The 144,179-nt window shown below is 36.6% G+C and overlaps 3 protein-coding genes across 3 annotated transcripts; all 3 read right to left on the bottom strand.

Moving 5' to 3' along the window:
- Positions 1-44,850: 44,850 nt before the first annotated feature.
- Positions 44,851-58,881, bottom strand: LOC131148540 (gamma-interferon-responsive lysosomal thiol protein). Its single transcript, XM_058098293.1, has 5 exons — positions 58,431-58,881; positions 48,581-48,646; positions 47,346-47,486; positions 46,155-46,247; positions 44,851-45,238 (listed from the first exon to the last, which is right to left on the bottom strand). Exons 1-5 carry the CDS (start codon positions 58,716-58,718, stop codon positions 45,023-45,025), a joined length of 804 nt encoding a protein of 267 aa, XP_057954276.1. The 5' UTR covers positions 58,719-58,881; the 3' UTR covers positions 44,851-45,022.
- A 2,034-nt stretch (positions 58,882-60,915) lies between these two features.
- On the bottom strand, positions 60,916-95,696 carry LOC131148539 (cinnamoyl-CoA reductase CAD2). Its single transcript, XM_058098292.1, has 6 exons — positions 95,439-95,696; positions 95,103-95,275; positions 94,776-94,961; positions 82,249-82,411; positions 64,295-64,481; positions 60,916-61,305 (listed from the first exon to the last, which is right to left on the bottom strand). The coding sequence occupies exons 1-6, from the start codon at positions 95,680-95,682 to the stop codon at positions 61,164-61,166; spliced, it is 1,095 nt and encodes a 364-aa protein (XP_057954275.1). The 5' UTR covers positions 95,683-95,696; the 3' UTR covers positions 60,916-61,163.
- A 3,161-nt stretch (positions 95,697-98,857) lies between these two features.
- On the bottom strand, positions 98,858-104,379 carry LOC131148538 (mitochondrial import inner membrane translocase subunit TIM22-4-like). The gene is made up of 5 exons (XM_058098291.1): positions 104,105-104,379; positions 102,875-103,049; positions 102,222-102,412; positions 102,051-102,123; positions 98,858-99,198 (listed from the first exon to the last, which is right to left on the bottom strand). Exons 2-5 carry the CDS (start codon positions 103,035-103,037, stop codon positions 99,113-99,115), a joined length of 513 nt encoding a protein of 170 aa, XP_057954274.1. The 5' UTR covers positions 103,038-103,049; positions 104,105-104,379; the 3' UTR covers positions 98,858-99,112.
- Between the last annotated feature and the right edge of the window lie 39,800 nt (positions 104,380-144,179).

Genomic DNA, 144,179 nt, shown 5'->3' with positions numbered 1-144,179 from the left:
TTCCAAGACAGTGGTACAAACAATTTCATCAGTTTATGATGGGTCACAAGTACATCAGAAATAAACATGATCATTGTGTTTATTTTCGTAGACTACAAAATGGATCTTTTATATATTTATTCTTGTATATTGATGATATGTTGCTAGGTTCAGAGAATAGGGAAGAAATCAACAAGTTGAAAAGTCAGTTAAATTAAGAGTTTGAGATGAAAGATCTTGATGAAGCAAAAAAGATACTCAACATGGAGATTCACAGAGACAGAAGAAAAATTAGTTTGTCTTAGAAACAGTATTTGAAGAAGGTAGTACAAAGTTTTGGCATGTCTGAGTAGTTAAAACCATTAAGCACTCCTCTTACTCCTCATTTCAAACTTAGTGCAGTTTTATCTCCTAAATCAGATGAGGAATGTAAGTATATGTCATAGGTTCCTTATGCAATGGTTTCTACTAGACCTGATAATTCACAAGTTATTACTATGGTAAGCAGGTATATGCATGATCCGAGTAAAGGACATTGGCAAGCTGCGAAATGGATTTTAAGATATATTATAAATACGATTGATATTGGTATATGATTTGAGAAAAATAATACTATTCATCAACGAGTTGTTGGATATGTGGATTCTGATTTTGCAGGAGATTTGGATAAACGTCAATCAACTATTGGATATGTTTTTACATTTGCTAATGGTCCAGTGAGTTGGAAGTCTACCTTACAGTCTACCATTGCCTTGTCTGCAATAGAAGTAGAGTACATGGTAGTTTCAGAGACTATTAAGGAAACTATTTGGTTGTAGGGTTTACTTGAAAATTTGAGAGTTGTTCAGAAGCACATTGTTGTGTTCTGTGATAGTTAGAGTTCTATTCATTTGGCAAAGAATCAAGTCTACCATGCATGAACGAAGCACATTGATGTTTGGTTTCATTTTATGCGAGATATTATTGATGGAGGCAAGATACTTTTTTCAGAAGATTGCTACAATTGAAAATCCTGCAAATATGTTTACCAAGATTATGACAACAATCAAGTTCAAACATTGTTTGGACTTGATCAATATCCTACAAGTTTGAATATTCTTGGAAGGCGCTGATAATGTGGAACTCCAGAGAATGTTGGTGACTAAAAATTTGTTGAATTTATCGTCAAGGTGGTGATTTATTATTTTTTGTCCCACATTGGTAGAAAAGTTGTTTTGAATTTTTTCTTTATTTGTCCCACATTGGTGAAAAGTGTTTTTTGAACTTGAGGTTGAAGATAAATAAAGAGCTCAACTCTCCATTTATAAAACACATCTCATAGTTATACTTTATCAAGAAGTAATGGATTGATCATTGGTGTCCGAGGACGTAAGTAATTCTATACCGAACTTCGTTAAATTCTTGTCTTATTTTTTTACTATATTTTATTATTAGTTTGTGCATTACTTTAGTTTTGTATATATTCAATAGCATTAGTTGTAGTATTGGTGTTTGACACAAGTGAGGCGCCTGACACAACAAACTAAACTACCAAACACTTCCTTAAGGTCAAGCCAATTCCAAAACCTACCCCAGCCAAAACCCCTCCAAAAAAAATAGAAAAATAAGGGAATAAAAAACACCCCAATTGTAAAAATATATAAAAAAAAATATTAAAAAAGTACTCAATATATATTATTCCCTCTCCTTTTTTAATAAACATTCAATTTTTTTTTATAATTATATATATACATATATAATTATATGTTGTGGAATAGAACATTTAAGCCGATTAGGCTCTAGATCTAAAGTAATTTACCTTTGATAGAGTGTGCGGTTGAAAATTTGTGTACCTTGTTTCTATACTTTTTTTTTTTTTTTTGACAAATATGTAGGTAATAAATCATTTAAAACTAGTTTATCAAGTCAAATTTATCGAATTTTAAGTACCACTTGACATGTGACATTTGTTTGTGTACATATGTCTATCTTTTGATATTACCCGAACTGTATTGAATGAACATATAAGCTTAAGTTTAATAATAATTATAAAAGTTCATTACTACTTAGAGTTCAAAAATTATTTTGATATTATAATTAATAAAAGATATTATTTTTGTAAGAATGAATTTCCTTGATTCTTATTTGCCTATAAAACGTTGGCTTATGCATATGTAGTTGAGCATTTTGAAATGAATTATGAATTATTAAATGGAAGTTCTCCTATATTTACAATTACCCTTTCTCTCTCTCTTTCTCATTTTTGGAAGAAAAACTAGAAAGGGTAATTAAGGCAGTCATGGCTAGACCCAAAGGCTGGCACACTTGCATGAACATGGACATAAACATGAACGTGTATTCGTTCCCCTATGTGACATATGCTGCACTGCTGCAGAAAGGAAAGAGCTTTCCTTGTGAAACCCCTAGCAAATGGGAACAAGCAATTATATTGGCAGGAGACAGATAAACTTTTTCTATATCTGCATCTTACGTATACATATTCTTTAGTATATGCATTGTAAATGTTTGGATAGATTGGTAGATAGGCATCTGGTAGGGAATACGTTGCATGTAGTGAGGATGGGGGCAGAGAGAATACTGGGGGTGTGCGGCAAGTTGATTGCTAGAAAAAGGAGAAAGGTCTTATTGGATCCCCGCTGTATCAAAGGCAGCTGCTACACCCTCCATCTTTGTGTGTTTTTGTCTTTACAAGCTAGGGGCATGCAGTCCTTCATTTGTAGGCCTTCCCTCTTCCTGAAGGGCACACTTCATTTAATTTCAGAGAGAGATGTGGGGATGGGGGTGGGGTTCCCAAAAGCACCTGCATCGTCTTGTCTTGTCTACACCTTCAAATGTGGCAGCAGAAGCAGCATTATTATTGCGTCTATATATATATATATATATATATACATAAAAGTTACCTCCCTAGCTAAGGGCACTGGGCGGGGGGGCTGCCCTATTTAAGGGGTAGAAAGGGACAAAACGTTACTCCACATGAGCCTCTGCCTGTGTACGTAGTCAAGATAATAATAGTATTGTGCCGTATCCACACTAAATTCACATGCATATCCGTTCGGATAGGTTTACTGCAGTGACCATAAGGGAGAAGTTGAGCTTTATGAATCCATCATCTTTAAAGTCTTAGGTTCAATGAGCTGATAACAATGTTTTCATCTTTTGATTTGATGTTTCTGAATGGATCCAAAAAGTTTGCCAAAAATAAAATTTTGTATCAAAAAATGCATATTCATATGTGTATGCATATGCGTATGTGTTGCATCATGAATCATGATCATATTCTGGGTTTCTGGCCATGACCAGAGGGCCTGTCTTCTCTTTTGCCTTTTGGTTTTCTGTCAATGTGACCCAAATATGTGTAATCACTGCCTGCAGCTGCTCCATTTTTAAAAAATAGTAAATTACAGTACAAGTTAAAATTAGTATTAATGTGTGTATATGCACGTATTTATCTTTCAATAGAATATTGATGGAGGTTATAGAATTTAAATAAGATAGATTAATCACAAGTTTATTTTGCAACTAGTAATATAGTTAGCATTCAAAAGAACAGGTCAAATCGATCCCATGATGATTACGAGATCAACATGCACTAAGAATGGCATCGTACAAAGAGTTATAGCTAGGTGAAATAATATATGTAATCATATAATGATCAACCATTTGACCAAGATGATTTTTAAGGGACTAGGTCAGATTATTCATGGAGAGTTATATTAGAATAATATATACTTTTCATTTAAGAAAAATATATACTTTCTAATTTTAAATTCTCTCATGTATATATATTCCCTTGTAATCCTTGTAATGTATGTGTCACGCCCCGAACCCCGAAATGGGACCCAGGGGTGAAAAAGTAACCTAACATGTCCCTGTATCATACAAATCATCCACAGATACAGAACAAAGGATGAGGGTCCGACCCCGTGGGGTTCCCAGGCACTCTAAATACATGCAATCACAAACATGTACGCAGCGAAAAAGGTATTTTTATATCAACATATGCAGTACCATACCAGAATCTATATAAGAGCAGAACATGGCTCTAACAAAACGTACAAACTGGGTGCCCAAATACAACCCAAAATGGCAACCCATCTTATTACAGTCCTAGCACTTACCCAGCGCTAAACGCAGTACACGGGCCACTACGCTCCCTACACCAAGACGCTAGTTCCAGTTACTCAAAGGACCTGTAAAAATGTACGTACAGCAGGGGTGAGACACCTCTCAGTAAGGAAGAACACAGGTTATATCGGTGTGTGGCATTTGAGTGTTATCATGACACAACATACATGCAGTTGAATGGAATCGAGTACTAATTCACATAGTGCGTTCACACACATATACGGCGGCCCCATCATAATACACACACATGATCAGTAACCCGATGTCGTCACACCAATCGGCCCGAAGCCGGTCCGCAGCAATCCAGCATTGGCCCGTAGCCATCCGCGAAGCACGGCGCCACCGGCACATGACTAGTCCTCGACTCCTATGGCATCGTATTGGCGCTAACTAGTGGATCCACACCCTTCGGCCTGATCTGCCGGAATAGGCTCACGCCCTCGGATATAGAGTCAGACACTCTTGCCTACGTGGCCGGCGATAACACACGCCCTCGGATATAGAGCCGGACACTCTCAGTACCTGGACTCATTTTGGAACTGTGATCCCATCAGCCATTCCGCAATCACACACACATGCATGCTCATATAACCAAACAAACCACACTCATTTGGTAATCTATGACATGGTTTTCCAAACAAATACAGTTTATACACAGTCAAGGCACGCCCATCCCAATCACATAGTATAAATCACACATATACTCGATTTTCAACAAAACCCGGGATTCAGCCCGTCGCCCCCTTTTTCCCAAAACTGCAATAATGAAAAACCCATAATTTTTCCCGTTAGATCCCCCCCAAATGAGTAGTCAAAACACACACAGGACCGTGGACAACAGTTCCACCGAATCTAATTTCAAAAATAACCAATATAACACAGTTTCCCCTTACCTTAACCCCGTATAACAAACTTGAACTCCAAGGCTCCTAAACAGCGAACCGAGTTTCAAAACCTACAAATCACAATACAGAATATACTCACAAGACCATCCTCTACAAAACTATTAGATCAGAAATGAAAACTGAGCCTTACCTCGATTTTCCGCCAAAACCCGAAAACCTCCGAAACGAGATTCTGATTCATATAAGTTATAGAGAATCCTTCCACGATCCTCATGGTAACTTCCATTTCCCGATTTCGTCAACGATCGGCGAAGAAATCTAGAGAAAAGGAAAGAGTAGAGAGAGTTTAGAGAGAGAGAGAGAGAGATAAGATTGAAGTAACTTAGTGATTAAGAAATGAAAATTTCCTTTTATAGACCTTTGACTCAGTCCAATTTCGTCGACGAAATGGTGTCTTTGTCGTGAAATATCAAGAATTTCATCGACGAAATGGTGCCTTCGTCGACGAACCCTGATTTTTCCAACTTTTGCCTTTTGGCTTCTCTTCGTCGACGAACCTCTGAATTTCGTCAACGAAAATTCTTCTACCTTCGTCAACGAATTCTGGCTTCATCGACAAAATCTGCAAAATTCTAATCCCTCACGGTTCGGGTTCTTACAATCTCTCCTCTTTACAAAAATTTCGTCCTCGAAATTTTCCATCTCTCATTCATAAAATCATACCCAGAATACACAACTATGATCTATCAACGATAAACTGACAACTACTACAGTGCAGTCCCATCATACACATACACATACGAATTGGCGATCACCACAGCACAGTCCCATCATAACACATGTGAACTGGCGACCACACAGCACAATCCCATCATAACACATGCAAACTGGCGATCACACAGCACAGTCCCTTCATAACACATGCACATACATACCCTCACTTATGGCGGAGGAATACTGTGGTTACATATACAACAGTCTCAGGAGTTCACAATACTCACACTCCCAATGACTAACCACCTATCCCAACCCACAGTAGGATCATGTACAAGTGCTCAAAATAACTGTGGATACTTCCGGCGTATTTCCGTTTCCAGTTCCCAAGAAGCTTCCTCAACCTTGTGGTTTCGCTACAATACCTTCACTAACGGTATCTCTTTGGTACGAAGCTTCTAAACTTTACGGTCCAAAACCTGAACAGGTATCTCATTATACGCTAAAGTATCCCCAATTCCAACTCATCGTAACTAATAACATGCGAAGGATCCAACACGTACCTCCTCAACATGGAGACGTGAAACACATCATGGACCCTCGAAAGTGCTGGAGGTAATGCAATTCTATAGGCTACCGGACCCACTCGCTCAAGTACCTTGAATGGTCCAATATACCTCGGGCTCAGCTTGCCCTTTCTACCGAATCTCATCACCCCTTTCATCAGAGCAATTCGCAGAAATACCTTACCCCCCACCTCAAACTCTAAATCACGGCGGCGAAAATCTTCATAACTTTTCTGCCGACTCTTAGCTAATCTAATCCTCTCTTGGATCAAACCCACCTTCTCAGATGCCTGTTGCACAAGTTCAGGTCCTAACACCTGACGTTCACCAATCTCATCCCAACACAAAGGAGATCGACACCTCCGACCATACAAGGCCTCGAACGGTGCCATCCCGATACTAGATTGGAAGCTGCTGTTTTAAGCGAACTCCACAAGTGGCATAAACTGTATCCAACTACCACCGAAGTCCAATACACAAGCCCGCAACATATTTTCCAATATCTGTATCGTTTTCTCCGACTGTCCATCAGTCCAGGGGTGGAACGCTGTACTGAAAGTAAGCTTCGTCCCCAATGCCTCCTGCAAGCTCATCCAGAATCGAGAAGTAAACTTCGTATCTCGATCCGATACAATGGACACCGGTATCCCATGCATTCTCACAATCTCATGCACATACAAATCTGCTAGCTTACTCAAAGGATAGCTAACTTTCATCGATATGAAATGAGGAGATTTCATCAATCTATCCACGATCACCCATATAACATTCTTCCCGTGAAACGTTGGTGGCAAACCGGTCACAAAATCCATGGAAATATGTTCCCATTTCCACACCGGAATAGGCAAAGGCTGCAACGGCTCTGCCGGCCTCTGATGTTTAGCTTTCACCTGCTGACACGTTAGACACTGCTCCATGAACTGAGCAAATATGCCTCTTCATACCAGACCACCAGAAGGTCTCGCATAAGTCCTGATACATCTTTGTACTACCAGGATATACCGTATACATAGAACGATGCGACTCCTCTAGAATCATCCTTCTGATCTCATCATCGTTCGGAACACACAGTCTGGTCCCAAACCTAAACACACCTCCTTCAGAGATGTTAAACTCTGTAACCAATCCCTTTTGTACCTTTCCATAGTCTCTGCCAACTCTGCATCACTAGCTTGCGCGGTTTTTATACGCTCAAATAGGGTCTGTTGGACCACCAAACCAGTAAAATAAGCCTGATAATCCCCAACCACCAACTCTATACCTGAGCTCTCCAAATCTCGTCTGATGTGACACTAAGTTGCAACCACAGATACAGCTGTAGGTCCTGACTTCCGAATCAACGCATCAGCCACCACATTTGCCTTCCCCGGGTGATAAATAATCATGCAATCGTAGTCCTTAATCAACTCTAGCCACCGCCTCTGCTTCATATTCAACTCCTTCTGCGTGAAGAAATACCTGAGACTCTTATGGTTAGTGAAGATCTCACACTGCACCTCGTACAGATAGTGTCGCCAGATCTTCAGTGCATACACAGCAGCAGCCAACTCCAGATCATGCGTAGGGTAATTCTTCTCATACTCCTTCAATTGTCGAGAAGCATACGCCACTACCTTACCCTACTGCATAAGCACACATCCCAAGCCTTTCAGAGACGCACCGCTATAAATCACAAACCCACCATCCCTTGAAGGAATGGTCAACACCGGAGTAGTAACCAGCCGGTGTTTCAACTCCTGAAAGCACTGCTCGCAATCACTAGTGCAGTCAAACTATACTCCCTTCCTGGTCAATCGTGTCAGATGTCCAGACAATTTAGAGAAACCCTCTACGAATCGATGATAGTAACCCGCCAGTCCTAGAAAACTCCGAACCTCCTATACATTCTTCAGTCTTAACCAGTCAACCACAGCTTCAATCTTGTTAGGATCAACTGATATACCATCCCTAGTAACCACATGGCCTAAGAACGCAATCTGACTCAACCAGAATTCACACTTCTTCAACTTAGCATACAACTTCTTCTCCCTTAGAATCTGTAACACTAACCTCAAATGTTCCACGTGCTCTTCTGTACTCCTCGAGTATACCAGAATATCGTCAATGAATACCACCACAAACCGATCCAAGTACTCATGGAAAACCCTATTCATCAAATCCATGAACACCGTCGGAGCATTTATCAACCCAAATGGTATGACAAAGAACTCGTAGTGGCCATATCTGGTTCAGAAAGCCGTCTTCGCTACATCCTCTACTCTAACCCTCACCTGATGATATCCTGACCACAAATCGATCTTCGAAAAGACCCGCGTCCCCTGCAACTGGTCAAAGAGATCATTTGTACGAGGTAAAGGATAACGATTCTTCATAGTTACCTTGTTAATCTCATGGTAATCAATGCACATTCGCATCAACCTATCATTCTTCTTCACAAACAGTACTAGAACTCCCTAGGGCGAAACACTAGATCAAATGAATCCCCTGTTCAATAATTCCTGTAGCTGCTCCTTCAACTCCCGAAGTTCTGCTGGAACCATCCGGTACGGAATTTTAGAGATCGGCGCCTTACCAGGCAGCGACTCTATCGCAAACTCCACCTCACGATCAGGAGGTAAATCGGGTAAATCATCTGAGAACACGTCCTGGAATTCGCTGACTGCCTGAATATCCTCGAGTTTTAACTCATCTCGCAGCGGTTCCTCCACACAAGCTAAGTACCCCTGACATCCGTCCAAGAGTAGCCTCCTCGCCTGTAGTACCGACAGTATCTATGGCGTTGAACGCACACACGATCCCACGAACTCGTACTCCTACTCCCTAGGAGGTCTAAAAACTACCACTTTTTTACGACAGTCGATCACGACATAACTGGAGAACAACTAGTCCATCCCCAGAATGATGTCGAACCCTGACATGTCGTACACCACAAGATTCACCGGTAACAACTTTCCCTGAATTTTCACTGGGTAGTCTATCAACATCTTCCTACAGAAAGATACACTCACAGATGGCATAGTAACAGCTAATACCTCATTCATGTCTCGAGTCTCAATCCCACACCGTCCCACAAAATTTACAGATACAAAAGAATGGGTTGCACCCGAATCAAACAGAACGGAAGCTTTATTCGAAAGCAATAATAAGGTACCTGTCACCACTTTACCTGCATGCTCAGCGTCCGCTGGAGTAAGAGAGTATACCCTGGCCGGAGCTGTATTCGTCTGAGCGGTTCCCCGAGGTATCTAATTAACCCCTCGATCCCCACTAACTGCAGGCACGTCTCGCCTCGGTGCTCGAAAATCACGAGACTTATGGCCTAGTTGGCCACAGTTGTAACAACTACCTCCAAATAACCGGCACTCACCCTCGTGTCGCCTGTGACATCTGATACAACGACCACCATTCTGGCTCCCCTGAGAATCCTGGCGCTTGGTATTCTGGTAGTAACCCGAGCCTTTGCTTCTCTTCTTCCACGATCCCTGACGAGATCCTGTCTGAGAACCAGAAGGTACTATCCTCTTCCTAGATTCCTGATCCGCCTCATCCTCTCAAATACCAGTCTCGATCACCGTGGCCTTATCCACTAATACCGAGAACTCACGGATCTGAAGCATACCCACCAGTCTGCGGATATCTTTCCTCAAACCCTTCTTAAACCTTCGAGTCTTCTCATACTCGCTCGAGATCATACATGGTGCAAAACGGGACAACTTTATGTATCGAGCCGCATACCTCTACACCGTTAAATTCCCTTGCGTCAGCGCAAAAAACTCATCTGCCTTCGCATCTCGTACGGAAGCCGGGAAGTATTTGTCAAAGAACACCTCCTTGAAACGACTCCACGTCATCTCCTCAGAACCAGCTCTCTGCTTCTCCAACAAATTAACCGCAGTCCACCATCGACCCGCCTCCCCAGACAGCTGGAAGGTAGCATAAAGAACTCGTTGCCTATCCATACAGTGCAGGACCTCCAAGATCCTCTCAGTCTTCTCCACCCAATCCTCTGCCATCGTCGGGTCAGGTCCTCTAGAGAACGTCAAAGGATGCATGCGTGTGAACCTCTCAATGGTACACCCCGCAGCAGTAGGAGAGCGCTCGCGTCTCCCCACACTCCGCCCGATCTCTCGCAATACTTACCTCCTCAAACCTCTAGGCACAGAAGGAGACTCATCACTCGTAGTCTCCTCAGAGCCACTTCCCAGGTTATTATCATTGGGTTCCATGCTGCAACACAATAGGAATCTATCAGTATCCCTACAACACATACAGTTAACACCATGATCTACACTAATCGTGCTAACTACTCCCTGCCAGGTCTAGGTCTGTCCTATCACACCGACACGAAAGTCATCAATGATTTGCCCTGCTTTCACTGGAATCATCATCCCAGGAAAAACACGGAATACCGTTGACAATTCCCGGTCTAGCAACCGAACAACCCTCAACCAACTCTACCCATATCCACATCCTATACTCTCGTATGTACTCATAACTAAGCCTAACCAAGTCTACAAGATCTAGTAACTTGGTTAGCTCTAATACCAAGCTGTCACGCCCCGAACCCTGAAATGGGACCTAGGGGTGAAAAAGTAACCTAACCTGTCTCTGTATCATACAAATCATCCATAGATACAAAACAAAGGATGAGGGTCCGACCCCGTGGGGTTCCCAGACACCCTAAACACATCCAATCACAAACATGTACGCAGCAAAAAAAGTATTTTTATATCAACATATGCAGTACCATACCAGAGTCTATACAAGAGCAGAACATGGCTCTAACAAAACGTACAAACTGGGTGCCCAAATACAACCCAAAATGGCAACCCATCATATTACAGTCCTAGCACTTACCCAGCGCTAAAAGCAGTACACGGGCCACTACGCTCCCTACACCAGGATGCTAGTTCCGGTTACTCGAAGGACATGTAAAAATGTACGTACAGCAGGGGTGAGAGACCTCTCAGTAAGGAAGAACAGAGGTTATATCGGTATGTGGCATTTGAGTGTTATCATGACACAATATACATGCAGTTGAATGGAATCTAGTACTAATTCACACAGTGCATTCACGCACATATACGGCGACCATTTATACGCGGCCCCGTCACAATACACACACATGATCAGTAACCCGGTGTCATCACACCCATTGGCCTGAAGCCTATCCGCCACAATCCAGCGTTGGCCCGTCACCATTCGCGAAGCACGGCGCCACCAGCACATGGCTAGTCCTCGACTCCCATGGCATCGTACCAACGCTAACTAGTGGATCCACACTCTTCGGCCTGATCTGTCGGAATAGGCTCACGCCCTCGGATATAGAGCCCGAAACTCTTGCCTACATGGCAGGCGATAACACACGCTCTCGGATATAGAGCCAGACACTCTCAGTACCTGGACTCATTTTGGAACTGCGATCCCATCAGCCATTCCGCAATCACACACACATGCATGCTCATATAACCAAACAAACCACTCATTTGGTAATCTATAACATCGTTTTTCAAACAAATACAGTTTATACACAGTCAAGGCACGACCATCCCAATCACGCAGTATAAATCACACATATACTTGGTTTTCAACAAAACCCGGGATTCAGCCCGTCGCCCCCTTTTTCCCAAAACTGAAATAATAAAAAACCTATAGTTTTCCCCGTTAGATCCCCCCCCCCCAAATAAGTAGCCAAAACACATACAGGACTATGGACAACAGTTCCACCGAGTTCGATTTCAAAAATAACCAATATAACATAGTTTCCCCTTACCTTAACCCCGTATAACAAAACCCGAACTCCAAGGCTCCTAAACAGTTAACCGAGTTTCAAAACCTACAAATCACAATACAGAATATACTCACAAGACCATCCTCTACAAAACTACCATATCATAAATGAAAACTGAGCCTTACCTCGATTTTTCGCCAAAACCCGAAAACCTCTAAAACAAGATTCTGATCCGTAGAAGTTGTAGAGAATCCTTCCACGATCCTCGTGATAACTTCCGTTTCCTGATTCTGTTAACAATCGGAGAAGAAATCTAGAGAGAATGAGAGAGTAGAGAGAGTTTAGAGAGAGAGATGAGATTGAAGTAACCTAGTGATTAAGAAATGAAATTTTCCTTTTATGGACCTTTGACTTGGCCCAATTTCGTTGACGAAATGGTGTCTTCGTTCACAAAATATCAGGAATTTCGTCGACGAAATGATGCCTTCGTCAACGAACCTCTGAATTTCGTCAACGAAAAGCCTTCTACTTTCGTCGACGAATTCTGGCTTCGTCAACGAAATCTGCAGAATTCCAATCTCTCACGGTTCGGGTTCTTATAGTATGAGCATCAATAAAGATTTTATCTTTCTCCTCCAAATTTAACATGGTATCAGAGCCTAGGGTTTCTTAACCTATTTTTCCTTTGTCACCACCGCCGCCGTTCGCTTAAGTTCTCCTTCTTAATTATCATCGTTTCTGGCGATATCCCTCGGCTTCGTTTCCGGCATCTCTCTTGGCTCTTAGTATCTTAGTCACCGGCCATCATTTAGCCCTCTAAAGGATTCCCATCTCTCTCAGTTTGTGGCGCTCACTATCTTTCAGTCGCGGCCCTCGTATATCCGGCTCATCAGTTCGTCTTCTCCAGCCGTCTCTCCCAACTCTCTGATTTATCGTCTCCGGCGCTCTCTATTTTTCAGTCATCTTTTCCGGCTTCTCTGGCTCATCCCATTCTAGCGTCGCTCCCTGCTCCCTCTGTCCCTACCTTGGTGCCGCCGCACACCCAACAGTCGCAGCTCCTCAGCGTCTTATCAACTCTCAATTTTTTCTCCAACATTCTCTAGTTTTGCTGGCAATTCGTCCGTCGTTTCCTTCTTCATCCTTGGCTGTTCAGTTCTCCGGTCATCATCGTCTCTCAAATCTCTACTTTCTTGCCATTTCAGTTTCCGGCACTCGCTGTAGTTTTCTCCAACTTCGGGCTGCTCCTTCTCTCTTAGTCGGTGTTCTCTCTCAGGTCAACGATCTCTCTTCAACTTCGGGCTACTCCGACTCGCATGTATGCAGTCCCAACCGACTGGTCATTCTCCGTTCTGGAATCATCCTCTGCTCCAGTCATCTTGTAGCGCTCCATTTTTAGTCGCATCTTGCAACTCTCAGTGTAGTTCCGGTGCTTGCAGTTTTGGTCGTCTTGTAGGCGCAATAGCATCATTACTTGGATTTCTTGATTATGAGCTTCCTTCACCAGTCGTTTCTCACGATCCTTAGCTGTCTCAAAGTCATCACACAGCTCCTCAAGCCTTCAGTCATCTTCTCCAGCATCTATTCAATTTTCTCAGTCGTCAGCGGCATTTCTTGTATTAGTTTAGGCTCGCCTTAGTGGTCTCAACATTTCCGACGGCACCTTTGGCTTATCTGATTAAAGTCGAAGATTACCAAATCGAAGGTTTATAATTTTTGGTCATTGCAAAGCTCTGAGTTGCCCCGATTTGACCTTTTTTTTACCTGACCTATCTGACGTTATGGAAACATCTGATTCTTCAATGGTTGAAAATAATGTCACAGGTGCTTCAACCTCTTTTGAGATTGCTATCCCTGGTCTAACCAGTGAACAATACTATCAACTCTTGAATCTCTTATCGCCCTTGAACACCAACTCTGCCAATTTTGCTGGTAATCTCACCTCTTGTCATTCTGCTTCTCTTTCTAGCACTGAATGGATTGTTGATTCAGGTGCCTCAGATCACATAACTTCCAATTTATCTTCTCTTGATAATATTCAGCTTCTCAATCAGCCGTGCCCCATTAAGCTTCCAAATGGTGACATTGTTCCTATAACTCATACGGGTACTATGCGATTTTCTCCTAATTTATCTCTTTCTAATGTTCTTTATGTGCCTTCATTTAAATTTAACTTATTATCCATCAGCAAACTTACCAATGATCTCAATTGTGTTACTATATTTTTTCCCACTTTTTGTGTTTTTCAGGACCTATCAACGAGGAGGCTGATTGGAAGGTGTGAAGTACGGGATGGGCTTTATCACTATAAACCTCCCTCAGCCTTAGTTTTTCACTCTCAACGTGTTTCTGACACTACTCTTTGGCATCAACGTCTTGGTCACCCTTCCATTTTATGTATTCCGAATACTTTAAATATTTCTTTTCCTCATTTGCCTTGTGATGTTTGTGCTAGAGCAAAGCACACTCGTTTACCATTTTCCTTGAATACACATAAGAGCACATTTTGTTTTAATTGGATTTATTGTGATATATGGGGTGGTTATCCTACAGCTTCACTCTCTGGTGCACATTATTTTTTAATAATTGTGGATGACTACTCACGTGCTACATGGGTCTATCTTATGCGCATGAAATCTGATACTTTCACTTGCCTTACAAATTTTTGCGCCATGGTCAAAAATCATTTCAATTGCACTGTCAAGCATGTACGCACTATCCACCCCATTTCAAACATTTTTCCATGATCAAGGCATTTTTCACGAGCGCACATGTGTGGATACACCTCAGCAAAATGGTGTTGCCGAACGTAAACATCGCCACCTTCTTAATGTGGCTCGGTGTTTACATTTTCAAGCCAATCTTCCCATTTCTTTTTGGGGCGAATGCATTCTAACGGCCACCTATTTAATAAATCGCACTCTTTCACCCAGCCTCAATCATAAGTTCCCTTATGAACTTCTTTTTCAGAAACCACCATTGTATACATACTTGCGAGTGTTTGGGTGCTTGTACTATGCCCAAACCACTCGCCAACATCGCGATAAATTCTCTCCCCATGCTCTTCGATGTGTTTTCTTGGGTTATCCTACTCATCATAAGGCTTATCGTGTATACGATCTAGAAAACAAAAAAATTCTCATCTCTCGTTATGTCACTTTTCAAGAAAATATCTTTCCCTATCGTCTCATACCTCCAACTCCTACATCCTCTCCCGTCCTTCCCCTTCCTATTCCTGATGTACACCCTTCCTACACACCTACCCATAGCCCCCTACCTCTCTCCCCTTCTCCCTTGGTATCCTCCCCAACACCCTCACCCTTGCCCCCTCCACCACCCCCTCCACCCACCTCTTCTCGGCCCAAACGCACTGTCACACATCCCTTTTACTTGGCTGATTATATCTACCCCACTTTACCAAAGTCCTCCACGGCTTCACAAGTTTCACGATGTCCCTCAGGTACGGTTCATTGTCTCTCCTCTTTATCTTATCATCATTTCTCTAATCCACATTTGACTTTTCTTTCTGTCATGTCTTAACATCCCGAACCCACCTCATACTCTCAGGCTGTGTTGCACCCACATTGGCATGATGCCATGGCTTCTGAAATCCAAACCTTAGAAACTAATCATACATGGGTTCTTCAACATGTTCCACCTGGTAAAAAACCAATTGACTGTAAATGGGTGTTCAAAACAAAACTTCGGGCCGATGGATCCATAGAGTGACACAAAGCTCGCTTGGTGGCCAAGGGCTACACTCAGGTAGAAGGTTTGGATTATCATGACACTTTTGCTCTTGTTGCTAAACTCATTACTGTTAGGTGTGTTCTTGCCGTGGCTGCAACTCGAAATTGGCATCTCCTTCAATTGGACGTTAACAACGCTTTTCTCCATGGTGACCTCGATAAGGAGGTCTATATGCTCCCTCCACTGGGTTATTGCAAGCAGGGGGAGACTCGTGTTTGTCGTCTTTGGAAATCCCTTTATCGCCTTAAGCAAGCCTTTCGCAATTGGTTCTCTAAATTATCTTCTGTTTTACTTGCTGAGGGTTTCTCCCAATCTCAGGCCGATCACTCTCTCTTCACCCGCTTTCGGGGTCAGTCTTTTACTCTCATACTTGTTTATGTTGATGACATTCTCGTGGTAGGCAATGATATTTCCGATATTAGCACTTTCAAAGTCCTGCTTGCTCAAAAGTACAAACTCATGGATCTTGGCAAACTGAAATATTTCCTTGGCCTCGAAGTTGCTCATTCTCCCACTGGCATCTTTCTTAATCAACGGAAATATGCTCTTGACATCCTTACTGATAGCGGCCATCTTGGCACTCGTCCTGCACACTTTCCCATGGAACAAAATCTCAAGCTCAATAATACTGATGGTGATCTTCTTTCCGATCCAAGCTCATTTCAGCGACTCGTTGGCCGTTTGCTCTATCTCACCATCACTCGTCCCGACATTGTATTTCTAGTCCATGTTCTCAGTCAATTTATGCATCAGCCTAGACAACCACATTATGATGTTGTTGTTCGTGTTCTTCGCTATATTAAGGCATCTCCAGGCCAAGGCTTATTTTTTTCTACTTCCAATACTCTTCAAGTCTGATTGGGCTAGTTGTCCCTTCACCCGCCGCTCCACCACTAGTTTTTTCATTTAGTTGGGCCCTAGTCCAATTTCCTGGCGCACTAAGAAGCAAAATACAGTCTCTTGCTCCTCCACCGAAGCTGAGTACCAGGAACTTGCTTCCACTACATGTGAACTTACATGGCTCAAAACTCTTTTACATGCTCTTGGCATGCTGCATTCCCAACCTATGCTCTTATATTGTGACAACCATGCGACTCTTCACATTGCCTAGAATCCTGTTTTCCACGAACGTACCAAACATATAGAAATCGATTGTCATATTGTTCGTGAAAAGTTACGAGCTGACCTGTTCTCCACTAAGCATATTCCTTCTCACGATCAGCTTGCCGATATCTTCACCAAAGCTTTGATTCGTGAACATTTCCAAGAATTATCATGCAAGTTAGGCATTACGGATCTCCATGCTCCAACTTGAGGGGGATTATTAGAATAATATATACTTTCCATTTAAGAAAAATATATATTTTCCAATTTTAAATTCTCTCATGTATATATATACCCTTGTAATCCTTGTAATGTATAAGTATAATATTTTCATTTCTTTAATATAGTATCCATCTTCCACACATCTCTTAGGGCATGTATGGGACTAACTTCAGGAACAATGCCATTAAAGGCGCACACATCAACAAATTAAACTCAATAAAACCTATAGAGGCCACAAAAACCTCAGCCCATGCATAGTGGGGGAAAAAAAAAAAAAACAAGGAAAAGAAACAATAGTTGAGAAAAATGTACTCATACAATTTTGTTAAAACAAATGAATTGAAAAAAATTCTATTCATATTCATATAACCTTTTGTTTGGCACCATGCAAACACATATCATTCATTCTAGTTCATGTTCACTTTCCTAACTGTTCACATAGAATACTTAGAATTTGTCACATGATTGAGACTTTAACTGAATACTAAGAATGATTTTAAAACAGATAATACTTAAGTAACACAACATAAAAATTGTCATTTAATTGCAATGTTAAATAAATTTTTTTAATCGTAAAAGATTAAAAATAGGAAGATAGAAAAACAAAAATACTTAACTTTTTGAGTTCATTAAATAAGTGCAAGAAAATAAATCCATGTAATGAAAGTGATGATGATCTTGAAATCTTGCTCATCTCAAGGCAACGACAATTTTTTCCTTCCAACCCTCTCAACAAAAAACACTAATCTTGCATTTATAAGTTTGGATTTAAATTTATGTGAATGCTAACTATGCGAAACAGAAGTAAGAGTTGAAAATTAATTAAAATTCACTTATCTATACTCTTATAAAGGAAACAAGAGTTGGATGTATATCATGCGCCCTTTATTGAAGCAAATCACATATAAGAATCTTTTCCATGTAGGATTTATATCCCAAAGGATATGTGTCACATGAATGATATGGGTCCCACATGAAGGGTGCATATCCCATATGATAAAAATATTGAATGGTTATTAATGGGTTAACTGAAAAATTAGCTTAGAAATTGTTGACCTGATTGGTCACGCCCTGTTTTGATAATGACAAACACTCTTGGTACTAATGGTTGTATTGAGAACTGCATGCAGGTTCACCTTGTGCGCGCTTCAGGACTAAAAGACTTATCATGATGACGTGCGGTGTTCGTGCCGATGAATGAAGAATCTTGTGCTGCATTTGTATTTATTATTTAGTTTCTTCATTCTAGGATATAATTTTACTATGGACTGTACACTTATATGGTTTGTAATAATTTGCATCATGCATGATAGGTAGGTATGCTCAAATCGACCTTAGTTGGACATTAGGAACCTACACGGACCTTAGAAAGACCTTAGGGTTTTCCCTTCGGTCGACCGACACCGGACTTTTTCAGTGTCTTCAAATTGGACCCCAAGTGCCCCTAGGACTCATACTTTCATATATATATTTTTTAGGCACTTGAATAGGGCTTGTTTGCTTCAATTCGGGACCGAAATGCACACACGATGCACTTTCGGTCGACTAGCCAAGCCAGTTCATTTTGGCCTGGTTGACCGAGACACCTTGGGTCAAAGTTTGACCACTCGGTTAACCAGCAAAGGTAGTTCAAAAGGTCCTGGTCGACCGAAACTCCCTTGAGTCAAAGTTTGACCACTCGGTCGACCAGCAAAGGTAGTTCAAAAGGCCCTGGTCGACCGAAACACCCTGGGGTCAAAAGTTTGACCAACTGGTCGACCAAAACTGATAGTTTAAAAGGTCCTGGTCAACCGAAACCATCCTGGGTGAACAGTTGACCATCTGGTCGACCGAGAACATTTGTTCTCCAACTACCTGGTCGACCGAAGGGTCCTCAGGAGAATTCTCAACGGTCTGGTCGATCGAGCCAACCAATTCAAAATGGTCTGGTCGACAGAAACTCAAAAAATTAGGAAATCGCCCTCTCCTGGTTGACCGTGCCCTTAGTTCAAAATTCCCTAGTCGACCATACCACTTGAGTCCTGGTCGACCGAGACATTTCTGGTCGACCGGACCTCTCGGGTTGTCCTGATTTTTTCCGCTGTTAAACATATTTTAAACAGGGTTAATTATTTTAAAATGATTTAAAACTTTCTTAATAATGCCCAATAGGTCCCCAACGGTCAAAAATACCTCCTTGCCTATATATACCCATTCATTTATCATTATTAGCAAGGGATTAGCAAAACTTGATTAGGGAAAAACTCTCTTAACTCTAAAAATCCTATATTAGCCAAATACTTCTTGTAAACACTCACATACTCTTCAATCTTGATTTCTCAAAGCATTGTGAGTATTTCTATAAGGTTATAGTGGGTAATCTCTCTAGGTCATATTTTCTTTTGGTATAAAATTTATTTGATTTTATTTGAGAGTATAGCCTAAAGTTCTTCCACGGATTTCATTTGATAAATTTTGTGTGGGAAGACTTTGAGGGTTGTGGTTCTTGCATTGTTGTTGCAAGATACCTAAACCTAGATTTTATGTGCAAAAATCCTTTTGTGAAAAGCTAATCTTTCAATCAACTCCATTGTGCTTTAGACATTGAAATATCGTATTGAGTTTGTTTGATCTATCTTGCTTAGCATATTTGAAACCCTGATCTGATTTTGTGATATTCAAATATTGTGTTTCAAATCTTACTTAGATACACACTCTAGATCTTGATTGATTATCATACTTGATTGAGTGTTTAGCACACATTAGAGCACTGAGCATATTTACAGATCATTCGTGCTTGCTTTATTGATTGAACTATATTGGTGCACACATCTGCTTTTCTATAAGTATATTTCCGTGTACAAATTTTATACACATCTGTTGTATTTTCAGGCACGGGCCTGAAGAGAGAGACTAGTCCTGGAATAGTCCCGGATTGGCTTAGACCCGGTTAGGAAAGCTAGGTGCGTCGTCCTGTTAAGGCGTGTAGGTTGAGGTCAGCCCCGCTAATTGACCTGGTTAAGGTTGAGGTCAACCCTGTGTTAATTTGACCTGGTTGTAAACGGTGCCGCTCCACCCTTAAGTGAGCTATTAGTGGAATCCTCTGGCTTGCGAGTTAGAGGCGGGGACATAGGCACTGTTGGCCGAACCTCGATAACATATCGTGCATGTTCATTTACATTTCCGCAATTTACTTACTGCACGTGTATGTTATACTGTTAATGATTAGGTTTACATTTGCATAAACTAACCTTAGGTTAAGTAATACTGTTTATCTGGTTTAACCTAGGCGATAAATTTTAAAATACCAATTCACCCCCCCTCTTAGGATTGCACCAAAGCTAACAGAAATAAATGAGATATTTATGGTTAGAAGTTTGAAAGGTATTCCTATATTATATTCATTAGCTATTGTTATGGGAAGTAGTTGAAAGGGCAAGCCAACATAAGCTCATAAGCTCTAAGGGTTAGTTGAATGGTAATGTTAGCTATAAGGTAAAGGGAAGGAAAGAAGGAAGACATATAGGAATTGTCCTCTCTCTGCCTCTGCTCTCTGATCATCAGTCAATCCCATAAATCTGGTGAAGGAAAGAAAAAGAGGAGGAAAAGTGAGAGAAACAATTTCTACGGCTTCTCCTGGTGTTCTTTTCAATCGATTTGATATGACTGATTTCGGTATGTAAAGTTTATGTTATGATTTATTTATTTTCTGCATGAAGGTAAATGATATAAAGTTCATGACAGTTGAAGATCCTACAGCATATAAAACTTTCTTACATTCCAAAGTCATTTGTCGATGGTAAAGGAACACATTTCTTCTAAAGATATAACAAGACACCAAAAAATGTACAAGTAAAGGGGAAAAATCGCTTCAAATAAAAATGAGACTATAGTTGTTTGCTAGCCAAATGAACATATTGGTAAAGAATGAAATGTAAATTACAATTTATTAATAAGAAATCATCCTCCTCGTTAATTGCTCTTATCTTATTAGACTTTGATTAAAAGCAAGTGAACACATTATTTGATTACCCAAACAAATTCATTAACCTTCAAAGCTTTAGCCATTATATTTAAAGATAACTATAATCTAGAAAGATCCATTGTGGTCTGCCCCTTCTCCAGACCTTACATACGCAGAAGCTTTGTGCACTGGGCTGTCCTTTTTAAAAAAAAAAAAAATTCTAAAAAGAATATATATTGATATTAATAATTTATGTAGAGAGGAACCATTTTCTAAAGATTTCAAAGTGCTTGCTAGAAATCCTTCATACCCACTAAGTTTCCTACTAAAAAATGAAATTTCATTTTTGTAACTATAAAGCTAAAAAAAAAATGAAAATTATTTTTCACAATATTTAAAGATGGCCTTAGTGATTTTAATTACTCATAATTTATGTACTAAGAGACCATATCTAAACTCTTGAAAATAGATACTTAAAATAGGAAAATTCAAGTCATAGATTCCAAATTGATCAAAATGATAAAATTAAAATATAATTATTTTAATCATATAAAGTATAAACATCAGATATTTTTTATACAAAAAATATCATCATTTTAATTACCAATGAGTATGTGTCAAATTTAAAATAAGTAACAAATTTGAAATATATAATTATTTCATAAGATAGAATATGGTGACAAAAAAAATTGTAACATAATTTTTTTTAGGCTCAAATCAGAGATACCCTTTATGTCTAACACAATTACCATAATATTTTCTAAAGTCACAATTTAATTAACAAAAATAACACTATTCTACTTAATAATAAGTTGATTTTTTAATAATACAAATCACTTCAGATAATGTTATGATAGCTACTAAAAACCTATAGTTATGAATTGTAACGTTTTTTAAAAAATGAACAAAAGACACTCATCTCACATGGGTTGTAAGAATTTTCTGTTGAGGTTTGTCCCACATTGGTTGTGGAAGGAACTTGGTGGTCAATTATTAAGTGTGATAACCTCACCCCATGAGCTAGCTTTTGGGGTGAGATTTCAAGGAGTAAAAGACATTTATCTCTTAGGTTTACCAAAAAAAATATAAAATTTGCCTAGGTCTTTTGAGAAAATGTTTGTGTGTGTTTGGTAAATTTTAGAAGAAGTCTATAAAATTTTTAAAATATCAAATGAGCACCACTGGTGGTGAATCTGGTGATAGGGATGAGAGGAAGCCGACCTAATATAAAAAAATAAAAAAATAAAAAAAATAAACTCTAGACATGTCAAAGTAAGAATGGAGCCACGTGCTAAGCCAGGAATAGCCAAAAATTTCTTCCTGGCCTTTCGATAAAGATGCAAAACAGCGTCGTTTTATCCCGCCCGCCTGCCGACTTCTGTCTCCTCTCGCTCCTTCTCCTTCTCCTTCTCGGCGCGTGTCGTTTTCAGTGTTGAACTGAACAAGACAAAGTTGTTACATTAAATATGGGAAGGGAGGCGCGTGGGGAGAAGGGACGTGTGGTGTCGGGTGGTGGGCAGTTACTCTCAGTACGTACCAACTTAATTCACACGCCATTAATAAACAAGAATATCCCATTTTTCTCTTATAATTTTAAATTTTGGAGGGGCCATTTTGAAAATTCATTCCACAAATTAATATTGTGAAATAGCATCCGAGGTAGCTGCCCTGCCCACTCCCTCCCATTCAATGGATTTCTCATTTCTCCCTCTTCAATGTTTTCTCGTGACAACAATATTGTTTCATTTTGTACTCTATTTATTTTGTATATATTTATATTGTAAACGATTACTTTTTAACTTCTTTTTTTTTTTTTAATTTTTTCTAGCGATTTAAAAGATGGGCATAAGCCAAAATAATATCATTTAATTTAAAATAAATATCAAGACCATTGGTTGGTATTTTTTTTTTCTTGGGGGAAAAGTTTAGCATTGAGGATTACAAAGGCAATTATGTGTAATAATGGTGCATACAGAAATTATTACTAGTAAAATTTTAAGAAATAATAAATTATGAGTTAAAAAGTCAAAGTGTAAAAGGGAGATATAAATAAATAATTATATATATATATTTACTGAATCAAAATTATTCAGCAATCTTTGAAAGCTTATATAAGTTTAAAGTAAAAAATGATTTCAGAGCAAAAGACACTGACATCCTTTAAGATTTGTCAAGAAGATTATAATCTCTCCTAAGATTTTGAAAAGTCTAAGTACCTGTATTTAGGTTTCAAAAATCTTAAAAACTTTTCGTGAGATTTGGCAAAAAGAAATTATGATCTCTTATGAAATTTCAAAAATTCTAAATACCTCCCCTGAGATTTCAAAAATCTTAAGGATCTTTCTTAAAATTTGGCAAAATAAAAAATAAAAAATTTATGACCTCTCCAGAGGTTTTAAAACTTTTAAATACCTTTTGTGAAATTTTAAAAATCTCAAAGACTTCCTTTGAGTTATAAAATGATTAAGTTTTATAAAGGAGGTAAGTGGCTTTTTGATAAATCTAAAGAGAAATGTGATGTATTTTTAAAGTTTCAATATGGTTTATGGTATAAATGAGGGTTGGAATAAGGAGAAATAAGTCATTACATTTTGTACTTTTTGGTCATATAATAAAACTAAATCTAGGTTTAAGTGTATAATTAATAATAACAAATTCAAAATTAGGTTAGCCCAGACCTTGTCCCCTAAGCCAAATCCAAAAATCTTATTTTGTTTAATTCTTAGGAGAGAGAATTAATAGGCTAAGATGAGGCATGCACTGTTTTTCTTCTATTTTAAATATGTTAAAATTATCATTAATAATTTATTTATTAATCATAATAAAAATTAAAAATTAAAAAATTTAAATTGGGAAGGGGGCAAAACTGAAATTGAAATCCGCCAGAGGCCCAGAGCCAGCCAGCCGGAAAGGGAGAGTAAAGGAAAAAGTGCCTAAAAATGTCATGGAAATGGACGTGGGTGATGTAAGCGGGACCCACCAGGCGGGGTTTGACGATCTGCTTCCGCTGTCGCCGACACCATATCTGGAGCGTAGATTTTCTGACAGACGGTGCACGATCGTGATGCTCCTCTCCCTTCACACCTGTCCCTTTCCACTTTGGCCGACGGCCCACTTTCTCTGCTTGGCCCAGTTGACAAGGACCCTAAGGTGCAGGTTTTCTGGGCCGCAGGTGTTGCCTCTCGGGCCCATCTTTCCAGGGAAAGGGCCCTGAGGTTGAGTGCGCTGGGCTTTAGTTGGATCATGGGCCGATTGGTGGTCTGACTTAGGGACAAATTTAGAAACTAGAGAGCACTTTAGGAGCCTCGTGATCCACATGACTATTATTATCATGCGCCATACATGCATGAGGGCTGCAAACAAGACCAGTAGAGCCGAACCCGGCTTGTTTATTTATGATCGGAACTTAACATTTACAATTTAGCATATGTATAATTTAAGCTCAACAGGGTTTCGGTCGACTAAAACTTATTTAATTTATAGGCAAGCCAAGCTCAAGCTTGAGCTTAAGCTAAAATTTGACTTGACCAAAACTCGTTTCAAACTAATAAACAAGCCAAATCACTAAGACAATTAAATTAATTGATAATTAGTAAATATAATTTGAGAAAATATAGTTTAAAGTAAAAAAAATTAATATCAAATATTTAATGCTATTACTATTAAGTTTGTTTACAAGTCTAATATCGAGTTTGTTCACAAGTCTAATATTGAGTTAGCACGAATTACTAACAAACTAATAAACAAATTGGCTCACGAGCTATTAAATAAGTTGACTTACGAGCTATTAAATGAGCTCACTCACAGACAAAACGAGTCGAGTATGAATAAGTTTGAGTTCATGGCATTTAATTAACAAACTTGACATTTGAACTCAAGTTTGACTCATTTGACTTAATAAATGAGCTCGTACGAACCATTATCGAGTTGAGTAACGAGTAGCACACGAGCAGTTCAACTCAATTCTAACCCTATGTAACAAAATGCATCATGCCACACTGGATAATGAAGATAATTAGATGAGCAAATTATAGTTTATAAATTAATGAAGCAACCATTTAATTGGATAATTTATGAAATGATGGATAATTCATCATTCCTAACAATAAGTAATTTTTTATTCAACTAATAATTTATTTTCTGATGTAATAATTGACGTTTTGTTTAAATTTACAATTCGATAAATTATAAAATATTTATAATGCAATTGGAAAATTAAAATTTTAATAATTTAATAATTTTGTGATGGTGCAATTATTTTGGTGTAATTCAACCTAACAAGAATGGGATAATTCTTTCTAGGATTTAAACTGACAACGTTAGGTTTTGGACATCTACATTCTAATGAATTGTTCTAAGAACAACTTTCTTATCACATTCTTTGAGTTAATGAATTTTTAAAAATCTTAAAATTGTGTTTGGGAGCATAAACATAATTTGAAAAAAAAATGAATATAATTTTGCACTACATTTTATCTAAACCCACAACAATCCAAATTCATGTTAAAAATTACTTGTTAAACATAATTATTAAAAATTGGCAAAGCACTAAAAAAATTAAATTAATTGATAATTAATAAATATAATTTGAGAAAAAAATATATTAAGATTTTAAATTCAAATATTTAATGTTTGTTGTAAAACATTTATATTTATGTAGATGATTATCTAAATTATAGGTTACAACCTTTGATATACCCACATAACATAATGATCCATAATGTGGTTAACCTTTGAAATGTTAATGTATTTGCCTATATAAGGACATGCTTTTCAACAAAATAAGATAATAAGATGATTAGTAAGATCTAATTCTTGAAAAACTAGACTGTTGATTTTTTATAACTCCAAACTTTTTTGTATTCTTCTTTTATATTTATATGTTAACTATATCTTTTATCTTGAGTACGTATCTTTAAATATTTTTATGTTAAGATATATGTGAGAATAACATTTCCATTTAATATTTACCTAACTTTGAATTTTTATTTATTTTCAAAGTGACTTTATGATGTCAAACCTCATAAAGCTTGAATTTGTTGCCCTTGATATTTCTGGAAGAAATTATCTATCATGGGTACTTGATGGTGAGATTCACCTTAATGCTATGAATCTTCGAAGTACAATTAAATAAGGAAATCAAGCATCCCTGCAGGATTGCGTAAAGGCAATGATTTCCTTTGACACCATTTACACGAAGAATTAAAAATTGAGTATCTTACTATTAAGGATCTATTAATCCTTTGGAATAACTTAAAGGAGATATATGAACACCAAAAAACGGTAATTCTTCCAAAAGCTCGATATGATTAGATACACTTACGACTGCAAGATTTTAAAACTGTAAATGAATATAATTCAGTCTTACTCAAAATTAGTTCTCAATTGAAGTTATGTGAAGAAAAAATTACCGATGATGATATGTTAAAAAAAACATATTTAACTTTTCATGCCTCGAATGTGCTCCTACAGCAACAATATCGAGAGCGTAGATTTACAAAATATTCGGAACTAATTTCTTGTTTTCTTATGGCTGAACAAAATAATGAGCTTTTGTTGAAAAATCATCAATCTTGTCCAACTGGCTCAACACCATTCCCGAAGTGAATGTGACTTTTTATCAAGGTCGTGGACGAGATCGTGGTGGTAAAAGGGATCGTGGTAGGAAAAATTGTTGGACCCGTGATGATCATCCTTCGAACTTTGAAAGCAAAGGTGCCGAAAAGGCTCAAAGGAAATTGGCAAAAAATAAAGAAAGTTCTGAACAAAATAACAAATTGTAAAATAATGACAATATTTGCTATAGGTGTGAAACAAAAAGTCATTGGTCTCGAATATGTCGCACTCCTAAATACCTAGTTTTTCTTTACAAGGCATCGTTAAAAAGAGAAGGGAAAAATGTTAAAGTGAATTTGTCTGAACCCATTGATGCTAAGTAAGAGTCTCCTTTGGATGTTGATTTTGATGTTTTCGATTTTTTTTTTTTTTTTTAGGATCATAGTGGCAAAATTGATCATTTGATTGGGGATGGAAATGTCTATTATTAAATTATCTTCATGTTTATGATATTTTGAAAAAATTAACTTATGTAATTTTTTTTATTAAAATATTTACATATAATATGTTTGGTAATATTTTATTATCTTTCCTAATTCTTAAATTTTACTTTACATTTACTAGATCTTACAAAATAAACTTGATAAAATGGAAGATGACATGTGTTTAGTGGAAAGTGGCACGACTCACACAATTCTTCGTGTTAAAAAATATTTCTTGGAATTAATATTAGCTGAAATTAATGTTAATACAATATTTAACTCTGCAAATGTAATAGAGGGTTCTGGAAGAGTTCACATTATGTTTCCAAATGGGACAAAATTGTATATTGATGATGCGTTGTATTTTAGTAGATCTTAAAGAAATCTACTAAGTTTTAAAAATATACGTTGCAATGGATATCATGTTGAAACCAAAAATGTAGGAGATATAAAATATCTTTTTATTACATCTATAGTTTCAAACCTGAAGATCTTATTAGAAAAATTTTCAAGTTTTTCATCTGGCCTATATTTCACAAAAATAAGGATGGTTGAATCAAATTTTATGCACCGGAAGTGCTCCGAACCTAAAAGTTTTATACTTTGGCATGATCCTCATGGCCATCCTGATTTAACTATGATGCGACTAATTATTGAAAATACACATGGACATCCATTAAAGGATAAGAAAGTTCTTTTACCTGGTGATTATTTTTGTACTTATGGTGTTAAAGGAAAACTACTTGTTAGACCTTCTCCATCTAAATTATCTTTAGACTCTCCATCTTTTCTGCAAAGAATACAAGGAGATATTTGTGGTCCAATCCATCAATCTTGCAGACCATTTCGATATTTCATGGTTTTAATTGATGCTTCCACTCGATGGTCACATGTTTTTCTACTTTCAACTCATAATGTTACTTTTACTAAATTTCTTGCTGAAATAATAAAGTTAAGATCAAGTTTTCCTGATCATCTCATTCAGACTGTCCGATAAGATAATGCAGGTGAATTTTCTTTAAAAGCATTTTATGACTATTGTATATAAATAGGAATAAGTGTTGAACATTCTATTGCACATGTTCATACACAAAATGGTTTAACGGAATCCTTCATTAAGCGTTTACAATTTATTGCTAGACCTATTGTAATGACCCGAATAATAAAAATGGTATTTAAATAAAGAGGAAGGGAAATGGAAACAGCAACAGAAGGAGGCAGTCAACTTCGTCGATGACATTAACTGAGGGAATTCATCAGGTCCTCGTCAATAAACACAGGAGATTCGTCGACGAGGGTACAAGAGGACCTCGTCGACGAAGATAAGTTTTGTCGACGAGAAGATACCGAGAGAGGATTTTTGGAAGTCCGAAATTCGTCGACGAAGGTGCAGGTTTGTCGACGAATTTTCTACGGGACTCGTCGACAAGGTGACGTGTCTCGTCGACAAATCTGACCCTATAAATAGCAGAAACCCGGATTTAAACGCATAATTTAAGAAAAAAATCACTCACTCTCTCTCACTCTCTCTCTCTCTCTCTCCCTTCAGTTTCTCTCTCCTCTCTCTTCGATTTCAGCTCCGTCGTTCATTGGATCGACGATCTTAGACCACCACAACGCTCCTGGGGAAGTTCTCTCCAAATCTGCCAAAGCGGATCGTAGGTGGAAGTTAGTTGAGGTAAGATTTTTTATGTCAAATTTGGTCTTACTGTAGTTATAGGAAATGATATTCACATGAAAATGCTGAAATTTAGTTCTACGAGTTATTGTTTTCAGGGAGTTGAACGGGAAACCCTGCGAGTGCAGGACTAGAAATTTTAGGGGGTTTCTTTCAGTGTCAGGTAAGGGGATAAATTAAAACAGTTATTTTTCATTGAAATTATTATTATTTAATAATACAATAATTTTTAGAAAGTGTGCGACTATATATATGTATAATTAAGAAAATGTAAGTTTGGGAAAATACTGTAATTGTACAGGAAATGTGTTTTCAGAACAGAATTTATGGTTTCATTTAATTCTTGTGGCATGAATATTATTTTATGTATATATTACACCATATTAAGTTAGATTTACAATATAAAGCATGTCGATAGATATTTTCAGGAATAACATGATAAACACAGTAAATTATGATTTCAAAATATATGATATGCTCGGCACATGGCCGTAATTGATATTTGGCGTGAGGTCGTATTTACTCATGTTATTTGGCACGAGGTCATCTTTATTCATGTTTTCGGTGCGAGGTCGTAATTATTATGTTAAAGTAGACTTCAAAAAATGCTATTATTTGATGTATGATAAACAAAATATGATTATGTACTATATGTTATCAGAACCCGAATGTTAGTTTAGTTCAGTTTCAGGAGTACGGTACCGTAGCTTATAGATCAGATATCTATGATCAGATTGGTGCTAACCACCCCACGAGGGGGTGGGAGATGGATAGTCGATGTGACTTTCAGTATAGAGTGTAGACGTCTACCTGGTAGTCCGGACCAGGGTATGGCGGGCCTATCGTACTTACAGACATTTTTGACTCGGTAGTGGTCAGCCAGCCATTGTTGGGTCCCGCCTTCAGGCTACACAACCCGTCATGGGGGGTAATACATGACATCAGCTAGCTATTCATCCTGGGTATGTTTTCAGTATTATCAGTTATAACATATATTTCATGATTAGTATGAATTATTAGAAAATATGAAAGTATATGATTATTCATTATGTTATAATGTATGTTTTTAGATATATGAAATGAACTGAATATGTATAACTGCATTAAATATTCATGTTGTCACACAGTTGTATTTAGTTTATTTTCCCTTACTGAGAAGTGTCTCACCCCCGAACATTAAATGATTTTCAGGAAACCCAGAAAGACCAGCGAAGCGTGGCCACCGTTGAGTTTATCGAGTTACCCCATTAGGAGGGCAAGTCTTATACTAGGATCAGGAGATTTTTGTTGTGGGATCCTAGATGTATTTTTGATACTTTGAGGTTGTATATATGAATACAGTATTTTGGAGATATAACAGACTGTGGTATTATGAATTATTGGTTTATGGTTGTGATTTAAATTTACTGTTGCCTAGGTTCCGCTGTGTATGACAGGTGTCCTCGTTACCCACGGGTTCGGGTTGACCATTTTATTTGTTATGTTTCATTTTATATTAAGATAAGCAGGTCGTTACATCTATGCTTATGCGATCAAAGCTTCTGGCATCTGCTTGGGGTCATGCTATAGTGCATGCTATGTCTTTGATTTGAATTAGACCAACTTCATATCACAAGTTTTCAACTTCATAGCTTGTGTTTAACCACCAACCAAATATATCTCATCTTAGAATTTTTAGTTGCGCTATATACGTTCCTATTGCACCTGCACAACGAAGTAAGATGGGACCACAGCATCGATTGGTATTTATGTTGATTTTGATTTTCCTTCTATCATTAGATATCTTGAACCACTAACAGGTGATCTTTTTAGACCAAGATTTCTAGATTGTTAATTTGATGAATTAGTTTTCCCGTCATTAGGAGAAGGAAAAGGTAAAGGATTAAAAATACAAGAAATTTGTTGGAACACACCAACTTTGTCTAATCTTGATACACGCACAAATCAATGTGAACTTCAAGTTCAAAGAATAATTCATTTGCAGAATGCTACAAATCAATTGCCAGATGTTTTTACAGACACCAAAAGGGTCACTCAATCACATGTTCCAGCCATAAATATTCATACTAGATTGATTGTTCCTAAAGAACACCCAATGGGAATAGCAGCTAATGAATCTAAAGTGCGCCAGAAGTGTGGTAGACTAATTGGTGCAAAGGATATTGTTCCTCGAAAGAAAAAGGAAATGAATAAAAGTGACATTCCAAAAGAGTTCATTAACACTCAAGAAGAGGTTAAAAGAAATATAGATCAACAATCCCATATTTCCACAAAAGCAACGCCAAAAGTGGTCCCGGTACCAAAAAATTATGAGATCTCATTAAAATTTGGAATTATGCGGAAAAGAAATGAAATTGTTGTTAACAATGTGTTTGCACATGCGATTGCTTCAAAAATTATTAATGATAATGAGTCTAAGCCTCAAATTGTAGAAGAATGTCGATATCGAAATGATTGGCCAAAATGGAAAGAAGCAATACAAGCTGAGCTAGACTCATTAGCCAAACGTAAGGTATTTGGACCAAGTTAAACATGTTAGGTATAAATGGGTTTTTGTACATAAAAGAAATGAAATGAATAAAATTGTGAGATACAAGGTGCGTCTTGTAGTACAAGGTTTCTCTCAAAGGCCTAGTATAAATTATAATGAGACATATTCCCCTGTTATGGATGCAGTGTAAAGACTCGAAAAATTAAAATAATTAAAATAATTAGCAAAAAATAATAATAAATAAAATAATAAATAAATAGATAAAAGGAATAGTATGAAAAGAAAAAAATTAATAATAAAATAAATAAAATAAGATTAATTATTAATTAATTAATTATTATTTAATTGAATTAATAAATTAATTAAACGTTATTTAATTGAATTAATTAAATTAAGTATATGATATTTATATGTTTATATATAGATGTGTATGTAAGGATGAAGTAGTAGTGTGTGTGTGTGTGTGTGTATATATATATATATATGTTTATATAATAAGGTATAATATTATAATATAATATATTATATTATATGCTAATATATGAATCTGGATGCTTAGAAGCATTTAGATTGAATTTTTGGATTACAAAATAGAGGAGGCCGCCCCCCCCAGAACGTTCGCTTCCATCTCCGTCTCTCTCAATTTCTCGACGGATTTACAGCAGATTAGGAAACGGAAGGTGCCGTTAGATTTCTAGTTCCATCGCCGACATTTTTACTGGAGCAGATTTGTCGTGGGAGCGGCTTAGGCACTATTCCTAGGGTAAGACAATTTTTTTTCCTAATTTCTCAATTTCGCTTTAAATCTGCCGCTAAATCAACGATCGGGCACCACCACGTGGTCCTAATTGCGATTGTCGTCATTTTGACGTAAATAAATTTTCAATTGGGGTTTTCTACGCCTCACTTCAAAGCGAGAGTGAGATTTGAGAAATTTGGCAAAATGGTTATATTTGAGGGTATAACAATTTATTTTGAATTTATGACCCTAGAAAATATTAAAATATTATTTTATTTAGGGTTGATTTAATGGAATTAGAATTTTTAATTCAGGGTCCGGGTAAGCGCCGCAGGTATTTTTCAAGGTCCCTGTTGGCGTAGTTCAAGAAACCACGTAAGGGAAAAAATATATATTAAACCATAATTTTCATGAATTTAATAGAAAATGAATTATGTTATAAATACGTGTATATATTTTGATATGAGTTTAAAATGTCAACCATTTAAATTATGTTTTTTCAAGTTTAAGGCTGTTTATTAGATACGTATATGTGGAATTGAACTGATGAAAGTGAAATATTTTTCAGAATAATTATGTAAGAAATTAAAGGTATTTTTCTAGTGTATGAATGTTAAATGTGGGTTGACTTATTTTCAGGTAATGTATGAATTTTACTGCCAAATAGTGTGACATGAGTAAATAGGAATGTTGTGTGGAAATATGATATATGTATGAAATGCATGATATTTAGGAAATAAACTGAGTATGAAAATGTTAATGCAACCATGTAAAGCCGTTGAAAAATGTTGGGTAAAACAGCTGAAAGATGTTGAGTAAATGTATGACAGTTGAAAAATACTGGGTAAACAATTGAAAAAAGTTAGGTAAATATATGACAGTTAAAAAATGTTAAGTAAAACAGCTGAAAGATGTTGAGTAAAACAACTGAAAGATGTTGGGTATGAAATGAAATGAAATGAATGAAATGGAAATGTGAAATGTGAATAATGTAAAATGGGAAAGAGTCACGTAAAGTGAAATGAAATGAAAAGTAAACGATGGAAACATAAACAGTTGAGAAATACAGAATAATGGCAAACAAAATAATGTATTATAGTATTATTAATATTTATGCTAGTAGAACATATTACGTTTGGGAGAGGCAAACTCTTCGTCCGAGGGCTTGCTGAAAAAGGCGAGTACCCTGATTGTATCAGGTGTAGCAGTAGGCTGCATAACGTGTTAGGGTAGAGGGAAACTACTTGTATAGGCGGGTAGATTTCCCTATTCTTAGGAGCCTTCGTCGGTAAACTTTTGTATGAACTGTGTGAGTATGAGATTAATTTATCACTTAAGGGCTTACTAAGTAAGGTGAGTGTTCTGGTATATTTTAGTTGTGACCTTTGGGTTGCCTAAGTATCAGAGCAGATGGGTGCTACTTTTATAGGCGGATAATCACCCCTATTCTCAGGTAATCTTGTGGGTCAAATCTTTCACATGTTTTGGTTAGGATTAGAGGTTATGTTAATGATTTTCAAATGTTAAATAATATGTCATATATAAACTTATGTTGGTCACACACTGTTTTAATATATTGTTTCTTCCCTTATTGAGATGTGTCTCACCCGAATATGAACTATTTTTTTTAGGACCTCCACGAGATCGAGCTTAGAGAGCTCGAGCTGTTATAGTATTTTTGAGAAAAAGGGTATAATTTTGATAATATTTTGGGATGTAAATATTTTATGTTTTAAGTCTTCTGAGTAATGAATGATTGTAAAACATACTGGTGTTTGTGAATACTAGAAGTGTAAGTTATGTTTTGGATATATGTATTTATGTGAATACAGGTGGATGTATGATTTATGTTCGAATGTAGATGGATGTAGAAAACTCTGATATTATATTTGTTCGAAGATTATAGTTATATTTTCTGCTGCATAAATGAAATTAGAATGTGGATTATTAGGTAAATGAATGGATTAGTAGCACTCCGAACCCACTTAGGGGGTCGGGGCGTTACATGCAGTTACTTTCATACTTTTGATTAGTCTAACAGTTTCTGAAGGACTCGACATACACCTTATGGATGTAGTAACACCTTACTTGTATGGTCCATTGGATAATGACATATATATATATATATAAGAAAATCCTTGAAGGATTTAAAATGCCTGAAGCATATAATCCAAAACAACGACAAATGTATTCTGTTAAATTACAAAGATCCTTGTATAGATTGAAGCAATCTGGACGAATGTGGTACAATCGTGTAAATGAATATTTGTTGAAAATTGGATAGGAAAATAATATTATCTATCTTTGTGTTTTCATTGAGAAGATAAATTCTGGATTTGCTATAGTCGCAGTTTATGTTGATGACATAAACATAGTAGGAACTCTAGAAGAGATCTCAACGACTGCTGTCTACTTAATGAAAGAATTTGAGATGAAAGATCTTGGGAAGAAAAAATTTTGCCTTGGTTTTCAAGTTGAACATTTAACAAGTGGAATTCTTATTCATCAATCATCTTATATAGAAAAAATCTTGAAACAATTTTATATGGATAAATCTTATCCATTAAGCTCCCCAATGGTTGTTCGTTCACTTGATGTGAAAAAGGATCTTTTTCATCCTCAAGAAGATGATGAAGAAATCATTGGTCCTGAAGTACCCTATCTTAGTAGAATAGGAGCACTCTTGTATCTTGCAAATTGCACTAAACTAGATATAACTTTTGTGGTAAATTTGCTGACAAGGTTTAGTTCTACACCAACTCAGAGACATTGGAATGGAGTAAAGCATTTTCTTCGTTATCTCCGCGGCACATCTGATATGAGTTTGGTTTACTCAAAAGGAGTAATGTCTATGTTGAAAGGATATGCTGATGCTGGATATCTTTTTAATCCTCATAAAGTTCGATCACAAATAGGTTATATTTTTACATGTGGTGATACTACTATCTCATGGCGATTTGTAAAGCAAACGATCTCTGTTACCTCTTCAAACCATTTAGAAATATTGGTAGTTCACGAAGCAAATCGTGAATGCGTATGGTTAAGAACTATAATCCAACACATTAAAGGGACAAGTGAATTATCACTAGAGAATGACACGCCTACAATATTGTAGGAGGACAATGCAGCATGTATTGCACAAATCAAAGGTGGGTACATAAAAGGTGATAGAACTAAACATATTTCACCAAAATTCTTTCACATTCATGATATGTAAAGAAAGAAGATGTTGACATTTGCAAAATTCGTTCAAGTGACAACTTAGTAGATCTATTCACAAAAGCATTGCCAACTTCAATTTTCAAGAAGCATGTACATAACATTGGAATGTGACAACTTAAGAACATTTCTTAATTGATTGTATTTTTTGGGGAAAGTATGAATATTGTACTCTTTTTCTTTCGTTAAGGTTTTGTCCCACAGGGTTTTCCTTAGCGAAAGTTTTAACGAGACATATTCATAGTGTATAGTCATCCAAGGGGAAGTGTTGTAAAGCATGTATATTTATATGGATAAGTATCTAGATAATAGGTTATATCCTTTGGTATGCCCACATAATGGTTCATTATGTGGCTAGCCTTTGGGATGCCAATGTATTTGCCTATATAAGTACATGCTTTTCAACAAAATGGGATAATAAGATGATTAGCAACATCTAGTTCGTAAAGAACTAGATTGTTGATTTTCTATAATTCCAAACTTTTTTGTATTCCTCTTTTATTTCATTTACAACAATGTTAGTATTATTAAGTTTGTTCACGATCCTAATATCAAGATAGATTTAAATTCAAATATTTAATGTTAGTATTATTGAGTTTGTTCATGAGCCTAATATCGAGATAGTTTACGAGTCTAATATCAAGTTAATCCACGAGTTATTAATGAACTAGTACACGAGTTGATTAACAAGTCATCTTGCAAGTTGTTAAACGAGTCGCCTTACGAGCCTGACAAGACAAGTATGAACCAATTTGAGTTCAGCTTGTTTAGTTGATAATTTTGAAATTTGAGTTCGAGTTTGGCTCATTTAACTTAATAAACGAGTTCGAGCAAGCTATTATCGAGTTGAACACTGAGTAAGTCACGAGCGGCTTGGCTCATTGAATAATGAAGATAATTAGATGAGAAAATTACAATTTATACATTAATTAAGTAAAGATTTAATTTGATGATTTATGAAAATTATAGATAATTCATCATTCCTAACTATAATTTATTTGTTATTCAACTAATAATTTATTTAGTGACATAATAATGACATTCTATTTAAATTTATAATTTGAAAAATTATAAGACACTTGTTATTCAATTGAAAAATTAAAAATTTAATAAGTTTATAATTTTGTAATTGTGCAATTATTTTGGTATAATTCATTTTTCAGTATAATGAAAGAATGTTAACTAGAAGATAGCAGTGGGAAAGCAAAAAGAAGCCAAATACAAAAAGAGTAACGATGACAGCCGGATTCGAACCTGCGCCGGCAAAGCCCATCGGATTTCTTTGTCTCCTTCACCACGCGAACATATCGTTTGTTGATTGTAGGCATTAGAACATTTTTTTTTGTTACGTGCGCTACTAAAAAAAAAAAAGAAAAAACACTGCTATTAGCTGATTATTTTTCAAAGTTAATGCGAAATGAAAATATGCAAAAACAAAAATTAAGATATAAAAAATTCAGTCAAGGCGGTTTGGTTCACAACTTTAATTATCTAATTGTTAAAGTTAAGTTGATAGAATTAGGAGCATATATTATGCTATAAGGAAGTTATAGAGGAAAAAAAAAAAACTATGGGTAGTTTAAATTATCCATTGGCTCCTAATTAAAAAAAAATTTTAAAGGTAATTTTGACATTTTGATATTATCAGATTACTTAAGGTCCCATTTGAAATTAATATATATATATATATATATATATCAAGAAAATAAAAAATATAATAAATTTATTTTTTCATGTTTGATTATGAAAGAAAGTGAGGAAAAATAATATAAATTTATATATTTATTTAGATTTGAAGAATTCTTACAATCCTTCGTTGTTTTACTATTTGTCGACTGATTTTTGTTAGCAGTATCAAATTTCTTACGTCAAAGGTACTTAAGGTTGTATTTTTCAAGCGGTTGTCATTACCCTTTTAATTTCAGTTGTCCGTGAGATCTTCTCCTCTCTTGTTATTTCTTTTCTTATTACTATTATTAATAATTTTTCTAGTAATTGGTTAATAGCGAAGATTTTGTGTTTTTTATTTGTAGGTTTAATATATACATTTTTGTGTTTTTGTGTTTTTTATTTGCAAGTTTTAGGATATATAAAAATTTTCAAAAAATACTATTGCATGATTTAAAGAAAAAAAATTAGTCTAATTTGAATTCACATCCAAAATTGTATGCTTTACAATTTTTTAATGCATTATATTGTGTGTGGTTTCTATTAGTTGCAAGGCATGACTTAAAAAATTGTCTATGTGAAATAAGTTTGCCCAAAAAGAAAGACAAAAAAAAAAGGCCAACATGTGCTTCGCCTATGCAACACAAATTTTTTGTACACAAAGCTAGTCCCAAACCCGAATAAAGGAGCAGGACTATGTTAGGTAGTTGAATGCCAACATAAAACTTTGTCAAGTCTTATTATCATGAGTTCTTACCTAATTCATATAAGTCAAGGGAATAGATCGGGTCATTATAAAATGGAGAGTTAATAAGTTAGCGTAAGAAATTAAGATAAGATTAGCAACTTAAAATATAGGGACTCTTATAAGAAAAAGTTTGAACATAGTGAAAATAATATTTAGAAAAAAAATTAACATAATTTACCTTTAAGATACGAAATGGGTAAGAGAGAAAGTTAGAAAAACTGAAAAATCAAGATCTAAAATTTGGTACATTGGTTAAGAGAAACATAGAAATGGTATAAATATTATTGTAGATAATGATTCAAAGATAATGTAGTAGATGTTAAAAAAGATAAGGGATGAAATCATTAAAATTAAGATAACTTTAGGATGAAAGATAGTGAACGTCATTAATGCATATGCTCCCCAAATAGGCTTAGTAGAAAATTTGAAAAGATAATTTTGGATATATATATATATATATATATATATATATGAATAGTATTTTATAAGGGATATCAATGTTTGAAAATACATTCATAGAAGCTAATTTGAATGGTCACTTTTGCAATGATAATATAAGATATGAAAGGATATATAGAGACCATGGATGTAGAGATAAAACAAGGTCAGTGACATAATTTTAGATTTTGCCATGTCTTACAATTTAGTTATATTGAATATTTACTTTTAAAAAGAGAAAAATACTTAATGACTTTCAAGAGTGGGCATAATAAAAGTCAAATAAATTTCTTCTTAACTAAGAATGGGATAGTCTATCTTGTAAGAATTGTAAAGTTATTCCAGGTGAAAGTTTGACCGCATAATATAGAATCTTAGTATTAAATATACATATTAAAAAATGAAAGAGGAGTAGGATAAATCAACACAAGAGGACTAGGTGGTAGAACTTGAATAGAGATAATATAGTAAAATTTAAAAATAAAATAATAAAGAGTGATTGGACTGTAGAAAATAAAGATGATGCAACTATTGTTTTGAATAAAATGGTAAATTTTATCGTAAAGATCGTAAAAGAGGTTTTAGATGAGTCCAAAGGAAGATATTCAGGTGCTAAGAAAGTTAGTGGTACGATCAAGAAGTCCAAAAATTCATTAAGATGAAAATAAATTGGTATAAAATATGATAGAATTATAGAAATATAGAAAACTTTTTAAAATATAAATAAGTGAAAAAAAATACAAAAAAAAAATTTTATCAATAAAACTAAACGTAGAGCTGGTAATACTTTGCATACTAAACTAGATACAAAAGAAAATGAAAAAGTATAATGACACCAAAAATGTATTTACGATTAAAGTATAATAATAATAATAATAATCATTAAGTTAATATGAATACAGAGGTATTTTTCTGTAAGATCTTTGATTCCATGTTTGAAATCTAAGAAAGACTTTATCTTAGCGAGTGTTCAGAGATCATTGTGATTCAGTCACTCCCTAGAGGTCAACCTAATTCAAATGAAATTTCATAAAATAAACAGGGTAGACACTGCTTGTACACGTAAATAAGTACATATACATAAAATAATGTTTTGATTAACATAATTTGTACAAATAATAATAATAATAATAATAATAATAATAATAATAATATAGGTATCCTATGCCCACATGACCGTGTGGGGACCCGCATGAGTCATGAAGTCGTGTGAGGTCCACATAAGTTCCGAAGTTGTGTAGGACTCATAAGACCGTGTGAGGACTATTAGAGTTACGTATGACCCACTTGGGTCTCGAAATTGTGTGGAGTCCACAAGACCACGTGGGACTCATATGAGTTTTTGAAATTCAAACTTAATTCGTTTTCAATATATTTACTAAAACATAACTTAATAATAATAATAATAATAATAATTTTAAAAAAATAATTAATTAATTAATTAATTAAGTAAATTAATAAAATGGGAGTGTCAGCAAGCACTCTCATTTTCCCCACATGTACCATCATCCTCATCTCATACCTCTCATCCCAAGCTCATCTCATATTCATTCATTTATTCCTTTATTTTAGAAAAATTATAATTTCACCCCTCTCCACACTTTTACAAATTATATTTTCTTCTCCAAAATTTTCCTATAAATAAGAAGCTCTCAACCTTTATTTTTCACAAAAATTTTCCAAAGGAAAAAAATGATTAGTGGGTGAAAAAATTAGTGGTGGAGGGAAAATTTTTATTATAATTAAAATTCTCACTCACCAACTCTTTCCGATCTTATTTTTTAGAGATATTCATTTTGATCGTATCACAAGATTAAGTAAGAGATAAGTAAATTTAATTATATTAGTTTTTATTTAAAATTTATATCCAAATTTATTTGTAAGTAAATTTTGATTATATTAGTTATTTTCATAAAATTCTTAAGAGTTTATTTTTACGCATATTTAATAATACTAATTTTTATCTTTAATATACTTGCATTTATTTTTGAGTTAAGAAATGTTCTAAACCCCTCAGGTATTTTACAGTATTAATTTATATTTAAGAAAATATTTTTAACAACAAAATTGTGTGGCATGAGTTTATTTTTACATTACATATTTCACGAAAATATGGGTAAAGATGACATGAGTTGATTTTTACGTTGCATATTTCACGAAAATATGAGTAAAAATGAGATTTTCATAATATTATTTTAATTGTATAAATTATATAATAAGATGTTTTCAAAACCTTTATGGCTCAGACAATACAAAAAATTACGAATGTTCGGTACCGTAACTTAAAGTTTAAACGGATCAATGTTTGTAAAGTGGTTATATATGGTAGTAGATTTCTCCTGAGTGCACACTTGGCCCCGAATAAGGACTTAATAGGAAAAATCTCACTTAATGATGATGTATGTTGATTTAGTCTAACCAGCCAGCCAATTAAGTCTAATTTTCAGACCGCACAACCTAGTCATTGGGGTAAACATAACTTACGGTTAACAGAAACATAACCTACGGCTAACAAAAACATAATTTACGGCTAACAGACTTAAGGGTGATTTTTACAGTATATGTATATACATATTTAATTACGTGTATAAATTTATTAATGATTTAAAGGAAAAGTATATGTTTATGTGAACATGGCAATTTCTGCGCCTAAATGATGATCTTAAGGAAACGTGTAAAGAAAAGTATACAATTAAATATTTTTAAAGTTAAAAATTTAATTTAATAATTATAGTATATGGTTATAAAATTTTACTATTGTAGTTGGTAAAAGTTTTACGTAAAAATTTTTAAATTCACTTTTATTTTAAAAGCAGTTTTGAAGTTGTAATATTAAATATTATTTTACAAAAGTATAATATTATGAAAGCTCATTTTGGTTACACACTAATAATAATCTTATTTACTTAGTGAGTGTCGTCTCATCCCAATTGTTATTTTACATTTCAGATAATTTTGAAGAATATACTAGAAATTTGACATAACAAGTGCATAGGCGGGAGTAGAAAGAGTAGAGTAGAATAAAAATTTAGTATAATACAATTTAGAATATGTTTGTGTATTTTAGAATTTTACAAATTTTCATTTTAATAGTTGAGACATATGTTTGTAATAAAGTTAATTAGTACTCTGGTATTAAAAATAATTTAGATTTATGTGCGTCCACTGAAAAATTTATATGTAATAACTCACTCGGGTTCGGGTCCTTACAAAAAGACATTTATAAACTTGTTAGAACTTGAGAAAGAAAATTCAAAGATTTAAGTGATGCAGAATGTATAAAAGATGAGAATAATAATATCTTAGTCAGAGAAGAAGATATAAAAGAAAGATAGCGAATATATTTTAATAAGTTGTTTAATGAAAATCATAATGAAAGATTAAACTTGGAAGCGAAAAAATGATAAGAAGATTGAAAATAAGAGATTTATTCGCAAAATTAAAGTCCTTGAAGTTAAGATGACATTAAAAAAAAAATGAAGGGTGAGAAATCTATAGGACCAAATAAAGTACCAATTGAAGTTTAGAAATGTTTAGGGGATAAAAGAATTATCTAGTTAACTTATTTAACACTACTATAAAAATTAAGAAAATGTTATAAGAATAGGGGAAAAGTATGTTAACACCTTTGTACAAAAACAAAGGTGATATTCAAAACTGTAATAACTATCATAGAAACAAGATTATGAATCATATGATGAAATTATAGGAAAGAGTAATTGAACATAGAATAAGATTAAAAATGAACATTTTAGAAAATCAATTTGATTTTATACTTAGTAGACCATAAATAGAAGTTATTTATCTTTTAAAAATTTTAATGAAAAAGTTTAGGGAAAATAAAAATGGACTTCCATATGATTTTTATTAACCTAGAGAAAGCTTATGATAAAGTATTTAGGGAAGTTTTTTGGTAGTTATTAGAAAAGAAAGGAATTTGCAGTAGATATATAGAGATCCATAAGGATATGTATAATATAGTAGTGACTAGTGATAGGACTCTAGGAGGAGATTATAGAGGATTCCAATCACAATAGTTGTACATCAAGGGCTTTGAGTCCTTTTTTTTACTTTAGTAATTGATGAACTAATAAGGAATATAAAAAATGAGATCCCTTGGAGTATGTTGTTTGCAAGCGATATTGTGTTGATTGATAATAGTAGAAGTGGAGTAAAATCCAAGCTAAAACTTTGGAGAGCCACATTAAAATCTAAAGGGTTTAGGATAAGTAAAAATAAGACAGAATATATGAAATGTAATTTCAATAATGTTAGAAGTAGTAATAGAGAAAAGATTAAACTAGATACTCAAGAAATTGATATCATTGATAGATTTATATATTTTGGATCTATTATACTAGTTGAAGGAAAAATTAAAAAAGATTTAGTACATAAAATTAAGATAGGTTGGACAAATGGAGGAGTGCATCAGGCGTATTGTGTGATCGTAAAACACTCTTTAAATTAAAATGAAAGTTTTATAAGACAACTATAAGATTAATTATGTTTTATTGTTTAAAATGTTAGGCAGTTAAGTAACAATATGTACACAAAAAAAAAAAGAGTTGCTGAAATGCGTATGTTAAAGTGAATGAGTGGTTTAACATCCAAAAATAAAGTAAAAAAATAAGCATATACACAATAATTTAGATATAACATCGATTAAAAACAAGATTAGGGAGGGGCAAGCTAGGTGGTTAGAGCATTTGAAACATAAGCCCAATAGAACACTTGTGAGGATGAGTGAGTTAATTATTGTTTTTAATATGAAAAGGATTAATGGTAGGCTTAAAATAACTTAGAATGAGGTAGTGAGAAAGAATTTAATATCCCTTAATCTAATAGAGAAAAATACTCTAAATTGAGTAAATTAACGAAAAAAGATTCACGTAGCCAACCCCACCTAGTGGGACTTAAGGCTTATTCTTCTTATTGTTTTTGTTATTGTCTATATATTTATATATATACTAAATGAATGAACAAAAAATTGATTTTATACATCATTAACATTTGATATATTTTTAATTTTTAACCATATTAGAATATTTTTATTTTTAATAATACTTGCTAAATTTCCTATCTATTTTTATTTCTTTTCCTTTCCCCGAACAAAACCCTCGAGGAGACTCCTTAGATTTGAAGTTGAAAAATATTAGGGAAAGTAAAGAAAAATATGAGAGAATTTAGTTTTGTATACTCATGAATAAAATTTTAATTTTACACATCATGAATACTAGATTTTTATTTTTATTTTTAATCATATTAAAATAATTTTTTTGTTTTAACAACATTTGACATATATAGACAATGTAATAGAAAAGAGATTTCCTTCTTACTTTTTTTTAAAACAAAAATTATGATCTAAGCAAACCCGAAGTCTATTTGAATCAAGGCTTATGCTGAGAAAAAAAATGAAAATTCATTTTTATTAGATTTTTTTCTTTGATATTTAATACTATGAAAAATAAAATTCAACTTAATATAACTAAAATTTATTTTAAAAAATCAAATGCTACTAATGTGTAAAATTAAAATTGAATTTTATTTTCTTGACTGAATATGACAATGAAAACGTATTTTTTTTAAAAAAATTAAAAATTAAAATGAAAGTTTTATATGACAGTTATAAGACCAACTATGCTATATAGATCAATATGTTGGGCAACAAAAAAACAAAATATCCAAAAAGTAAAAGTTGCCGAGATGAGAATAGTTAGATGGATGAATGGTATAATATTGAAAGTTAAATTAAGAGATGAATATATTTGCGATAAGTTAGGTATAACTCATATAGAAGATAAGATAAGGAAGGGACGACTTAAATGGTATAGACACTTGTAAAGTAGGACACACAGTGCGCTAGTAAGAAAAAGTGAGTTAATTATTGTAAGAGACAATAAAAGGGGTAAAAGTAGATCTAAAATAACTTGAAAGGAGATAGATAGTAAAAATTTAATATCCCTGAATCTATCAAAAGAAATTGTCCATGATCGTATAAATTGATGAAAAATGATTCATATAATCGACCCCACTTAATGGAACTAAAAGGCTTGATTTTTTTGCTGTTGTTATAATATTTTCTAACCACCATCTAAAAAGATATGTTTGTATGCACGTTGGACATGCGTTCACAAAATTATCTCAAAAATGCTATAGGGCCACGAGATGGATGGCCCTCCATCATGTAACAAGGGAATTCTTATTTGTACAAACGTCCATAATACGCCTATTCATGATTCCTTGACTTACCAAACTAGCTGCAGAAAAAAGTTTAATGCCTGACAGGTAAATGTAGCCCTACTCTCTATATGGCAAAATTTCTCTTATACAGACTAGTTTAGACCCATTAGGAAATTTGCCCACAATAGGAACTTCAATTGAGATACTAATCATGTTTTATATTATCAAGAACTCTTTGTCATACACGCAAACGTGTTCAGAACAAAAATTATATATTAGTATGTGAAACCCACCCACGTGTCAATCCCACGATACCAAGTACGATAACATCTGCTCAAAACCAATGAATGATCATCTTCTTCGGCGTATTAAACCTCAAAATGTTAAACCAACAGGAGGCGCCTCATATAAATTTAGATCCAAACTCAGAGAAAAAACTAGGCATCCCGAGACACCGTGCGGCATCATGTAAGCTTGTGTGAGCCTATGGGTTCACATTGCTTACACAGCTCCATTTTATTGAAAAACCTAACCTAAACATCCCGGGACACCGTGTTGTGTCATGTAAGCTTGTGTGAGCCTGCAGGTTCGCATTGCTTACACAGCTCCATTTTATTGAAGGGGGCATGGTACATGAGACATGTAAGTCTATTTTCTATTATTATAGGATCAAAATTACCTCACTAAACGCAGGATGTGGAATGCATTAACCAATCAAATCAGAGTTTAGTTATATATACAAACTGCTGCAGAAATTTGGTTGAACTACACTTCAAACTGTGGACTAACAAAGGAAATATATGTGAATGGGCATGGCCAAAGATCAAATTCAACACAAAGAGGGTGTCTACAATGAAAAAAGCATGTGCATTTGCCGCATTATGGAGGGTAACATTTTAGTTTTTAAAGCTGACCTTGGCTTCTCTTCCTTGTAGCTAACTTTGAGTGCAGCACTTGCTTCTTTCTCCTTTGCCATCGCATTAAGATACGAATCACTACAAGCCTCGGGCAAAGTCGTGCCGTTATATGCCTCACATACATATCTTACAAAGTTCTCATAATCCTATAACACCAAAAGCAGCACCAGTTATTGACAACATTCATATGGAGAAGCATGAAAACAATTTTTAACAAAATGTTTTTCCAAGTTTTCTATACAAGCATTGACAAATTGGAAAATGTGATGTTTTTATAGTTCTTTAGGCTCCATTTGAAACTGCGAAAATGTAAGGGAAAGGAAAGGAAAATATGCAGTAATCCACTTTTTCATATTTGGTTATTAAGGAAAGCAAGGAAAAAAAAAAAAACAAATTAATGAATAAAATTTTAATTTCATGCATCATTAACAGTTAATTTTTCTTCATTTTTAACTATATTAGAATAAATTCTCATTTTTAGTATTATTTTGTATAAAGAGAATATATAATAGAAAATAATCTATTTTTCTTTCATTTCCTTTCCCACATGAAAATATTTGATCCAAACAGACCCTTGGGAAGCTAAGAATTAAAAACTAAAGCTTTTTTTCCTGAAAACTTCAGAAACAATGCTGTATTTGTTGCATTATGTATGCATAACTTAACAAGAAGGTGTGGGCTAAAACAATGCAATTTGTGAAACTCTGTATTGTAGCTTAAGTCTTGTTTGGATCAAGGATTTTACTTAAGTAAAGGAAAGGAAAAGAAAATATAAAAGGAAATGCATTTTCCATTGTATTATTTCTCTACATCAAATAATATTAATAATAAAACTTTGTACTAATAATATGATTAAAAATTAAGAAAAATCAAATGTCAATCATGTGTAAAATACTAAAATCAAAATTTTCTTAGTCCATTTGTTATATATTTTACTTCCCTTCCTACTTTCCTCGATAACCAAACATGAAAAAATAGATTCCTTTATATTTTCCTTTAGTTTTCCTCATATTTTTCAAGTTCCAAACATGCCCTAAATGTCATAGGATCAAGGGACCTAACCTGATAAAGTGGTCGACCATTGACAACTACCCAGGGCACATATTCATGAGGAGGTTGAAGGGTGTTTGTTTCAGCTGCATATCGTAGTTCAAGCTGCATAAAAAATAACTCAAGTCAATGAAAACAGAACCACAAAAGAAAGAAGAGAACTTAGAAAAAAAAAGTTCAGCCCATAGAACAATACACAGAAGACACCCCCCAAAAGACAAAAATGAGGAGATTAATACGATTCCTTTTCCACTCCTCCTCAGTCAATATTTCTTTTATCCTTATTCAGGGAGGGAAATTTTTTTAAAAAAATAAAAACAGATATTTCACGAACTGATAATTCAACTTGAACCCAGCATCTCCTTATCCTGAGTTCTAGAATATCCACGGCACCATATAGAGCCAGTCTTAGGCGTACCCCAGCACAAGTACCAAAGTTCTTTGTAGTTAATTAGGAAACAGGATAAAAAGATAAAAGCATTTACCATTAAATATTTAAAATGGTAAGAGTATTATCAAGGCCAACAGAATCCCAAGAGAAAATTTCAAGTGGATACAAGTTCTCACAACCTCCATCATCACATACTAAGCTAAAAGTTTCTCCCTATCTGTGCAGTGAAAAGATTTAAGTCTTTCAATTATCATGCTAGTACAAAGCACCACCCAGAAGTTTAAATTTTCAACGGAAAAGTGCACTTCTAAAGAGTTGAGCAAACAAACACATCACAAGTTGTGCCACACTTTTGGCATAACCCAGAAATGCCGAAATATAAGTATGGTTTAAATCTTCTGATTTACAAGAGACAATTGACATTAACTCATCATTATCTACAAGGAAAATTCTAAGGGCTTGTTTATAAAAAATGACAGCTTGTTCCCAGGTTTCCAACATTTGTATAGTAAACTAATAAAAAAATAAAGTGACGTTTTTGTAATTATTTAAAAATATATAAAAAACCATTCTCTTAAACTAAACAGACCATAAGGTGTTCATAGTTTTCAACAAATTTCTAGACAATAGGAACAAATATATCAGAAGTTACAGGGAATAAGTGGCAATAAGCTATCCTTGATTATTATAGGCTGAAGTCACAAATAAAATGACACTGCATCATTCTCATAAATTTTAGCATAATTAATGCAAATATGACAGTAATAAATAGAAAATACGGCATAAAAGTCAAATTAGAAAAGGAAACTTACCTCTTTCCCATATCCACTATTATAGCAATCAGCAATTGGCTTTGGATCCATTCCCAATTTCTCAAAACATTTGATCCACTGAGGATAATTGTATTCAAGGACAAGACTCTCAATACAATAAATGAAAGTAAAATGCTCATTCTGCAACAGAATATTATGTTGTCAAGGAGAAATCCAAAATAAAAAGGCAAAATACATTTCCAAGTAATATACAAAGAAACTATTCTCAATGCAATCAAACAAGTATACTGCATATTCTGCATTACAATTTCATGCGCCTTTTAAAGAGTCTAAAATACTGCATATGCTTACTTATCATTCCAACTTCCCAGTGATGCACAGATCACACCAGCAAATGTTATGTAAACCTTCTAATTTATGTCCTGAGTTCTAAAAACAGGTCTCATTTTCATATTAATGTGCTTAGAGAGAGAAAGAGAGAGATCAAGTGCATTCAAACTTCAAAGAAAAGAGGGAACCCCTTTCATGACTCTAATAAGAAACAAGGGACTTTTTGTCCCATGTTGTAACAGAAAGTCCAACTTATCTGCAAAAAAAGGACCATGTCTCAATTGGAGCAATGCTGCCACTTTCATTGTACTATTTGGAACAATATTTCATGTTGCTATAAATTACAAACATTATATGCCCAGCCAACAATTACTTACGGCAGAATACGTTGAAATGAGCAACCATTCCTTACAAACTAATTTTAAAATGCACAGTAAACTGAAAAGCATTGCAAAATAGACGCATCTCTGACATTCAAACAGAATCATATGCTAGAAATGGGAATCGAATACAATAAAAAATAGCATATTAGATTATAACATGACCTTGTAAGTTGTAAAGCTAGTTTACAAAAGTTTTCTATCCTTTGAATGTATTGTTCTCACCTAAAAGCAATTTTAGCCTGACATAAAAGACAATTGCAATTAACAGTAAATTATTGAATCTGCGGAAGCATTGCTCCAATAAGCAATGTTAAGGTGGCATACGAGTTAAAAAGGAATTATTTTTGACACACTTTTAGTGATATGTAAATCTAAAAACAGTCATCTAGTAATTAGATCTACCTTGGGATACGAATATGTGTTTTTAGTACCTTATATACATGAATAGAGTGGCATAAAACAGCAAGAAACTATAATATGCACACATTACTCATCCTACCATAAGTAGTTCACCTCATGAACTTTTCATTTCAAAATGTCTTAATTCAAAATAGGTCTTACCAGATCAGGCCAGATGTTGATTGCGCAGGCTTCCACAGTGTTTAGTAAGCATTCAGACGGACCATGCTACAATCAAAAAAAAAAAAAACAATAAGCCCAAAAGGGGAATTTTTTTTTTTATTATGGACAACTCTAATTTTGAGAAATTACAAATAACTGATAATGAAATTTTTACTGAATGGCAGAGGGTCATTTAGTACTCAGCCAGACACTATGCAAGTGTCACAGAGAAAACCCTAAAAAATTAAAGCTGTGACTCAGATATCTAAGACTGCTACATGTTACCATTTGGTCTGGGAAACTTGAGTGAAAAGTGGATGAAGTGAGTACACCTTGAATCATCTTCAGCCCCACATATGGGGCATTTTCCTAAGATGAGATCTCTCTTCATCTATGTGAGGTTGTGTGTATCTAGGGTCAGGGTTTGAGCATTTGAGAGATTTAAATCTCCACTAATACCTCTGTTTGGTTCATAGTGAAATTCTCTCCACTCATGGCACATAATTTTTGGTGTTTGTTCTGGTCCCCACTTCTTGCGATTGAATTCAGGGGTTCATAACAAAATAAAGGGAAATGCCTAAACGGGAACAAGTTATTCCATGTGCACAAGGAAATTGTCAAGTAATTGAGTTGGGATACCTGGCAACTGATGATACTATCGGCCCCAATCATGGCATTGCCAAATGGAACAAGGTTGAGATCGACAATGGAGATGAGACCGTTACTGAAGATCTTAGTGAGATAATTGACGATGAAATTGGCAGTGTAAGGGCAGAGGGCTTCATAATACAAGCTCAGTGACACTTCCTGAAAATCAGAAGCAAGAACTCTGTTGGAAGCTGAGGAGGCGTGAAAGAAGGCGATGAACAGGAAGAGGTAAGAAAGGAGACAGAGGTAGAGTGGAGAAGACATTGAATTGGAGGCAAGAGATTTGGGACTTAAGATTATGTTGTTTAATGTTCATTAGATGCTTTGATTTGACTAACAGTTGGAGAAGGGTTGCAGAGAGATGGAGAGGCAAGTAGTCAGAGTAGATGTCCAGCTGAAGAGTCACTCAAAACGAAGGAAATTCATTGCCATAATGTCCTGAATGTGACACATAGATCTTTCATTGTCAAGTACAATCAATGGATTACGTGGTAAGATAATCGATGATGGCAATGAATGACGGTAATATAGGATTGCTTGAAAATTTTCAACTGCAACCCAGGCAGCAGGATGACATGCCGCATTCTAGAGAAGCCATGTGTGTGTGGGCATTCATATAGCATATGTAACCCAGCATCAACAGTTATAAAGATGTGCCATTCAAGATGGTACCAGGCTAACGACATGCGCTTAGCAAATGCCCCCTACTTTTATGAAATAGTAGACCTATAGACCATGGTGGAAGGGAGACGGACTATCTTTTATAATGACATTTTCTTATTCTTTACCTAATCATCTAGGAAAGTTCACTTTTTCCTGTCCACTAGATTTAGGTACTTTGCTTTGAAAAACAAAGAGAAAGGGTAAACTACACAGAAGCATGGAAGGAAGCAAAGGATTACTTGCTAATTGAGGCATACACTGCTCAATAAACAACATGAAGAAGCTACCACTATGAAGTTTGTGTCACTTCAGGCATCTTCCTATCCTGCTTCCTCAAGATAGGACCAGATTACTTTTGTCAATTAGGAGCTACTAAGGTTCCACTCTAGTTGTAGAAACTAAGAGCAAGACCATCCACAATTTGAGATCATTGAAACACATCCATGTTCACGCCCAATTAAAGACCTCGCAAAGTCTTTCCAACTTTCAGGTTACATTTGGTTTGCAAGATGCCTATTCTCAAGAATAGATTAGTTTTAAATGTTAGTTACAATTAGTTACATAAGAAATTTTGTTGTTACTATAAAGCAAATAACAATGTGAAATATTTAATGAGTTCATAATAAGAAATAGACAAGAAATAACTATTCCCAAATTTTATCACAAGAATGTCTATTCCTTTCTTATTACATGCTGAATGAAATAATTAGGAATATATAAGGAATAATTATTTCCTTGATTCCCAAAAAATTTAAACTATATTCCACCTTATTCCAACAAATAGCTATTCCACCAAACCAAACGAGCTGTTAATGTTGTGTCTCAAGATTCCTTTATATGCTTAGTGTCTAGGATTTATAATAAAATATTGAAATTATTCTATGAAAAATTAATTAATGCCCTGCAATAGAATAGTCCTTTTCATCAGGCTTTGGAAGTAAAATGTTCATGCACAATCTTTTCACATTCAAATCTTAACTTTACTAAAACACACTAAATGCAATATGATATAATCCCATTTAAATTTAATACTTTCTAGAAATTCTTTGCCTCATTTAAAAATAAAAGATAGAGATGTCTTATTTTACAGAACTTTTTACACTATTCACAGTTTTGCACTAGGTTCATTTATGTATGACTAGAATATACGCCACATGCGTTCCACATGATCTATTAAAACCAATATTATGAACTAAAAATTCATTATTTTTAATAAAATTAAACAAATAAGTAATATATTATCATAATTTAATCTACAAATATGAAAGTACAAATATTCAAAGTTAATTATAAAAATTTATATCTTGTCTAAAACTATAATACAAAAATAGACATTAGATACTATTATGATACCATAAATATACAGAAACAAGAAAATCTTTAAAATATAGGATATCATAGGATAAGAATGTTATGTAAAATATATTAAATTGTTAGTATTTACATATCATCATAAATAAACAATTTAAGAAATTCCCTTTTTATTATTTGTTATTTTGTATAAAATCTCAAATATATGACTTCTTCTAATGAAAATACTAAACAGCATAATTTTATAATAATTTATAAATTTTGAAGTTGCTACCTCAACTTATTATAATAATTATTATTTTTGTTTACTTAACGTTCAATTAAGGATTTTTTTTAATTTCAAATTATTTTAAAGTTTATTATTTGGAATAATTGAAGGTCTATAATTTTAATTCTAAAATTTATTTTTCAGAAGTTATTGTTATTCATCTAAATAATGTAAGATATTTGAAAAATTTTAGAATATGTTAGGAATTTAACTATTATATCTTGGTTAAAAAAAAAAAGCAACCTGGTGCAGTGGTGCACAAAGCTCCCTCGTATGTGGGGTCCACAAAAGAGGCAAACCACAATGCATCTATTTACCTTGTATTTTTGCAAGAGGTTGTTTCCATGCCTCGAACCCGTGACCTCCAAGTCACACGGCAACAACCTTACTGCTGCGCCTAAGCTTGCTTTCAACTATTTTATCTTGGTATATACTTTTATTTAAAATTTATAATACTATTATATTTTTTTTCAATTTAAAATAAATTTATTTTTAGGTCAAATATTAATTTATTTTAAATGAAAATTTTAAATATAAATTTATTTAATTTTATTGGATTTAATATTTTTAGAAAAACTTTATAGTCTTTATCTTACTTCTAAAATTAATATACTTTTTATCTACAAAGGACTGTTGCACTAGCTAGCTGACAGCCAGCGTAAAATTTGTCAGATCGCTATGATATGAATCCTTACCAAATATTTTCTAGGACGTCCCCTACAAGTGACACGTTGCACTTCTACCATCCGGGTGTAGCGAAAAGTGGGCAAGGGTGGGCTAGGTTATCGCCCTAAAGCAATGCGCCGTGTCGGCGCCCGAGTACGGGTGTCAAATATGCGAGAGTTCCTACATCATTTTGGACGTGGGCAATTAAAGAAATTTGTTCAGGAAACTAGGATTAAATTAGCAACTTGGAATAGAAGGGCACTTATAGGTAAAAGTATGGAAATTGTGGACACAATGATTAGAAGAAGAATTAATATAATTTGCCTTCAAGAAACTAAGTGGGTGGGGGAGAAAGCTAGAGAAATTGATAAATCAAGATTTAAACTTTAGTACACTGGAAAAGAAAAACATATGAATGAAGTAGGAATTATTGTAGACAAAAACTTTAAAGATAGTGTTGTTGATGTAAATAGAGTAAGGGATAGAATTATAAAATCAAGAGGGTACTAGGCCAAGAGATGATATTTATTGCTTATGCTCCTCAAGTCAACTTAACAAAAAATCTTAAGAGATAATTTTGGGAAGATATGGATAGTACAAACCAGTGTTTTAAAAGGTGAAGGAGTAAAGCGAGGCGTTTTACCCTCCGCGAGGCGAGGTGTTGAGGCGTAAGCATTTTGGGACTGTATTTTTTAAAATAATTAATAAATAAAATCAATTTTATATAATAAAAAATGTGAAAATTTTTAAAATAATAGAGAAAAATATAAAAACATAATTTTTAAATATCATATAGGCCAATTTTAAGTTTTAACTAACAAACACAAACAATATATATTAAAAAAATAAGCATGGGCCATAAGAAAAAGCCAAATTAAAAATATCTCAAGATTCTAATTTCTAAAAGCCAGCTGCAGCCAACAGGCAGAGAGTACGAGAGGGTCGCGCAGAGAGGCGAGAGACTGCAGAGGGTCGCTACAGAGAGACGACAGCTCCAAAGGGTTTTTCGAAGGGAAAAAATGCGTCAGAAGGAGTCGTCGGAGGCAAATAAGAGTTTGCAAGGGAACGTCGACTCGTCAAAGAGAAGCAAGAAGCTTGGAGGAATCGTTGGAAGCAGCCGTCGAGTCATCAAAGAGAGAGAAGGTGCTGGAGGAATCGTGAGAGAGAGAGCAGAGGCTATTGTCGAGGAGAAGAATCGCTAGAGGCTTTGTCGAGAGAGCAGAAGGGAAGAAGCTTCGTGGGAGTTCTGGGTTTTCTTTTTTAATTTATGCTTTAAACCGAGAAGCTCAAAATGTGTACACCTTGCAATTTGAGGCGTAAAAGGCGAGCCTTTACAGAAGAGGCATACGCCTTCTCCCTTGAGGCGTACGCCTTTTGGGATTTACGCATTTCTACCCGCGACTTAATGCGTTTTAGGCCCAAATCACCTCGAGGCGCACCTCAATAACGCCTTTTAAAACACTAGTACAAGTCATACCAAGGACTAAGAAAATATTTATAGGAGATCTGAATGGACATGTTGGAAGGGATAATAAAAGTTAGAGGATACATAAAGGATATGGATATGGAGACAAAAATGAGCCTAGGGAGATAAACTTAGACTTCGCTATGTCATATAATTTTAGTATAATGAATAGTTGCTTTAAGAAAATAGAAGAACACTTAATAACCTTTAAAAGTGGACAAAATAGAAGTCAAATAGTTTTTTTCAACAAGGAGGGTAGATTGTTTATTATGGGAGGATTGTAAAGTTATTCCCGGTGAAAGCCTAACCACGTACCATAGAGTCTTAGTATTAGATATATGTATTAAAAAATAGAAGAAAAATGATAAAATAAACCAGTGTAAGAGAACTAGGTGGTGGAACCTAAAGGGAAAAAATATAATAAAATTTAAAGATAAAACGATCAAAGATGGGGATGGGACTATAGACAAATAGGATAAATACAAATACTCTTTGGTGTAAATTAGCTAACTTTATTAAAAAGATAGCAAAATAGATTTTAGGTAAATCAAGGGGAAGATTCTCGAATAGCAAAGAAAGTTGGAGGTGGGATAAAAATGTCCAAAAAACCATAAAAGCAAAAAAAATTTGGTATAAAACGTGACAAAAATGTAGAAACAGAGATAACTTTGAAAAGTATAAGGAGGCAAGAAAAGATGCAAAAATGGCCGTTAGTGAAGCTAAATACAGATCATTTAATAATTTGTATGATAGATTAGATACAAAATAAGGGGAAAGAAATATATTTAAACTTGCTAAAGCTGGAGAAAGGAAGAGTAATGACTTAGGAAATGTAAAATGTATAAAAAGTGAGATGATATTGTCTTGATTAAGGATAAAGACATTAAAGAAAGATGGCGAAATTACTTTAGTAAGTTGTTTAATGAAAACCAAATAGAAGGCTTAACTTAGATTTGACAAATGAGGAAAAGACTAAAAATATGAGATTTATTCGCAAAATTAGAGTTAACGAAGTTAAGTATACACTAAAAATGATGAAAAATGGGAAAGCTATAGGACTGAATAACATTGAATTTTGGAAATGCTTAGGTGATAGCGAAATTATATGATTAACTAATTTATTTAATACAATTATAAAAACTAAGAAAATGACAGATGAATGGAGGAAAACCACTTTAATACCTATACACAAAAATAAAAGAGATATTCAAAATTGTAATAACTATCGTGGAATTAAACTTATGAGTCATACGATGAAACTGTAGGAAAGAATAGTTGAACAAAGATTAAGGTTAGAAACGAAGGTCTTAGAAAATCAATTTAGTTTTATGTCTAGGAGATCTACCACAGAAGCTATATATCTTTTAAGAAAATTAATGGAAGAGTTCAGGAAAAAGAAGAGAGACTTGCATATGGTATTTATTGACCTAGAAAAAACATATGATAGGATACCTAGGGAAGTTCTATGGTGGGTTTTAGAAAAATAAAAAAAGGTATATATGTAGTAAGTATGCCGATGTCATTAAGGATATGTATGATGGAGTTATGACTAGTGTAAGGACTATAGGTGAAGAAACTAGAAAATTTCCAATCACCATAGGTGTACATCAAGGATCTGCTTTAAGCCCTTATCTTTTTGCTTTAGTGATGGACCAACTAACTAAGAGTATTCAAAATGAGGTTCCATGGTATATGTTGTTTGCAAATAATATTGTATTAATTGATGACATTAGAGACGGAGTAGAGGCTGAGATTATGGAGAGAAATTTGGAGGTTTTAGGATAAGTAGAAATAAGACAAAATATATTAAATATAATTTCAGTAATGGTAGGAGGAATATCGGAGACAAAGTTAAACTTCATGAAAAAGAAATAAATAACATTTGTAGATTTCGATACCTTGGATCTATTATGCAAGCTAAAGGAGAAATTGAAGATGATGTAATGCATAGAGTTAAAGCAGATTGGGTAAAATGGAGAAGTACTTCAAGTGTGCTTTGTGATCGTAGAATACCCTTAAAATTAAAAGGAAAGTTTTATAGGACGGCGATAAGACCAGCTCTGCTATATGGATTAGAATGTTGGACGACGAAGAAACTGAGTATCCAAAAAGTAAAAGTTGCCAAGATGAGAATGCTTAGATGGATGAGTGATATAACACTAAAAGATAAATTAAGAAATGAACATATTCGCGGTAAGTTAAGTGTAGCTCCTATAGAAGAGAAGATAATGAAGGGACGACTTCGATGGTATAGACACTTGCAACGTACGCCACAAAGTGCGCCAGTAAGGAAGAGTGAGTTAGTTACTGTCAGGGGCAATAGAAGAGGTAGGGGTAAACCTAAAATAACTTGAAAAGAGATAGTGAGTAAAGATTTACTAATCCTAAATCTGTCAAAAGAAATGGTTCATGATCATATAAATTGACGAAAAATGATTCATAAAGCCGACCCCACATAGTTGGACTTAAGACTTGGTTTTGTTATTGTTTTTGTTGTTGTTATAATTTTATCACCGATATTTATATACACTGCCAGTTTATTTTATTTTTTATCCAAGTTTTTCCAGGTTGAAACATCTAATTTATCCAAAATATATGTCAGATGTTTACTTTTATTTACTTTTGATAAACATTATTTTCTTTTAGACATATTTAGTTTCACCTTTAAAATTAAAAATATTTCAACATACAAGTACAAACTCAACTGAATACAAAATACGCCATTCAAACTTACACACACTCAGTTTTTTATAATAGTTTGTTTTAATTATGTTTCATCCCAAAGTATTCACAAATAACATTCTAATGCAAGTCACAGCCATTTCTTAGTTTTTCAAGGAAAACGAACTCTCAAAGTGTTTGCTCCCACATGCTAATTCTATTTAAATATAACCTTTTCTTTTCAAACTCAAAATGAAATACTTGATACAAGAACTAAACAGTGGCAAAGGCAAAGGATCTTTTAGCACAGAATCAAAGACAATCTAAGAATCAAAAAATAAAACCCTAAAAAGTTAAGCTGTGAGGGTAGCATCAAACACTACCGTGTTACTATTTGCTATGCAATATTTGAGCAAAATGCATAGGGAGTATGTCTTGAATTCTATCCTCAAGCTCGCCAATATGAAGCCCTTTACTAGGTACACTGAGATAAAAGGTATGTCTTGAATTCATATCCTCAAGCCCACCAATATGAAGCCCTTTCCTAGGTACACAAGCCAAAAGATGGGGCCCAATGAGGTTTTTAGGGGTCGAGGCCAAAGCCCTAGTAGTATGGATTTGACAACACCCCAATGATCCAATTCATATTCATGGTTTCATCAATACACACACATATATAAATATTAGGAAAATTTTATGATACATAGTTACATAACGTTGGGGGATGTGCATCACACACCTAATTCAGACCCATGGAATTTGAAATCAGAGATTAAGGGAATCTATGATACACACCATGGCAGAAAAGTCCTAAATATTATGTTTGTAGGATTTGGAAGCAATCTCTCTTCATCTACATGAGATTGGTTGCATGTATAGTTAGGGTTTCAGAGTTTAGGAGTGATTCACCTCCACTTATATCTTTGGTTGATTCATAGGATAACTCTGTCATCCCTTGCCTGTGAACCAAAGGGCTTTTTTTATTTTTTTTGTTAACCAAAAAAGAAAAAAGTACAGGACAAGAAAAAATTAAAACAAGGACAAACTAACACTCAAAGAACATTTAGGGAAAGGTTGGTTTGCGATCTGTTTAGTTGCTATTTCTATGCATGAAAAGATCGAAAGGATCGGTATCAAATCAAGTCATCTAGTATTTGCTAATTCCATGAAAAGTGGAAAGTTTTCAACTGATCCAAGAATCACTCGTTTTTTTTTCTCTAGTGCTTGGAATTGGGATGTAACCCTCTAACCACTAAGCTCTATTCTACTTCCCATCTATTTTATTTTTTTTCCTACTTTGTCTGTCATTTTTTCCTCTTTCTTCTGAGCATCTCAATCAGCTCTCCATTTTTCAAAGAACTACAAAATTATTTTCTTATTAACAAATTTTTTAAATTTTAAATAAAAAACTTGAAAATTAATTTCTTATATAGATGTTGAAAAGGTGAAAAAGAAAATATAATATCTTTATATTTTTAAAATAAGTAGAAATAAAAAATACAAGGGTAAAAGACACCAAATTCTGGCAAAAAGACAGGTATCTCCCTTAAGATTTGAAAAATCTAAAGAACATCCCCTAAAATTTCAAAAATTTTAAAGACTTCCGCTAAGGTTTGTTAAAAAGATACAAGCTTGTATTTTGTAAAAAAAAAACAAGTTCTTTGAGGTAAATGCAAATCTTAGAAGAGGGTTGTGACATTTTTGAAATGTTAGGGAAGTCAATGGAATTTTTAAAATATCAAAAGAGGTGTGCCTTTTCACCAAACCTCAGGTTCCGTCAGTATATTTTTCCCAAAATAAAAGCTCTTTCCCCCACTAAACATTCTCTAAGCATATTTCAAGAAGAGGTAACCCATCTCTCAATTCCATGCCACTTCTTACTTTTTAAATTTGAAGATGAAAATTCCATATAAGAGTCTTAAACTTGAGTGAAGACTAGCTTTTCTAAGCTGAATCATGAAAATTTTGATGTTTGGCTCTGCGCTAGCTTTTTTCTTTTGTTTTATTTAACTACCTTCTCGCTTGCATTTCATTTTAGGAAAGGAAAGGAAAGAAATATATCCAAACAGCTGAACAAATCAACAAACTACTTACTCCATGCGCAAGTAAACAAATACACGTAAATCACGATTAACTTCAAACGAATTTGAGCGGGGACGAATACGTACCTGGCAATCGATGGTGGAGCTGGGTCCAATCTTGGCATTGCCGAAGGGAACGAGGTTGAGATCGATGATGGAGAAGAGACCATTTTGGAAGATCTTGGCGATATAGTTGACTATGAAATTGGCGCTGTAGGGGCAGAGAGATTCGTAGTACAAACCCAGTGAGACTTTCTGCGCAGCCGAAGCATTAAAAATTCTTCCGGCGGAAGCTGAGGCAGAGGTGGGAGAGGACAAGGCGATGAACAGTAAGAAGAGATAAGGGAGGGGAGAGAGGGAGAGCGCAGAAGCCATTGTTATTTAATTGAGAGCCACAGAGGAGGATTTGGATTGCCTGTTCGATGGGAGGAAGACTAACCTGCAGTCAACTGTGTTGCCTCCGACTAAAACAGTACCACGTAAGCAGTGTGCGTCCACGCGGAGCGATTTTATTGCAGAGAGAGAGAGAGTGACGAGCAGACTTCACAGCTGAAGAGCGCGAGTAGCGAAGGAAATTTGTTTGTGAGCCGGATGACGTGTCGTGATTTCAAGAAGCCATGTGTATGTGCAGCATTTGCACAGCACGTGCAGCCCAAAAAATTTAAAAACAAAAAACAAAAAAAAAGTTTTCTATTTTAAGTGTAGGTTCCGCATGATAAAATATATATTTATTAGAAATGTTTAATATAAATTCATTCATGTAAGATTTGAATTTTTATTAATTAAAAGATATTTATATTTAAATCAATTAAAATTAGTTTAAAACTAGTCTCTTGTATAAGATTTGAGTATCAATTTAATAAGATATATTAGAATCTACTTCCTTATCCTTACTGAATTCTGAGTAGACTTCATCATCTATTAAGTCACATTTTTACTGTTCTTTTGAAACCAGTATTTCTTCCCCTTTTGCTTAACTCACATTTTTACTGTTCTTTTGAAACCAATATATCTTCTCCTTTTGCTCTGACTTTTTTTAGTTTTAAGGTTTTCGGCATATTGACTGTTATAATGCTCATACTGGTTACAAATAAAGCATTGAATATGACTTTTATTATTGGGTTTTTCATCTCTTCTTGATGAACTCCCTTTTTCAAATTTGTTGCTTTCTGCAACTCGATGGACTGGGATTGGCCTCTCTCTTTTCTGAGAACTTTTGCCTCTTTCCCTGTTTCTTCCTTTTTCCCTTTTGGAATTTGAAAGTAGATACCTCTTTTCTTCAACAATTTTTACCACCGGGCAGTCTACTGGTCTATGTCTTTGCTGACAAAGAGGGCATTTAATCTGGTTGCTACTACTGGTCATTCCTACTAAGATGTTATATTTTATCAATTTTTTTATTTTTAAAATACATCCTCATACTGTATTGGATGCATCCATTTCAAGAATTATTTCTGATTCAAATCCATCTAGGTAATCTAACTTGGGTAAATTATGAATCTCTTTCTTGAGGGTTCTGATTACTTTTCCAGTGTCCTCCTTCTCCCATTTTCATGGTTCCTTACTAGAAATTTTTTCTTGTATGGGATACAATTTTCCTACAAGATTCTAGATAAACTTTCTTACATAATTTAGAACTCCTAGAAAGCTTTGGCATTGCTTTCTATTTGCAAGTTCATTTGAAAATTGCAATAACTTTTCTACTATATGCGGTTGGAGCTCCTCTCCACTTCCTTGGATTTTTAAACCCAATAAATCAATCTAAAATTTTGTCCATATGGTTTTCTTTCTAAAAGAACCATTATTTCTCTTATGAACACCTCAGTCACCTGCTTAAGGTGTTTATAATGTTCCTCTAAATTTCTACCAAAGACAAGGACATCATCATCAATACTTAGTCCATTTTTATGTAATAATGATTAGGTTTACATTTTGAGGTTCTATTTTGGATAGATGATATAATCTTCAAAGCTGTTTCTCAACCAATTTGGTTCAAGAGAAACTAAGGTCATGATTGCTTGAGAAAAATGATTTTACTTTTCTGTTTTAATTTTTTTTTAAATCATAAGAAAAAAAAATTAATGTTACCTTCTTTTTAAAATTTTCCAAATTTGTATGAAAAATTGAAAATATTTTGTATTATTTTTTAGATTTCCTTTAAAAGGCAAAAAATATAAAGTAACATTTTTATAATTATTCAAAATTTTAAAAAATTAAAAGAAAAACAATTTTTCATGACTAAAGAGGTCCTTAAAAGGGCTAAGCTTTTCTATCCCCCATTGTTTCTTTGGGCTTGGACTCTTCTGCTTCTGTTTAATTTTAGTTCCACTTCCAAACAAAATATTAAAAGGTTGGATTCAAAGTTTGCCAATGAACTCTTTAAATTAAATTAAATTTTATAGTGCACAACTAATTTACAACTCAATCTCAACAATCATAATTTGTAAGCCATGTTCTTGGAGTCAAATTTAATTTTAAACCTAAAATCATTTTTGAAATTGGCCACTTATTGCCTAATGAAACGAGGGGTGGGGTGGAATTACTACTCAACCAAATATTTGCATGCTAGCAATTGCATTGTAAAATAATTTTCTTTGAATTTCAAACCCCTTTTATTGACAATAGAACATAACACAAACTCAATAAAGACTACAATGTTTGAGATTACACACTAAAACCTTTTGAATCAGTTTGTTTCAATCATGTCTCATGGGAAAGTACTGACAAACTATTAATCATAATATAAGCCATTACCATTTCTTAATTTTTCAGGAAAACCGGTCCCCAAGATGAAGAGTTTGTCACACCTGCAAATTCCATTCAAATATAACCTCTGCTCTTCAAACTCTCGACAGCATCTTTGATAATTTGCTCCAGGGGAGTGAATTGTAGACCCAAGTCCATAAGCTTCTTAGATGCATTCTTCGCCCTTAACAGCCCCGGTTGGGTATCCTTTGGCAACCTAAGAAAAACATATTGCACATATATTGATTAATCCTCAAAAGCGTCAATCACCATATTATTGTTCAGGCCCTTATTGAGAGGTTGACTACAATGAGTTGCTTCCAGTTCAAACAATATCACATAGAGTACCAAATGTACCAAGTAATCAAAATAATTATTTAGAAGCAAAGGCAAACAATTTATCAGAAGCTGTGAATCAGCACGGCCAGAAGATGATAAACAACTCGAATGCATCAAGGAACAAGAAAAGGGGGGAAAATATTTGAATTAAAGATAGGATGATTAATACACTACTCCACAATGCCAAGCCTGTTCTCTCAACCATTTCTCAAACAGTAGAATAATGTTGGGGAAGAAGTGCAGAAACATGCGCTTCTTTTCAATCAATTTCTGGGTTAAGATCATAAAGCAAAGCCAACCCTGAACTGTCAGTCCCAGCATGCATGCCTCCATTATCCAAAAAAAAAAAAACAAATTGACATTATACGTTACAATGGTATGGTATGGCCAGTGCAGTCTTGTGATGCCATCTCATGCATCAATGGCTCAAATGCTCAATTAACAATCAACAGCATCAAATAGTAGTACTAACTTGGGAACTCAAGTAAATGGCAGTTCTTAGGAATTATAGCCAGGTAGATACAATTTAAATAGGAGATGGAAACTTTTTTCACGACATTAAAAAAAAAAACCCTCTAGGACAAGAAAAACAAAAAATAAAGAAAAAAAGGAATGTTGTTGATGTATATCTATTATCTTCCCAAGCAACCTTTTGTAGATAAATGTTACCCAGAGCCAATCCCACCAAATGGCATAGTCAAAAGCTATAACACACAAGACATTTATCACTATCAATAAGTGGGTGATACACAGCCATCAACGCAGCACCTCCATCCTGATGTGTCCAACACACATTTGGATTCTTGCCAAACTTACAACTTCATTTACTTCAAATATGCAAAACAACAATATAGCTGTACCTTTCTTCCATATAATGTGTTTTAAGGTGATTGCTTTCTTCAAAAAAATTTTAGTAAATTTTTCATCCCCATGTTTGGATACTGTGGACAGTTTTTCACGTCCAAAGCATTGTTTTTCATGACAAAAGCAAACAATAATCTCACCAGACTTGGACGAAGACCATTACATTTAGTATCAAAGCCACATGAGGGTACCATCAATGGGGGTTGAGGTCCTGATCACCACAAATGGCAACCCAGATTTGTGAGAGAAAATGGCTGTGAAGCATTCTATGGTGAGAGAAGAGGACTTCCTAGGTGAGAGGTGAGGTTTTCCTATGAGACTCTGCGAAGGTTTCCTGCTGCTGGGTGAGAAACTGCAAGGGTTTCTGGCAGCACAATGATACATAAAGACTCTTCCAGGGTTTCCTAGTTTTGGGTGAGACTCCGCAAGGATTTCCTAATGTGCAATCATAGATGGTTTTCAAATAGGCAAAGAGGGAGACAGAGAGAGTCTGCTTGAGTGACCAAGAATCCCCCATCCCCTTTTTTCCTTTAGAAAGAGTAAAATTTGAGTACACTTCAAAATTTGGATAATTTAATTAAGAATAATACGATTTTTTTTTCTATATTCTATGTTCAACCCTAACAAAATAGTTCAAAACTTACTGCGATCAGGTGTAATGACTAAAATCAACCCAAATAAGTGGTTCAAGCATACCATAACCCAAAATGGGGTACCAGTCAAGCCCAACAACCCCACACCCACCCCCCCCCCCCCACCCCAAAGAAGAGCATACTTCTTAAGTAGCATACCGCATTCCTGTACCCATACCATGACTTGTAATGCACCGCAATCCAGGTACTATGATTTGCACCACAAGGTTCTAATGTTGTGCAAAGATTAAAGACCAAATATGGATGCATTTGTATCATGTATCATTTTGAAAATTGCTTTCCGTATCCAAATGTCAAGAAAAGGACTTGCATAAGCATCTTTTTTAGAATTATTCTATGTAACTTTCTAAAAACAGACCATACTCAAAAAAGTTGATATATCATTCCGCATGTTTCCAAGGATGAATTGAAAGCTAATTAACAATGGAAAATTTTTCAAATAGAATAAAATTTTCTGCCCTTTCATTATACTATTGCACAATACAAAATATGATTTTCATATAGTTTGATAACCAAAACAAAACACTTGGTTTCCTAGACATAGTAAGTGAACAAAGCATATAATCGCAGCGGGTGAGGGACTGTGGGGGTGGATTCTAAAAACATCACAGGCAAAGAGCACCCAGATAGCACCCACAAATAAATATAATATTGTTAGATTACCACTTTACCTAAAAGCTTTTGCTAGGTTGTGGGCTAACAATGCATATCAAGCTTTAACATTCCCCCGCACATGCAGCCTGACAGCATGTGGAGAGATAAACATACATAAGAACATAATAATTTTTTTTTTTTTTTTAAACACCACAGAATAAACGTGGGCAACAAGAATAAAACCAAGGACCTTCTGGTAACCAGCTCTGATATCATGTTAAATCACCACTTTTCCTAAAAGATTAAAATATTAGCTTGTGGGCCAACAATGTATATCAAGCTTTAACAATTATTACTCAGTTTCATACAATCTATACCATGCCACTAATTAACACAAAGAACTCGTCAACATTAGTTGAACTTATCAAGCAATAACAAAAAAAAAATATGTATGTGGTGGTAGGAGGGCACAGGCATCTATCATAAGGAGCAGTTTCAACCGTCCCATACTCTGGAGGTAGAAGTTTAAACATTCAACATTTTACAAATTTTACAAGTATTAAAGGTCATTCACTCGATCAGTGACCAATCGGAAATTTCAAATTTAGAACCATAGATTTGCCCCAAATGTGTTGAATCCATGGACTGCCAAGCAATATTTTGGGTTGAGAGGTGAAATTAAGATAGCTAGCCAGGGACAATTACGTGGCTCCTGTTCTAGATGCATTTTCAAGCATGGAAAGTTGAATACAATACCTGGGCACCTTGTATTCAGGGTAAAGTTCAGCAACCTTCGCTGCAAAGTCACCAAAATGGGCTATAGCTTCAACACACAAGTGCCTACCAGCTGCCGCCGAGTTTTCATACAACAAAATGTGTGCTTCAGCAACATCTTTAACATGGACAGATCCCATAAAAAAGTCCTCATATATTTCAGTGTTGCCTGCACCAGAAAAATGCCATTATTTCTTTGATTAATTCAGAAAATTGGAAGTTTGAAACTGTAAAATGAGTCCAAAGTTCATGTTGGCAGAGGATACAATCATGGGGTTGGAAGAGGTCTAATATTTAGGGTCCTATGGAAGTTCAAAGAAAGTAAATTTGGTAGGAAGCGAAGCTTTCCTCTGGTGTATGGCAAGAAGGGGAAAGTGTGCGGCTCAGGTGACAGCAAAGGAAAGTTTCAGTCAAACCCATACAAACATGACTAGTCCAAATTTTCATCATGAGGTCACAAGACTTGTGTCCATGTAGGGAGTGTCAAATATTTTGTGAATGGCCAAATGAATTGGCCTTGAGTTCTGTATATTATATATAGACTTTACAAGAATGCTATACATGGAAAGTAAATAAGGTCTAGCATGATTCAAGCCCTATACATGTAAACTAAATATATGCTAACTATACAAAATAATGAATTGAAATATAAGGAAATAAATGTGGGCTGAAGTAAGGAAAGAAATCCTTTGCTTTTCTATTTGCTGTTCCATTGACAGCCCCACTTTAATTGATGCGGGTTGATAAACAAGCATCAATTTGCTACTTAAGAAGCAATGATGAGTGAGAGCCTTGGTGAAGATATCCGCAATTTGTAATTCAGTGGAAATGTGTGGAAGAGTAATAACACAAGCTTCAAATGCTTCACGGATATAGTAACAATCGACTTCAATATGCTTCGTGCGCTCATGATAGACAGGATTGGTCGTGATCTGGATAGCATTCATATTATCGACATGTAGAGGTGTAGGATTGGTCTCAGAAAAATCTAGCTCAGCAAGCAAGCCTCGAAGCCAAATAATTTCAGAACAAGCATGAGACATCGCCCGATATTCAGATTCCGTCGATGACTTAGAAACTCTGTCTTGCTTCTTACTCTTCCAAGAGATCAATGCATCACCTAAGAACACACACCAACCAGTGATGGGGCGACGTGTATCCGCACAGCCAGCCCAATCAGCATCGCTGTAAGCAGCAAGGCGAGTAGAATTTCCTGCAGGAAAGAATAAACCATGGGCAGGAGTGCCCTGAACATAGCATATGATCCTACGGACAGCAGCCAAATGAAGATGACAAGAAGTCTGAAGAAATTGGCCGACTTGCTGTACAGCAAAAGAAATGTGTAGTCTAGTAATGGTGAGATAGACAAGACTACCCACCAACTTCCAGTTTAAACTGGGATCAACAAGTAAATCACCCTCCTCTTTGCGAAGCTTGACATTTAATTCCGTGGGAGTATCAACAGAAGTGCTCTTCTCAAGGCCAGCTGTGGCCACCAAGTCACTAGCATACTTATGTTGATTGAGTGAAATACCTGAGGGACTACGATTCACCTCAAGACCAAGAAAATATGTGAGAGACCCAAAAATTTTGATATGAAAGGACTCTGAGAGATGAGTCTTGAGCTGAGCAAGTAAAGCAGAATCGGAACCAGTAATCACAATATCATCAACATTAACTAAAAGAACAACAATACCATGTCTGATTTCCAAAGAAACAATGAAGTGTCGTACTTACTCTACTTGAATGAAAATTGTAATAAAGTGGTGCGGAATTTATCAAACCAAGCCCTCAAAGCTTGTTTCAGACCATAAAAAGAACGACGAAGCTTACACACATGTGAAGTCGGAGAAGGAAACAAGCCCGAGGCTGGCTTCATATAAATACACTCTTTAAGATCCCCATGAAGAAAAGCATTCTTGACATCCATCTGATGCAGTGGCCACTCACTGGAAGCAGCAATAGCCAGAATCGTATGAACAGTAGTCATCTTAGCCACAAGAGCAAAGGTCTCTTCATAATTGACACCATATTCCTGATTATTCCCAAGTGCAACAAGGCGAGCTTTGTAACGATCCAGACTTTCATCAGATCGGACCTTGACTGAGTAAACCCATTTACAACCCAGAGGAACAATGCTGGGAGGACAAGGCTCAATGTCCTAGGTGTGATTGGCTTCTAGAGCGGCAATTTCTTCCTGCATAGCTTGTCGCCAACAATCATGCTTGGCAACGTGTGAGTAGGAAGTGGGAATATCTAAATTGGACAATGCAACAGTAAAAGCTGAAACAAAGTTACTAGAACTTGAAGAGGGAAACCCATACCTGTCCGGGGGTACAGACACTCGATAAGAGCGACGTACCAAAGGCTCTGGAGGTGCTGCAACTAACTGAATCTGAAGCATGGTAGGATTAGATATCGGATGAGCTACCAGAAGAGACTATGGGCAGGGGCGCCGCGTATACACAATACCTGGTTTAAAACGAGAACTAACTGGATGAAGATCCGAGAACTGCTCCTCAAAGGAGGGGAGAATCACAGTAAGAGAGAAGGGTACAGAGGACATAGGAAAGAAATGTTGATTTTCAAAGAAAATAACATTCCTAAAAGTGCGTGTACGATGTAATGTAGGATCATAGCAAACAAATCCCTTTTTACACACATTGTATCCCAAGAATGCACATCGAACAGTTTGAGCAGATAATTTATGTCGCTCATGAGGAGGTAAAAGAACAAAACATACACAACCAAAGGTACAGAGGTTATTGTAACTAGGATGCTTACCAAATAAGCAAAAATAGGGAGACTCCATGAGTAGGACTTGAGAAGGTAAATGATTAATCAAGTAAGTAGCAGTTTTCCAAAGCCTCGACCCAGAACAAGGATGGAGCAAAGGATTCCAACAAGAGAGTACGGACCACATCTAGGAGATGACGATTTTTCCGTTTGGCTACTTCATTTTGTTGGGTAGTAGCAGGACACAAACGTTGATGAATAATGCCTTTAGAAGCCAAAAATGCCTGAAACTCAGTAGACACATATTCACCCCCAGAATATGCGTGTAATGTCTTAATAGAAGCAGAAAATTGATTGTCAACATATGCTAAAAACTCGGTTAAAGTGCGAAAAACCTCAAATTTAGAGCAAAGAAAGTAGACCCAAGTAAATCTACTATGATCCTCAATGAAAGTCACATAGTATTTAAATTTTTTATGTGAACTAGCCGCGGAAGGTCCCCAAACATCACTACGGATAAGCTCAAAACACTGAGAAGCTCTACTAGCATGCAAAGGGAAGGGAAGAGTTTTGCTTTTACCCAGTTTGCAAGAGGCACACTCAAGAGATAAAGAAGAATGTTCTTTATTACCAAGTAAACTAGAGTTCAATACATGAGATAAGATTTGAGTATTGGATGGCCTAAACAACGATGCCACACCATACTACCATTCGAAACATTATTACAAGCAAAAGACTTAATAGAAGAAACTAGAGAACGTGCTGAAACATGCAAAAGTAGTGGAAACAAGCGCCCCACTTTAGGTCCCTTCGCGATCGGCTCCCCGTTACCTAGTCCTACACAACACAACCATTACCAGAAAAATTAACAACACAATTGTTATCAACTAATTGACCAACAAAAATAAGATTCGTGGAAAGCTGAGGAGCAAGAAACACACTAGTGAACTTAGAAGAGGCATCCTCGACAGCAGCTATTGGCAAAGAACTGCCATTGGCAGTCTGAATAGCAGATTGACCAGTGTAGGGTCAAACATGACACAAGGTAGTGAGATTATTCGTCAAGTGATTCGAGGCACCCGAGTCCACATACCAGAGATTAGTAAAATTGTTACCTTAGAGCCCTATTGCTGATAATGTCGAATTAGAATCTGTTGCACCCATTCGGGTGTGCAGTAATTTGCTGGAGGAGGTGCAAGAACAGCGACATCACCTGAAGAAGAGCCAAGAGCTGCAAACGTCACTGTGGGGGGTACAATAACAGAAGCCTGAAATGCTTGGGCTTGATGATTTTTCGGGTGGATACAACATTCTTTGATAATGTGACCCTTCTTGCAATAAGAGTAGAATTTCTTAGAACAATTAGCAACGATATGTCCAGATTCTTTGCAGCAAAATCACTGCTAAGTGCTAGAATGCGCAAACAGTACTCGTTGTTGAGCAACATTAGCCACAAGGTCAGACCCAAAACTACCATGAGATTGTGCCAGAGTAACTTGAGTACTAAGTTGTTCTTCTTCACAAAGTAACCCACCAAAACAAACATCCAGAGCAGGAACAGGAGAGCGATTTAGCAGAGAAGAGCGAACAAATTCATACTCGGGCCGATGTTTCATGAGAAACTGATCACCACGACTAGTCTCATGAAGACATTGAATAAAGGGAAGAGAAGCCACAAGAACATCCGCAGTAACCAAATCAGAATATTTATTCCAAAGAGTCAAAAACCCCAAATAATAGTCTTGGATGGAACGATTGTCATGTTGAAACATGGCAATCGCATGCTCTAACTAAAAACGACGGGCACCATTATCTTGATGATATACTGTTTTTAAATAAGTCCACATGGATTGAGCTATGCGATAAGGTCGCAAGTTGGGGACAATATGTGGCTCAACTGAACTAAGAAGCCAAGACATAATCCGAGCATCAAGCACAGCCCATGAAGGACAAGTTGCGGACTCCTTGGATTTATCAGGATTGGGTGCACAATCCATGCCATCAATATGACCCCAAAGATCTTTTCCCTTCAGGAAAAGTTCAAACTGAAAAGCCCATGTAGAATAATTGTTGCCCGTAAACTAAACACACACAAGTGCGGAGCCCATGCTAAATAATGAAGAAAATCGAGAATCCCCAAAGAAACAGACTGTCCCGAAAGAAACAGACCACCAGAAAATCTAGAAACCCAAAATAAACAACGCAAGTACAAAGAAAAAATCAAGAACAACCTCCCTGCACTAAAAAATTAAATCTTGAACCAAAAAACTGCACTGAAAATTAAATCTTAAACCAAAAACCTGTTGTGCTGAGAAGATAAGTGCCAGAAACAGCAACAGAAAGTTGTAGCCTGCTTGCCGAGAGTCACAAACAGCAACAGAAACTGGAGAAATAAGTGGCAAAACAGAAACCTGCTATGCCTGCTTGCCGAAAGTTTCAAGCCTGCTTGCCGAGAGTCACAAACAGCAACAGAAACTGGAGAAATGAGTGGCAAACCAGAAACCTGCTATGCCTGCTTGCCGAAAGTCACAAACAGCAACAGAAAACTGTTGCCTGCTTGCCGAGAATCACAAGGACATAAACTGGAGGAATAAATGGCAACTCAGAAGCATGCTGTGCCGACAGCCATGCAGCCACAGAAGCACCGAAAGAACAAAGAAAAAATTCCAGAAGAGAAAACAAAACCCCAACAGCCACAAAACCGAGAAGACAAAAAATCGAAGGACAAAAAAAAACCCTAGCAGTCGGCTGGCTCTGATACCATGTCAAATATTAAGTGAATGGCTGAATGAATTGGCCTTGGGTTCAGTATATTATATATAGACTTCACAAGAATGCTATACATGGAAAGTAAATAAGGTCTAGCATGATTCTAGCCCTATACAAGTAAACTATAATCTGTCAAGCCATATACATGTAAACTAAATATATGCTAACTGTACAAAATAATGAATTGAAATACAAGGAAGTAAATGTGGGCTGAAGTAAGGAAAGAAATCCTTTGCTTTGCTGTTTGCTGTTTGCTGTTCCGTTGACAGGGAGCAGGGGCACAGGACTGGTGGAAAAACCCCAGAGAGTTGGCAGAAACACCTGTGGAAAATGCGCAAAATTTTGAAGAACAAAAGCTTTATACAAAATTGCACAAGGGAAAGGTTCTTAAGAAGAAAAATGACGAGAGTTTTACACTTGTGGAGAGCCAAAATGATACAGGGAGTGGTGCTAGGGATAAGTGTGGTACGTGTGGATTTAGAGGAAGCTATGAATTGGTTGGGTTGATGTGTCTAAAGAGCAGAGTGAATTTGATAGTGACCGTGGATGCAATAATGGTTACTACTATATGAAATTGGAGCTCAGTATGGTTACAATTAGGATTCCTGTTCGGAGGATGTTTCTTTTACATTGGAAAATTCAACTGCAGATTTGGATGGGATTCCCAATTTCAGTGTTGATGAAAATTTTGATCAACCTTGAAGGGATAAGATAATGAAATTAATGATATTAAAACACTCAGTTATCATTAAACTCGGATTTTTAGACTATCTATTGTTTACAACGCACCTATTTCAGCTTTTTCTTTTTTGTTTTGGGTGGGGGTGGCGCTGTTTCATGAGACTTCCATTTCTCTGGGAGTGTCAACAAAAGAGAGGTTGATGAGCTACTTCCTTACTAGGTGTACTGGATTCTTTTGTTCCTGCCATGTGTGGGAGGTACCCGGCTTTGGATTAGGGAATGTTTAGGGTCTTCCTCCTCTTAAGTCTTTCTTTACTCATCTTCTAAAACCTTCGATTCTTAGCCCTTTTCCAATTGAATGAATTTGTTTAGCAAGCAAAAGTTCTTTTTAGATTCCCGCTTTATTCTGGACTCTAGTTCTCAACGGGATCAGTGTGACTGACTTTCTAGAGATAAGAAGACCTTATTAGGTACTTAACCCAGATGTTTGTATGCTTTGCTTCCAGTCAAATGAGAATACCGCTCATCTTTTTCTTCATGTTGGGCGGTGAGGTACATTTGGAAGACTTTTTTCTCTTATTGTGGTGAGGCACAGGTCACCCCACAAAGTGTGTATGTTTTTTTTCATTTTTTGGGTGAGATTTCAGGGCTTTGGGAAGAGTAGAAGTGGTAAGGGTTAATGGATTGCTACCTTTTGCACTCTATGGCTCGAGAGGAATATGAGAAATTTCAAGGATCAAAGACTTCTCTGATTTTTTCTTTGGGAGAAAGTAATTTTTCTTGCTTCTTTCTGCACACATTCCTTCGAGGGTTTTGGGGTTATCGCAGTCCAATCTTCAAAGGGATTGAAAGGCATCGCTATTAAAAATAAATTTTTATTTTTGCTGAGGATGCCTTATCCTCCATCACGTACATTTTTAGTTATTATCAAAAAAATATATATTTACAAAGAGCACAAGGTGAAGAGGCCTAGGATGTAGAGACCCGAACCCATAAAATAAGGAAAATAAATCAGAAAAGGATAAAAAGGTAATTTTGGCAGGCTTCGTCGTAGAGATCCGAACCCATAAAATAAGGAAAATAAATCAGAAAAGGATAAAAAGGTAATTTTGGCAAGCTTCGTCGACGAAGCCAAGGTTCTCGTCAACAAAGGCCCTTCTGCGCTTTGTTGCCAAAATTAAGAACCTCGGCAACAAAGACATCCCGACCAACAGGAAAAATATCGGACAAAAGTTCGTCGGCGAAGGAAGAGGTTCGTCGACGAAGGCGCCATTCATCGAAGAATTTGACCAAGTCAAGGGGTCTATAAATATCATTTTTTGTTGCTTAAGGGTTAAGAAACTCAAAACTCTCTCTCTCTCTCTAGAATCGGTGAACTCTCTCTCTTCGATCCTTCGCTGTTCATCACCCGAATCCATGATCCGACGTTACCACGTGGATTAGGGGGAAAACCTCTATGATTATAGCGGATTGGATCTTTGTTTTGAGGACTTACAGGTTTTATCCCGAAATCGAGGTGAGGGTCTAAGTTCGTTTTTGGTTCGGTAGATCTGTAGTAAATAGGATTATGTTAAAGTATTGTTTTTCGGTTTTTAGGTTTTGAGAACTTGGTTCGTTGTTTTGCAGTCGGGTAACTTGTGTTTCAGAATTTGAAAAATGGTAAGGGGATTTGTTTACATCAGTCTCTTAGTTAGTTTATGTTTATATGCATGTATTGACTGCTTATTTGCGAAGTTTTACCGTGTTAAAATGTCAGTTTTACGATTTTACGGTTTTGGTAAAAATGAGGGTTTTAGCATATGATCTCCAAACTTTTCAAAACTTCTTTATTTGTATTAAATCTTAACATAGGAAATGCTTAAACCCCTTGTTTTCCATTTAAATGTTATTTTTCGAGTTATATACTATATAACGGTTTTTGACTAAACGAGTGTGACATATGATATGAAATAGAATATGTGAATCTGTTTAAATACGTATATGAACTATGAGAACTAGAGTTCCATTTTGCTATCTGAAAATGTGGAAAACAGGTGTCAGTTATATACTGAGCTTTGTATGTGAAAAGGGTTAAACCGAGAATGTGTGCGCCAGTTTATACCACAGTATGAATGAATGAGTTTGTGAAAATACTAGAACTGTACAGGTGATTTATGAATTAGAAACAAGTTAATTTAGTTTTATTATAAATTATATATATGATATTGAAACCGTAGCTTGTTACTATGAGAGCCTTAAAAAGCTCACCGTTATATAAGAGCCTTAAAAAGCTCACCATTATATGAGAGCCTTAAAAAGCTTAAGTGCAGTTCCGTTGCTATATTCTGGATACAGTGCAACCATACATCTGATTTTCCATGTGGGTATCAAGATAGTTGGCTGGTTTGGAGTGTGCCACTAGTGGATCAATGGACCAGGTGGTTTCAGTCGGACTATAGTAAATCACACAACCCGAGCCAAGGGGTAGTGTTGGCATTTGTTATTATGGTTTCTAAGTTGGACGTTGTTCTAAATATGCATATACATGATTTAAAAACTAAAATGGGAAAAGTCACAGGTTTGAGTACCAGGCGGAGGGATTGTACAGTTTATGAGCCTGTACCCTACCCTAACCTCTAGAACTCTCACTTGAAATGATGCCTAATTATCTATTGCTAGAAATATATATATATATATATATATATATATGTCATATATTACAGTATTGAGAATATGCTATATAGGTAACTGCTTTCTACTAGTTTGAATACGTATTGTCACACACTGATGTAATATTTCCCACCTTACTGAGAAGTGTCTCACCCCAACATACAACCTTTGTTTTAGGTCCTACAGGACATCAATCCTAGTTGCTAGAGGGACTTGGAGTGTCGTTTTGTTTTTAGCTTACGTAAGTGTTTGCACATGTAATAGACTCAGTTCAGAATATCTTTTGGAGATTGTAAGAATATGTTATGAATTAAGTACAATCGTATGTATTTGAGGATACAGTTAGAAACTCTGGTTTTGTCTATTAGATTCCATATAAATGTTTATGTTTTCCACTATGCAATGAGATTAGATATTAGTATGAAACACCCGTGTGTCCCTATTAAGGACGGGTGGTATATGTATGTTCATTTAGAGAAAGGTGTATTATACAAGGGTGGTAGCACTCCGGGGCCGTATAAAAGGTCGGGGCGTTACAGTTGGTATTAGAGCCTTAACCAGCCGGAGGTGTGATATGGTTCACACTGCCTGGTTATGGAAATGCTCAGAACTTAGGTTGCTAGATTCTGTAGATTAAACTATACCAGAGTTTAGGATTGGGATAAGACAATTGAGTTTTGCTTGTATACCTAGAGACAGAAATTCATTAATAGACTTCTGTGTTTTTCTGGATCAATCGAAAGGTTCAGAAAATCACGGCAATCCATTGACGGTTTTGTTTCCCAATGGAAGGGCGGAACTTGAGTTAAAATGGGAATGATAAATTATTGGAGTACGTCAGTATTAGGAATGTGGATTAGGGAACTGAGTCTATAATATTGTAGTATTAGCTGGTAATTAGGTTATTAAGCTTCTAATCGATGTTCTTAATTACTTCTTCAGGATGGAGTCCAGAGATAATACTGCCAACGTGGGAGTCAGTAGTAGCGAGAGAGCCGGCCATGAGGCTGGAAGTGACTCTACGAGTGTATTGCGGGATTTCGCACAGCAGCTTATGGCTGAGGTGGTGCAAACGAATAGGGGGCAGGACTGTCCCACAGCTGAGATGGGATGCTCCATTGACCAGTTCACTAGGTTGAAGTCTTCAGTTTTCATTGGAAGTGCATATCTTATTCGAGCGGAGAATTAGATCCAGGAGATCAAGAAGATCCTGGATGTTCTGAACTGCACAGAAAAGCAGAAAGTGACATTTGCTACTACGCTCAAGTTGTCAGGGGAGGCGGAGAGATGGTGGGTGTCGGTAAAGAAAATGGAGGAGCATCGACCGATACAAGTTGCAATGACGTGGACCCGCTTCAGAGAATTATTCTTTAATGGCTACTTTCCGGCCACGATCAGAAACGCGAAAATGGAGGAATTCATGAATCTGAAACAGGAGTCGCTGGCAATGTAGCAATACCCTGCCAGATTCTAGGAGCTATTCCGATTTGCTCCATTCATGATACCAGACGAGGTAATGAAAGCCTGGAAGTTTTAGAGGGGTCTAAAGAAGGAGATCCGGAGACAGACAACAATTTTGCAATTGCAGGATTTTGCTACACAGGTAGACAAAGCCACTGTAGCAGAGGAGAGTCTGCCGGAGGACGCAGAGGTTCAGGTACCGAAAAAGAGGCCAGTGCCTCCCAGTCTTCTTCTGGTGCAAGACAGGGCAACTGGAAAAAGAACAGTAGTGGTACATCTCAAAGCACCGCATCCTATTGTGGTTGCCCTATGTGTGGTAAGGGGCACTCTGGGCAATGTTGGAGGACTACAAGGGCTTGTTTGCAGTGTGGTAAGCAGGGACATCAGACGAAAGATTGTCGAATGCAGGGGAACAGCGGAGCCCCACAACAGCCATACAAGGGAGGTATGCAGTCGCAACGTGGTGGTCAACAAGGAGGTACAGCCCAGGCTAGGGTGTATTCCCTGACTCCAGGCGACGCAGAGAATGCTAGTGATGTGGTCACAGGTACCATTTACATGCTTTCTCATAAAGCTGTTATATTATTCGATTCAGGGGCAACGCATTCCTTTATTCACGAGGATTCGTTAAACTATGTGGGTTAGAGGTTCAACAGCTAGATCATGAACTAGTAGTGGCTACGCCATCTGGGTCGTCTGTAGTCGTATGTAGTAAAGTAGTCTGTGACCTTCCAGTAGGAATTCAGGAGAGGGTACTACCAGTCAGTCTTATAGTATTTGACATGCATGGCTTCGATGTCATCTTAAGGATGGACTGGTTATCTGCCAATTATGCCAGTATCGATTGCCACAGGAGAGAGGTGGTGTTTAGACCGCCAAGGGTGCTAGAATTCAAGTTCTTAGGATTGTGTGTGCGTTCAGCACCACGGATCATTTCAGCTATGCAAGTTAGCAGATTACTCCTAGAGGGATGCCAAGGGTACCTGGGGTTTGTGAAGACACGTCGGAAGAAGAACGTAAACTGGAGGGAATTCCTGTAGTGTGCGAGTTCCCAGACGTGTTTCCAGAGGACTTGCCGGGATTACCTCCAGATCGTGAGGTGGAGTTTGTTATAAAGTTGGTTCCAGGTACGGCGCCAATATCGAAAGCTCCATATCGTATGGCTCCAGCAGAATTGAGATAGTAGAAGGAGCAGCTACAGGAGCTACTAGACAAGGGGTATATTCGACCGAGTGTTTCGCCTTGGGAAGCATCGATGTTATTTGTAAAGAAAAATGGTGGGTTGATGAGAATGTGCATCGACTACAGAGAGCTTAACAAGGTGACGGTAAAGAACAGATACTCGCTACCCATGATTGATGATATGTTTGACCAGCTACAGGACACACAGATTTTCTCTAAGATCGATCTACGATGTGGGTATCACCAGTTGAAGGTGAAAGTGGAGGGCGTACCGAAGACAGCATTTCAAACTCGGTATGGCCATTACGAATTTATGGTCATGCCTTTCGGTTTGACTAATGCACCTGTGGCATTTATGGATCTGATGAACAAGGTCTTTCACGAATACTTAGACCAATTCGTCGTGGTATTTATAGATGACATCCTAGTGTATTCCAAGAATGCTGCAGAACATGAAGTTCATCTGAGATTGGTACTATATGCTAAACTAAAGAAATACGAGTTCGGGCTGGAACAAATTGCGTTTCTAGGGCATGTAGTGTCCAAAGAAGGGGTATCAATGGATCCGAGTAAAATAAAAGTGGTAGTGGACTGGGCGAGACCGAAGAATGTTCAGGAGGTCAGAAGTTTTATGGGTCTTGCAGGATACTACCGACAGTTCGTAGAAGGGTTCTCCAGTTTAGCAGGTCCATTGACGCGACTCACGAGAAAGAATGTGAAGTATGATTGGACGGATGAGTGCGAGCTGAGTTTCCAGGAGCTAAAACAGTGATTGGTTTCTGCTCCAGTTCTAACCATTGCATTTGAGGATGGTGAATTTGTTATCTTCAGTGACGCCTCTAAAAAAGAACTCTGGAGTGTTCTAATGCACATGGAAGAGTGATTGCTTATACTTCTCGTCAACTCAAAGAGTACGAGAAGAACTACGCAACACATGATATGGAATTAGCAACGGTAGTGTTTGCATTGAAAATCTGAAGGCACTACCTGTAAGGTGAAAGGTGCAAGATTTTTACCGACCATAAAAGTCTTAAGTACATTTTCACCCAAAAGGAGCTGAACATGAGGCACCGTAGATGGCTAGAGTTGATAAAGGACTACGACTGCACCATTGGCTATCACCCAGGAAAAGCAAATGTGGTAATTGATGCTCTAAGTCGAAAATCAATTGATGCGTCAGCCTCAGCAGTGGGAGTTCAGCACCAGATCTGTATGGACCTAGAAAGGTTGGGCTTTGAGGTTGTGGAAGGAAATCACCAGACTCTTCTTGCTAGCTTGGTGGTATAGCCGACATTACAAGAGAGGATCAGAACAGCTCAAAAGGAGAACAAAGAGCTGGTAGAAGTTATGGAAGGGGTACAGAGTGGTTTAAATCCAGACTTCAATATCTCAGGTGATGGGATATTAAGATTCCACAGCAGGGTTTGTGTACCGAATGACGCCGAGATTAAACAGGTCATTCTGGAGGAGGCACACCGTTCGCTCTATACCGTACATCTTAGAAGTACAAAGATGTACCGAAACCTTAGGGAATCTTTCTGGTAGTCAAACATAAAAAGAGAGATTGCCCGTTTCATAGAGTAGTGCCTGACATGTCAACAAGTCAAGACAGAGCACCAGAGGCCAGTAGGACCCCTTCAGCCACTTAACATTCCCAAGTGAAAATGGGAGCATATCTCGATGGATTTCATATCGAGATTACTTACGACGGTGCATGGGCAGAATGCTATATGGGTTGAAGTTGATCGGCTGACGAAGACTGCACAATTCATTCTAATCAGAGTCAGCTATCCTCCGAATAGGCTGGCAGAGCTATATGTGCAAGAGATTGTACGACTCCATGGTATTCCGGTTTTTATCGTTTCAAATCGAGACCCACGCTTTACTTCTCGATTCTGAAAAATCTACAGGATACCTTGTGATCATAACTTACTTTTAGTACGCCATTTCACCCGCAAACAGATGGACAGTCTGAAAGGACTATTCAGACGTTAGAAGATATGCTACAGGCATGCGTACTAGATTTTAGGTACATTTGGATACGGTATCTACCGCTTGTAGAACTTGCATATAATAATAGCTACCAGACCAGTATAGAGATGGCACCAAATGAGGCATTGTATGGTCATCGGTGTCGATCTCCGTTGTACTAGGATCAAGTAGGCGAGTGGTAGATACTTGGACCGGAATTGATTCAGCAGGCCTCTGCAAAGGTCGAGCTGATTAGAGAGAGAATTAAGGCAACTCAGAGTCAGCAGAAGAGTTATGCAGATACTCGCTGACGAGAGCAAGAGTTCGAGACAGGAGATATGGTATTCTTGAAGGTCGCCCGATAAAAGGGGTGATGAGGTTGGGGGAAGAAGGGGAAACTAAGCCCTCGGTACATTGGGCCATTCAAGATCTTGAAAAGGGTAGGTCCGATTGCTTATCGAGTGGCCTTACCCCAGCACTATCCAGAGTTCACAACGTGTTTCACGTATCAGTGTTGAGGAAGTACGTGTCAGATCCTTCACACGTGTTAAGCTACGAGCCTCTAAGATCAGTGATGCATTAGCATACAAAGAGGTTCCGATACAAATATTAGATCAGAAGGTACAGCAGTTACAGACTAAGGAAATACCGTTGGTGAAGGTACTATGGCGTAATCATGCAGTGGAAGAAGCTTCATGAGAATTAGAGTCAGAGATCTGCCAAAAGTACCCTCAGTTATTTGGAAATAGTTAGGGTTAGACAGGTCAGTAAGAATGTATAAATGTATGGTAGAATAGGTAGTTCAGCTTATTTTAGATATGGTCTTCGGGAGAGTTTTGTATATATTGTAATCTCCCGAAGCATCACATTGTAACCACGATATTCCTCCGTCATATATGAGGGTATGTAATAAACTTGGGCCGGAGCCGCTATGTGGGTGGCTGCCAACTCTTCTGTAGAACTTAGTTATAAGGTAAGGTTATGCTTAGAAACGGTTAAAAAATTTCGAGGACGAAATTTTTATAAGGAGGGGAGATTGTACAGACCTGAACCCATAAAATAAGGAAAATAAATCAAAAAAGGGTAAAAAGGTAACTTTCACAAGCTTAGTCGACAAAGCCAAGGTTCTCGTCGATGAAGGCCCTTCTACGCTTCGTCGTCGAAATGCAGAGCCTCGGTGACAAAGAGATCCCAACCGACAAGAAAAATATCGGACAAAGGTTCGTCGACGAAGGAAGAGGTTCATCGACGAAGAGCCTTCTATGGCTTGTCGACGAAGGCACCATTCGTCGACGAATTTTACCGGGTCAAGGGGTCTATAAATATCATTTTTGGTTGCTTAAGGGTTAAGAAACTCAAAACTCTCTCTCTCTCTCTCTAGAACCGGCGAACTCTCTCTCTTCGATCCTTCCCTGTTCATCACCCAAACCCACGATCCGACATTACCACATGGATCAGGAGGAAAAACTCTACGATCATAGCAGATTGGATCTTTGTTTTGAGGACTTCTGGGTTTTATCCCGAAATCGAGGTGAGGGTCTAAATTCGTTTTTGGCTCAGTAGATATGTAGTAAATAGGATTATGTTAAAGTATTGTTCTTCAATTTTTAAGTTTTGAGAACTCGGTTTGTTGTTTTGGAGCCGGGTAGCTCGTGTCTCAGAATTCGGAAAAAGGTAAGGGGATTTGTTTACATCAGTCTCTTTAGAAAACTAAACCGCTAAAAAGTTAGCTTATGTTTATATGCATGTATTGACTGCCTATTTGCGAAATTTCACCGGGTAAAAATGCCGATTTTACGGTTTTGGTAAAAATGAGGGTTTTGGCGTATGATTTCCAAACTTTTCAAAACTTATTTATTTGTATTAAATCTTAACGTAAGAGATGCTTGAACCCCTTGTTTTCCATTTAAATGTTATTTTTTGAGTTATATACTATATAACTGTTTTTGACCAAACGAATGTGACATATGATATGAAATGGAATATGTGAATCTATTTAAATACGTATATGAACTATGGGAACTAGAGTTTCATTTTACTATCTGAAAATGTAAAAAACAAGTGTCGGTTATACACCGAGCTTGGAACGTGAAAAGGGTTAAACCGAGAATGTGTGCGCCGGTTTATACCACAGTATGAATGAATGAGTTTGTGAAAATACTGGAACTGTACAAGTGATTTATGAATTGGAAACAAATTAATTTGATTTTATTATAAATTGTATATATGATATTTGAAACCGCAGCTTGTTACTATCAGAGTCTTAAAAAGCTTACCGTTATATGAGAGCCTTAAAAAGCTCACCGTTATATGAGAGCCTTAAAAAGCTCAACGTTATATGAAGCCTTAAAAAGCTTAAGCGAGGTTCTGTTGCTATATTTTGGATACAGTGCAACCACACATCTGATTTTCCGTGTGCGTATCGAGATAGTTGGCTGGATTGGAGTGTGCCACTGGTGGATTAATGGACCAGGTGATTTCAGTCGAACTATAGTAAATTGCACAACCCGAGCCAAGGGGTAGTGTTGGCATTTGTTATTATGGTTTCTAAGTTGGACGGCGTTCTAAATATGCATATACATGATTTAAAAACTAAAATGGGCAAAGTCACAGGTTTGAATATCGGGCGGAAGGATCGTACAGTGTATGGACCTATACCCTACCCTAACCTCGGGAACTCTTGCTTGCAACGATGCTTAATTATCTATTGCTGGAAATCTCCTATATTACAGTATTGAGAATATGTTATATAGGTAACTGCTTTCTACTAGTTTGAATACGTATTGTTACACACTGATGTAATATTTTCCACCTTACTAAGAAGTGTCTCACCCCAACATACAACTTTTGTTTCAAGTCCTACAAGACGTTGGTCCTAGTTGCTAGAAGGACTTGGAGTGTCGTTTTTTTTTTTAGCTTATGTAAGTGTTTGTATATGTAATAGACTCGGTTCAAAATGTCTTTTGGAGATTGTAAGAATATATTATGTTTTAAGTACGATCGTATGTATTTGAGGATACAGTTAGAAACTCTGGTTTTGTCTATTAGATTCCATATGAATGTTTATGTTTTCCGTTGTGCATGAGATTAGATATCAGTATGAAACACCCGTGTGTCCCTATTAAGGGCGGTTGGTATATGTATGTTCATTCAAAGACAGGTGTATTATACTGGTGTAGCAGTACTCCGGGGCCGTATAAAAGGCCGGGGCGTTACATAGGAACCTCCAAATAATATGGGTTTGTGCTCAATTGGTCCTAAAGGTCAAGAGATAAGATCATATGAAGGCAAGCAAAGAAAACACAGGGTCAAAAGAACTAGATAATTTAAAATGCTCCATAAACTATGATAGGAAGTGACTTAAAAAGGATTTTTTTAACAAGCTGTCTAATTTGTTTTGATTTTCTCTTTTTTTGTTGGGTCTTAGCCTTGAGGATCCCTTGTCCTCTTCAGTTCATAGTCTCTCTTTCTTAATAAAGTATTTTTTTATTAATATTTAAAAGAAAAAAAAAGAGTTGTTAACACAAACCCCAACAGAAGTTTGTGAATGTATGATTGTCCATACCAACACACGCATGCGTGCACACATAAAATTGAGGCTTAAAATTGCACATAATAAATAACTAAAAAAAATGGTACTTCCACTCAAGCCTTATCCCAGCCAGTTGGGAATTGGGATCATCTGATCAGCTAGGTTTCATGTACTAAAACATCTCTAATACTAGAACGGGAATTCTCAAATTTTGATCTGGTTTTTTAAATGGCCAAAATACCATTAAAACTTTACCATGACTACTCTTCTAATCCAATTGAAATACCCTTCAACTCTTGCCTATTTTATTTACAATTTTTTAAAAATTAAAAATAAAATAAAATTAGGGAGTATTTTCATGCCCAGGGCTAGTGTAAATAATGGTCTTTTGCCAGCTGTCAATGGTGGTAACCCATAACTCAAACACCGCAGAAAGTGCAATGAAATTTTGGCTCAGCATCTTCAAAAACTCAACTCAAATGCCTCATTTCTCCCCGATTTTTTAAGTTTATATGATTATCATTTAACCTATACCATAGTTAAATGGTGAGGTGCTATAAAAAATAAGCTGGTGATACAACTGTACAAGAAATAACTTTCTCATTTTTTAAAAGGTGAGAAGGGCCTAATATTCTTTTTATACCTGTGACTAGTGGGAAGAAAATTCAGGTTGAATTGGTGAGAAATCTGCTGCAATCCATAGCATTTAACAAAGAGCACCCATTACCGCAGAGTTGCATACAAGCTGTCCACTGACATCAAATAACATATCTTTGTACTTTCAACACATTCAATACTTTTCTTTTGTAAGCAAAAAAAAAACAAGCATCGCCTAGGACAAGCTCCAGCACAGACCAAAAACAAATTCAATACTTTTTATATAAATATTTTACTAATCAATGCATGCTTAAAAAAGATAATAAAATAGTTATTGGACGTTTAAGCATAGAATTACCCTGGAGAAGGCGAAGAAGCAACAGCATGCTAGCATTTATTGCAGGAGGTAGAATTGGGCCCATGACAGTACCAGGATTCAACACAACAACATCCAAGCCATTGTCCTTAGCAAATTCCCAAGCAGCTTTTTCTGCTAGTGTTTTAGAAGCTGGATACCACAACTAGCCCCACAACAAATATGCGTTATAGTCTATACAGCCAAGAGTCAAGACCCATAAAAAGATGCAATGATCCTTGTGGAATAAGCAGCAAAATGGCAGCTAAAGAGAAAAATCCTAATGAACAACCAAATAGAATTTATATTTTAAGGTAAATGTATAAGCATGACAAAAAGCAAACACAACTAAGGTATTTTCAAGAATCCAACAAACCAAGAAACAAAGCAAGCTCCTCGGCCTCACATGCCAGTAAGGAGATTGCTTTGAAAATGAAAATCATAGGAAGCACAATAACCATAAATAATCAAGAAAGAGGAAACTAGTGCTTTATGACACATGGTAAGGCAAAAAAGAGAAGAAAACAAAATAAAAACAATGCATCTGCTAGCCAAATATCCTCCAAAAACAAACTATAGACCCATCCCAACTTTATTTTCCACACAAGGAAAGAATAGGGTGAAATCTGCAAGATGACACCACAGGCTTTCATCAGTTTCATGAGAAACTCTAATTCCAACATCAGAGTTCAAATATTACAACAACTCATTTTTTATTATGTTTTTCTTCATGATATGTACAATATAAAAAGTGTTTCTTTGATAAAAAGCTTATCTAGATTTTTTTTTTTCATATTATCTTTAGTTAGAAGACGTTGAAACTATGTCTTCTGCAGAAAAAAATTTCTAAAGAAAATATCTTCCATGTAAACGATTGCCATCCAACCAAATCTGAGGCTTAAGAAACTAACCTTTTTCTAGATGAAAGAACTATTAAAACTTAAGATAAAATAATTACACAAAGTGTAGGACAAGAAGTCCTCCTAAAAAATAGAAAAATAAAAACATGAAAGAGGAAAGAGACTGCTAAAAAAGCAAAGTACCCTTTTCCCATTGCATATTGATCACCCGCATCCCAATAAACAAACTGAAAAATTTTTTAGAAGAAGAATAACCATTCTTATTGAATTTCAAGAGACACAATTACAAGATAAATAGTGGAGGAAGGCCACAAAATCAGCTAATCAAATCACCACAAAATCAACAAATCAAATCAGCAGATCTCTAGGCTAGAAAACAGGAAATTGAAACTACTAGAAACTGTAATAGTAATTTCAGATTTAAAAAAAAAAAAAGAATTTCCTAATTTATTCCCTAGAAATCCGACACCCACCTTCAAGTTGGAGCGTAGATATCTATCATGCCCAACTTGCTTACAAAGAGCTCAAAACTAGGTCTAAAAAGTCCTTTGGTGAAGATATTAGCTATTTGTTGAGTAGTAGGAACAAAACGCATGCAAACAACTCCACTATCAATCTTCTCTTTTATGAAGTGTCTGTCAATCTCTACATGCTTCGTGCGGTCATGTTGTACTGGATTTTGAGCAATACTTATGGCAGCTTTGTTGTCACAATACAACTTCATTGGCATGTTCACCGGCATCCACAGCTCTTCAAGAATTCTCTTCAACCATAGCCTCTCACAAACTCCGTTAGCCATAGCCCTATATTCTGCCTCAGCACTGCTCCTTGCAACCACATTTTGTTTCTTGCTTCGCCATGTGACCATATTTCCCCAGACATAAGTACAGTATCCTAACGTGGATCTCCTGTCAATAACTGAGCCTGCCCAATCTACATCAGTGTATGCCTCTACGTTCTGCTGTGTGGTCTTCTGGAAGAGTAAACCCTTGCCTGGTGTACTTTTCAAGTATCTGAAAATCTGATGAACTGCTTCAAGATGTTTCTCGTAGGGTGAATGCATAAATTGGCTTACCAAACTCACAGCAAAAGCAATATCGGGCGGTGTATGTGTTAAGTAAATTAACTTTCCCACCAACTTTTGATACCGAGTTGTATTCACCTGGATCACCTTCCCTATCATATCTCCAAGTTTCTGATTGGGATCTATTGTAGTGTCTGCTAGCCTACAACCGCTCATCCCAGTCTCCTCAAGGAGGTCAAGGACATACTTCCGTTGGGAGACAACAATCCCTTTCTTCGACCGAGCAACCTCCATTCCAAGGAAATACCTCAAAGATCCTAAGTCCTTGATCTCAAATGTTGATGAGAGGAAAGTCTTCAATTGGTTCATCTCAAGTACGTCATCTCCAATGAGAATTATATCGTCTACACACACAATCAGTATTGCTATCTTCCCATCCTGTGAATGTCTTATAAACATCGTATGATCACCTTGCCCTTGAGTATACCCCTGACTTTTAACAAACTGAGTGAATTTCTCAAACCAGGCTCTTGAGTCTCTTCAACAGTGACTTGGTAGGCGTGACTGTCACATTTGGATTTTGGCTTCCAATTTGCTGGTTTACCATGAAGCTTCCAACACGTCTCCTTCATATGCCATGGTTTTTTGCAATGCTGGCACCATGGTTTCTTACACCCATTGAGTTTTGTAACGGTGAGATAAAAGGCTGAATTCTGGGAATAGTAATCAGCAAATACAAACTTGGGAGGATTGGGTGGAATGGTTTCAGAAGTACTAGAAGAGCCGGTAGGATTTCTTTGGGCGTAGGTCATCGCCGACTTATACAACATCATTAGAAGAAAAGAGCACGAGGCTCTGATACCATGAAGAATTTTTTAGAAGAAGACTAACCATTCTTATTGAATTTCAAGAGACACGATTACAAGATAAATAGTAAAGGAAGGCCACCAAATTAGGAAGGCCACAAAATCAGCAAATCAAATCACCACAAAATCAGCTAATCAAATCACCACAAAATCAGCAAATCAAATCACCATATCTCTAAGCTAGAAAACAGGAAACTGAAACTACTAGAAACTTAACTAATAATTTTAGATTTTAAAAAAATAGAATTTCCTAATTTATTCCCTAAAAATCCGACACAAACCAAATGTCAAACATTAAAGACATGCCAATAAAAGACCCCTACTACAAAGTACACACTAGGGCAAGAGGCATCACCCTTGCTTTGATAATTCTAGAATTACATCTCAACCAATGATAGTATCCTATGCTTGGGAGAGCTCTTGGATTTGGATATGTGTGGATTTAGATAAGATGTAATATAAAAATGTATTAAAATTTGTCTAAATCCACCAAAATTCAAATCCAAGGCCCAAAATTCATACTAGGCACCATACATATACTTCAATACTTCATAATATTCCTTTTTACGCATTTTCAAGATCTTAGACTAATGCCTTTGTGATGAAGCAGAAATTATGATAAATGAAAACCAAGAAACCAAAAGCACTTCATGAAAGAATATCAAACAAAATAACATGTTAAAAACATGAGCAAGGGAAAAATTTGTACCTCCATCCATTGTGCTTGACTTGTAAATATACTACTAAGAGCTTCTTCAATCTCTAGAAAAGAGAACAACAATTTTATGAAGTGTCTTCTAGTCCTTACCTTAGACTTGATGGGATAGATTGATGGAATACACAGACCCTTTTATAAGCAAGACTAGTGACCCTTCACATAACTCTTATGACTTTTGAGCTCTCTCATTAGTTCCATCCATCAAGGAACAAATATGAAGAGTTTGTAACTTTATCACTAAAGACTATTAATTCATGCACTCATTGGATAAATAACCACCCAGTGCACTTAATGTGAAATGCAAACAATCACAACTATCACTTAATATGGTAATTGGAACCATAAAATAAAGGTGAAATGTGAATCACTTTAAGGGAATATTTATAAAATAATATAAATATTGCTTACATTTTCCCACTTGGTTCACATAACACAGATTCTTTATCTAAATGAGTCATGATATAACTTTAATTGCATGCACATAATCTTTATTGTGATTGCTCCCACTCACTTAAGTCATACTACACAAGGAACCATAGCGATAGCGCTTTATTTATTAAGCATTCCCTTCTATGTGTTACAATGCATAATACTTCATAAGTAAGCACTTTAGGAAAAACTTTATGAATGATCAACGACATTTGGGTCGAACCTTAATATCCTGATGGATATGATGAATTTATCTTTATAAGCGTAATATTGAATAATTCATCAAAATAACTCTCTGTGTGACAAAATATCAACAAGTACAAGAAAAGAAAAACTAAATGCCACAAAGGCCTATATTATCTACATGACCCTTAAACTGCATAACCGGTAAACCTTTGTCATTGGATCCGCAATCATCAAGTCTGTAGTGGTGTGTTCAACTGTAACCAATTTTTTCTTGATATACTTTCTCACACTACGATACTTTATGTCGATATGCTTGCTTTTGCTTCCACTTTTATTGTTTTTAGAAAAGAACATTGCAGCAGAATTATCACAGAAAATCTATATCAGTCTTTCTATAGAATCAACAATTTTGAGACCATTGATTAAATTCTTTAACCATAAGGCCTGTGTTGATGCTTCATAGCAGGCTATAAATTCTGCCTCCATAGTAGACGTAGCAATAATTTTCTGTTTCACACTCCTCCCGGATATAGCTCCTTCAATAAGAAGAAAGGTATATCCAGAGGTTGACTTTTTGCTGTCCACACAACCGGCAAAATCTGAATCTGAATACCCGATTACTTCCAAAAAATCAGTGTGTCTGTAAGTCAACATGTAATCCTTGGTTCCTCATAAATATCGCATCACCTTCTTTGCAACTACCTAATATTGGAATCCTGGGTTAATCCGGTAGCGACCCAACAATCCAATGGCAAAACTTGTGTCAAGTCTAGTGCAAACCTGAGCATACATTAAACTTCTCACAACAGATGCATAAGGAATGTTTTTCATCAGCTCCATTTCTAATGCATGTTGGGGTGACTGGTCTTTTCGAAGTTTATCCCCTTTGACTATGGGAGCTACTGAGGATTTGTAGTTTTTCATACAAAACCTCTCTAAAACCTTTTCAATGTAAGCCTTTTGAGACAAACCCAAAATTCTTTGTTGTCTATCTCTGTGAATCTCTATGTCAATGACATAAGATGCTTCACCCAAATCCTTCATTTCAAAATTTTGAGAGAGAAACTGCTTAGTCTCATATAGCAAACCCAAATCATTACTCGAAAGTAGAATGTCATCTACATACAGGACCAAAAAAATGAACTTACTCCCACTCTCCTTAAGGTATATACATTGATCCACAATGTTCTCATCAAAACCACATAAGATAATAACCTCGAAACTTTAAATACCATTGGCGGGAAGCCTGTTTCAAACCATAGATTGACTTCTTTAGCTTGCAAACTTTACAACTATCATCACTAAAACCCTCAGGCTGCCTCATGTATACTTCTTCATCAAGATCCTCATTAAGGAATGTTGTTTTCACATCCATTTGGTATAACTCTAAATCAAAATGAGCTACCAAAGTCATGATTATCCTAAATGAATCCTTCTGCGAGACCGAAGAGAAGGTTTCATGATAATCAATGTCTTCCTTTTGAGTTAAACCCTTAGCAACCAATCTAGCCTTATATCGTTCGAAATTACCAAAAGTTTCGCGCTTGATCTTAAAGGACCCATTTACAGCCTAGAACTGCCTTCCCTTCTAGTAATTCGACGAGATCCCAAACTTGGTTCTTATGCATGGATTCCAACTCTTCTTTCATGGCATCTAGCCACAGTGTAGATTTATCTACACTCATGGCTTGTGAAAACGTGATTGGATCTTTTTTAGGTCCAACATCAAAATCAGACCCCGTTAAGAGTCATCTGAAATTGTAGGTTTTCTTATTCTTGAGAATTTCCTAACTACTACTTCCTCATTAGGTAATGGTTCAGTAGAATCTGATTGTAACAATTTACTTTTTACAGGTTGAACCTCTTCTTCGTGAACATTGTGTCCTAGCAATGGTTGTTCTTGATAACCTTGCCGTCGATTTTGACTCAATTCAACCAAATGACCCCCAACAGTGTGTTCATGTGTCTCTCCGAACTTAATAGTTCGAGAAAGATCACTTTCACTAGGTTCACAATCGTCAAGAAACCTTACATTTCTTGCTTCAACAACTCTTGGACTATAAGATGAACAATAAAACCTAAAACCTTTAGAGTTTAGCATATACCCAATGAAAAACCCACTGATTGTCCTAGGATCAAGTATATTTATATGAGGATTATAAATCCTCACCTCTACAGGACAACCCCATATGTGTATATGATTCAAACTAGGTTTCCATCCATACCAATTTTCGAAAGGTGTCTTGGAAACAGCCTTGGATGGAACACAATTTAATATATACACAGCAGTTTTTAGTGCTGCACTCCACAAGGTTAGTGGTAAACTGGAAGAGCAATCATGCTCCTTACCATCCCAACATACATCGGAAATGGAGCAGATGAAAGACATTCCTTATGCATCTACTGCAGGAAGTTTAATGTATGCTCAGGTTTGCACTAGACTTGACATAAGCTTTTCCAATATAAATGTCATGTGGCTTGATTTAAAATTTCGGGAGTAGCTATAGCATCCCAATAAAGCAAATCAATTTAAAAGTTTGTGCCACAATATGGTTATTGATATTAAAAATTGTAATTAAGTTATGAAGTCAGTGACCCGGCCCTATAGGGAAGTTGTTAATTTTAAAATTTAGTTAGCATGAGAAAGTAAATTTATCAATGTGGTGAGGTTGCTCTAATGCCCTTAGGATAATGGGTAACTTTTTCTCATATTGATTAAATTTATTTGTCTTACTAGTAAATTCATGCGTTTTGCAACCTTGGCCCACAAGAAGGTGGAGTTTACTATATAAAGTTTTAATATTTTATTTCATAGCATTAAAGTCATTTCTTGGTTTTGCAGTTTTTTCTTTAGTTAATAGTGCACAACATGTTCCAATGCTTGAAGATAATAATTTTTCTGACTGGAAGGATTCCCTTATGTTTACTCTTGGGTACATGGATCTCGATTATGCACTTCGGGAAGTGAAACCACCTACCCCTAAAATGGTGACGCATAAGAAGTTTTTGATAAGCATGCATGGTGGGAGCAAACCAATCGCTTAAGTCTAATGCTCACAAAGTCCCGTACGGGAAAGAGCATTAGAAATGTGATTGGTAAGCATGAACATGTTAAAGATTTTTTTAAGGCAATCGAAAATCAGTTTGTCAGTTCTAACAAAGCTCTTACTAGTACCCTAATGAAGAAATTCACTAGCAAAACTTTTAACAACTCTAAAAGTGTTCGTGATCACATCATGGAGATGAGGGACTTAGCGGCTGGATTAAAATCCTTAAAGATAAAGATTAAGGAACCATTTTTGGTTCACTTCATTGTGAACTCTCTTCCACCAGAGTATGGACATTTCAAAATTTCATAAAACACTCATAAATAAAATTGGACAATAACGGAACTCATGACCATGTGTGTTCAAGCGAAAGAGAGGTTGAAACATGACAAACCAGAAAGTACTCACTTGGTGGCTCATGCGAAGTCAAAAACCAAAAAGGGCAAATTTGACCAAGGCAATAAGAAGCAAAATTTGTCAATAAGGAATTATGACGATAAGGCACATAAATGTTTCTTTTGTCGCAAGAAGGGTCATATGAAAAAAGATTGCCTGAAATACAAGAAATGGTTAGAAAAGAAAGGTAAACTCTTATCTCTAGTATGTCATGAATCTTTTTTTGTAGTAGCTCCTAAAAATTCTTGGTGGATTGATTCTGGTCCTACAATCCATATTATTAATACCATGCAGGGATTTCTCACCCTAAGGAAGCTAACGGAAAATGAACGATTTGTCTATTCAGGAAATAAAGGACAATCCTCGGTCGTGGGTGTTGGGAAATTTTGAATAATTTTGAGATCGAGATTTGTTTTAGATTTAAATAATGTATTTTATATACCAGAATTTTCAAGAAACTTGATTTCTATTTCGAGGTTGGCTGTAATGGGTTATGGTTTCTCATTTGAAAATTTTGTTACTATACTTAAAAACAAAGTTCCTATTGGTATTGGTATTTTAGTTGAAAATATTTTCAAGCTTGACTTAGATCCTAATTTCGAGCAAAATTATTTATGTTTGAATGTCACTGTTGGGATTAAAAGGAACCTTTTAGATGAAAGTTCCTCTTTATTATGGCATAAGAGATTGGGACATATCTCTTTAGAGAGGATTAAGAGATTAGTAAATGAAGGAATCCTGAAAACTCTTGATTTTACTGATTATGAGACTTGTGTGAACTGCATAAAGGACAAGCAGACCAACAAGACATCTAAAGGTTCAAGAAGGAGCTTAGACATTCTTGAACTCATACATACGGATATCTATGAACCATTCTCCACTCCTCGCCTAAATGGTTAGAGATCTTTTATTTCGTTTATTGATGACTATTCTAGGTTTATGTATCTTTATATTCTAAATAAAAAATCTGAAGCACTAGATGCTTTCAAGACTTACAAGGCAGAAGTAGAGAAACAGAGGGAAAAGAAAATCAAGGTCGTACGATCTACCAAGGGAGGAGAATATTATGGTAGGTACACAAAAAATGGACAATTGACTGGTCCATTTGCGCAATTCCTTGAGCAAGAAGGTATCGTTGCTCAATACAGCATGTCAGGCACACCTCAACAAAATGGTGCATTTGAAAAAAGGAATCGCACGCTTATGTACATGATAAGGAGCATGATTGCTCATTCCAATTTACCACTAACCTTGTGGAGTGAAGTGCTAAAAACTGTTGTGTATATATTAAATCGTGTTCCATCTAAGGCTATTCCCAAGACACCTTTTGAAAATTGGTATGGATGGAAACCTAGTTTGAATCATACACACATATGGGGTTGTCCTATTGAGATGAGGATTTATAATCTTCATATAAAGAAACTTGATCCTCGGACCATCAGTGGATTTTTCATTGGGTATGTACTAAACTCTAAAGGTTTTAGGTTTTATTGTCCATCTCGTAGTCCAAGAGTTGTTGAAGCAAGAAATGCAAGGTTTCTTGAGGATTGTGAACCTAGTGAAAGTGATTTTTCTCAAACTATTAAGTTAGAAAAGGATTGAACACGCTATTGGAGGTCATTTGGTTGAATTGAGTCAAAATCGACTGCAAGGTCATCAAGAACAACCATTGCAAGGACATAATGTTCACGAAGAAGAGGTTCAACCCGTAACAAATAAATTGTTACAATTAGGTTCTACCGAATGAGGAAGTAGTAGTTAGGAAATCCTCAAGAATAAGAAAACCTGCAATTTCATATGACTATGTTGTATACTTGACGGGGTCTGATTTTGATGTTGGACCTAAAAAAGATCCAATCACATTTTCACAAGCCATGAGTGCAGATAAAACTACACTGTGGCTAGATGCCATGAAAGAAGAGTTGGAATCCATGCATAAGAACCAAGTTTGGGATCTCATCGAATTACCATAAGGGAAGGCAACTATCAGCTATAAATGGGTCTTTAAGACCAAGTGCGATGCTTTTGGTAATGTTGAACAATATAAGGCTACATTGGTTGCTAAGGGTTTCACTCAAAAGGAAGAGATTGATTATCATGAAACCTTCTCTCCGGTCTCACAGAAGGATTCATTTAGGATTATCATGGCTTTGGTAGCTCATTTTGATTTAGAGTTACACCAAATGGATGTGAAAACGGCATTCCTTAATGGGGATCTTGATGAAGAAGTATACATGAGGCAGCCTGAGGGTTTTAGTGATGATAGTCATAAAGTTTGCAAGCTAAAGAAGTCAATCTATGGTTTGAAACAGGCTTCCCGCCAATGGTATTTAAAGTTTCAAGAGGTCATCATCTCATGTGGTTTTGATGAGAACATTGTGGATCAATGTATATACCTTAAGGAGAGTGGGAGTAAGTTCATTTTCTTGGTCCTGTATGTAGAAGACATTCTACTTTTGAGTAATGATTTGGGTTTGCTATATGAGACTAAGCAGTTTCTCTCTCAAAATTTTGAAATGAAGGATTTGGATGAAGCCTCTTATGTCATTGGCATAGAGATTCACAGAGATAGACAACAAAGAATTTTGGGTTTGTCTCAAAAGGCTTACATTGAAAAGGTTTTAACGAGATTTGATATGAAAAACTACAAGTCCTCAGTAGCTCCCATAGTCAAAGGGGATAAACTTCGAAAAGACCAGTCACCCCAACATGCATTAGAAATGGAGCAAATGAAAGACATTCCTTATGCATCTGTTGTGAGAAGTTTAATGTATGCTCAGGTTTGCACTAGACCTGACACAAGTTTTGCCATTGGATTGTTGGGTCGCTACCAAAGTAACCCAGGATTCCAACATTAGGTAGCTGCAAAGAAGGTGATGCGATATTTATAAGGAACCAAGGATTACATGTTGATTTACAAGCACTTCATAAAATTATAGTTCTCTTTTTTTAGAGATTGAAGTAACTCTTAGTAGTATATTTACAAGTCAAGCACAATGGACGGAGGTACAAATTTCTTCCACTGCTCATGTTTTTAATATGTTAATCTATTTGATATTGTTTCATTTGGTATCAGAGACAAGCCTCTTAGCCTATGCTTGATTTGTAATATTGACTCTATTTGGAGTTGTTTTGGGCCTAAAGTTTTTTCATATTGATAAATTTACTTTCTCATGCTAACTAAATTATAAAATCAACAACTCCCCTATAAGGCCGGGTCACTGACTTCATAACTTAATTACAACTTTTAATATCAATAACCATATTATGGCACAAACTTTTAAATTGATTTGCTTTATTGAGATGCTATGTCTACTCCCGAAATTTTAAATCAAGCCACATGACATTTATATTGACTTTCAAAATTGATTAGGAATTCTTGGGTGAAAAAACTTTAGGCCCAAAACAACTCCAAATAGAGTCAATATTACAAATCAAGCATAGCTTAAGAGGCTTGACTCTAATACCAAATGAAAGAATATCAAACAGAATAACATGTTAAAAACATGAGCAGCAGAAAAATTTGTACCTTTGTCCATTGTACTTGACTTATAAATATACTACTAAGAGCTACTTCAATCTCTAGAAAAAAGAATTATAATTTTATGAAGTGTCTTCTAGTCCTTACCTTAAATTTGATGGAATAGATTGATGGAATACACAGACCCTTTTATAGGTAAGACTAGGGACCCTTCACATAACTCTTATGACTTTTGAGTTCCCCCATTAGTTCCATCCATCGTAACTTTATCACTAACAAGACTATTAATTCATGCACTCATTGGATAAATAACCACCAAGTGCACTTAATGTGGAAGGTAAACAATCACAACTATCACTTAATGGAATTTTTTCCCGATTTATCTTTTTTTTTTAAATATATATTAAATAATACCCTTTTTGGGAAAATAATTCCCAGAATGACTCTGATGTAATCTCGCTACTTTAAGTAGCGAGATTTGCCACGTGTCATTTCAGCACCCTTCCACTCTCTTTGCCATCTCTCAAACACCCCAAAAAAAAAAATAATTTATTATTATCTTGAGTTATTAAAATATTATTTTTTTAATAGGATGAACCTGCCCTGTCTTTCTTTCCTTCCCAAGAAAAGCCAGCATCTGGCGCACTGCCAGATGCGTCCAATCCTATATGTTCATGCTCAAGTCTCCAGATATTACACAGGACAATGCATTGATTACAATCTCATATATTCATTTGCTCAAGTCTCAAGATACGGCACCAATTTGATATATATACAAAAGAAAAAGTTAATGGATACAACATGGTACTTATCCATCTCCAATCTGGTGACTGGTGTGCCTGCATCAGCATACAATATCAGAGCAGTGGTTTCAAAAGGATAAATAATTACCCATTTGGACTGCGACGGTGTGACCACTCAAACCGCCCCAAGCCCAACCTCCTTCCCTTCCCTTCCCTTTAATAACTCAAGATAATAATAAATTATTTTTCTTTGGGGATGCCTGACGTATAGGGATGGCAGAGGGAGTGGAAGAGTCTAGTATAAGCATGCTCCTCGGAAACAAGCATGCTCCTCGGAAACACCAAAGTTCATGAAAGCACTATTCAAAACTTCACTTTGAGGTGAGGAGTTTTTTCTCGATTTAATTTTTTAAAAATATATATATATTAAATAATATTTTTTTTGGGAGAATAATTCCCGAAGTGACACGTGGCAAATCTCGCTACTCCAAGTAGCGAGATTACGTCAGAGTCATTCCAAGAATTATTTTCTTAAAAAGGCCATTATTTAATATATTTTATAAAAAAAAAAAAGATAAATGGGGAAAAAACTCACTTAATGTGGTTATTGGAACCATAAAATAAAGGTAAAATGTGAATCATTTTGAGAGAATATTTATAAAATAATATAAATATTTCTTACACTTCAGGCTTATAAAATCTATTCCGGGAAAAAGCAAAGCAACACCTGAACAGGAGAGAAATGATACAGAGCCAAGGGAAAAAATGAAAAGCTCTCACCTCATTCTGTTTGCAGTATTCAACATCCGTCCAGCAATCCTCCCCTTTGACAACATCGGGGGGCCAGGAACGGCTGGGCACGATGGCCGAGATAGATGACGTGACCACTACGCGCCGAACCCCGAGCTCCTTCGCCGCCTTTAGAACATTGTTCGTTCCCTTAATTGCAGGCTCCAGAAGCTCCTTCTATCGATTATCAATAGAATGCAGAAGCGAATGATAGACCAACTAGTAAAGCAGGAGTGCGTGTGTGTGTGTGTGTGTGCATGTGTGCGCGCGCGCGCGCTATAGAGAGAGGATTGGAGATCGTTGAACAGAAGGACTTACGTCGGGATCTTGAACGCGATCGACGATGCAGGGTGATGCAAGGTGGAAGACGCCAGCGCAGCCATGGAATGCCTTGGCGATGGAGTCGTAATCAAGGAGATCGATTTGGAAGAGGCGGAGACGAGTATCTGCGCCTTCCAGGGCTTGCAGGTGCTTCGTTTCTTTCTCATCGTCTGCAATATCAGATGAATTCAACAACAAAAATTTATAAAAATGTGACTGAAGGAAAAAAAATAAATAAATAAGAAGAAGAAGAAGAAGAAGGCATAAAGAAATAAATAAATAAAAGAGATAAAGAGTGGAATCGGGAAAAGATGAGAGGGAGAGTGAACAAACTGAGATCTTTGACAGTGGCGTGAACGGAGTAGCCGCGGAGGAGAAGGAGGCGGACGAGCCATGAACCGATGTAGCCGCTCCCACCCGTCACGCACACCACCTCCGCATCCTTCGTGGCCATCTCTCTCTCTCTCACTCTGGTTTCAGTTTCAGGTATGAGCTTCCCCCGCTTTGCTCCCTGATCAGTGTTACGTGGTTTCCGGTTAGGGACGTGGTGGTATTGTGCGAGTGGGAGTGGGCCCATCTTCTTCGATTCTATCATGTAGTGGGTTTTATGTTTTATTTTACTTTATGTATTTTCACAAAACAAGCTATACCTTGGACCAATCACATTCTGACATGTGGATCTCCAGTCGCAAGAAACATGAGCTTTAAGGTCCATGTGTCATGATGTGAATGGAACACAACCACGACTATTCAAAATTCTCCTACACATCTGGTTTGTATAAGATAGGCAATTACTATCCTTTCCCATGTTTGAACTAGGACATATATTTTATTTTAATGTATAAAATTAGACATTACCAGAATAATAATAGTCATATATTGATATAATTTAAATTTAATTTTAAAAAATAAAATACATATATATATATTAAAAATGAGAAAAATAAAATAAAATAACTCAAAAATATTGAGTTGAGTGAGAAAGAATTGATAGTGTTTGAAAATGACAAGAATCTACTTATATATAGCATCCCAATCATTTGTTGTTCTCCTTGCAACTATTACCCAAATTATTATATGATAACATTAGTTTTTTTCCCAACCCTACATTGCTAGTTGTGTATGAACACGTCACACCTTTTTTCGTATCTTTGTCATTTAACAAACTTGTACGTAACATCTTCTGTATAATTTGCAATGGTAAGATCCAAACAAAAATCTTAATCAAACTCATATCATTCTTCAATGTGAACAAAGTCATTGATAATGGATGCTCGTAATAGCGAACAGAGTAGAGTAGAACAAGTGGAGGAATGAATACACGAGGACATTCTTATCCATTTTTTGTTAGGTGCAATTAGCCGATGGAGAGGAACGACCAAGCTTATCTTGCATGAAAGGGCCAATCATTCTTCTCGAACTAGTCCAATTCTTCTTAACATGGGATAAACAGGTTCTTAGCCTAATTTAGCCTAACTTAATCAATGAAACCAAATGCACCTTAGCAGAACTAATTTTTTACTTTAAAATATTAGCGAATGTGAGTTAAATTTTTTTTAAAATATATATATAATATTTACATAAGCAAATACAATACTCATATTGACAAAATTTGTAATTTTACTTTTCATCTATAAAAAAAATAAACAATTCATATTTGAATATTGAAAATCAAAGTAATCGTATACGAACTCAGCGGTTGTCGATATAAATCTAGCAACCTCATTATTATTGGTTTGGGTTCAAACTAACCTAATTATATACAAATTATTCATCCTTAAACTCAAATTTAGTTTAAATTGAAAAATAATAAATTAATATAATAATATTTTTATTTATTGATCCACGCGGATAAATGCATATTGTCCTATCGTATAACTGTACAAGGCCACATTTTTAATTATGATTGGCCTCTTTCCAACACAGACTTTAATAACCCAACCAAAGGGCTTTACAACAATTTTAATTTAAAGTCAATAAAGGTTCCATCCATGCTCTCTCTTCTGGTTTAAGAGATTAAAATCAATTTAATTTAATTTTTATTTTTACTATATTTTGATTTTTAATGTTTGGTTTGATTTTAGGATTTAATATGTTTGATTAATCTAATTAACCAAATAGTATATATTAATAATTATTAATTATATATATTAAAATATTAATTCAATTAAAATTGGTTATTCATTAACTTAACTCGATTCAGCCAATTTTGGGTTCGATTAGTACGAAATTTCAATTTGATTTAGTTAACAAGATTGTTTAATCAAAAAATTTTGATTAATTTAATTAATTAACCAAATTAACGGTACCAACCAAATGCTTACCCCTAAACATGTACAACTATGATAAAAAAGCATCATTAGATTTAAAAAAATATTTAAAATATATATATGTATATATAATAAATCAATTAATAAAATTTTAATTTTAAACATGACTGAAATTTATTTTTTTCTTAACTTCATAATTACGTTAAATAAATTTTTATAATATAATACTTTTAAATGAGAAAAAATAAAAATAAAAAAATTTTCTCATTTTCTTTTCGTTGTTTTCTCAAAAAAAAAAAAAATCCAAATGCAAGCAAAGTATTAAACAAAGTGACACTTTTATTTTGTGTTTGGGTAAGTACCACTAAATTTGCTTAGCTTATTTATCAAGTTTGATGGGGAAATTCATTAATTTGTTGAAAAATATTTAATTAGAGCAAATAGGAGGGACAATAAATGTCAATTTCTATCTTACTCTCGATTGAATTTGTTTATGGGTTGAGCTTCATTTGCTGATGTTCATACTTTCCAAGAGAATTATAATCATATTTTTATATAATAAAATCAATTGCTCGGTTAATAATTATAAACTAGTACAAATTAAAAACTTAATTAAATGTTCATTGTGTCATTCAATGAAATAGTAATAAAAAATATGATAAAATAATAAAAAATCAAAAAATACAAATTAAAAATATTATGATAAAATAAAAATTATTTTATTTCTTTTACTTAATTATTACATTTCAAAATTCATTAGTTTTCTTAGTGCTGCAAGAACAATTTATTGTACACAAAAAATGAAAATTGGAAAACATTTTTTTTTTAAATGACTTGTTATTTTTTTCAAAATTCTAAAAACTTTATGGATCTTTTTATCTTAATTACATCTTAAATTCACAATCATTTTATTTTTTTATTTTAATTGAAATTATTAAAGAAATAATTCAATACATTTAATTTTGTATTGATAACACGTCACAAAAACTGAAAACCATATCATGATTTTTACTTATGAAAATAGTTAAAAACCGACAACAAAAATAGAAAACAAACTATGAAAACAAAATTAAAAAATCAAAAACACAAATAATACCAAACAAATTGTGAAGCATCTATAATCTATAACTTACATTTAAATTAAATTTCGCTTCCTTTTGGGCTGTTGCCAAAGCCAAAATAACCTCCTCCACAAGAGGGGGAAAAAAAAAGAATAATGATTTTCCATCATGTGGAGGAAAATTTTTTGCTAACAAAAACATTCTTTCATCAATTGAACAAAGAAAATTACTTTCATCACGAAAACACTTTCGGGGGGAAAAAAAATTCTTCCAAACCTAGCTCCCCAAAAAACATAATAAAATAAAATATTCCATAGATTCACCTAAAATCTCTCCCTCTCATGTTGGAGTGGATTTTTTTTTCTTTCTCAACCAAGCAACAATATATACTGATGGCTGAAACAAAAAAGGACAGCCTCTGTGAACAAAATCCAAAATCTTAAAGAATAAACTCTTTGGAAGTTCCTTTCTCACCAACTTATTTGAATGCTACATGCATCATATCAATAAATATCAATTGCAGTGTCAATCTGCTACTGAAACTATGAGACAAAAAGTGAAAGGAGAGCAGAAACAAAAGCAAGAGAACAATATATTCCCCGGCAATCTTTCGCACGTCTTCTCCAAACCGAGACAATATTCATTTCTACAAAACTGGAATAACTTACCTGTTTACTCAATCATGCCTATCTAAAAACTTCTCTATCAGGACTGAAAATGCAGCAAAGCCAGCACAACCAGCGCACGCTGCTTTTGGGCCGCCTAGAAGCACATTAAAGAGAATGTTTGTCATAATCCCAGCAGGAAAACTGGCAGAGCCATTATGTCATTTGTATAGGCAATGAACAAGATCTTCTTGACATCCTACTATTGCAATATTTGTTTTGCACATGCTTTTTTTTTTTTTTAATGATGGAAGCATTGAAGAAGGAAAAAAAAAAGGATGCACCAGCATAAATTTTGATCTGCAGTGAAGCACATTGACGACCAAAGAGCACCTATTCACAATGTGCTAAACACCTAATTCCAAGATACGTTTTAGCAAGGATACTGCATATAAACTTCACACAGCCCCATTTTCCCCCTCCCCATTTTCGTGCTCTAGTTCTATTTGGAACTTCAAAACATGAAGGATAGGAAAGGCAAATGAGAAGGAATCTACATTTTCTTGTTTGATAATCAAGGAAATGAGAAAGAAAACAAATTATATAGAAAATCAATCAACAGAATTTTATTTTACATGTTATTACTTAACTCGATATTCTTAAAAAAATGGAGGAAGTAGAACCAAGTCAAGATTATATGGATCAACCACCCCTTCTTGCACCAAAGATTTTACCATTTCCTAAGGACCTGGAGTTACATCTCGTTACCATTAATCTTTGATTTTATTTTATTTTCAATCATATTTGGGTTAGAGATAAAATACAATGAAAATTTGATCTCCATCTTTCTTTCTTTTTTCTTTCCCCTTCTCATAAAATATTTAATCCAAACAGGGCCTTAAAATTACCCTTTTTTACCCGGGCAAGTTCATGGACACAATTCCAAATGGCATACACGACCCACTATTTTCAACTAATATTTGCTTTTATCTAATACTCCAGCTATCAAATTATAGCCGACCCCACTTAGTGGGAATAAGGCTTGGTTTTGTTGTTGTTGTTGTTGTTCCAGCTATCAAATTAGGAACGCACCTAGCTTGAACAAGTACTCTACTATAACAATGCGGTGAGATTCACGAAGTATGGTGTTTAAGACCAAGCATCTTATTTGCCAAATCCAAATGAGCAAGAAGGCAAGGATAGGGCAAGGGAAATAGCATCCATAGCACTTATGAACTAGATGGTACTAGGAAGAGTAAAGAAAGATGCAGTGGTAGTTGCAGTAATAGTGGTAGGGGTGATGTGTGGGACAATAGGTGAATATGCCTACAACTAGCAATACAAGTGTATAAAAGTGATTCTAATGGTAGTAGCCCGCAATGACTTGAAAGGATTATGTTCTACTGGAACTTGAATTAAATATGAAACTTAATAAAATAATGTTCTTGTTGAAAATTTCACTTGTGAGTTTGTCCCATATTAGAAAAATATAGTGAAGCATGGATGTTTATATACATGGTTAGACCCAAAACCCAACAAGCTTAGCCTTTTAGATCAAACTGGTGTTCAACCATGTACATCAAGCCCACCCATGGACTCCTTCAAAGCTAACAAGTAGTATCAAAGTCGATGGTTCATAACTCAAGGCGAACGACAATGTAAAGTCGAAGTATGAAGCTAATTTTCCTAACGTGCTAACAATTGGAGGACCAATTGTGTGATCAAGGGCAATAAAGATCATCTAGGTCTAGTAAATAAATCCTAATAGGGTCAAGATTGGTCTGGAGGCACGTGAAATGCAATCTAAGGCACGTAAAGCGTGAGGATAAGACCCACTTAAGCAATTGTTGTATAATTGGGCTTACTCCCACAACAGAGATGGTTTCCATTCAAGGGGGTGGTTGGAACTCACAAGTAAAAGGGAGATTGTTGAAAATTCCACTTGTGAGTTTATCTCATATTGGAAAAATATGGTGAAGCATGGGTGCTTATACACATAGTTTGGCTCAAAACCTAATAGATTTTAAACTTTTAGGTCAAGCTGGTACTCACTAATGTATATTAAGTCTACCCATGGACTCCTCCAGTACTAACAAGTCTAAAAGCTCCAAAGGGGTGAATATTCGCTAAAGTGGAGATCATTGAGTTGTGGCTCAAATTCAGAGGGTATATATTTGAAGACTGTTACAAATAGAGAGCCTTTCATGTACAAGACCTCCCTATTTGCTTAAATTAGTTAAGTGAGGGTGCGTTGGGAGGGTGTAGGGGGTGAAGTCTCCCTCCCACCAAAGATACAATGCAGTACATTTGAGTTAGGGTGTTATTTAATTATATGCCATATAAGGATATTTTTGGGTTTTCATATGGGGTTATCTATACACATTGTAGCCAAGGATTGAAATCCCAAGGCAGCCTTTCCCTTGAAAGTGAAAATTGTGCAAGGACTCCGTGGATGTAGACACGTTGCCGAACTATGTAAATTTGTGTTTTTCTTCTCCATTTTGATTTTCTCTAACTTTCGTACTTGTTGTGCGTGTGCACGCATAATCTTAGGGGTTAGGGCGTAATTTCACAAAAACTGTCACACATTATAAGAAATCAAGATTTATCAAAGGAACCTGTACAACCCATCAATTAGCTAGTCAAAACCAAGTACCATTATATTGGGAAAAACAATGAGTTGGGATTCAAGGCCTTCTAGCTTCGTATATAATTCAGATAATTTTGAGTGGTAAAAGGTCGTAATGTTGGTTGTTTCAACTTTCAACTGTTACAGAACATCTTGGGCCTCAATGTGGTAGCATATGATCATCTACGATCAAATTATTAATTTATGATTGGGGATGCATAACTAAGATTATGACCATCCAATGTGTTATAATTAGCAATGGATATGCCTACTTGAATTTTTGACCCTCCACCATCTATAAACATGCACACATATTGAAACATCTGCCATAAGCATTACATATATGAAAAGTAAATCACTCAATAGGGAATAAAAATTACCCTTTGCTGAAATTGCACCCCCAGTTACACACCCTGCAACAACTGTATTTGTGATGTCATGTTTTGCCCTTGCCTTAAAAACAAACAATCCAGAATTAGTCCATACAGGAAGGATATAAAATCTCCTTGCAAATCATGCAAAAAAAATTACTTATTGATTTTTAACCATACCTTCTCAACAACACATTCAGCTGCTGAGAAAATCAAACCCATCACTGCAAAAGTCTTGGCCGAACTCCAGCTCCTATGTCCCATTTGCTTTGCAGTATAAATAAATTGCTGCCTACCAGTCATTTCCTCCTGCATTATGGGATTGTCCAATGCTCCTAGGAATAGACCCATGAACAACCCAAGCCCACCTCCTACAAAAGCACCACATACACATAGCCTATTCAAGTAGCTAGAATCCAAAAACTCCAAATCCCCCATAAGCCCATACACTCAACCAAAAGACTAAACCCGTTGAATTGCTGAAAAGTCCATAAAAAAAGAAGTACAATAAATTATAGATTTAATTCCCATCAAGTTTCTCAAAAATTATTTGGTTGGGTTTCATCTCCTTATTTGATCAGGTTTGATGCTTTGACTCCCTCAAGAGGAGTCAAACCATAGCTTTCCTAGAACGACCAAGAAATCAGCCATAGGGCCATCAGCTCGTGCTCACCAAATATAACATAATATTGTATTAAGAAGTTAAATGAAACAACAATAATTCTTAAAAACATTCTGATTGAGATTACTGCAGACGTCAATGGCATCCTCTATACAGTTTAAATGATTTGGAAACAAATAATAAAACCAAAATAAGGAAAATTAGTTCTTACCCATGACTCCACTAACAATACTACGAACAGCGCAGTTGTTCCAAATGTCTTGACCACGGATCTCCTCAATTGTAGGCAATCGCATAGGCTCAACTTGAGGTTTTTCTGGTTCTTTTGAGCTTGAGGAAGCATTGAGTGATTCAGTTTCTGAATTTGTAGCCATGTAGCTTGAGCCCTAGAGTCGAGAACACAACCACTAATATCTCATAAGAAACAATGTACATATGGAATTGATGAAAGTGAGTCTCCATTGTAAACAATGAAGTAGTTTTATCTAACAAATGCAGCAATGAATAAAATAGAAGTTACAAAAATCCCCCACCCCCACCCCAAAAAAAGGAGATATTTCTATCTCAAGATTCTCAACGTAGAACCTAAAGGCCTCCAACAAGATCTCTTCCCAACCCCACCCTCCACCCCGCAAAAAGAAAACCAAAAAAAAAAAAAGGAAAACAAAAAGAACAAAAGAAAACACTTTACAAAGTAGCAATGTTCTTTTGAGCATGGACATTGTTGTTCAAGCTCTGCTCATTAGCATATGCTAGGCTCAAGCTTGATTCAACTGAGGCTCATTTCAGTTTGGTAAACAATCTGATCTCTGAGTACAGCTCGAAAGTTTGGCTCATTCATGAGTCACTTGAGCTCAAACTCAGCTTGTTTCCCTATGTCAAATAAGCAGCCATTCAACAAACTTCATTCCAAAGATTAAAAAAACAATAAAATTTGAAGGTCAAAACAACTAATTCCGAAGTGCGTGCCAATGCATCAATTACAGAGTTTCGTTCCAACATTTTAACAAGCAAGCAGGGAGCTACGCGTCAAGCGTATCAATGAAAACAAAAAAAATGATACAAAGCATGGTTTTCAATTCATGCGCAAATTGTAATTTTGCTATATTTTTTTTTTTTTTGGGGGGGGGGTGGGGTTGGTGTTATATCGTCTAATAGACTAATACAGCACAGAAATTATGAGAAAGCCGGAGCTTAAGAATCACGATAACACAGTTCAAAAAAAGAAGGTGAAAACAACTAATTTCGAAGTGCATATGTTTATCCCTATTTCAGAGTTTCGTTCCGGCATTTCAACAAACAAGTAGGGTGCTACTCATCAAACCTCCCAATGAAGTCAACGGACTGAACATACAGACAGCAAATCAAAAAGTGAGATTTCCCCCGGAAAATGCGGTAGTAGTACAGCCATGATTTATTGAAATCAACGTAAAATACTAACCGGCAGAGAATGAAATGCAGCGAAAGAAGGAAGCGACAGTGATGCAGTATAAAGAGGAGCAGGAGAGAACGACGACAGACCCACTCGAAGCGACGGTGGCCCGTGTAGTGGAGTAACCTATACGGTCGATAATCACTTTTCTAAGTGGTTTACGATGGTGGCTTCTTCTTAGAGGAGGGCGGCGGCAGTGAAGCTTTAGCCCCACCGCCTTGGCATAGGTCCTGAGCGCGTTCGTCCTCTTTCTTTTCTTCTTCTCCTTCTTCCTTTTTCTTTTTTTTTTTTTCTTTTTTTTGGAAATAGTTGTTTTAAAAAATAAAGTGTGGTAAAACAGGGAGCTTTTTCCCGTTTTAACTTTTTTTTATAAAAATATATTAAATAATCCCTCATTCTGGGGAGTATTTCCCATAATGACTCTGACGTAATCTCGCTACTCCAAGTAGCAAGATTTATCACGCGTCAATTCGAGAATTATTTTTCTAAAAACAAATGTCGCTACTTGGAGTAGCGAGATATTTAACCAAATCTGGTTACTTGAAGTAGCGAGATTTGCCACGTGTCAATTTAAGAATTATTTTTCTAAAAAAATATTATTTAATATCTATATTTTAAAAAATGATAAATAGGGAAAAAATTCGGTTCCTTGTGCTGTGGTGTTTTTTGGTTCATTAGATGGATCGTCTTGTGTGGACAGCCCCAAAATGTGCAGAGTTTGATGGCCCACGTCAGCCCAGATTTGTCAGTATTTGATTAGACAATATCAAATGGTTGACAGAGAGTTTAGTCTCTTTGGACGGCAGCAAATCCCAAGATGGGATTTAAAATTTTTTATAGAAATAATTACTAAATATGTTTATATACATTATATTATTTTTATTACTTATTAGTATCCGTAGTTGATGGATGCTAGCAAAAATAGGATGGTAGGAAATAATGGTTATATGCAGGCTGCCGTGCATGCTCTGCAACAACTGTTCAGAATTCTGACCTGCATATCACATCCATTATACTGACATGCACAATAAAAATGTAATTCACCTTTTTAATAATTCATTTCTTAAAAAAAAAAGGGTTTCTTTTATAGGGAGGCCTAAGGGTGGTTATTACTTGAGACTAATTAAGACAAAGGAAGGGGAGGTCATCTGTAACACAATTCCTTAGTCCCAATTTTAAGTCTTAGCTACTTTTAAAAATAAAAATAAAAAGATTAAATCTAATTTTGTTGATTTTAGCCTTTTTTTTTTAAATATCTTTACTCGTATTAATATTTAAATTAGAAGGATCCGACACTTTCATTTATTAAGTCAAATGACAAAAATACTTATCATAGATAGTGCTAGATCTTAGGGATAATAATAATAATAATAATAATAATAATGCAATTATAATTTTACAAAAAATTCATTAATATTGTATTGCTGCCCCCTTATGTTTTTGGATCCATTTAAATGTTTATTAAGATCAGGTAAGACAACAAAATTAAGAAGTGTATCCTCATTTCAAAATTATTTCATATACTATTCAAAATTTTGAATTTAATATTTTTCATAACAAATTTGTATGATATCCCCCCCATAGTACAAGCATCAAGTTATCTTTTACTTTACAAGCCAAGAATTAATTAAAGTATTATACAATATATATTGGAAATATTTTTTACCCTTTTTATAAAATATTAAAACTCAAATCCATCTCTAAATTCCAAAATTATGATTTATTTTAATTTCTCTTCTACCTACCTAACTCCTAATCTTTCAATTTTTTTTTTTTTAAAAGATTCCATAATGATAATGATAAATTACAATAAGACAAGTAAAAAATGAATGCTTAATAAAAATAAGTTTAACAAAAACTATTGTTTAATAATTTTTTTTTGAGGGGATTTTAGAAATTAGCTCAGCACTCATATGCTATATTTGTTAACATTTTTATTCAATATTTTTATCTAATTTCACATTTAATACATATATATTTTATTTTATTTTATAAAATTTTAATTTTGAATTTTTAAAGAAAATTTAATATTTCATCTTTAATATTTTGGAAGTACTATTCATGTGAAATTGACATGCAGAGCAGCTGCAGGTATAGCCATTATTTCCTGCCATCCTATTTTTGCTAGCATCTATCCAACTAGGATACCAATAAGCAATAAAAATAATATAATATATATATAAATATATTTAGTAATTATTTATATAAAAATTTTTAAATCCCATCTTGCGATTTGCTACCGTCCAAAAGACTAAGCTGCCTGTCAGCCATCTCATATTGTCCAATCAGAAGCTGACAAATCAGGGTTTGGGACTGTCCACCCGAGACGATCCATCCAACGAACCAAAAAACACCACAGCACAAGGAACCGAGTTTTTTCCCCATTTATCATTTTTTTAAATATAGATATTAAATAATATTTTTTTAGAAAAATAATTCTCAAATTGACACTTGGCAAATCTTACTACTTCAAGTAGCCAGATTTGGTTAAATATCGCTACTCCATACACTATATAACAATCATACACTATAAATATATATATACATTAACTATATTTAATTAAATAGGAAAATATTTGTATATTTTATTATTGAGTAGGAAATATTTAAATATTATGTTCCATTTATTACCGCTATCTGTAGCATAAAGAGAGTCGATGATCCATCAATTTATCATACTGTTTTTTTGATCGAAAAGTAAATATATTGATCAAAATGAGTATTTACATGGAACACTGGGCAGATATAGGGGGGGAAATGAACTCCATCAAAATTACAAGCAATAAAGTTAACAATCGGGATCTTAAGAGAGCCTGAGCAAATCTAGGGACCTTTTGGCCTAGTACTGTGTATATATGTTTCTAAATGGTCACAATCAACTCCATTAGAGATATGAATTTTCCTTCAAACCTTTTCCTATTTCTGGCATTCCATATGAGATAAACAGTAGAGGCGAAACCAACTCTCTTACCAACCAAAAGGAACAATACAGGTTTCCTTCAAACCCAATACGCCTATCACAAGTAGGTAGTTTCCTTATAATTCCCAACGAAAGAGTGAAAGCATGTATAGGGGTACTTCCACTCTTCCAAACCACCATGGACCAAGGAACTGTAGTTCCTTTAGTTATCCAAAAGTTATAGCAAATGAAAGAGCTAGAATGATCGAGGTCCCATTCCTCATAAAGCTGAAGCAATGCATCTAGGTGGTTCGCACATCTTCACATAATCCGATTCTTAATTCTAATGAGCTTTTTGTATAGTGAGAATTCATCATTTGATATCCTGGCCTCCCACAGACTTGAACCTTTCAGGTAGATTTGATTGATGCATTTGGACCAGACAAAGCCTTTTTAGAGTGGATATTCCAGAGTGTTTTTATGAGCAAGGAAAGATGCCAGGCTTTCAAATCCAGCACACCCAGACCACCTATCATTTCACATTCCCTCTCCTTTCCTATTTATCATTTCACAGTCCCTCTCCTTTCATTCAGTAGTAGTTGCAGGTCACCATCCGAGGGATTGTCGTGCAGTTTTTGTTGGGAGAAATGGGATGCATTAAGAGCCTTTACAGGTTTTTTTAGGTCCTCAGATCCCCTAGAATCCATCTCTGATTAGCAATCACCCTGACCAATTTGCTCCAAACCGTATCATTTGTCCAAGTAAGGGAACAGCCTAATGATCTCAGATCAGATAGACTAGTCATTACTCCTCCAATGACTACTACAATTATACTTTTGGAGTCTTGCTCATTTCAAAACTTATTGTTCTTGATGTTGGGAATTAACATGAAATTCCCCAAGTGCCAGCAAGGAAGAAAGTATCAAAGGCTGCAGCACAGAAAAGTCGTTAACTGTTATAGAAATATCTGATGGGGAAGATGAAAACGATGATTTCAGCAATGAAGATTTTAAGGTGGATGTGGAAGCTGGTCGCCCAGAATATGGAAAGAATGGGGGTCGAATAAAACAAGTAGCAACAAATGCCAAATCGACAGCAACAACTGCATGAAAGAAAAGAGGACAAGATAATAAGCAGCAGCCTCAGCTAGTAGGCCAGAAGCTGCTAACGGACATTTTGAAGCCTGCAGAGAATCCATGGATTTCACCAGAGAAGAAGAGTAGTTCAGTGTTCGGCAGGGTAGGTGGTAATGAAGAGAAGGCAGTGAGTAGCTGAGAGAAGGTGAATTCTGATTCTACTTCTCCTTCAGACGATAATCCCCCTTTGGATTGTCTTTACATTTCCTCCTTTACAGATCATAGGTTATTATTTTCGTCTGGCTCATGTTTAACTTTCTACATTTTGGATTGTCATTACATTTCTGATTTAATGATTGGTTCTATTGTGCCTTTGCTTAGCATTTGGTTTGTGCATTCAATAATTCCAAAGTATTCCAATGTTTTCCCTCGTTTAGTTCGAATTCCATTATCGAGAATAAAGATTTTTCATTGAAGCTATTCATTCATATCTAAATTCGCAACTTGGTATTAATTAACAAAAAATCTTAATTTATATTTAAAATAATAAAACATACCCTCCTTTCCATATCAATCTTATTATAAACAATAGATTAATGCTCCATGCCAAGGAATCTATTAGCAATATGTTTGTGGTCAAAACATTAAAATTCTTATGTTCATGAAAATTTTGTATCTTCAGTAACACAATTCTAAAGAATTCGAAAGTCGAAGGATACAATGATGCCACGAACCAACTGTTGTAGAAATACAAATGGCTCGGTATACACTTTTTAGGATTATATTTTTTTGGGTAGTTCTAAAGATAAATTCATCATATCATATAGCTCTTTTACTGAGTATACATTTCAACCCTATTCAAGTTGAATTGCACCTAATTGAATTATTTCCTTTTCCCTCGGGGGCCCGTTTGGTGTTACTTTCAATATTGTGAAAATAAAAGTAGAAATAAAACCTAAGAAACATACATAGAGAGACTAAATTATATTTCACAACGTTACATTCACAAGATTCATATACATTGAACCTATCAAATTACTATACTAATTTCGGCAGAGTCCTGTTTACAAATTGACCATATCCATCCACGCACCTGTGCAAAGAAAACATTATTCAAATACAATTGATACCATTATGTTCACAATGTTACATTCACGAGATTCGTATACATTCAACCTATCAAATTACCATATTAATTTCGGCAGAATCCTGTTTACAAATTGACCATATCCATCCACGCACCTATGCAAAGAAAACATTCTTCAAATACAATTGATACCAGTATGTTCACAACGTTACATTCATCAGATTCGTATACATTCAACATATCAAATTACTACACTAAATGATACCTGCTTGTCACTTTACCTATTGCTGCTCTATAGATTCAGAATTAAGAAAATTACATTATGTACAAATGATACTCCAAACAATTACATTATGTACAAATGATACTCCAAACAAATATATTATGTACAAATGATATATTCTATACAAATAGATGTTGTACAAATGAAGTCATTAATAAATACATTATGCCTAAATGAATAATGAATAAATACATTATGTACAAATGAAGTTGTAAACATATATCTGATGTACAAATGAAAGTATGAACTAATTAACAAATACATATATTGCCTACTTGGTACCGCATGGAGGTCGTCTCCGGTGTCGAGGTGGCTGCCGTCTGCGTCTACCCTCACCTGGCTGCTCGTCCGCGACTGGCGTCCAGTCACGTCGACGAGCTACATGTCTGTCGTCTCCGCCCATACGTACTAGATAATCCATCTCTAGGTGAAGCGGACGAGGAGCTATGTCGTATGTAGTCTCTGGACGAGTCCGAGCTGGCAACCCGGGTGCGTCCACCTCCTCCGCATCGAGAGGGTCGTTTAGTAAGTACGACATCGACGGAGTCACAGCAGAGTCAGATCGATAATCTGTCGGTCTACTAGAGGGTCCCGCAAAATCAGCAGTTGTCGATGGGGCATACGGTGCGGACGGCCCAAACACATACTCCTCATGTACAATGGACGGTGAGAAGGCCGGACTCGATGGACGGCTGGAGGTAGCTGCTCGACCCCCTCGTACTGGAGCTGCTCGACCACCTCGTAGGGCCGGGGGCCGACGTGGGGTAGGGATTCGTCGCCTGTCCTCATAGACAATGTCCAAACCAACTCTTGCTAAATCGCTCACAGCGGGGTCTGATGATAGCGAGTAGACCTGGTGTAATACGTCATCCTGCAGCATATGAAAATAGTGCTAAGAACATTGAACTACTAATGTAAACAGTAACAAATTAGGTATATGTTTGAGTAAGCGTACGAGGCTCATGTAGACCGCCGTAGTCCTATCTACGAAGTGACATGTGATCGACCTGTACCACGCGTAATACGGATCCTCAGGATGCATCGGGCCATCTACCCGCACTCCCTCGATGATGTACTCCCGCCTATGTCCCCACATACTCACGTACATGGTGTGCTCCTCAGCCCAATCTGTGTTCCCCCGACCGTTACCATCAATCCCGTGCAAGTCCTCCCCACGTACATCGACCCCCGAGGTACAGAAGCGATTGGGGATGCCTTGTCGAAAGCCAAACTAGCGCATCACTTGGTTTGGGAGATGCCACTCAACAATATGAAAACATATGAGTAGCACTCGGGCAACCCAGAGGTCCGACCCAACTGCATAGTCAATCGGTAGGTCGGCAACAATGTCATCAGTGTAGGGCGCCCATACGAACTGCGCGTATACATATAATAAATGTCAGAGGTGGGACGGGAATATATGCAAATATTGAAAAAATACTATCAATACACATAACCGAGACTACCTCGTGCTCCCGGTGCATATCCAGCTCGAATCTGTACCAGGGCAGCGTGTGTTGCACAACATTAAGCGCCAACAACTGATCCCTCAACCTGTACACAATGAAACGTAAGTTAGCAAGGTGTAACCACTAGTATGTAATACAACTGAAGGAAATGATTTTAAGTGGAGTTACTAACCTCCACGCGAGTGGAGCTGGGTCAATCGGCCGTCCGTCCTCGTCCCTCTGAATAAGACGCCGGAGACCGCGGCGCGTAGGAGCTAACGACGTGAATCTCTCCCACGCCCAAACCTGCAATAAGGGGAGTGCTCCTCCGATCTGTGAGTGCGACACGTCAGCGGCACGGCACATCTCCCGGTCCAGCCAGGCTAACGTCGCAGCACCCCAACTATAATGGCGTATCTCTCCTCGCTCCGTGAGCAGTGGAAGGAACATCAAGTGTGCGTAACTCCCCGATAGGTCGCAGAACAGTGTCCCACATATCAATCGCAGCATGTGGGCACGTGCGTGACACGCTATAGTGTGATCATCAGCATCATCCAGAAGTTGGCGAAATATCTCCCCCTCTAGAAACCGCATGCGAATGCCGGCATCAACAAGCTCACCATCTTGAGACACCACTCCTAACAATATCTCGCACATGCGGCGAAGTCCTCCCCCCTAACTGACACCTCCATCCTGTACTGGTCCAGCTGTACGACCAGTGACGGGCAACCCATCAATTGGTAGCCCAAACAACACTGCGACATCCTGTAAGGTGATAGTCACCTCCCCGTGCGGCAAGTGGAAAGTGTGTGTCTCTGGCCTCCATCGCTCGACCAACGCAGTCACAAGATGCCCATCCAACTGGATATGGCCAATCTGATATATCCCATAAAAACCCACGTCACGTATCCAATCAATAATGCGAGGGTTTGCGCCTATCATATCCTGTACGCTCTGACTGCCCCCTCGGCAATATAAAACGTCAGCATGCGAATCGGTCCACGCCCGGCTGAACCGGTGCCGATCGCCCATACTCAGTACAGTAGTATCGGACGGCCCTGGATCGATCCTGCAAACAAGCCAGAATATTGAAAGCATTAACATAGAAATCATAAGAATTGAGTATCTGTCCCTGGTGCTTTGTATGGTGGAACCGAACAAAAATCTCAGGGTTTATCCTATATGTGTACAAATGAAAATATCTCACCAAGTTTTCATCTGAACATACACTATTCTTGATTGATGGACACAGTGACTCAATTGCTCAAAGACAAATTGAGCATGGAGCATTTGCGTGTTCACCGAAAAATGAAAGCGGTCTGAGGATTTAACATTTGGAAACAAATTGTTCAGAAGGAAGGAGTAGAATGGCAGCTGAAAACTTGTCGTGACGCGAGGAGTATGAGTACGCAAATCGTGGATAACCTATAAGTTATAGGTCAGTGCGAAGGTCCAGCTGCATCCCCAAGTTGGGTCCTTCTCGGACATCTTGTGCGGTTATGTCCTTCTTGACGGCATATGCTACACGTGATATGTTTCCAACCTTCCCGAGCATCCATTTCGTTATGTATACGTGAGCTCCTAGGCCGACCTTTATATCGAGCGTATGCAGGATTTGCCTGCAAGTTTGGCAACGAGCAAGTTGGCCAATATGCCTCATGCATGATTGGATAAATTCGGCAGCATATGTTGCATAGTGCTCGGAAGTGCTCTAATATGGCTCAACAAATTGGCTCGCATTTAGCCGTGTCTCAACACAGGCTGCAAGAAGGTGCGAGCAGGGATAGTGTAAAGATTGCCACTTCCCACAGGAGCATTCGTACCTCTGGATGCTCAAAGTTTGGACATTGTTTCCTTTATGGGGTCCCCGCTGCGCGGTCGTGATGCTAAAAGTACCCCTAGACCGGTTGAACGTTGTGACTCGTTGTCCAATCGCCTTCAGCTTCCTTCTTTCCGTCGCTAGCAATATATGCGGAGTTAACGTATTTCCTCCAGATATTGTGTTACGAGCAGCCTCCCGTCGGCTATTAAAGTAATGTGTAACACGATAAAATGTTAGTTGCACGAGAGCCGTTATAGGAAGGCTACGTGCGCCTTTTAGGACGGCGTTAAAACATTCGACCAGGTTGGTGGTCATGTTTCCATACCTCTTTCCACCGTCGTGGCACTGAGTCCACATATGAGGAGTGAGGAGGGATCTGATCGAAGAACAACTTGGCTGGCTCTCCACCCTCATCGAATATCCTCTCCATCCAGGTGTCAAATTTTCTCACCTGATGCTCCCTTCCAGCTCGCTCAGTCATTCGCTTCATATTGACACTCCGCACTTTCGTATTAAAGTTGCTCACGACATGTCGAAGGCAAAATCAGTGGTGCGCACGTGGTGGTTGCCAATCAGGATTGTGCTACACTGCAGCGATAATCCCTGGATGTCGATCTGATATGAGACAAATGTCATCCCTGTCGGTAATCAAAAGCAGAGAACACGGAAGCCAATTCCATGTGTCGAGGCTTTCCTCTTGCACAATAGTGAATGCAAGGTGAAATATTTGCCTATTTGCATCGAGGCACGTCGTAATAAGGAGTTTGCCCTTGTACTTACCGTACAAGTGTGTCCGTCCACACATATAACGGGAGGGCAGTGACGAAAACCCTTAATAGATGCTGCAAATGACCAAAATACAAATATGAAGGTTGCGCTGTTAGTGCTACCTGGAACAGGAGTTGACCTCCACCTGACTATAGTCTTAGGATTGTACGCGCGCATCGCTTCCATCCACTTCGGTAACGTTTCATACGATTTCTCCCAATCACCGAAGACTTAGGCTATTGCCTTCTGTTTGCCCAACCAAACCTTCTTATAAGAGATTGAATACCCGAATCGACGATCAATGAACTCCTTCAATGTAGAGATCGACGTTGACGCATCTCCCCTGATCATATTCACTATCTCCCCAGCAATGAGGGACAACGTGATTTGGTTATGGTCCTGCGATATAAGTTCATTCAGACACGTATGCGGACCACTATATTGGGTGATTTTGAAAAAACGGTGTTTTATCCGATACATGGCACGCAATCTCCACGAGCAATCGTGGTCCTTACACCTAGCAACCCACAACTTAGGAGTAGATCGCACTACGTGGAAGTCATGGTGGGTGCGAGCGTGATATATTCGCACTGCGGCGATCAGCTGATCCTTCGAACCGAAGAGCATCCCCTTACTCAACTTAGAGGATTCTTCCCAACGAGTGACGCGTATGGGAAGTTCATCGACCGTAGTTAAATCTGCAGCAGCTAGGTTAATATGACCGCACATCGGAAGCTCGCCGATGAATTGCGCATCAAACGTTGCGTCGTCCGTGTCATTGTGAGGTAAGTTCACATCATCCGGGACATCATTTAACCCTTCACCCATTTCCTGCTCGTGCATGTGTTCGTCTTCAATATGAACATCGTTCGTAATGTTCATGCCCTCGTCCAATGCGTCGTTCGCAATGGCGAACAACGATGCTGGTCCCGCACTCGGGACGTCTTCGCAACCTCCCTGCGGAAACATGTGAGGAACAGGTGCTTCGTACTCCGATGGCAGGAATGACGATCCCGGATATTCGTTAAAATCGACCGTGGACATAGCACGAACCTCCCCACCAACATCGACCTGATGTGTTTGTTCGGTGTCTTCACCGACTTCATCCAATTGCTCCGCGAGCGCATCTGGTTGCCTAACTGCAATTACACCCACTTAAGGAATGGTCTCGACATACAATTGCATCGTTAAATATGTCTCACCGACATAGTGTGCGTCCAATACAATGCACAACCCATAATCATCTGATATCGGAACAGCCTCGTAGAAGGCTGTATTATTTAACTCTCGCGCAGGGTATCTTGCCGTCACCCGCAATGCATATTGATCTGGATCAATATGCAAATATTTATATATCTTCATATATAATTTACTTAATTTACACCTACAGCCAATTCGAATAAGTCGAACTGGCCTACTACTATACCTAACACCATCTAATGCGGTTATAATGTTCCCCCTATATATAAAAATACTGTGACTGGATCACTGCTTGAGCTTCTTGCCATTTAGATCGGCGATCGGGAAATAAAAAAAACCTACGCAAGACAAAATTGTATGTATAAATAATGTGTAAATGAGACGAAATAACTAATAACTATAAACCAAATAGATGTATAGAAATTCTAATGAATGAATGATCTTAGAGTTTAGACCTAACTTTCCCACCAAGAAAATAAATAGATGAATTCAACGTCTATGAATAAATAACATGAATATGTATTGATTTTCCCCATATGACATATACTTCGGATTTTCCCAAAATTGTAATTCAACTTAGAATCTAAAGAACTATGAAATGGTGCTCTTAAGAGTAATTTTTTCCAAAATGGTACTTCGCACTCTGCCTCATTATGGGTTGGGTTGCCACTTATTTTGAAGTTCAATTTTGTTAAGTAGCCTTTTGAGGATTCATTGCTAATCCGAACAGCCATACTCAAAGGAGTTGAAGGGATCTTTTGAAAAAATGTTTCTTAGGACGCATAACATCCCAATTCATGAAATGGGAATGGGATCATCTTATGGCAAGTGCTTTAAAATGTGAACACTACATTTATATCGATATATTGGTGAAAAATACATAAATTCAAGGAAGAAAAAACTCATTACTACTCTCCTCTAATAATGTGACCTTTTAGCTATCATCTCTACGGTGTTCCCAGTCAGCGTCATCGACGGTGACTAGTTGAGGCCGGCTTCGCCCTTGTACCGTTGGATCTTTAATGGTGCTCTGTGGACTGTGGCCTCCTCAGGCACCCCCCACCCTAGGATCTTAGACATATGGGGCTTGTCTCATGATGAATTCCCCACCTTATCTGCTCTTACTTCCTTTGGATATTTTTATTTATTTTAAATATAATTTTTGCAAGTTTCAGTTTTTTAGTGTTATTGGTGAACTAAATTATTAGGTAATTTTAATAAAGTATATTAATTTAGACGAAGACACTAATCTTCCCAAAAATTTGATAAAAAGACAATCACATATCCTAAGGTTTCAAGAATTTTAAATATTATACCATGGGTTTTAAGAATTTGTAGAACGTCCGCTGACATTTCAATAATTTCAATGATCTCTCTTGAGATTTGTTAAAAATGCACAAATCTCACTTTAAAATTTGCAAAAAGACAAGTTTTTTTTTTAAGATAAATTTCATTTTCTTTTGACAAACATCAAATGAGGTTTTTCACATTTTTGATACTTTAGGAGACATTCGTGACATTTTTGAAATTTCAAGAAAGATATTTATCTTTTAAGCAAACTTAAAAAAAATAAATATCTTTTATCCAATTAATTATTGTATTCTAGTAATCATAAGAGAGGGAGAAGGGACTTAATCCCATCACTAGGGCCTCTTATTTGACAATAAAAAATTCACAAATGATTCTCCTTATATTATAATTATAAAGTTCTATTATAATCTATTCCAAATGTTTCAAACATGTGACTCAACTTGAACTTTATTATGTGGTTGGTTCAAGGTATGAGTTCATTAGGAATTGAAACTAAAATTCAAGGAAAACTAAAGCTTGAAATTAAATATAAGAAACATCAAAGGCACGTGTATATATATATTCTATGCGTTATCTATGAAATATATCATAGGCATTACATTCTTAAATGAGCTAAAATTATTAAAGTTTGTGTAGGAAATAAAATAAGTCAAAATTTAAATTCTAAATTCCGTTAACTCATAGAAAAGTATGTGCACTTAATACGATAAATGATAATACAATTTATAATTACAATGTGCACTCACATTAACTCAAAGCATCAATTAAAACCATACAATTTACATGTTCTTGAAAAACTTTAGTGGATGTGCCCAATTATATTAAAAATAGCAGAAGAAAATTCAAGAATTGAATAACGAAATTTCCCATTTTGAAGGTAAACCATATGATCTAATTATAATTGCACAATTATATTAAAAAGAGCAGAAGGAAATTCAACAAATTTAGTGAGTGGAGGAAACTTCAACAAATTCTAGGGCAGGAAAGATAATGCATTTTACAATGAAACAACAATCCAAAAAAAATAAATAAATATTGAACAACAGTTTGAATGGAAAAAATTTAATATTATCGGCAAAAAATTAAATTCAAATACCAAAAAAATGAAATACAAACCTTAAGAAAAGTGTTTATCCACGAATCTTTCAACACAAATCACAAACTCTGTCTCTTTGATTATCAAAGCTTTGGATGAAATAAAAATAATTTAAAAATCTATGCACTGAACATGGAAAACATAACTTACCCCATCTCCTTATATAACTCTCGATTTGATGAAGCCCACAACAGTCACCTGCTCCGGAGTCTTCCTTCAATGGTAACCTGCTCGGCTCTGCAACAGGTACTGTCTGTTCGCGCAAGAAAGGAGGAAGAACGGGCGAGATTATTCTGAAGCAAATCTCGCTACTCCAAGTAGCGAGATTTGCCACGCGTCGAAAGCCGGGTGGATGGTCTTTTAAATCTCGCTACTCGAAGTAGCGAGATTTACCACGCGTCAAAAAGCGGTTGGCAGAGCATTTATGTATTACCTTATACATAAACATTGCATGCTTGAAGTAATGAGGATATAAAAATAATTAGTGAATAGGAGAGATAAAGAGAAGGCAAAAATATCTTGTATAAGGCCGGTTCCATACCATGTTGTAATTCCTCCCATAATAGTGAAGTTTTGATCACATCTGCCTGTGGAGAAGGCATAGCCGAACCACGTAAATTTATGTCTCGTCTATATTTATTTATTTTCCTATTTATTTTTCGCATCTTTTATAACACGTTATCAACACGAGACTCTAACCAACTGACATATTTTTTTAATTCTTATTTAATTCACGTGACTCTAACCAACTAATATATTTCTATAAATTTATACTGCCTTAATAAACGGTTTTATTTTTGTTTATACCATCTTAATGGTCAGTTTTATTTCTGTACCGCATATAGAACTATCAATCTCCATAAAAGATGGTATAATAGTCCTCCTGAAGAGTCTATATATTTAAATTTTCTGTGTATATATATATATCTTGAAAAGATAGTCCTCCTAAAGAGGCAATGTATTTAAATTTTTCATTTACATATTTAAATCTCCCGAAAAGATAGTCATCCTAAAGAGGCAATATATTTAAATTTCCCGTCTATATTTTTAACCTCCCGAAAAGATGTTAAATTCGACCTCCTGAAAAGATGAAACATTTATTCTTCATATGAAATAGTATATTTAACCTCTACAAGAAGTGTTAAATTATTACTCAATTTAATATTGAAAATTGGAATCATACTCTTGAAGAGTACAAATTGAGAAAAATAAAATAATGTTCCTAAAAAAATATATTTAAGTACCCCATAAGATTGAAAATACTATTATATTATTATCTTAGTTTTATTTTACTTTTTACATCTTGTTTCTAAATTGCTTTATTATTGTTAATTTATTCAGATGTCGAACTGTTGACTTTTTGAGTCCGATCCCTGTTTTGATATTGACAAAACACAAGAAATCTTATGTGTGTTTAAGTATTTGAATAGGTTTATATTTTGGCATGCACATAAGATTAAAGGGTCACGGAAGCCAGAAGGAACTTGAAGACTATACAATATGGCACATTCCATGGAAGACGGAAGAGCAAAAGACAATAAGACATTTGATTTGATTGTAATAGCATTTAGTTTTATATTTTGGTCTGTAATAATGCATGGCATGCATGGTATGAATGAAAGCTCAAATGATCGTAGACAGACCCTAAGGACCAACACTTTTTCACAGAAAAACCTTTTCTAAATAACTAATTGGTTATGGTCATGGGTAGAATGAATTTGACAAAGACTTCCGTCCACCGATGTTACTTTTTTAGGCTTAATTAAAAAGCCTCGACTGACCGAGCCCATAATGAATTATAAAACTCGGCAAACCAACCCTCTATTTTTAATTGTTCAGCATTCCTCAGCCGACCGACCTCTTAGGCCAAAAGCACCTTAGTCAATCGACCATGAAGAACTGGCAGACCAGCTTAAGCCCCGGTCAACCGAACCTACGAAGGTTCGGAAATCGCCCTAGCTCGGCCGATCAACACCTTCCACAGCTGACCGAACCCTTAAAGTAATTCAAATTCTTTTTGTGAGGTCAGCTGTAACAACCCAAGAAATTTTAAATAATTCGTGATAATAAAGAAGATAGAAAGGGAAGAAAGAATAAATTCTAAAAGGGTGGCAGCAAACATGCGTCGATGAATAGATTGGTCTCATCGACGAATGTTCTACTTAGTTCGTCGACAAGGGTACGTGTCTCGTTGACGAGAAATTACTGAGAGGGGTTCTTCGCATTAACTGAAATTCATCGACGAGTTGGTTGTCTCGTCAATGAACTGTGTACTAGGACTCATCGACGTGTCTCGTTGACGAATCCTTGTACATAAATAGTGAATTCTTTTCATTCTAGTGCGAAATTTTTGCATTTTCTCCTTCTCTCTCTAAAACCTTCGGCTATTCCACCTTCTCTCTTCGATTCCGGACCGGATTTAGCTCAGTTCGACAATTAGAAGCTACCACGAGACTCCTGGGACGATTCTCTACAATATAGGTGGAGTAGATCTTTGATTTGAGTAGTTTGGGAAACATCCCAAAACCAAGGTAAGTGAATTATTTTGGAATTTCTTTAGCAAATATTGTTATTTGGAGTCTAAGAAGTATTGTAAGGGTGTTTTGCTAAGATTTGAGGAATCTGTAATTTCTGAATTATAGGGTCTCATTTTGTTGATTTTGGGTCGAATTTCGAGGGCTAGGTAAGGGGAAATATTTTATAATAGCTTTTTAATAATTTTAAACAACTCGTTTCAAGTATAAATTATAAATTCTATATATATATATATATATGCTGGTATAATTTTCTAAAATTTGTTGGTATTGAAAACGTTGTTTTTAGATACATACATTATATTGGAAAAGAAACTGTATGGTTCAAATCATTTTTGATAAATAAATGATTGTGATTAATGTGGAATGAGGAATTATTGAGACTGCAAATTTTTTTTGACCGTGAAGTCTTCCTGGTTGAACATACTGATTGATTGCAGATACTAATGTGGTGTATATTGTGGTAGAATTGTGGAAATGTTGATTGTTTGACTGATGTTGATTTGGATTGTTGTAAGAACCCGAACCGTGATATATGGATTTATTGTATAAAAGAGGGCGAAAATGGAATTCTGCAGACTTTGTCGACGAGGCCATAATTCGTCGACAAAGGTAGAAGGCTTTTCGTTGACGAGAAAAGGCCAAGGGGTTCAGGAAAATTTAAATATCAGGGTTCGTAGATGAAATCATTGCCTCGTCGACGAAATCCCTAAAGACTTCGTCGACGAGGACACCATTTCGTTGACAAAGCCTCTCGGGTCAAAGGTCTTTATAAGGATATTTTTAGCTTGCTTCATTGTTAAGTTTTGGAAAAGTTCTCTCTTTCTCTCTCTAGAACTCTCCCTCCACTCTCTCTCTCTAGTTTTGGTTGTCGATCGTTTCCTGGTTCGTGGATCCAATGTTACTGTGAGAATCAGTGAAGGATTCTCTACGTTTCTAGTGGATCGGAATCTCGATTCGAGCATTTTCAGATTTCGGGCTAAAATTGAGGTAAGGCTCGATTTTCGTTTCTAATTCGGTATATGTATAGTAGTACAGATTGTAAGTATGTTTTGTACTATAATTTGTAGGTTTTGGGATCTCGGTTCGTAGTTTTGAGGACCGTAGGGTTCATAGTTTGTTTTTGGGTTAAGGTAAGGGGATTCTATTTATATTAGTCCATTTTTGAAATCAGGATCAGTAAGCCTGTAGGCTACGATCATATTTATGTTTTGGCTACTTATTTGGGGAAATCTATCGAGTAAAAATGCGGGATTTTTGGGTTACAGTTTTTTGGGAAAATTGAGGATTTTGGGTATCGTCTCTACTTTGATTGGAAAACTGTTTTTTACGTTGAAACTGTATTATTGAGGTGACCGTAATCCATATTTGCATAAACTATATACTTGAAATTGTAATTGATATGATTTGTCGTAAACCAAATAAGTGTGGTATGTATGGTTATATGTATTGGTTCCAGGTATTTGTAAAACAGCTATGTGGCGGCTAATTACCGTACACTAAAATGTATAGGGACGTGAGTTCCAAAATGATTCCAGGTTTTGTGAAATCGGCTAGTGGCGGCTAATTACCGTACGCCAAAATAGCTATATGACAGCTAATTACAGTACGCTGTGCCGTGGATCGGTTAACTACTGTAAGCAAGAGTGTCCGGTTCTATATCCGAGGGTGTGGAATATCACCAGTCTAATTCTAGTTGGTTACCGAAGTGGTGTGAGCTATATGCTACATCGTATGAAGCAATGGATTTACTGTGGGCCTAGGTCGTCACAGCGTAGTTTTACATGTGGCAATGTAATTGGGGTGAGACTAGGTGACCTTGTGTAGTTGCGTATGTAGCAATGTAATCACTATTGGGCCTGAGTTGTAGATATTCGTAGTTGCATGTGTAGTAATGTAATCGCTGTGAGAGTAGGTGACCTTGTGTAGTTCCGTATGAGGCAATGGATTCACCATTGGGCCTTAATCGTCGTAGCTTAGTTGCATATGTAGCAATGTAATCGCTGTGAGACGAGGTGACCTGGTGTAGTTGTGAACTAATGTGAAGACATTGACCGTATGTATGTATATATGTATGTATGTTGGGTATCGTATGAACTGGAATGGTTTTCTAAAAATACCGGAACTGTATGGAATTGTATGATACTGTACGAATTGTTTCAAACTGTATCGTATGTATAGTGTTATGAAGTATGTAAAATGACATTGGTATGCCACACACTGATATAAACTGTTTTCTTCCTTACTGAGAGGTGTCTCACCCTGAATGTGCGTACAATATTTTCAGGGCCTTTAGGTAGCGGTAAGTAGCATCCTAGCGTCAGGAAGCAAGGGGTGTCATAGCTACTGCTAGTACCTTTTAGGTACGAGTTTTGGTATCTAGGTTGTCAAGATGATTTTTGTAGACACCTGGGGTATATTTGTATTATGGGAATGTATATCCTAGCTCGTGTAGACTCTGGTATGATACTGTTATTGTATAAAAGACCGTATTCTGCTGCGTATTATAGATGAGTATGGAAGATTATGTGTATATATGTGGGCATCCGTTTACCCCACGGGGTCGGACCCCTTTATGTATTGTATCATGTATGTTTAAATTGATACAAAAACAGGTTAGGTTACTTAAATTCACACCTGGGACCCACTTGCAGGTTCGGGGCGTGACAACTTGGTATCAGAGCTAACCAGGTTATTAGGTCTTGTAGACTTGGTTAGGAGTATTGTTGTGTACATATGAGAGTATAGGATGTAGAAAATGGGTATTGTTGGTCGAGGGTTGTTCTGTTGCTAGATTGGAATTTGTTGGCGGTATTCCGTGTTTTTCCTGGGATGACGATTCTAGTAAAGACAAGGCAGACCATTGATGACTTTCGTGTCGGTGTGACGGGATAGGCTTAGATCTGTGGGAGTAGTAGTTGACATGATTAGGTCTATGATTGTGTTAACTGAGTACGATATAGGAATTCTAACTGATTCCTATTCTGTTTTCAGAATGGAGCCCAAGGATAATCACGTGGAGAGTGGCTCCGAGGAGACGGCGAGCGACGAGTCTCCTTCTGTGTCTCGTGGTTTAGCGAGACAGGTGATCTGAGAGATTGGGCGGAGTGTTAGGAGACGCGAGGCTTCTCCTACTGATGCGGGATGTACCATCGAGAGGTTCACATACATGCACCCTTTGACATTTACGGGAGGACCTGATCCGATAGTAGCGGAGGACTGGGTCGAGAAGACTAAGAGGATTTTGGGAGTCCTCCACTGCACTGAGAAGCAGAAAGTCTTGTACGCTACCTTCCAATTGACTAGGGAGGCAGGGCGATGGTGGACAACAGTGAGCCTACTGGAGAGGCAGAGAACTGGTCCATCTGATATGACGTGGGGCCGTTTCAAGGAGGTATTTTTCAAAAGATACTTTCCAGTCTCCACTCGAGATGCGAAGGTCGATGAGTTTTCGGGCCTGATAGAGGGTACTTTGACAGTGCAGAAGTATGCTTCCAGATATATCGAGTTATCTCGATTTGCACCATACTTAGTTCTGAATGAGCACGAGAAGGCTCGGAGGTTCGAGAGGGGTCTGAGGAAGGATATCCGCCGTCTTGTAGGGATGCTGTAGATCCGTGAGTTCTCTGTCCTGATGGATAAAGCCACCATAGTTGAGACCGACCTTCGGGGAGATGAGGTGGTGCAGGTTCAAGGGAAGAGGCCAGTATCTTCTGATCCTCAGAGTGGACCTCGGCAGAGTCAGTGGAAGAAGAAGAAGAAGAATTATAGCTCTGGTTATCAGCAGAACACCGAGCGGCTGAGTTCTCAAGGGGATCCATCCTTCGCACCATGCACCAAGTGCCATAAATGGCACGATGGTGAGTGTCGGCCAGTTTGGGGTGTTTGCTACACCTTTGGCAAGTCGGGCCACATGGCGAAGAGCTGCCAGGAACCAAGGAAGGATATGCCTGCACAGAGCCAGAACCATGGGAGTAATCAAATGCCTCGAAGGAACTACCAGGTAACCACGGCTCCTGCGAGAGTATACTCACTTTCTTTGTAGATGCAGAACACGCTTGGAACGTGGTGACAGGTACCATGTTATTGCTTTCAAATAGAGCTGTTGTGTTATTTGATTCGGGGCAATCTATTCGTTCATATCTGCTAGTTTTGTGAAATTGTGTGGGGTGGAAACCTATGTGATGAATGAGATGTTGTCTGTGACTACGCCGACTGGGAGTGTAACGACTTGTAGTAAGATGTTAAGAAACTGCCCAGTTGTAATTCAGGAGAGACTGCTACTGGAGAATCTTGTAGTATACGACATGTCGGGTTTCGATGTCATATTGGGAATGGATTGGTTGTTCTCCAGTTATGCGGTAATTGATTGTCGTAGGAAGGTAGTAGTGTTCAGACCTCCTGGGAAGCAGGAGTTTGAGTTCGTGGGATAGTGTGTGCGTTCGACGCCACATGTTTTATCGGCATTACAGGCAAGGAGGTTACTCTTGGATGGTTGTCAGGGGTACCTAGCTTGTGTGAAGGAACTGCCACAGGATGAGTTGAGACTTGAGGATATTCGGGTGGTCAACAAGTTTCCGGATGTGTTTCCTGATGAATTACCCGATTTACCTCCGGATCGTGAGGTGGAGTTTGCGATAGAGTTGCTGCCTGGCAGGGCGCCGATCTCTAAAACTCCGTACCGAATGGCTCCAACAGAACTTCTAGAGTTGAAGGAGCAGTTGCAAGAACTACTAGACTAGGGTTTTATTCGACCGAGTGTTTCACCCTGGGGAGCTCCAGTATTATTTGTGAAGAAGAAGGACGGGTCGATGCGTATGTGCATTGGCTACCGTGAGATTAACAAAGTGACGGTGAAGAACTATTACCCTTTGCCTCGTATAGTTGATCTTTTTGACTAGTTGCAGGGAATGCAGGTCTTTTAGAAGATCGATCTACAGTCAGGGTATCATCAGGTGAAGGTTAGATCTGAGGATGTAGCGAAGACTGTTTTTCGAACCAAATACGGCCACTATGAATTCTTATTTATGCCATTTGGGCTAACCAATGCGCCGACAGTGTTCATGGATTTGATGAACAGGGTTTTTCATGAGTACTTAGATCAATTTGTAGTGGTATTCATTGACGACATTCTGGTATACTCGAGGAGTACAGAATAACATGTGGAACATTTGAGGTTAGTGTTACAAATTCTACGGGAGAAGAAGTTGTATGCTAAGCTGAAGAAGTGTGAGTTCTGGTTGAATCATTTCGCGTTCTTAGGCCATGTAGTGTTTGAGGGTGGTATCTCCGTTGATCCTAGTAAGATTGAAGTTGTGGTCGACTGGGCTAGACCGAAGAGTGTGCAGGAGGTTCGGAGTTTTCTGGGACTGGCAGGTTACTATCGTCGGTTCGTAAAGGGTTTCTCTAAATTGTCTAAACCTCTAACACGATTGACTAAGAAGGGAGTGAAGTTTGACTGGACTAGTGATTGCGAGTAGTGTTTTCTCGAGTTGAAGCACGGCTGGTTACTGCTCCAGTTTTGACCATTCCTTCAGGGAATGGGAGTTTTGTGATTTATAGCGACGCGTCCCTGAAGGGTTTGGGATGTGTACTTATGCAATAGGGGTAAGGTGGTAGCTTATGCTTCTCGGCAACGTAAGGAGTATGAGAAGAATTACCTTACGCATGATCTGGATTTGGCTGCTGTAGTATATGCTCTAAAGATCTGGCGACACTACCTGGTATGGTGTTCAGTGTGAGATTTTCACTGACCACAAAAGCCTCAGGTACTTTTTCACGTAGAAGGAACTGAATATGAGGCAGAGGCGGTGGCTAGAGTTGATCAAGGACTACGATTGCACGATCAGTTATCACCCGGGAAAGGCTAATGTGGTAGCAGATGCATTGAGTCAGAAGTCAGAACATGCAACAGTATCTGCAGTTGTAACTCAGCATCATATCAAACGGGATCTGGAAAGCCTTGGCATGGAGTTGGTATCTAGTGATCATTAGGCTTTCATTGCTAGCTTGGTTATCCGACCGACCTTATTTGAGCGTATTAAAGCTGCGCAGGCTAGTGATGATGAGTTAGCTGAGATTGTAGAGAAGGTACAGCAGGGTTTGGCTGCGGATTTTAACATCTTTAACAGAGGTGTGTTGAGGTTTGGGACCAGACTGTGTGTTCCAAAAGATGAGGAGATTAGAAGGACGATTCTGGAGGAAGCGCACTGTTCTCTATATACGATACATTCGGGTGGTATGAAGATGTATCGGGATTTGCGCGAGTCCTTCTGGTGGAGTGGTATGAAGAGGGATATTGCCTAGTTTGTGGAGCAGTGTCTGACCTGAACATCAGAGGCCGGTAGGGCTATTGCAGCCTTTGCCTATTCCGGTGTGGAATTGGGAGCACATTTCCATGGACTTTGTTACCGGATTACCGACAGCGCTTAATGGGCAGAATGCTATTTGGGTAATTGTGGACAGGTTGACGAAATCTGCTCACTTTGTACCGATGAAGATTAGCTATCCTTTGAGTAGGTTAGCGAACCTATACGTGCATAAGATAGTAAGAATGCACGGAGTGCCGGTGTCCATTATTTCTGATCGGGATCCACGATTTACTTCTCAATTTTGGAAGAGCTTGCAAGAAGCATTGGGGACGAAGCTTACTTTCAGTACAGCATTCCACCCCCAGACTTATGGACAGTCGAAGAGGACAATATAGATTTTGGAAGATATGTTACAGGCTTGTGTATTGGACTTCGGTGGTAGTTGGATTCAGTTTCTACCACTAGTGGAGTTTGCCTATAACAATAGCTTCCAGGCTAGTATAGGGATGACATCATTTGAGGCTTTGTATGGTCGAAGGTCTCAATCTCCTTTGTATTGGGATGAGGTCGGTGAACGTCAGGTTTTAGGACCTGAACTCTTGCAGCAGGCATCTGAAAAGGTAGGTTTGATCCGGGAGAGGATTAGATCGGTTCAGAGTCGACAGAAGAGTTGCACGGATATTTGCCGCCGTGAGTTGGAGTTCTAGGTATTCCATAGAATTGCACTGATGAAGGGAGTGATGAGATTCGGAAGGAAGGGCAAGTTGAGCCCGAGGTGTATTAGACCATTTAAGGTCATTGAGCGAGTGGGTCTGGTAGCCTACAGAGTTGCACTACCCCCAGCACTCTCGAGGGTCCATGATGTGTTTCACGTATCCATGTTGAGGAGGTACGTGTTGGATCCTTCACATGTTCTTAGTTATGATAAGTTGGAAATTTGGGATACTTTAGCGTATGAGGAGATACCTGTTCTGGTTCTGGACCGTAAAGTTCAAAAGCTTCGTACCAAAGAAATACCATTGGTGAAGGTATTATGGCAAAACCACGAGGTTGAAGAAGCTTCATAGGAACTGGAAATGGAAATACGTCAGAAGTATCCACAGTTGTTCTGAGTAGTACTTGGATAGCAGGGTGGTATGACTATGTATGTATGTATGTAAACTTCTGTTATCATATTGTATTTAGTGGTTAGTCTCTGGGAGAGTCCAATGGTATTGTAAGCTCCCGGGACCGTGTATGTATGTAACCACGGTATTCCGCCATAAGTGAGGGAATATATGTATGTATCGTAATGGGGCTGCGTATAAATGGATGTCGTATTCTCTAGAGCATGTATGTATGTATTGTAACGGGGCTGTGTATAAATGGCCGCCGTATTCTCTAGATTGAGTATGTATGTATCGTAGAGGGACTGCGTATAGATAGTCACCGTTTCACCTCAGAGTAGGTATGTATGTAGTAGTATGAATGTGTTCGTAATGAGAGATTGCAAATTTCGAGGATGAAATTTTTGTACGGAGGGGAGATTGTAAGAACCCGAACCGTGATATATGGATTTATTGTATAAAAAAGGGAAACAAATGGAATTTTGCAGACTTCGTCGACGAGGCTATAATTCGTCGACGAAGGTAGAAGGCCTTTCGTCAACGAAATTCAGAGGTTCGTCAACGAGAAAAAGCTGAGGGGTTCAGGAAAAGTTAAATATCAGGGTTCGTCGACGAAATTGCTACCTCGTCAACGAAATCCCTAAAGACTTCGTCGATGAGGACACCATTTTGTCGATGAAGCCTCTTGGGTCAAAGGTCTTTTATAAGGATATTTTTAGCTTGCTTCATTGTTAAGTTTTGGAAAAACTCTCTCTCTCTCTCTCTCTAGAACTCTCCCTCCACTCTCTCTCTCTAGTTTTGGTTGCCGATCGTTGCCCGGTTCATGGATCCAAGGTTATTGCGAGAATCAGTGAAGGATTCTCTACGTTTCTAGTGGATCGGAATCTCAATTCGAGCGTTTTCGAGTTTCGGGCTAAAATCGAGGTAAGGCTCGATTTTCATTTCTGATTCAGTATATGTATAGTAGTACAGATTGTAAGTATGTTTTGTACTATGGTTTGTAGGTTTCAGGATCTCAGTTCATAGTTTTGAGGACCGTAGAGTTCGTAGTTGGTTTTCGGTTAAGGTAAGGGGATTTTGTTTATATCAGTCCATTTTTGAAATCAGGATCGGTAAGCCTGTAGGCTATGATCATATGTATGTTTTGGCTACTTATTTGGGAAAATCTATCAGGTAAAAATGCGGGATTTTCAGGTTACAGTTTTTTGAAAAAATTGGGGATTTTGGGTATCATCTCTTCTTTGATTGGAATTGAAACTGTATTATTGAGGTGACCATAATCCATATTTGCATAAATTGCATACTTGAAATTGTAATTGATATGATTTGCTGTAAACCAAATAAGTGTGGTATGTATGGTTGTATGTATTGGTTCTAGGTATTTGTAAAATAGCTATGAGATGGCTAATTACCGTACGCTGGAATGTATAGGGACGTGAGTTCCAAAATGATTCCAGGTTTTGTGAAATCGACTAGTGGTGGCTAATTACCGTATGCCGAAACAGCTATGTGGCGGCTAATTACCGTACGCTGTGCCATGGATCGGTGAATTACCGTAGGCAAGAGTGTTCGGCTCTATATCCGAGGGTGTGAAATATCACAAGTCTAATTCCGATTGATCACCGAAGTGGTGTGAGCTATATGCTACGTCGTATGAAGCAATGGATTCACTGTGGGCCTAGGTTGTCGCAGCGTAGTTTTGCATGTGGCAATGTAATCGGGGTGAGACTAGGTGACCTTGTGTAGTTGCGAATGTAGCAATGTAATCACTATTGGGCCTGAGTCGTAGATCTTCGTAGTTGCATATGTAGTAATGTAATCACTGTGAGACTAGGTGACCTTGTGTAGTTCCGTATGAGGCAATGGATTCACCATTAGGCCTTGATCGTCGCAGCATAGTTGCGTATGTAGCAATGTAATCGCTATGAGACGAGGTGACTTGGTGTAGTTGCGAATTAGTGTGATCACACTGACTGTATGTATGTATGTATGTATATTGGGTATCGTATAAACTGGAATGGTTTTCTAAAAATACTGGAACTGTATGGAATTGTATGAAACCGTACGAATTGTTTCAAACTGTATCGTATGTATAGTGTTATGAAGTATGTAAAATGACACTAGTATGTCACACACTGATATAAACTATTTTCTTCCTTACTGAGAGATGTCTCACCCCGAATGTACGTACAATATTTTCAGGGCCTTCAGGTAGCGGTAAGTAGCATCCTAACGTCAGGAAGCAAGGGGTGTCGTAGCCACTGCTAGTACCTTTTAGGTACGAGTTTTGGTATCCAGGTTGTCGGGATGGTTTTTGTAGACACCTGGGGTATATTTGTATTATGGGAATGTATATCCTAGCACGTGTAGACTTTGGTAAGGTATTGTTATTGTATAAAAGACCGTATTTCGCTGCGTATTATGGATGAGTATGGATGATTGTGTGTATGTATGTGGGCATCCGTTTACCCCACGGGGTCGGACCCCTTTATGTATTGTATCATGTATGTTTAAATTGATACAGAGACAGGTTAGGTTACTTAAATTCATACCTGGGACCCACTTGCAGGTTCGGGACGTGACAATTGTGGTTCATGTAAATTACGATATAGCATTGGCAGTGGTATGAGGAGGTCGTTATATCGTACCTGGTATAACCGTCATATAACGTTGGTAGCGGTATGAAGAGGTCGTTATATGGACGTTTATATTGGGAGGTAAACATTGGTAGTGATATAAGGAGGTTGTTTACCTATTTACTATGAATGGAGTGGTTGTTTTGTAACCTGTGTGGTTTGATTAGTCCTGTGTGGAAATTTATACTGTGCTTTGATTAGTCCTGTGTGGACCAGTCCTATGTGGACATTTATGCTATGGATTGATTAGTCCTGTGTGGACATATGTGTTGTGTGGATCTTGTGTTGATTAATTATGATATGGGTGTATTTGTGAAATTTTGTGAAGCGATTGTGTTAGCTGTGTACGAATTTTAATTAATTAAGTATTTTGGGTAAAGTATATTACTCCACCCGAGAGCTTGCTGAGGAAGGCAAGTACTCTGGTAATTATTTATGGATACTAGGGTAGAGGGAAGCCACTTGTATGGGTGGGTGATCTTCCCCATTCTTGGTGTCTTTATCTGGATACATAACCTGAGGGCTTACTGAGAAAGGTGAGTGCCCTGGTGTTAGCACTAGAGCAAAGGGAACCTAGTTGTATGGGTGGGTAGATTTCCCTATTCTTCGAAAGTAACATAAAATATTGATGGTTGCGAATATGCGAATGGACAATAATGACGTTGATATTGTGTGATTATGGGTATGACAAATGGGTTACTTGGGGACTGTGTGTACACTTTAGATGGATATTTTAATTATATTATAAACACTTCAGCCACACACTATTATAAACTACTTCTTCCTTATTGAGAGGTGTCTCACCCCGTTATATGTTAAATATTTTCAGGTTATCCAAGAGATCGAGCTTAGATAGCTCCAGGGCAGGTAGTTTTGTGAGTGAAATTAGAACGGATATGTGTTAGTTTTATGTTTCTTTATATTTCTTCCAGGTTTGTAATATGGTAATTGTGAATACATGGTATAAGTTTGTTGATGTACAATTATAGAACTCTGGTATTTTATGTTCGAGGTTTTTTTATTATTTCTTCATTGCGTAAATGGTATCAAAGACACGTGTTGTCCTCATAACACTCCGAGCCCCACGTGGCGGGTCTGGGGCATTACGGTTGGTATCAGAGCATAACGGTCTTGCGGACTTTAGGAGGATTAATACTAGAGTATAGGTTTGAATTGAATAAGGGTTGGAATGGGTAGAATGGGGTATTGACAGGAGTTTGTTTCGTGATTCGGAGGCAGAAATCCCTTGATGGATTTCTGTGATTTTCTGAATTAGTCGATGGTTTCAGAAAACCACGGTAAATCCATTGACGGTGATGTTTCCGAGTTGTGAAATCGAGATTTAAAATTTAAATATTGGAAGTTCAGATGATTGTGGATAAATGGATGTTGGATGTTTAATTGAGGATATAGATATTAATTTGTTTTTCCCTTATGATGTGTGTGTCCAATATATAAAGATGTGGAGATTCTAAATTATTATTATTTTTTTTGTACATTTAGATTTAGGGATGGATCCTAGAGGCAAGGGCGTGGATGAAGGAGGAGGAAGCGAAATGGGAGCTTCCAGCGGGGGCGAGGTTGACACCTCTCGGCTGTTATAAGCAATAGCTCGTCAGGTAAGGGAATAAATGAGACGGGATTTTGGGGGAACAAGCTATCCACCAGTGCACCAGGGTTGCACCATTGATCAGTTTACATGTCTGAAGCCCTCGTCTTTTGAGGGTGGCACCGATCTGATAAAGTCTGAGATGTGGATGCAAGAAATAGAGAAAATTCTTGCTGTGTTGAATTGTACAGAGGAGCAGAAGGTCCTTTTCGCCACTTTCAAACTGGCTGGAGAAGCTGAACGGTGGTGGCATGCGATGGAACTATTAGAGGAGCAGTGAGCGGTACCAATAGTAATGACCTGGGTTTGCTTCAAGAAAGTCTTCTACGACCGATATTTTCCTGCCACCACCAGAAATGCAAAGGCGGAGGAATTTTTTAGTTTGACTCAGGGGCGCCTCACAGTTCAGCAGTACGCTGCTAAATTTCTAGAGTTATCCCATTTTGCACCTTTTGTGGTTCCAAATGAATATTAGAATGTGAGGTGGTTTAAAAGGGGCCTGAATCAGAGGATCCACGAGCATATGGCGTGTTTGCAGATTCAGGATTTCACAGAGTTGATGGAGAAAGCTATGGTGGCAGAGTCAAGTATGCAAAGGGGTACGGAGGCATCAGAACGAAGGAAGAGGCCTGCTTCTCCACGATCCCAAAAAAATGTCTGGCAAGGGTCGTGGAGGGGATACAAAGATGCAACAGGCCAGGGGTCAGAAAGAGGTGATTAGGGTCGGCGGGGCGACTCGTCACGCCCCCATTGCCCTAGATGCAATCAGCAGTATTGAGGAGAATGCTGGGGTAGGAGTGTTATATGCTACAGGTGTGACAAACAGGGTCACATAGCTCAGGAATGTTGAGAACCACCGAATAATGCTCCAGCCCCAAACTAGAACCAGAGTCAAAGGAACAATCTGGTGCCTCACGGCGGCGGAGGCCCGACACGCGTCTACATGTTGGGCACACCTGAGAAGGGAAAGACTAAAGGCCCAGGTAATACGTTTATGTTAATATGTGTATTAATTTTGTTTAACTTTATGTGATTTGATGTTGCATATATTTGAATTGTTTGAAATTCGTAAAAATGTGGTTAGTTAGCTTTTGGTGTACAAACAGGTGATTAATGAATTTCAAGGACGAAATTATTTTTAGGGGGGGAGAATGTAACAACCTGAGAAATTTTAAATAATTTACGATAATAAAGAAGATAGAAAAGGAAGAAAGAATAAATTCAAAAAGGGTGGCTGCAAACATTTGTCGACGAATAGAATAGTCTCGTCGACGAATGTTCTTCTTAGTTCGTAGACGAGGGTACGTGTCTTGTCGACGAGGAATTACCGAGAGGGGTTCTTCGCATTGATTGAAATTCATCGACGAGTTGGTTGTCTCGTCGACCAATCGACATGTCTCGTCGACGAATCCTTGTGTATAAATAGTGAATTCTTTTCATTCCAACATGGAATTTTTGCATGTTCTCCTTCTCTCTCTAAAACCTTCGGCTATTCCACCTTCTCTCTTCGATTTCGGGCCGAATTTGGCTCGGTTCGACAATCAGAAGCTACCACGAGACTCCTGGGACGATTCTCTGCAATATAGGCGAAGTAGATCTTTGATTTGAGTAGTTTGGGAAACATCCCAAAACCAAGGTGAGTGAATTATTTTGGAATTTCTTTAGCAAATATTGTTATTTGGAGCCTAGGAAGTATTGTAAGGGTGTTTTGCTAAGATTTGAGGAATCTGTAATTTTTGAATTAGAGGGTCTTGTTTTGTTGATTTTGGGTCAAATTTCGAGGGGCAGGTAAGGGGAAATATTTTATAATAGCATTTTAATAATTTTAAACGACTCGTTTCAAGTATAAATTATAAATTATATATATATATATATGTAGGTACAATTTTCTAAAATTTGCTGGTATTGAAAACGTTGTTTTTGGATAGATAAATTATATTGGGAAAGAAATTGTGTGGTTGAAATCATTTTTGATAAATAAATGATTGTGATTAATGTGGAATGAGGAATTATTGAGACTGCAAATTTTGTTTGACTGTGAAGTCTGCCTGGTTGAACATACTGATTGATCGCAGATACTGATGTGGTGTATATTGTGGTAGAATTTTGGAAATGTTGATTGTTTGACTGATGTTGATTTGGATTGTGGTTCATGTAAATTACGATATACCGTTGGCAGTGGTATGAGGAGGTCGTTGTATCGTACCTGGTATAACCGTCATATAACGTTGGTAGTGGTATGAGGAGGTCGTTATATGGACGTTCATATTGGGAGGTAAACATTGGCAGTGATATGAGGAGGTTGTTTACCTATTTACTATGAACGGAGTGGTTGTTTTGTAACCTGTGTGGTTTGATTAGTCCTGTGTGGACCAGTCCTGTGTGGACATTTATACTGTGCTTTGCTTAGTCCTATGTGGACATTTATACTTTGCTTTGATTAATCCTGTGTGGACCAGTCCAGTGTTGACATTTATGCTATGGATTAATTAGTCTTGTGTGGACATATGTGTTGTGTGGATCTTGTGTTGATTAATTATGATATGGGTGTATTTGTGAAATTTTTAATTAATTAAGTATTTTGGGTAAAGTATATTACTCCACCCAAGAGCTTGCTGAGGAAGGCGAGTACTCTGGTAATAATTTATGAATACCAGGGTAGAGGGAAACCACTTGTATGGGCGGGTGATCTTCCCCATTCTCGGTGTCTTCACCTAGATACATAACCCGAGGGCTTACTGAGAAAGGTGAGTGCCCTGGTGTTAGCACTAGAGAAGAGGGAACCTACTTGTATGGACGGGTAGATTTCCCTATTCTCGAAAATTAACAATAAAATACTGATGGTTGCAAATATGCAAATGGACGATAATGACGTTGATATTGTGTGATTATGGGTATGACAAATGGGTTACTTGTGGACTGTGTGTACACTTTATATGGATATTTTAATTATATTATAAACGCTATAAACTATTTCTTCCTTACTGAGAGGTGTCTCACCCCGTTATATGTTAATTCTTTTCAGGTTATCCAAAGATCGAGCTTAGATAGCTCCAGGGCGGGCAGTTTTGTGAGTGAAATTAGAACAGATATGTGTTAGTTTTATGTTTCTTTATATTGCTTCCAAGTTTGTAATATGGTAAATATGGATACATGGTATAAGTTTGTTGATGTACAATTATAGAACTTTGGTATTTTATGTTCGAGGTTTTTATTATTATTTCTCCGCTGCGTAAATGGTATCAGAGACGCGTGTTGTCCTTATAACACTTTGGGCCCCCACATGGCGGGTTTGGGGCGTTACATTAGCTGACCGGGTCTAACCCACGGTCGACCGAACCTCTCGGGTTCAGTAAATTCTCAACGTTTAAAATGGGGTTAATATTAATTAAACATTTTCAAAAATTCCTAATATGTCCCCAACGGTCAAAATTTTCCGAGAGTCTATATATGCCCGTTCATTACTCAATTTTAAGCATGAGATTAGTTTGAAAATCCTCGAAAAATATCTTTTGAGTTTTATTCTTTTATACTCTCTTATACTTATCATATTGAAAATTTTTTCAAAAGTATATTGATTTGGGCATATATTTTTCATATAAAAAATCCTTTGCTCTCATTCAATTTTTTTTTTCTTTTCTAAATATTTCTTGAGAGCAAAACTATAGTTTCTCCCACATATGTTTTGTCTTGGTAAATATCTTTGGGAGATAACTTTCCTTAGCTTATGAATCTTTGCATCTTCGTTGCAAGATTCAAAAGTTTACTTTTGTGCTTATTGCAAAAATATTTTTGAGAAGCAAATCTTCATTATCTCCTATACTTTTATTGCTGAAAAATTATTTTTGTGGAGACAATATTATTTGAGGTTTAGATCTTTGAATAACATTGATTGAATATTTTTCATCAAAGATCATATATTTTATTTGAGTAAAATCACTTGAAAGTAAAACCCTAGGTTCTCCTCATTTTATTTGAAAAATATTTTTTGGGAGAAAAGTTTTATTAGGGTTTAAATCTTTGAAGCACATTATGAGAAACATCATTTTCAAAGATTACAAAATTATTTGTTGAGTGAAAAATACACATACTCACTTAGGCTATACTTCATATCACATGTGAGTGTATTATGCTTTAAATTTGTACATATATGCTTATTGTATAAGCTCTTTCTTTGTACGCAAATTTATTATTGTTGTATTCCCTACGTGTGGTCGGAAAAAGATTGCATTGGCCTGTAACGTTGTAACGCCTCGGCCGTTTATACGGCCCCGGAGTGCTACTACACCTATATCTGCTAAACATATATATACAACCCGCCTTGAAAGGGACATACTGGTTTGTATTCTCATGCACAACGGAAAACATAAACATTCATACGAATTCTAATAGACATACCATAGTTCTAACTGTATCCTTACATATATTCATTCGTACTAAAAACATAATCTGTTTTTACATTCCCAAAAAGACATTATGAACTAAGTCCACTACATATACAAAACTTACGTAAACTATTGACAAACTACGCTCCAATTCCCACTAGCAACTAAGACCTATGCCTTGTAGGACCTGAAACAAAGGTTGTATATTGGGTGAGATACTTCTCAGTAAAATGGAAGATATTACATTAGTGTATGACAACATGTGTTTAAACCAGTAGAAAGCAGCTATATACTTAAAGCATTCTCAATCCCGTAATATAGGAGATATATAGATATAATTTCGGCAATAGATAGTTTAACATCATAACAAGCGAGAGTTCCCGAAGTTAGGGTAGGGTACAACCCATACACTATATAATCCCTCCGCTTGGTACTCAAACCTGTGACTTTACCCATTTTAGTTTTTAAATCATGTATATGCATATTTAGAACACCGTCCAGCTTAGAAACAATCATCAATATGCCAGTAATTAACCCATGGCAAGAGTTGTGCGAAGATAAAGCACTAATCGAGCCTTGCCTTGTGCAGGCACTGTCAGGCATTATACATATTATAGTTCGATTGATCCTCCTCCACCTAATCCATTAATTCACCAGTGGCCTTGCATGCCAATCGACTATCTCGATACCCACACTGAAAACACATGTGTGTGGTTGCACTGTACCTGAATATAGCGACGATATCGTGCTTTAAGCTTTTTAAGGCTTCCCCTGGTAACAAGTTGCGGTCCCAATATCATATATACAATTTACAATAAAACATATTAACATGTTTCTAATTCATAAATCATATGTACAGTTTCAGTATTTTCACAAACTCATTCATTCATACTGTGATATAAACTCGCACACACACTCTTGATTTAACCCTTTTCACATATAGAGCTTAGTATCTAATCGGCACCTATTTTTCTGCATTTTTTGATAACAATTTCGAACTATGGTTCCCATATTTCATATAAGGGTGAGCATAATTCAGGAAAACCCAAATTAACCGACTGAAATTGGTCGGTTCAGTTTGGTTAAGAACAAAAGATTGGTTGATTCGATTATGGTTTTACAAAATTTGGTTAATCGGTCAATCGTTCGGTTAAGAGGAATGTTAATTCGGTTAACCAAAATAACCAATTTAATAATTAATTAAGAAATATAAATTATTATATGTTAATTTGTTAATATGTTAATTAGTATATGTTAATTTGTTAATATGTTAATTAGTATTTGGTAAAAAAATCTACAATTATATTATGTTTTTATTAATTAATTTCAAATTAATTTGGTTAAATTGAGTTAACCGAATTACCCGAAAAGGTAATTCATTCGGGTTCAGTTCGGTGAGGCCCCTCTATTCGGTCGGTTCGGTTAACAGTTCTCGTTAACCGAAAATTTTGGTTAATTAGGTTAATTAACCGAATTTGGCCGAACCGACCGTTTGCTCACCCCTAATTCCATATACATATTTATCAGTACAGTATATCCTATTTCATATCATATGCCACACTCATTTGGGTAAAAACATACTATACATAGTATATAGTTCAAAAATATCATTTGGACTACAACCAAGGATTTCAAGCATCTCCTACTTTAAGTTTAATGCAAATAAAGGAGTTTTGAGAAGTTTGAAGTTCATACGCCAAAATCCAAGTTTTTACCAAAATCTTAAATCATAAAACCGATATTTTTACCCAGTGAAACTTTACAAACAAGCAATCATAATGTGCATACAAACATAGGCTATAGTTCTAGCGGTTTATTTTTCTAAAATAAATGATGTAAACAAATCCTCTTACCTTTCCCTGAACACTTAAACACGAACTATATGGCTCCAAAACAGCGAACCGAGTTCCCAAAACTTAAAAACCAAAGAACAATACTTCAACACAATCTTATGTACTACATATCTATTGAACCAAAAACAAACTTAGACCCTTACCTCGATTTCGAGATAAAACCCGGAAATCCACAAATCGAATATCCGATTCGCTACAATTGTAAAGGTTTTCCCCCTGATCAACGTAGTAACGTCGGCTCGTTGATTTAGGTAACAGACGACCTGAGATTCTAGAGAGAGAGAGTCTTCTTCGAGTTAGAGAGAGAGGATTTTGAGTTTCTTAACCATGAAGCAATAAATAAAATATTTATAACTTAGTTTACCCGGCCAAACTTGTCGACGAAGTGGAGAGCTCATCGACGAGCAGAAGAAGGGCGTTCGTCGACGATGGAGTTGGCCTCATCAATGAGCCTAAGATTCCAAAATTCTAGAAATCTCTCTGTATCCTTTCGTCGATGATCCTTTGAATCTCACCGACGAGCCATAGAAGAGACTTCATCGACGAGAGAAGGAGCCTCATCGATGAACCCTGCTATTTTCACTTTTTTTAAATTCCTTCTCCTTTTCTTATTTGTTTGATCCACATTTCTCGGGTCGGGTTCTTAAAAATGTGCACCAGATACACTTAGACCTGGTTAAGAAAGTCTCGAACTGGTTTAGACCTAGTTAGGAGAACTAGGTGCACCATCTTGTAAGGTGCTGTAAAGGTTGGGGTCAGCCCTGTGAATGTAACTTGGGATATTCCTCGCCTAGTAAGGAGAGGAGGGTGTAATTGGTGACGCTCCATCCGTAAGCGAGCAATTAGTGAAATCCTCCTGCTTGTGACCTTAAGACAAGGACGTAGGCAAGTTTGACTGAACCCCGATAACATTTCTTGTGTTTGATTTTAATTTCCGCAATTTAATTTCTACACTTGAATGTCTATGTTTTTATTATTGTGAATGATTGAGAAATACTGACTTTGCTGTATCTATTTTATTTATCTCCTTAGTTTTATATTGTTGGGTAATTGGTATTTGCTTAGACAGACCATAGGTTGAGCTATACTGATTGTGGATTTGAATTGAACCTAGGAATAAATTTTTAAATACCCAATTCACCCCCTTTGGCAATACATCAATTCCAACACGAACCTGATCAAAGTTGAATTTGTTCCCCTTGATATCAAAGGCAACAATTATTTTCATGGATTCTTGACGTTGATATTCATCTAAATGCAATAAAACTGGGAGAAACTATTTTAGATGGAAATACCGCATCCCTGCAGGATCGCGCAAAAGTTATGATCTTCCTCCATCATGATGTAGATGAAGAATTAAAGATTGAACACCTCACTGTTAAAGATCCACTTATCCTATGGAAATATTTAAATGATAGATTTGACAACCAAAAAACTGTGATTTTACCAAAAGCTCGATATGAATGGTTGCATCTAGGGTTGCAAGATGGTCATCCACTAAAGAACCATATGATTCTTTAATCAAATGATTTCATGTATATTACTTGCTCTCAAGAGAAATTAATTGTCAAACCATCTGTTTCAAAAGTAAGTCTTGAATCACCCAGTTTCTTACAGAGAATTCATGGTGATATATGCATACCAATACATCCACCATCTGAACCATTAAGATATTTTATGGTCTTAATTGATACATGTACTAGATAGTCACATGTTTCTCTACTTTCTACTCGTAATATTACATTTGCTAGACTTCTTTCTCAACTGATTAGATTATGAGCTTATTTTCCCGATTATCCAATCAAATCAATTCGTTTGGATAATGCTGGTGAATTTACATCCAAAACTTTTGATAACTATTGCATGTCATTTAGAATAAATGTTGAACATCCCGTTGCTCATACCTATGCACAAAATGGTTTAGTTGAATATTTTATTAAGAGACTTTAAGTCATTGATAGACCTGTGATTATGAGAACTAAATTGCCTTTATCTATTCAGGGACATGCTATTCTTCATGCTGCATGTTTAGTTCATATAAGGCCCTGTAACGACCTGAAATTTCATACCATTTTTTTTTAGAATAATATAGAAAATATACTGATAATCATTTTACTCTGATACCCCTGAAATCACATATGCAACCGAAAGCATAAAGTCATACATCAATAATTATAATACCAGAATCCAGTATTAACCCAAAGCATACATACATAATTATACATCATCCCAGTACCTTCTACCCAATACTCCTGAATACTTCTCAAAATACAATCCCTTGATAACACTTATGTAACAACCCCAAAAATAGTTATACTTGATTAGGGTTATGATCTTAAAAAATAAAAATTAAATAATTAATATAATGTTTAATTAATTAATTAATCAATATAATTGATTAATTATTATTATTATTAAATTAAAGTAATTAAATAAATATTATTATGGATATATATAATATTAATATAAATATATACTTACTAGAAGTCTCAATAGCTTCCTGACTTCAGACATTTCAAGGATAATTCTGGACGGATGTTCTCTCTCTCTCTCTCTCCTGCTCTTGTCTCACTCCTCCATTCCTCCTTCCCTCTCTCCTCAATTTCTTCTCTAATATTCGGTCGATTGGAGAATGGAAGATACCGTTGGATTTCATTCTCCGCCACCGACATTTATATTGAAGCAGATTTGTCATAGGAGCGATGTAGGTACTATTCTTAGGGTAAGGTAATATTTCCTTATTTTCTCAATTTCTCCTAAGATATTCAACTAAATCAACGATCGGGCACCACCATGAGGTCCTAGTCGCAATCGTCGTCATTTTGGTTGGAGTAAATTTTCAATTTGAGTTTCCTAGGCACCGTTCCAAAGTAAGAGTGGGATTTGGGGAATTAAGTAAATTAGTTATATTTAAGGGTATAATTATTTATTTAAAATTTATTGGTTTAAAAAATATTAAAATAGTATTTATTTATCATTGATTTAATGGAATTAGGATTTTTTATTCAGGGTTCGGGTGTGCGCCGCAGGCATCAATTTGGGATTCCTATTGACGTAGTTCAAGAAACCAGGTAAGAGAATAAATTAATTCAGTATTTTTCATGGAAATATTAACTATTTTACAACATTTTTTTCCAGGAAATTATGTATAGCATATAATTATGTTTGAGAAATATACTGCTGTTAACAAGAAATTGTTTTAATACATTTAATCAGGGAAAATGATTTCAGTGCAAATTTTATGAGTAGAACATGATTTACTTTTGTATGGCATGGGTATAGAATTTCATGATTTATGTGATGACAAAATATTATGTTTTCTGAATCTTCATGCTATTATTGTTTTCGGGAAATGGTTAAAACAGTACAGGAATTATATTTTTCGTAATTTATATGAAACGGTGTAAGAGCCGTAATTTATAAAATGGTGCAAGGACTGTAATTTGTGAAACTGCGCAAGGGCCATAATTTATGTGAATGGTGTAAGGGCCATAGTTTATATAAAATGGCATAAGGGCCATTAATTTATATGATATGATATGAAATGTCGGTGCAAAGGCCGTAATGAAAGATATGTTATTTTTATGAAAATATTATTATGTTAGATATTATGGTGAAATGGTTATATTCAGCATATGAAATACAGTATATGATGTCAGTTTCCGGATGGTTTAGTTTAGTTTGGTTCAGCAGCACAATACTGTAGCTATATATGTATTTAGATTATGTTAGTGCTACCACATGCCACAAGGGGTTGTGGGAGATTGGTAGTCGATGTGGCTTCAGTGCAGAGTTGTAGACGCCCCCTTGACAGTCCAGACTAGGGTGAGGCGGGCCCATCGTACTTACATACTTATATTGATCTAGCATAGTTGACCAGCTAGTGTTAGGTCCCGCCTTCGGGCCATACAACCTAGTCATGTGGAGGTAATACATGACATTAGCAAGCTATCCATCTTGAGATTTATTTCACGTATTATATAGTGATATAAGATGTTTTACATGTACCAATATATAGCATGACATGTATGCTACTTTCAAATATGTTTATTCAGTATTTATCAGACAGATTTCTCAAATATGATTTATGTACAGTATATGTGACACGTGAAATACTCATGATGCCTCATACTGATATTAGTTTATTTTCCTTACTGAGAGGTGTCTCACCCCAACTCTAAAATATTTCAGGGAATCCAAGTAGAGGAGCAGATAGAGCTTCACGGCATTAGTGGTCGCCCGATCTACCCTGCCAGAAGGGTAAGTTGCTATGCTATGGTCAGTTGGGTTTTTGGGTAGTGACCCTAGGGAACTTTATGTTCATGTTGAAATGTGTGTATTTGAATATGATAGATTTTTGTACAACTCTGGTATTGTGTTTGTTGGACTATTTGATTATGACATGACCCAAAAATTTCGTATTAGTTGTCTAGAACCCACATTTTTTGTTTAGCATATAACCGATGCTCTCATAATGTTCGTAAAATTATTCACAAATGTTATTCACGCTCTTCTTGAGTCTTTGAATACTCCAAATGTAACGACCCAAATTTAAAATGAAATTTAAATAATAAGGAAAGGGAAATGGAAACCGGAAACAGAAGGAGGCCGTAGACTTCGTCGACGAACACAGGGCTTCGTCGATGAGAAAATACCGAGAGAGGTTCTGAGGCAGCCTGAATTTTGTCGACGAATACAGGGTCTCATCGACGAAATTTGTGAAGGACTCGTTGACGAAGGTCGGGCTCGTCGACGAAATCCTGTTTTATAAGAATGAAAAATCTAAGAGAAATATCATTTCATACGAAGCCTTTCTCTCTCCTCTCTCTCTCTCTCTCTCTCTCTCTCTCTCTCTCTACAGTTCTCTCTACGTTTTCGGCCCCACTAGTCGTCAGATTGACGATCCGAAGCTACCACGACGATCCTGGCAGAGTTCTCTATAAGTCTACCGGGGCGGATCGTCAGGGAAACGAAGTTAGAAATCATCCCAGAGTTGAGGTAAGGCTTTTTAAGCCATATTTGGTCTTACGCTAGTTATAAGAAATGTTGTGCACATGAAAATACTGAAGTTAAATACTGGGGGTTTTCAGTTTCGGAGTATTGGTCAGGAAACCCTTCAGGTGTTAAACTTGAATGCTTTTGGGTAAAAACTTTCTACTCAATATGTGGGTTATTGACAGTTGAGGAAAATATTGTATGCTTAGAAATACTAAACTTTAATTCTGAGATTTTTCATTTTCAGGGTGTTGAGTTAAGAACCCTGCGGGTGCGGGGCAGTTTTATTAGGGGCTTTCCAAGGATCGGGTAAGGGGATAAACTAAACTAGTACTGTTTTGGAAAATGCTTATATATATATATATAGTTATCATTTGATTTATGGAAAATGTATATGTTTATATATGTTTGTTTTATATTTGCAAAATACTGTGAAAATGATCGTATGTTGAGTATGTGAAAAATCTACTGTATGACATGAGTAAAAATATTGTGTAATGTTGTTTTCTAGGAATGTGGATGATGTGGATTTTTATGATGGAAAACCGGCGTACGGGCCAAGATGTTTTTGTATATATATATGTGTGGATATGTTTGCCGGCGTACGAGCCGTGCTATGTGATTTGCCGGCATACGGGCCGTGCTATGTGATTTGCCGGCGTACGGGCCATGCTATGTGGTTTGCCCGTGTACAGGCTGTGCTATGTGATTTGCCGACGTACAGGCCGTGCTATGTGGTTTGCCAGCGTACGGGCTGTGCTATGTGATTTGCCGGCGTACGGGCCGTGCTATGTTAAAATGTGAAATATTGGTGTACGGGCCGATGATTTTTATTATACATGTATATATGTGAAATGATATGATTGATGTGAAAATAAATGAAATGAGATATTTATGTATCACGGTTTCAGTATATGTATATGATATGAGAACCTGGTTGGCTTGGTTTAGGCTAGCACTTGCACGGTACCGTTGCTATGTGTCCATGATCCTCGTGATCATGATATCTGTGTTAACGCCGCTGTACGGAGTGGTGTGAGATTGGATGGTCGATGTGGTTATTTTCGAGAAGTGTGCTGTTATCGCCCCTGGTGTACGGACCAGTCTGGGTAGACCTATCGAACCTACAAACTAGACTATCGACTTGGTAGTGGTCGGCCAACCATTGTCAGGTCCCGCCTTCGGGCCACACAACCCAGTCATGTGGGGGTAATACATGACAATAGCGAGCTAACCCACCATGATGGTTTTTATGTTATTATTATTATGACATGAGTTGAGATATGTTATGAAAATGCAGTATGTTCTGCCATGTTTATATATATATATATATATATGTTTTCCCAGATTTGATGAAACAGTACTAAATGTGTTATATATGATATATGTTGAACACGAATTACTCATGTTGCCACACACTAGTATTAGTTTATTTCCCTTACTGAGAAGTGTCTCATGCCTAAATTTCATTAACTTTTCAGGAGCCCCAGGTAGGAGAGCGGGAAAAGCCCCGCAGAATTAGTGTTGTTTATCTGCCCTCTGCGAAGGGTAAGTTTTGGTAGGGACAGTTAGATTTTGAAGGAATTGTCCCTAGATTTATTTTTGGGTTGTATATACTAAGAGTTAGTGGTTGTAGTACTCTGGTATATGTTATGCACATTATGA

This window comes from Malania oleifera, chromosome 2, assembly GCF_029873635.1.
Source record: "Malania oleifera isolate guangnan ecotype guangnan chromosome 2, ASM2987363v1, whole genome shotgun sequence".
NCBI lineage: Eukaryota > Viridiplantae > Streptophyta > Magnoliopsida > Santalales > Ximeniaceae > Malania > Malania oleifera.
Note: the sequence above shows the minus strand (reverse complement) of the source record. Positions and strands in the feature narration are given on the sequence as shown.

Excerpts from the sequence above, each read along its gene's own strand:
- LOC131148538 (XM_058098291.1), bottom strand. The coding sequence starts at position 103,037 with ATGGCTACAAATTCAGAAACTGAATCACTCAATGCTTCCTCAAGCTCA. Across the intron at positions 102,124-102,221 it reads CTGAATGTGTTGTTGAGAAG|GCAAGGGCAAAACATGACAT; the intron begins GTATGGTTAAAA and ends TTTGTTTTTAAG. Across the intron at positions 99,199-102,050 it reads GGGTGCAATTTCAGCAAAGG|GCGGCCCAAAAGCAGCGTGC; the intron begins GTAATTTTTATT and ends ATGTGCTTCTAG.
- LOC131148540 (XM_058098293.1), bottom strand. The coding sequence starts at position 58,718 with ATGGCTTCTGCGCTCTCCCTCTCTCCCCTCCCTTATCTCTTCTTACTG. Across the intron at positions 48,647-58,430 it reads GCTCCACCATCGATTGCCAG|CATGGTCCGTCTGAATGCTT; the intron begins GTACGTATTCGT and ends TTTTGATTGTAG. Across the intron at positions 47,487-48,580 it reads TCAACATCTGGCCTGATCTG|AATGAGCATTTTACTTTCAT; the intron begins GTAAGACCTATT and ends ATTCTGTTGCAG.
- LOC131148539 (XM_058098292.1), bottom strand. The coding sequence starts at position 95,682 with ATGGGCCCACTCCCACTCGCACAATACCACCACGTCCCTAACCGGAAA. Across the intron at positions 95,276-95,438 it reads CGCCACTGTCAAAGATCTCA|ACGATGAGAAAGAAACGAAG; the intron begins GTTTGTTCACTC and ends CTGATATTGCAG. Across the intron at positions 61,306-64,294 it reads CCTGAATACAAGGTGCCCAG|GTTGCCAAAGGATACCCAAC; the intron begins GTATTGTATTCA and ends TGTTTTTCTTAG.